The 144,179-nt window shown below is 39.9% G+C and overlaps 5 protein-coding genes across 5 annotated transcripts; 2 read left to right on the top strand and 3 right to left on the bottom strand.

Moving 5' to 3' along the window:
- Window positions 1–61,420: 61,420 nt before the first annotated feature.
- Window positions 61,421–78,314, bottom strand: LOC124290635 (forkhead box protein O-like). Its single transcript, XM_046727405.1, is given in 3 exon segments — window positions 61,421–69,068; window positions 69,070–69,812; window positions 77,717–78,314. Coding segments are annotated over 3 exon segments (1,923 nt in total). The 5' UTR covers window positions 78,065–78,314; the 3' UTR covers window positions 61,421–68,236.
- Window positions 78,315–82,287: 3,973 nt separating this feature from the next.
- Window positions 82,288–83,910, bottom strand: LOC124290569. Its single transcript, XM_046727316.1, has 4 exons — window positions 83,631–83,910; window positions 83,050–83,180; window positions 82,701–82,734; window positions 82,288–82,331 (listed from the first exon to the last, which is right to left on the bottom strand). The coding sequence occupies exons 1-4, from the start codon at window positions 83,860–83,862 to the stop codon at window positions 82,288–82,290; spliced, it is 441 nt and encodes a 146-aa protein (XP_046583272.1). The 5' UTR covers window positions 83,863–83,910.
- Window positions 83,911–87,551: 3,641 nt separating this feature from the next.
- LOC124290664 (testis-expressed protein 11-like) lies at window positions 87,552–113,233 on the top strand. Its single transcript, XM_046727456.1, has 30 exons — window positions 87,552–87,607; window positions 88,187–88,223; window positions 88,523–88,659; window positions 89,121–89,205; window positions 89,682–89,761; window positions 90,395–90,425; window positions 90,985–91,034; window positions 91,826–91,957; window positions 92,657–92,737; window positions 93,649–93,786; window positions 94,576–94,671; window positions 95,449–95,530; window positions 96,812–96,893; window positions 97,231–97,382; window positions 98,644–98,729; window positions 99,785–99,925; window positions 101,338–101,440; window positions 103,323–103,429; window positions 103,647–103,783; window positions 104,335–104,372; window positions 105,399–105,479; window positions 105,710–105,780; window positions 106,559–106,675; window positions 108,469–108,556; window positions 109,109–109,261; window positions 109,688–109,796; window positions 110,194–110,308; window positions 111,745–111,815; window positions 112,295–112,388; window positions 112,901–113,233. The coding sequence occupies exons 2-30, from the start codon at window positions 88,190–88,192 to the stop codon at window positions 112,970–112,972; spliced, it is 2,763 nt and encodes a 920-aa protein (XP_046583412.1). The 5' UTR covers window positions 87,552–87,607; window positions 88,187–88,189; the 3' UTR covers window positions 112,973–113,233.
- Window positions 113,234–115,673: 2,440 nt separating this feature from the next.
- LOC124290638 lies at window positions 115,674–133,174 on the bottom strand. The gene is made up of 14 exons (XM_046727409.1): window positions 133,043–133,174; window positions 131,329–131,472; window positions 130,676–130,777; window positions 129,386–129,544; window positions 128,468–128,566; window positions 127,715–127,829; window positions 127,108–127,280; window positions 125,608–125,676; window positions 125,111–125,176; window positions 124,454–124,563; window positions 121,145–121,205; window positions 117,245–117,429; window positions 116,421–116,514; window positions 115,674–116,106 (listed from the first exon to the last, which is right to left on the bottom strand). Exons 1-14 carry the CDS (start codon window positions 133,154–133,156, stop codon window positions 116,029–116,031), a joined length of 1,569 nt encoding a protein of 522 aa, XP_046583365.1. The 5' UTR covers window positions 133,157–133,174; the 3' UTR covers window positions 115,674–116,028.
- Window positions 133,175–135,174: 2,000 nt separating this feature from the next.
- LOC124290626 (frizzled-4-like) lies at window positions 135,175–138,482 on the top strand. Its single transcript, XM_046727396.1, has one exon. The coding sequence runs from the start codon at window positions 136,097–136,099 to the stop codon at window positions 137,813–137,815; it is 1,719 nt and encodes a 572-aa protein (XP_046583352.1). The 5' UTR covers window positions 135,175–136,096; the 3' UTR covers window positions 137,816–138,482.
- Window positions 138,483–144,179: the final 5,697 nt, after the last annotated feature.

The raw sequence follows: 144,179 nt of genomic DNA on the forward strand, positions 1-144,179 counted from the left end.
TGAGGTCTTATAAACACTGTGTAAATCTTTAGAAGTGTATTTCTATCAAGAAGATAATATTTATTTGTTCTCATTGAGTAAATCATTTTCGAGGTTTTGGAAACAATATTAGATACATGTGAGGACCATTTGGCGTTCGATGAGAATATTATTCCCAAATGTTTATGATCTTCTGCCGTTTTAACAATCTTATCGTCAAATAATAAGTACAATCGAGCAAATATCATGTTTAAGTGAGAAAAGTACTGATTCTGTCTTATCTGGGTTGTATATATGATATCAACCACTTGTTTCCCCAATCGTCTAAGATTTACGTTTAGTGAGGTTTCTATTCTGTTAAGATTTCTAGAAGCCTTGCCTAATGATGTGTCATCTGCAAATAATCGCGTTGAGCAATCTAAACCATCAGCAATATCATTTACATAAACAACGAATAAAAAAGGACCCAACACTGATCCCTGTGGGACGCCAGCTTGGAGTAACCTTGGTTTAGACAGGGCTCCATAACAAAAACTTTTTGATAGCGATTACATATGAAATTACATAACCACTCTAACAATGCTCCTTTATAGATTGTACTGCCTGTGGAATTCTTTTGAATTAATTTGTGTAGATTTGTTAACTTAATTTGCGAGTACAAATGCTTGTGGTATAATACACTTCTTTGTTGTTTGTGGGTTTGGTATTAAATTCATTTTATGTACAGATTTCTAGATTAAGTTATCTTTTCAATTTGGAGATCAAACTCATAAATCCCTTCTGATATGTGATATCATAATTCAGGGTATGCTCATATGCTCAAATGAACCATGACATAGTGCGTTTGCGAGTGTATGAAAGATTTCTGTGACGGCGTCGGAGACCGCGTTGTTGACGTGGTCGTGCACTACCCGACCCATACATAAACGATCCTAATTGGATAGAAAATGATGCGCTGTTGTGTTAGTGAGTATCGATTTGATAGGTCGGTCTGTTGTGTTCTATTGTAGCGGAGTCGCATGGGCCACTGAACCTCATATACATGTGCATGTCTTCCATGAGATGAGCAGTGAAGTGGACAGACATCTACCGAACGTATTCATAAAGAATTTATTGACCTGTAAAGGCGATCAATGGCCGTTTTATGTCCTTTTGGCTGTTACTGGTGACCGGTTTTATAAAGGTGTAAGTGTGATATACTTTCATTGGGAGATCTGATACAGAAAACGGGTTTGAGCATGTTAAAGGGAGACTTTACTTTACTGTGTCATGTTCTCTTCAAGCCCGAGGTGCCGTTGTTGAACAAAAGCTTAGCGCTAAGACTGTTGTAAGTCTATGTTAAGATATGGGAGTTCTGATCACCTTAGCGCTAAGATCACCTTGTACAACGACACCCAGAGGCCCTGTTGTACGCTGTGTATCCCTACAAGCTACAGATCTCAGCGTCAAGCACCCTATCAGTGCTTCGGACACGTAAACCTACAAGCTACAGATCTCAGCGTCAAACACCCTATCAGTGCTTCTGACACGTAAACCTACAGGCTACAAATCTCAGCGTCAAGCCCCTATCAGTGCTTCCGACACGTAAACCTACAGGCTACAGATCTCAGCGTCAAACACCCTATCAGTGCTTCTGACACGTAAACCTACAGGCTACAGATCTCAGCGTCAAGCACCCTATCAGTGCTTCTGACACGTAAACCTACAGGCTACAGATCTCAGCGTCAAACACCCTATCAGTGCTTCTGACACGTAAACCTACAGGCTACAGATCTCAGCGTCAAGCACCCTATCAGTGCTTCTGACACGTAAACCTACAGGCTACAGATCTCAGCGTCAAGCACCCTATCAGTGCTTCGGACACGTAAACCTACAAGCTACAGATCTCAGCGTCAAGCACCCTATCAGTGCTTCGGACACGTAAACCTACAAGCTACAAATCTCAGAGTCAAGCCCCATATCAGTGCTTCGGACACGTAAACCTACAAGCTACAGATCTCAGCGTCAAGCCCCCTATCAGTGCTTCGGACACGTAAACCTACAAGCTACAGATCTCAGCGTCAAGCCCCCTATCAGTGCTTCTGACACGTAAACCTACAAGCTACAGATCTCAGCGTCAAGCCCCCTATCAGTGCTTCTGACACGTAAACCTACAGGCTACAGATCTCAGCGTCAAGCACCCTATCAGTGCTTCTGACACGTAAACCTACAGGCTACAGATCTCAGCGTCAAGCACCCTATCAGTGCTTCTGACACGTAAACCTACAGGCTACAGATCTCAGCGTCAAGCCCCCTATCAGTGCTTCTGACACGTAAACCTACAGGCTACAGATCTCAGCGTCAAGCCCCCTATCAGTGCTTCCGACAAACCGTGTATCCCTACGACAAGCTACATATCTGAACGCCAAGCCCCATATCAGTGCTTCTGACAACCCATGTATCCCTACGACAAGCTACATATCTGAACGCCAAGCCCCTATACAGTGCTTCTGACAAGTCTCAACGTCAAACTCGCTATATCAGTGCTTCTGACAAGCCATGTATCCCTATGACAGGCTACAGATCTGAACGTCAAGCCCCATATCAGTGCTTCTGACAAGCCATGTATCCCTACGACAGGATACAGATCTGAACGTCAAGCCCCTGTATCCGTGCTTCTGACAAGCGATGTATCCCTACGACAGGCTACAGATCTTAACGTCAAGCCACATATCCGTGCTTCTGACAAGCCATGTATCCCTACGACAGGCTACAGATCTTAACGTCAAGCCCCTATATCAGTGCTTCTGACAGGCCATGTATCCCTACGACTAGACTAAGGCTTAGTCTCTGAATATATATAATTTGGATAGTAACAAACAAGCCCATTTATATTGAAAAGGAGCCCTAGGGAGACCAGAGATTCAGAACCTGAGGAAATCTAGACTTGCTTTATTTAGGGCTTTAGCACTGCAGAGAGGGCTAGGCAGTAGGGAAAATAATGTTGTTCAGGGACTGTGAGACAGACTACCCTACGACAGGCTACAGATCTTAACGTCAAGTCCCTATATCACACAGTGCTTCTGACAAGCCATGTATCCCTACGACAGACTACAGATCTTAACGTCAAGTCCCTTCAAGGCTCCTGGCGTCTATACCTAGATGATATAGAACTGTCAAGCCACTTGTCAATACTTACAGCAAGCCCTACGACAAATTACAGATCTCTATACCGATCCGTGCGATAAAATAACTATCTCCATGATATGCTACTTATCTTGACTACAAGCTACATATCTAGGCGACAATTTAACTATCTGTCCCACAGATATCCAGTGTTTGCCATAAATTACCTAACTGCATGTGCAACAAGCTACCGATGTATGCCACAAGCTACCGATGTATGCCACAAGCTACCGATCTATGCGACAAGCTACCGATGTATGCCACAAGCTACCAATCTATGCCACAAGCTACCGATCTATGCGACAAGCTACCGATCTGTGCCACAAGCTACCGATCAATGCGACAAGCTACCGCTCTGTACCACAAGCTACCAATCTATGCGACAAGCTACCGATCTGTGCCACAAGCTACCGATCTATGCGACAAGCTACCGATCTATGCGACAAGCTACCGATCTATGCGACAAGCTACCGATCTGTGCCACAAGCTACCGATCTATGCGACAAGCTACCGATCTATGCGACAAGCTACTGATCTATGCGACAAGCTACTGATCTATGCGACAAGCTACCGATCTGTGCCACAAGCTACCGATCTGTGCGACAAGCTACCGATCAAAATGTAAGAAGAAGTTACCTCCCAGTGCAAAAAGCTATTGATCTATGCGACAATTTGTGTATGCTACCTATCTGCATACGACGATATGCGGCTTCCCACCTAGTGTAGATTTAGTCAAAACCAAAAGCGCCATGGTGACGACGGTACACGTGACAAACTAACCCAGGTTGAAGAGTATATTTTCTGTAACCTCATCTTCCTCTCCAACAGGCGCAGATGTGGACAACTGACGACCTCCAACAGACATAACTCCCTTAATTTGCAACGCCATCGTATTTTAAATTCGGACAGGAAATATACAGCACTCTCCTCAACCTCAATGACAAACGCAAGCACTTGTTACAAATCACCGCCATTGCGATGTCCTCCTAGACTAAATTCGGGTCATAATTTCATATCTGTGCCTGTCAGAATCTCCGGAAATCGGAACACGTGGAGGTATGATACACTTGTTGCGCGAAAAATTGGCGTGAAGTGCTGATCCGTTCTGCCATCGATTTCCTGTCTGCTTTCTTCCGAGTCTGATCCGATACTCCGCCAAATCTCCGCTATACCAGAAGCCAATCTAGCGTCGGCAACTGCGGCACATCGCCTGTATGCGCCAACACGTGTCCTTGATTGCCACTCCACATCGTTACCAAGTGTCTTCGTAACGTCATTTACCCCGAGGAAACATCAGCCCGATGTGGCGAGGGTGGGGGTGGAGTGTCATATTTAATAAGATCAACAAATTATCAGCGACACATACAGACTGTGTAGTTTATAATACAGCTGAATCTGTCACGGCAAAGAATACGTTTGTTAATCGTTACAGCGCTTAGCTTGATTTCTCGAAATACTTTGCCCATTCTGGACATTTCTATAAAGTGGCCCTGCGGTGACTGTATATACATGAAATACTTAAGTTATTACTGTCTCTACTTACAGCCTTCATGACGCACCTGTCTATTCTGAAGTCAGTATAGAAGATATAAGTATAGGAGATAATGCACACTGATTTAATCATACGCAATGTATGATATATATATATATAAGGTCATGTGACGCTTGTGGTTTTGAAGTCTCTATTGAAACTATTTTAAGGAGTCTGACGACATGTGGAATTCAAGGAACCGCCCAAACAGGGCATTACGCAAGTACCAGTTCACGACTTGCGCAATCCACGGAGAGGACACACTTCATTGTGTAATCCCACAGAATACGTTACGGGCACCGCTGATGAATACACATCTTATATTGTAAAGTTCAAGGCATTTGTGTACTGTAATGCAAGACGATAACTTCTGAAATTCAATTGCTAAAATGACTCAGGAGATGATAATATATAGTATAAAAAGTCTCGATTTTCCGCTGAAAGAATTCCATTGGGTGTGTGTGACAAAACAACAGGATTTCAAGTGAGGGACTGGGCAATATGGGAAAATGGTGGAGGGGGCGCCTGTTGTATTGGTCTTTGGACCATAAAAGTAACACACACACACACACACACACACACACGCACGCACGCGCGCATATTTTATCTAACATGTATTATATCTTCCTCTCCTCCTGACACATGTAATATTTATAAATCGCCCATTAAAATTACCAGTATTGAATAAAAACAAAATGGGTATAATTTGAGATGTTACACTTTTTGAGTGTAAGTTAATACTACCCATAGGATAGTTAATGTTGGTTTGAAATGGATAACATATTCGTTATACCCTTACCCATACGTAGGGTTATCCTATAGAGTCTTTTCTCCAACCGGTAGCGCCTGGTCCGACACTAAACATCACGTGGCTTTAACTAACAAATGAATTACTTTCATTCCAGATATATTTCAACAATTATTAGACAAATGTCATCCACAGGGCCCAAGGGAAAACACATTTCTGATTTCAACTCTTGAAACAACCGAGGCATGTTTTGACTGGGAAGGGTTACGTCACATACTGGAAGGTGCTTACACCCAACTTTAGGGCGGACATCTGCGTTATTAGCTGAAGTTAAATTAAAGAAATTGTACTTATTGTTACTGCTTCAGAAGCAAAATTGAAATTAGACTCTTGACGACTTATTTGTTTCTAGATCACCCAAAGAAAGAATTATTTGTTTTCTCGCATGTACAACACAGACATAGCTCCACCATATATCTTTTATCTAGAATGCCACGAATGAAATTTGCGAGATCAATTTGTGAGAGGCTGTGCAACCAGGCCGTGGCGGCAAGGAAAGCCAGGCTGTGCAACCAGACCCTGCCGGCAAGGAAAGCCAACAACTCACAGCTTGGCCTTGTCCACAACTTCAGATCACGTGACAAGAAGTTACACCGTGTCGTGGGCAGCAGCCTTGTAATTCCAATTTCTTTTTAAAAAGTCAAAATAAAGGATTTTGCAAGGAATGGGTTTAGATTTTGAAGACTCCGGATTATATTCATGGATTGGGTGCGACTTAAAAATTAGACAAATCCACACGTTTAAGAAACGACTTGACGACAAAACTATGCTGGAAGGTTCAAGACCATTGTTGGCCCCAACTGTAGCCCCGAACGACTTTTGATCCTTCAGTACATCACAGCCAGGAGTTGGCTGAACTAATCCTAGATGCCAGAAGAGAAGGTATCACAGTTTAAGGAGTCCCGGCTCATCGGTGTCACTGGCTGCAGCTATCTGACGATGCTTGGTTCCCCTTACTAGTGAGTGAGTATAGTTTTACGCCACTTTTAGCAATATTCCAGGAATATCACGACGGGGGACACCAGAAATGGGCTTCACACATTGTACCCATGTGGGGAATCGAAAGGGGGTCTCCTGCGTGACGAGCGGACGCTTTAACCTCCCGGCTACCCCACTGCCCCGTTCCCCTTACTTAGAGGTACTACACCGTTTGCTCTGAGTTAAGAGGTACTATACCGTTTGCTCTGAGTTAAGAGGTACTATACCGTTTGCTCTGAGTTAAGAGGTACTACACCGTTTGCTCCGAGTTAAGAGGTACTATACCGTTTGCTCTGAGTTAAGAGGTACTATACTGTTTGCTCTGAGTTAAGAGGTACTACACCGTTTGCTCTGAGTTAAGAGGTACTATACCGTTTGCTCTGAGTTAAGAGGTACTACACCGTTTGCTCTGAGTTAAGAGGTACTACACCGTTTGCTCTGAGTTAAGAGGTACTATACCGTTTGCTCTGAGTTAAGAGGTACTACACCGTTTGCTCTGAGTTAAGAGGTACTATACCGTTTGCTCTGAGTTAAGAGGTACTATACCGTTTGCTCTGAGTTTATAAGTAGTAGTAGCTTTGACCAACACAAACATATAGCTGCAGAACCAACCTCCAGCCTCTGCAGCAGGAATCAAGGGGAACTGCGGTACCTGCCTGCACGGTACCCCAGCAGGTTTTACAGCACCCCGCCTGCTTCTGGCGATTGTTGGCAAGCTAAGTAGACAGTGAAATGAACAAAACAGTATGGTTATTCTCAAATCTAACTATGCAACTGACATCCACATTTGTCAGAAATATAAAATTGTGTGATGAATTACACAGATTTGTAAAATTATACAAAAGTTACTAACGCACGAAACGCACTGGCGATAGCAAGCATCCGGTCAGGATCTTTATATACATGTCTATAAATGACAGAACGTTGTCCATGAGTATTGGAGCTGAGTGTTGGTGCGTGATTGGGAGTGTTTGTATGGGTGGGAGCTGATTGTTGAGTGTGTGTGTGAGAGCAAGTGTGAATGTTTTCATGATAATTGGTGTGTAAGTGAGTTGGGATATGAATATGAGTAATAAATGTGAGTGAGTTTAGTTTTACGCCGCACCCAGCGATATCCCAGCTATATGGCGGCGGTCTGTAAATAATCGGGTCTGGACCACACAATCCAGTGATCAACAGTATGAGCATCGATCTACACAATACAACTGGGAACCGATGACATGTGTCAACCAAGTCAGCGAGCCTGATCACTCGATCCCGTTAGTCGCCTCTTACGACAAGCAGGAGTTGCTGAAGATCAAATCTAACCTGGATCTTCGAGTGATAGGTGTAGTGAAGGTGTGAGTTTACTGATTCAGTGGTTGTTAAAGGATATGTATTGACTATAAACTTCTTAACGCACGTGAAATGGTCAAACAAAGTATATCTATCCACACAAAAGATTTCATAAGTGATTTCATTGTTATCTAAAAAGCAGCAAACAGCTGATCTAACCCCACTTGCCTGGATGCATATCATCATCCCCGGGGCTGTGGGGTAGCCCAGTGGTTAAATCGTTCGTTCGTCCTGCCGAAGGTTCGATTCCCCATATGGATACAATGTGTGAAGCCTGTTTCTAGTGTCCCAGCCTCGGCAGAGCTCGGACTCATCACAGTTGAGAGACGTCTGTCATTCCGTTCATGTACAAGACGATGATGTGATTCCCACGTTATCCTCGGTGTGTGATTCACGCGAGATCGGATAGTCTGTTCCGTGGAGGTGTCCCAGTACGTCATAAAAAGGTACCAAATGTAATTTCTTCAGACTTCCAGGCGTGAGGACAGGTTTAGCGGGAAGGAAACTTTGGACACAGCAATGTTTTGTGTTCCTTGCATTTTGAGAGAGACAAACTTGGTTCCCAAAATGCAAGAGCAAAACTGAAATAAGATACCGTGCTAAGTGTGAAAAGAAAACAAATTGAGGAAGACGATTTGTCGACGATAAAACGTCTGTGATTATGTTCAGGGTGAATTTATATGTTTATAATCTATCAGTAATGGTCAGTCGAAGGCGTATAGGTGTTTCAAATGGATTATTATGAAGGTATTATGGGACAGAATTCGAACAATACCACTTGGTGGTATTGCATAATAATATTATGTTTCCCTGGCTGGGAACCCGAACTTACCTCGTACCGCCTCGACGATACGCGGTTACAATTTATCTTTCCTTGTTATACGCGACCAACGGGACCAGGTGAACTGAGTTGTCATCGTATCCAAATTGTGGAGATCGATGTTTATGTCATCAGTCACTGGATTGTTAAGTCAAGTCTCAAGATTATTAACAAACGGCCTTCATATAGCCTGCAGGCGTGGTTAAACAACAAACAACCCATTTTATGAAATCAACAAACTGACTTTTACCCTTAAACACTCTTCAACTCCTTTGAATTAACGCATCTGAAGTTCTACAGTTTTATTAAGGGAGAAGACTTATGACAAGTGTGTCATCGCAGGCTGTTTACGAGACCACTTCTGTGACACAGGAATAAAACGAGTGATTGGTTCTCTCTTTAGGCGCTCTCGGCCCGCGTCATTCCCATTGAAAATGCCATGTCCATTTTAGAGCGTTATCGCTAAATATACACCGTGTTGACGATGCGCGGTACAAGGAGTGACGTCATGAAGCGCTACGAGACTCGAAATGGTAAATTTCATCCTCTATAAATCTTACATGCGTCCACATATTTGTTTCAAGAAGACTTAAAACTTGAGAAAGATAGATTGGTAGTAATCCTTGATTGGACATCACACGATAATGAGATCGTAGCAGTATGGTATCTACTCGGGGGTGAATCGGTAAACTCCGGAAAAGATCGCGTAATGACATCCATTCGTGACCAACTCGTGGTATTTCGGGAGTAGCAGTTTAGGGAAATGGTCAAGTGATGACGAATGAGGTAACTCGTAACACGATGCAGCGGCTTGAAGGACAATGCGGCTGTAGTGTACCTCGATTATCTCGATAACCTAGAAACATATACAATGTAGATGCAATGGAAAGGTTTTACCGCAGTTACCTCCCTTCTCAGGAATGTAGTCCACCAACATTTCCTCAGAACCGGCAAATGTTTGCCGATAAAGGGTATCAAAACGGCAAACGCTAAATTACTGAAATCTATCTGTACCGTGATATACTAGGTTACCAGGACAAAGAGCACGTAATGGCTCCGCTCATATACACTAGCCAGGGCAGAATGGTACTGCTAGAGAAATCGGTGTGGCCTAATTCCTGCTTGAGGTTACCCCTGACAGGCGTGATCGCAGGTGGAATGCTAGACTAACAACTACTCTCTGAAATCAACATATTTTACATAAAATAAATAATAAAATAAAAAAATACCATGTGAAGAAGCCCTGAGGCTTTCTTTATTTCCTGAAACTGTGGAAATCTATACTTGCCACATATTCTAGACTTGCATGGGCTTTCTTGGATATGTTTGTTTCAAGATCTGTAGGACAGACTAATGGAAAACGACAAAGTCCAAATGGCGCGTTGAAGCCCGGTTGCCTTTTGGTTAATTTTCGACACATTTTTCTGTTTATTGTATGGGCGATATCCTAGGATTCCACACGATCTGCTCGAAGGGCTGTAGGATTCCGTGTTAGACTAACGTGCAGGCAGAATCGGAGTGTAGACACTTATAGGATACAGAGTCCGATGCGGGCACACAGGTCGGGGGGTCGACCAGTGATACCAGGAGATATCGAACTATGGTATTTGTTATTACCCTGACTTGAGGTAGGCAGTAAGGGGATTAAACCAAGACTGGCCTGCTCTGAGTCAGTTGACCGGTCTGAGTACGGTGTGACAGATGACTATTGGCAAACGGATACATATATCTACCGCATACAGATGGCTATTGGCTAACGGAGGCATTTGTCTGCTGGCTGACAGGTGACTTTTATCTAACGGATACATATATATATCTACTGGCTAACAGATGGCCATTAACAAACTAACAGATGGCCATTGTCTTTGGGTAACTAACAGATGACCATTGTCTATGGGTAAACTAACAGATGACCATTGTCTATGGGTAAACTAACAGATGACCATTGTCTATGGGTAAACTAACAGATGACCATTGTCTATGGGTAAACTAACAGATGACCATTGTCTTTGGGTAACTAACAGATGGCCATTGTCTATGGGTAAACTAACAGATGACCATTGTCTTTGGGTAACTAACAGATGGCCATTGTCTATGGGTAAACTAACAGATGACCATTGTCTTTGGGTAACTAACAGATGACCATTGTCTATGGGTAAACTAACAGATGACCATTGTCTTTGGGTAACTAACAGATGACCATTGTCTATGGGTAAACTAACAGATGACCATTGTCTATGGGTAAACTAACAGATGACCATTGTCTTTGGGTAACTAACAGATGGCCATTGTCTATGGGTAAACTAACAGATGACTATTGACTATGGGTAAACTAACAGATGACCATTGTCTATGGGTAAACTAACAGATGACTATTGACTATGGGTAAACTAACAGATGACCATTGTCTATGGGTAAACAAACAGATGGCCATTGACTATGGGTAAACTAATAGATGACCATTGTCTATAGGTAAACTAACAAATGACCATTGTCTATGGGTAAACTAACAGATGACCATTGACTATGGGTAAACTAACAGATGACCATTGTCTATGGGTAAACTAACAGATGACTATCGGCTATCGGTAAACTAACAGATGACTATTGGCTATGGGTAAACTAACAGATGACCATTGCCTATGGGTAAACTAACAGATGACCATTGTCTATAGGTAAACTAACAGATGACTATTGTCTTTGAGTAAACTAACAGATGGCCATTGACTATGGGTAAACAAACAGATGACCATTGTCTATGGGTAAACTAACAGATGACCATTGTCTATGGGTAAACTAACAGATGGCCATTGTCTATGGGTAAACTAACAGATGACCATTGTCTATGGGTAAACTAACAGATGACCATTGTCTATGGGTAAACTAACAGATGACTATTGGCTATGGGTAAACTAACAGATGACTATTGGCTATGGGTAAACTAACAGATGACCATTGTCTATGGGTAAACTAACAGATGACCATTGTCTATGGGTAAACTAACAGATGACCATTGTCTATGGGTACACAAGACTGTTGGCTTAAGAGAGCAGATGGCGATGGGTGGGAGGCTCTACCCCACTACTGGCTAACCGATGTAAGAGGCTGACGAGTAGCCCGTCGCATTTTGATTCTCAGATGTCTTTAAATATAGATATAGCGATGGTAATGATATCGACAACGCACGCACAGAGCTCCAAGCTGCAAATGAACTGGGCAGGTCTTTGTTCGGGCAATGCAGTCTTACAGAGTCTGAAACGAAGGTCGCACTGTTCCATATCAACCCGCTCACAACCAATACAGTGTTGCTGCTGACCTCCTAGAATACACACTTATACAGGAAGCCATTAAAGCTTCACCAAAATACTTTGTTTAAACCACCGTGTTTACTGTGGGGTCTAACTACTGGAGTGTCAGAAGACGTAATGTATCCAAATGTGCTCGGGCAACACGTGGGATAAAGACTGTACATAGCTATGTCGCATGTCAATATGATCTGTGGAGTCAAATCTAATTTTCTGCAGTGACTTTATAGATCAAAACAAATGCGAATGACTGACCCTCCTGACACCCTGTGGGTATCGAGTTTACCTGAGACTCCCGACACCCTGTGGGTATCGAGTTTAGTGGAGACTCCCGACACCCTGTGGGTATCGAGTTTTGTGGAGACTCTCGACACGTTGTGGGTATCGAGTTTACCTGAGACTCCCAACACCTTATGGGTATCGAGTTTACCTGAGACTCCCGACACCCTGTAAGTATCAAGGTTTACCTGAGACTCCCTACACCCTGTGAGTATCGATTTTACCTGAGACTCTCGACACCTTGTGGGTATCGATTTTACCTGAGACTCCCAACACCCTGTGGGTATCGGGTTTACCTGAGACACCCGACACCCTGTGATATTCTAGCCACCACCAATATAACCATTTTGGGGGTGTTTCGTTTTAGACACGTTGTCTTGGTCAGCATTGTGCTTCAACGTTGCATTGAAGCTCTTCAATTTTACATTCACATGCAGGCAAAATCAATTGCAAACATGAAATCATTTCACTCTTGGCGTCCTACTATGATCAAATATATTGAAACTCTTACATGTAGTGTTGCTCCTTAAGGGACCATGTAACGTAAACAAATTGAAGTTAACAAATCGTTTGAAATGTTTGAAAATGCGTTCGTTTTCGTCTATTCCCCCACTGTTTCCAAAAACGGATATCTAGTGTATCATAACCAGATTGATCACCGCCAATGTCAAGTTCCCACAAAACCCATTAAACCCCAATGTTTGTTCCATTATGTGATCACAGTGAATATTTTCATCTCATTATTCTCTTGTTTTATTTAGAATTAGTGTTCATAGAGAAGCGAATCACAAAACAGCTTTTATTATACTACATAACGACGTGGGCACTACAGGGGCTTTGAGAGCAATAACGCTCGCCCTACAGGGAGGCATATATAACTATGGAGGACTTGGTTGCGCAATTGCGGCTCCCTGGAGGGTTTCAGGCAATACTGTGCTCCGTATACTAAAGAATCTGACGTGATTAATGTAATGTTTCAATCTCCAGAGCTCATTGCCAGTTACGCGATCACACAGCAGATCTAACATTTAGCAGCAGATGAAACGACCACAGTCGGCCATTACGTTGGTCTAAATGTCACTTTCTCGTGACAGGGAAAACGGAGATCCCAATCCATTGCCCAACACGATGGGAACCCAGTTGGATGAATGAATAATGCCCGAGATATAGATCTTGATGAAAGAACTCAAAGTATGTTAGATTCCTACTCATCTTTGGGAAAATATGCTTGTACATATGTCACTGTATTTGCATTACAAAAGGTGAGATTCTTGGAAGCTCTCCAAAGCAGCGTTTCCAGACCTCATGTGACGCTGTTACACAAACAGGAGACGTCATTTGTTTCAGGTTTACGTTTCTTGGTTCAGCAAAGAAAAGAAACGGTAATTAGCGACATGGTGGAAGTAAACTTTTGGGTATACTTTATAAGCATATGCTGACGTCAGAAAAGCTGAAAGGACTCCAAACTCGTCGCACGTCGACCTCAACCCTCGCGTTTTACCCACCAAGATAACTTGTTTTAGGAACATTTAAAGGAAACCTACGAGGGTATCGAGCAAATGACCATCTCTGGTTGTGAGAGTCATGGATTGCTCAGCGTTCTAAAACGCCACAATTCGCTGACAGTTACTTCCCTTAGTCGTGCAAAGATCGAGTCCTAATTTCACCTTTTGTACGTCATCACAGTACTCGATATCGAAATGCTAACTGTCCTTGACCTTTGAGTACGTGGGTCCTTTGGGTATGAGGCCAGCTTGTTCCCGAGATCCCTTGAGTGACAGTATTGAATTCAAAACCTCACCCTGTCTATCTATAATACCTCGAGGAAACCGAGCAACTATTGGGAACGTTACTCTCTTAGTAGACTAACAACTAGTCTCTGTAATGAACATATTTTACAGAAGAAAAATGAGAAAAAGATAAAATATAATGAAAAGGAGCCCTGAGAATTTCTTCATTTTCCTGAAACTGTGGAAATCTAGTCTTACCACATAATATAGATTTGCATGGGCTTTCTTGGATATATTTGTTTCAGGGTCTTTATAACAGACTATCTCTCCAGTAACCCAAGCACTTCCGTTCTGGAGACCTCGGGGAAAAGTAACATCTCCAGTCTCAACTTGTCTCTCTTTTGCAAACAGATCCATGAAATTGAATCCATAACACATGACACTTCTATCAGTCAAACACATTTTTTCTATTTATGTTCTAGCAGTACATACATCACCATTCGACTACATCAATACTTGTAGAACACCCCGGGTATGACATCCCCTACAGAGGACTCCATAGTGTGACTGCTTCTTGTCCAGGAGGGCCAAGAAGCCCTCTACGACCATGACACGGGGAGGCAGCGGACCAGCTAGTGTTCCAGCCGAAGGATGTGTCAAACTCGACACGCCCTAATGTTCAACTCTTATTAAAATCATTAAATGTCGACCGGCTTTCCTTACATATATGGTACATCTATGAGAGACAGGAATGTAGCTAATGTCCCCCACAGCCCCTGACGTTGAAATACAATGCCCCATTATTCTCGACACGTTCGCGTTAATGGCACTGGGATAGAAGCTATATCAACTGATTAAACTCATCAATACATTCCCTCGGAGATGTATAGAGCCGCTACGGCAGTCACAGTCGACTGCTGACGATGCTTTCCAATACCACTGGTGATGTTGGTGATGCAGATGCAGCCTTTCTATGTGAATAATGGTTGACGCTTGTCCTAATGTCATGGTGTGCAGGGATAACAACGCTTCATTGCCTGCATGAGAATTCGTGAGATGGAGGGAAGATCAAACTATCCCTGGCTAGGAGTGAGTGAGAGTGTGAAAAAGCGGATGAGTGAGTGAGTGAATGTGTGGAGGAGTGAGTGAATGACGGAGTGAGTGAGTGAGTTGTGGTTGGGTAGCTGAGTGGGTGGGTGCGTGAGTTAATGAGTGATGTTACAATTATTCAAGCACAATTGAGATGGTGAACGAAGAAATGAGCCCAAGGATTGTATCTACCAGATACCTAACCACAATGCTATCGCGCACGAGTAACTGCCAAGACATATTACATAACGAAAACTATTTGCCCCAGATTATGTCGTAACGACCATCTGCTCTGAGTTGGAGGTGAGGTGAGGTGAAATTGGGTTTAACGTCGTGCTTGAGAATATTTCGCTCATATGACGGACGTGCATGCGAGTGTATGTATGTGTAAGTTCGGCTGCTTGTACTAGCCCAGACTGAAGCTGGTTTTATAGTGCTAGCCCACTGAGATACCATGCCGCAGTGAAGCATGAATACCCCACTCAGACACATTATACTGACTCCGAGCCGACCAGTCCTTGTTGTACCCATTAATGCCGAGCGCCAGGCAGGGACCAACAAGTACCATATTTTAACGTCTTTTGGTATGACGCGGTCGGGGATCGAACCCGCGACCTTCCGCTCTCCGGGCGGACGCTCTAACCACTACACCAGGGAGGCGGTCGGCTCTGACTTGGAAGGCAATAGCGGTAGTGTGTTGGAGGTCGATTTAAGTAAATATTTCAAACCTTCCTTCACTTAACGCGGCTTTTCGGCGAACTCTTTGAAACGAATTATTGGAATTTGTTTGGAATTGAATTATTGAAACGCACATTCAGCCGTCGGTGTTCCTTCAAATGTACCTGGTTTATGTACAACCTTTTAGCTGCACATGATTGACGTGGACAACAGCAGTGTCGTTACGTGATGTGTAGTAGCCGCGCCATTCCTAAACATCGAGACTCAGTTCCACAAATGGCAGCATATCCCTCAGTGGTCATGTTACGTATAACAGTCCACTAATCCTACCTCACTCACTATGGTTAAGTCGAAGCGGTTAGAGTCGAAGCGTCCAAGATGCAGCTCTATGACCTATGGGCCAATCAGGTACAAGCGAACAACGTACAACTATTGCATGTCTGTTGTACATGTTCTGTGAATTAGTCGATCACTGAATGTTGATTGGTTAAAGTGGATCCTGTTTGCGGTGGCTCGTGTATATGGCTCTGAATTGTATATGCATTAATATATACACCTTGTGTAAATATACATCCGTACTATTTGTATAATTACCCTATATATGCCCTATTATGGCTATTATAATGGACGGGGAAATCGTTTTGAAGGTTAATATATTTTCCCGATAACTACGACGGAGAGATGACTCGCCCCCGGGAGACGGATAAACAGACTGAACAACAGTGCTTTAGAGAGTGGGTGAGTTTAGTTTTACACCGCTTTTAGCAGTATTTCAGCAATATCACTGCGGGGGACACAAGAAATGGGCTTTACACATGCGGGGAATCGAACCCGGGTCTTCGGCGTGACGAGTGAACGCTTTAATCACTAGGCTATCCCACCGCCCAGAGTTTTAGAGAGCATAATCACGTTTGTCAGGCTAAATCGAAACAAACAAGATAATGTCATTCAGTGCTGATGTATGATGGTATGATAGTTGCATGTTGGACATAACGTTTGCGGTGTTAGTAATAGTAACGTTCTGATAACGATTGTACTTTGTATTGTTTGGTGAAACACAAACTTCACGTGCACACGTGCACACGCGCGTACCTGTTGTTTACGTCACAGTGAAAGGCACGCAGGGAACATGCAGATCACTACATACATGAATATAATCACGACGGCATGAACGTCATTCGTTTACATTAAACTTGTACACAGAAGGACATGTTGGATTAATACAACACACCTCCCGGAATCATTCAAATATGCAAATTTTAATATACAAACATTAAGCCGTTTAAATGTCCATGTGGACGTATTAGATGTGTGTATCGACATGCTGAAGAGACATCAAGCTTCTGGCGGTTGGTCACATTAGGAAGTAGGTAGGCCCATCTCAAACGTTTGGCATTGTATTTGAGTTCACATTTGAAATATGAACGATAGCCATCCCCTGTGGTTCTAGCACGCCCCCGGTGTGTTAAATTACAATACCGAACCACATGCATACAGTTAAAATAACATTAATATATGCTACATATATATACGTTCGGCTTCAGTGATCAATAACTCCTCTACTGTGTTGTAAATGTGGACACTGTGAGGAGAAGTTGGTTGCGATGTCATGAGCTGGCGAGAACGGACAGTGCGTCTACGGCGTTGTGGGTTTCTCAGTCCTGATTTCGGAAGGTGGCGTCACAGCTTTAGTTCTAGCCTGTCTCCCTGTCCCAGAACTCAGATACCACATCGGTATATGGTCTCTCCTCAACCATGTCACTTCCTCTTCCAACCAAGCCTTTCTGTAAAGGACACGCCCTAAATGAAGCAAGTGTATATTTTCCTCAGGTTCTCCATCTTCTTTTGGGCTCCTTTGTTCTTTGTTTGTATAAGGGTATGTATTTTCAAAGACTAAGTGAGTGAGTGAGTGAGTGAGTGAGTATGGTTTTACGCCGCTTTTAGCAATATTCCAGCAATATCACAGCGGGGGACACAACAAATGGGCTTCACACAATGTGCCCATGTGGGGATTCGAACACGGGTTCTCGGCGTGACGAGCCAACGCTTTAACCACTAGGCTACCCCACCGCCCCTCAAAGACTAAGCGTCAGTATACTTTAGTTCGTGCCTGATTCAGTTCTCGCGCAGAATCAATAGAGCTTCACACAGCGATCCACACAAGGTAAGCGCTGCATTGAGTAAAGTGGCTGGAACAGTCGCGTGTTGGACTGAGTGAGTGAGTGAATTCAGTTTTACGCCGCTTTTAGCAATATCACTGCGGGGAACACCAGAAATGGGCTTCACACATTGTATCCATGTGTTGAATCGAACCCGGGTCTTCAGCGTTACGAGGCAACGCTTTAACCACTAGGCTATCCCACCCCTCGCGTGTTGGACTGTCTCACACTCCACATCCATCGACATGCACGTCTTAAAGTCAGTAATTATTACTTTAATTCATATCTGCTAGATTATATAAATAACATAACGATAAAGAACAATTTGTCTCTTTAAAAGACTGGCGTTCTGTACTTATCTAGACTTGTCTCTTCGAAGGATACACATCCATATATGATCACCGTTCAGTCCAGCCTTGTAGCAAGGCTACATCTTCCTAAAGGGATAAGAGCATGGGTGTTTTATGCCGCAGTCAAACATGGCTCGGGCTAGACCATAACATCCCGTTCGTTGTCAAGTTCAGACCAGGAGAGCGAGTTGCTGAAACCATGAACCACACAATCCACGTACATTGACCCGCAATATGTCACGTGACAGGCTAAGCCTGACAATCACGAAGTACCTCCAGAATAACCAACGAGTAATAATGAATTATGGATGATCTTTCCAGAGTCAGTCATTTGTGTAAACCAGAGTCAATGGTGAGTGTCTTCACAGCACTCATTAACAAGCAGCAGCTGTGTCCTTAATTTCGAGTCGGTTATTCAGTCTTACTCAGTATCTTTCACTGCAAGAAAACGAAGGAAAACCTGTGACAATTGGCATGTCATGATCAATAGAACATAAAGAAATTATCATGATATGCTCACGAGCATATATCAATCTTTGAACACATGTCGGCAATATGTATACGTGTATGTGTAAGTGAAAGTCTGCGATACTTTATTCATTGTTTCATGTTGGTTATATTTCAGATCTCGCTGCTCATCAAGGAAGGAGATCTCTGTTTCAGACTTGGCCTTCCTTCTCTGTAATATGAACTGATCGACTGATCGGAAAGATGAAGATTTTAGTGAGAGATGGCGTCCCGTGACGACCCGTTACGACAGCTGCTCGCAACTACATCTCGTGCTGTATTGTATAGCTTTCTTCTACATCCCTCCTACTTCATCGACCAGTTCCCCCTCTCCAACAGGAAGATGTAGATTTGATACTGACGCTGACTTAGCGAGGACTGAGAGGGTACATCTGTTGCCATTGCGATGGTCGAATTGCTGCAGTGTTGCAATACTTTTGGAATAACAAACTAATTTCACAGGTATGGAACACTGTATGGGACATGAGCAATCTCGCATTCTCGACCTTTTGAAACGAGCTGATTACATGCATGCCAAAGTGCGAGTATGCGAGGAGCTGATTACATGTTTTTGTAGCCTGATTTCACAAATCGAGGATGCGAGATCTTACTACATGCCCAAATTAATGTCGTATTCGCGCCTTACCGACTTTGACAAAAGTGCAATGAAAATAAACAACGAGAATACCTCACTTTGGCCAAATCCACCATTCTCACAATTTTGGCATATTTTGTTTCCATAGGTTGAACTCGCGAGAATGCTGCATTGTACATGAACGTGCGAAAACTCCCGAGAACGCGAGCATGTCCTTGACAGAGTTTAATCAAGTAGATATCACTGATGCATTCACATTTGTTTGTATACATGTTGTTTAACGCCGAATTTGACAATATTCCACGTATGTGCCACCTGTCTGTAAACAACCGTTCCTAGATCAGATTATCATGATTTACACCATGAGCATCGATCTAGCAATGGGATTAGTTGAACCGCTACGCCGGTTCCCGGCTTCCTTTGCGATATATGCCCATATTTGCCAACTTGCGATATGCGAGACGGGACCCAGCTTACTTCCGGTATCCGATTTCCGGTGAAACCAGACTCCGGCACAGCGATGACTTAACATAACTTACTATGCCGCATGGAACTCTGGGTAGGAGAGTGCGGTGAAACGCGTATATTCAAGAACCAGTTCTGGTTCCTAATTGCGCGACCGCCAAAACTGACTTTATACTGGACCGGACTAAGTGTACGTTGTTCGTCACCGGGAGTGCCATGACCTACTTACGGGCCCTATACATGTTTTTGAAAACAAATGCTAATCCGGATCTCCTAAATGGGACAGAGAGAGTGAGTGAACTGGGATATATGCCTCATTATTTACTCCAGCAGTGGGATTCACACACTGTACCCATGTGAGGAATCGAACCAAGTCTTTGGCGTGACGAGCAAATGCTGTAACCACTAGGCTACCCTACCGCCTCAACTTCATAGATATCATGGATGTGTGGTTAGATACACCTGGTTAAATACTGAATTCTGCGTATACAAGGCAAACAATTTTGTACTATGATATCACTTCGACTTCGTTAGTAAAATCAGGTGAACTAGTCCGAGCAAATGCTACCCCCAAGTTTGACATGGATACCCTATTCCAACACGGCATATATCCTGGTTTCGACACAACCAGTCCTTGACTTATCTCCTTAGTGTCCAGACTGACTGACTGAGTTTAGTTTTACGCCGCTTTTAGCAATATTCCAGCAACATGGCGGAGGACACCAGAAATGGGCTTCACACATTGTACCCATGTGGGGAATCGAACCCGGGTCTTCGGCTGACCAGCCAACGCTTTAACCATTAGACTACCACGCCACCCCCTAAGTGTCCAGAGTAAGGCCGAGTTACAACAACTACCATCCAATAATGGTGTGTAGTGGCCAGGGATTGAACCACCAGATAGACGTTCTACCCACTAGGCCACACCAGAAAAACACATTTAACGTATATGTTGGCATATGTTGGCATTCTCACAACAGAACATAAATCTGAATATATGAATATCATCAAATGTTTGAAATGTCATTGTTCAGTTTGAGAATTGCTTTAAATACGATCTTTCTCCACCAGTGACGATCCTCTTCTCCCGCGTACAGCTGTATCGCGACAATTTTTCGCAATGAAGCTCATCACAATCCGTTGTACTTCCGCCATGGCGGTGTTTTCGGCACGCTCACGGCACGTGTTTCTTCTTGTCGACGTTGTGTGTGAGGAAATGTCACCGATCTAATGGTGTGGCGTATTCACTCCCGCCGGCAGGTGGCGCGCCAGGGCGGGTATATTTCTGGACACGAGCCGGAACTACAAGACTAAATACCCCTGAGAATGGGGAGCTGGAACAACGTAGATCAGGTTGGACTAGTCTGTCTCACAGTCCCTAAACCACATTATGTTCCCCACTGCCTAGCCCTCCCTACAATGCTAAAGCCCTAAATGAAGCAAGTCTAGATTTCCCTGGTTCAGGCTCCCTCAATCTCCCATCTCACTGGGGCTCCTTTTCAATTTAAATGGGTTTATTTGCTACTATCAAAATTTTATATAATAATAATAATAATAGTCCACTTATATAGCGCCATTCCAGGATGAATATCTTGCTCAAAGCGCTGAGAAGGAAAAGGAGTTTTCAGGCAAATGCTTGACGGAACAAGTGATTTTTTTCAGGGACTAGGCGTTAGTCTAAGGTTGGAGACCCTGAATTACCGTTTCACCGACAGCGTAACGGTAGACAAGGTGCTGTACTTTCCAAACAAAGTTTGTAACTTTAATCCGATATGCCCTAACACTACATGTATGTTTTAAGGTGGCCGCTACACAGCAGATTAAATTGCTTTGGAAAAAACGTTTGATGGTGGCATCTTGACACAGAATTGTATTGTTATAGAGGAGCCGATATTGTTGGTATCTCGACACGGTATCTCGACACGGTATCTCGACACGGTATCTCGACACGGTATCTCGACACGTGACTGTTTACTTATACAGCTGCATGGTATACTGTATGCAAATACTTGATTCATGATTCAGTTTAGATTCTTAATGAATGTGTAGCTTTCCACCAGTTACAAACATGTCCCGGGTGTGCCCGTCTGCCTGTATAGACCCAGTCGTTTATTATTTCTTAATTCGTCATGGAGAGTTGCATCCCTTGAGCGTGTCAGGAGCCACGAATTGCCTTAAATAGTCTGTCAGCGCTACCCCGAGCTCATGCCTTTCATGAAACTGGTAATCACCTCCACCCTCCGTAACTTCCTCCAAGCCAAACTGGCACATCCTCATATAACTCAGTACTCGTCACTCACCTACGCACTCACTCTCTCTGCGACATTCTGGTACAGTCGATGTGATTCCTCACTCGCTCGCTTGCTCACTCACTCACTCACTAGGGACATTCTGGTAGTCCATGGAATTCATCACTCGCTGGCTTGCTCACTCACTCACTCACCTACGCACTCACTCTCTCTGCGACATTCTGGTACAGCCCATGGGATTCCTCACTCACTCGCTCGCTTGCTCACTCACTCACTCACTCTGCGACATTCTAGATCTGGTACAGTCCATGGGATTCCTCACATTAAAGTGGAGTTTTCACGTGATACAGGGTTGTGACCCTGGTATAATCTGTTGGATTCCTCACAATACAGCACATTATTCTCCATTCCCCCAATATTTGTCGTACTCTTTTACCATTGATCATTTTCTCCCTGACCCGAATTCCAAACAGTAGTCGATCGATCACTCGCAGTATGCGCTCAACGTCTAACAGTGTTGAGAGGAGGCCATGCAAGGCGACTGGGGTCACAATACAGAAAGGCTATGTTCACAAACGTAAAATGAATTTCTTCCTTCATCGTGTTTCATCATTCTTGCCAGTTAATATGGGGAATCAGTGTTTTTTACTATAAAATATATTTTGGAAACTATAAAATAGATATTTAATGAAAATTGCCAGGCAAAAAAAAATTATTTGCCATGTTTGATGGTGTCTAGAAATTAAACAAAAACGTTATCGGGATGTATTTGATGCAGCTGTCATTGTTATCTTTTGGACCTTAGGTTCCAAAATTTCGGCGACTGTTTTCAGTGTAGTAGCTTTTGTAGTGTTTGTAATATATTTTGGTAAAATGCAATTTCAAGCGTAAACTTTCTTTTGCTCGTCAGTGTAACTTAATTGTCGTGGAAGTTGGATGCAGAGTTAACATACGAAATGAATCGTTCTTGGTCAGCAAGCTGTTTCCTTGGCAGGATGCTTTGAGGCCAGATGGATCAAACAATGACGTTTTCCCATTTTGTATTGTTTGATACTGTAAAGAAACCAACAGTAAAAAATCATATCGTAAGGGCAGCACAGTGGAAGAAAGAACATCGTACGTTTTGGTGTGGGATCACCTCAGCGCTAAGATCACTTCGTACGTGGGCACTCAGGGTGTTCATGTGCTACGTACTTTGGTCAAAGCTTCAGTCATTGAGTAATGGTTTTTTGTAGTTTTGCAGATATTCATGAAATACATATTCTCTGTGATGCTGTAGGTCGCTTGTTCCGCCATCTGGGGCGGTGGGGGTAGCCTAGTCTGTCTCACAGTCCCTGAACCACATTATTTCCCCCACTGCCAAGCTCTCTCTGCAGTGCTAAAGCCCTAAATAAAGCAAGTCTAGATTTTTCTCAGGTTCAGGGTCTGTTAACATCTGCAAGAAAACTAACTCAATTTAGGGGTCGGGTTACAAAGTAAACATATCTAACTACCATGACTGGCTGGACCAACATCCTCACCAGTGGTCTGGAATCTTGCCTCACATTTTCATCTGTCAACTCTTAATCAACAAGCACATTGGGTGACATGAAGCTATAGTGGAGGCCCTAAACGAAACAAGTCTAGATTTCCCCAGGTTCGAGTTCTGAATCTCTGGTCTCCCTGGGGCTCCTTTTCAATTTAAATGGGCTTGTTTGTTACTATCAAAATTATATATATTCAGAGACTAAGCATTAGTCTAGGGGTAGCCTAGTGGTTAAGTTTCGCTTGTCATGACGAAGACCCGCTTCCCGACATGGTTACAGTGAGTGGGTGAAGCCCATTTTTGGTCACCCCGCTGTGATATTGCTGGAATATTGCTAGAAGAGGCGTAAAACTATGCTCACTCACTTACTTGATCCACCATCTTAATTGTATCTGGTTTCCCTGTCGAACACTGCTCATCTACTGTGTAATAGGACGCCATATATATGGCGACAGCGCGAGGGCACTCACGAAGGATAATATTTCTAAAACACGTCAAGCGTGTGAAAAAACAAGCTGATACCTGACGACAGTACCTAGGGAGGAGTTGTTAATGAGCGAAAAGGAAATACATTTGTGTAAAACTATATCTTAAGAACGCCAAATTAAACAGCTTCTTCAACATGTACATCAAACACTGAAATATGAATATGCCAAGGAATGGTTTTTATAATGATACATTGAAGGCTTTCTCAAAGGACAGTAGATCAGAACGGCGACATGATGTAAACGTGATAGCTACACTAGAAACATGAATTTGTAATTAGATACGATATGAGATCATTTTATAAAATGAAAATACACTGAAATAAACTTTGAGAGCCCTTTGAGACGCCACAATCACACATTGAAACTGTATGATAGCCACACCGTCAGCAGCCACATGACCGCGATGTTATGCCAGAGAATTAGGTCTGATATATTGACTAAGGGGCGGTTGGGTAGCTTGGTGGTTAAAGCGCTCGCTCGTCACGTCAAATGTCTGGGTTCGGATCCCCACATGGGTTTACCGTGATATTGCTAGAATAGTGTTAGTGGCGTAAAGGATTACTCACTCGCCAATTTCTAAAAAGGTATGGTAATGTTTTGACAAATCTGAATTTAAAAGCATTAAAATTTGAATATGTTTACAAATCTGAATTTAAAAGCATTAAAATTTGAATATGGGGCATGGTGTTGCGAAAGGATTTATCCTGTTTTGAGGATCTTTATTGTTAGAAATGTCTTCCGGATTACTAGCGAGTAAGTAATTCAGCCATTAACCAGTTACCTAAATGTTTTGTGTGAAAACCAGGCATGTTTTAATAGTGGCCAGGTTGTACAGTCAGATTTCATATTATTTATACATGAGCTGGACCAACCGCTGAGGGTTAGCGCTACCAGTGAACAGAATTGTTACAGTCTTTTGTCAAAATATGTCACATGGCAGCAAGGCAACCGTAAAGTCGACGGATGGAGAGGAACACATGTCGGTATGTCAATTCAGATAAAACTAGAGTTATATATATCTATGTTAAGCTATCAAAATAGTCGCCATTAAGTCTGGAGCCGTGACTCATGTTGTATTCATTGCAAGTATTTTCCACTTTTTATGTTTGAAAACAATTATATAGAATTTGACTAAGAAATGTTATTGGCATAACGTATGTTGGATAGAATTGATCGTATCATAATATGTGTCCAAGCGACTAGCAACGAAATCCTTTCCATCAGTAACAAGAACTCCGTGATAACATGAGTCAATTGAATGATAACCGACTTCTTCAGAGGCATGTTAGACTAACGCTTAGTCTCTGAATATATATAACAAGCCCATTTAAATTGAAAAGGAGCCCCAGGGAGACCAGAGATTCGGATTCTGAACCTGAGGGAATCTAGACTTGCTTTATTTAGGGCTTTAGCACTGCAGATAGGGCTTGGCAGTAAGGAAAATAATGTGGTTCGGGGACTGTGGGACAGACGAGAGGCATGTGATCATGAATCACTGTCAGATACCAGGTGTCCGGGAGGGGTGAGCGTAACCCTCCCCAACTGTGCCAACCCTCACAAACACATACAAAGCATGTCAGTTGTTTACTTGTGACAAAACTGATGTCCGATGCAATTCCCTATATTTCAGGTGAACAGTTGACTAGACTTTGTACATGTTTATGACGGATGCCCCCCATGGGGCAGGATACACTCACCTATTCGCGAACACCTGGTATCATCACTATTTCATAGTGATTCATAAACACATGCTCTGTCATCGTATCGCATGGTGACAATCACTGGATTGTCTGGTCCAGACGCGATTTGTTTTCAAATGACAGCATACAGCTGTAATGCTGCTGAAACAAATATATGCTCATGATAAAGTCACAATTGTACAATTGACTCTGCTGTTAACAGAGATTTCTTATGAATGTGGAAAGGGTTTTGTCGCTTCTATTGTACAGCCGGGCGAACATATGGAACAACCGTCAGAGTGGGGAATTACATCAGACATTATTTTCAGTACCAGTGCTTCAAATTTGGGATGACCTTAGACGTCCACCATAAAACCTTTAAAGGGGTTTACATTAGGTGGGAGTAATGTAACCCAGATCAAATAACTTTTGTCGCTCTTTGAACCTTCGTTGACTGTACCTGAAAATATGGGCTACCCGCCTTATCATACAGTCAGGTGGATGTGTTTTAGACATTCAGATATCTACACAAGAAACAGATGTGGCGCCATCATTTGTCTCTGTTGTTTCTAGCTCTGGTAGGAAAACTAGCGGAAAGTATCTGGGTCCCCATCCAAAAAGTCGTAACGCTATAGTTTATCATGACCTAATGCTACGAACACTTTGTGGATGATGTCCCAGGATATTTGACTTTTATTGAACGATATCATTTCATAGATATATCTTATCCTTAACGTGTAGTTCTTGGCTAAATTCTTGTGTGTCGATTTCCAATCCAAGCAGAAATTCTGAACCATTTGCATAAGGAAACAGTTCAACCAGAAGGTGAGCACAATTGATGCTCAGGGGGGAATGATTAGCCGGCATGTCCATCCCTAAATAAATGTCATCTGTGAAGGACTCCAGCATTGCACAAATAGTCTTTGTTCAGTAAATTTGAAATTTATGACATACTTTCGTGCATGGTAAATGCGTAAATGGATGGAAAGGAATGGGGAAATTGAAGCCCCCCTTCCTGTCACACAGGCTTGTAGAGGGGGATGTGTTACTCGTAGTCTTTGTGAATCGATCTAAATATGAAACGCATGAGACGGTCTCACTGGCCTCCTTTATTTCAAGTCCAAGTGGGAAAATCGGTCAAAGGGAATTGTATATTTGATGGCTATTGAACGATATCAGTTCATCGATATACTTGGAGCTCATTAAAAAGAAGCGACAAAACCCTTGTCACATCTGTATGAAATCACTGTTGAAAGCAGAGTCGATTGTATAATCACCATAAGTAAGTGTTTGTTTGTTTGCTCGTATCCTTGAAGATCCGGGTAAGAATTGATCTTCAGCAACCCATGCTTGTCGTAAAAGGCGACTAACGGGATCGGTCGGTCAGGCTCACTGACTTGGTTGGAACATGTCATCGTATCATAATTGCGTAGATAGGTGCTCATGTTGTTGATCACTGGGTTGTCTGGTCCAGAAGCGATTATTTACAGACCGCCGCCATATACACGATGCCGGTACCCACGGAACCCTGTGTAGGTGGGATATTGGTGAGTGCGGCGTTAAATAACAAACAAATCAGTTGTTTGTTCGTATGTCAGACCTTTGGCCGAATTCCTTCCTTTCGACTTTGCCATTTCAAGAAGAAATTCCATCATTTGCATAAAAGACGGATCCGCAAGACTGAGAGCACAACTGGTGTCGATAGATACGCATACTTTCAGTCCAAGTGTCTTACTTCCGCAATTCTTCACAGACGCCATAAAGGAAGAAGTCCATCGTTTCACAAATTATTTTCGGAATTTTCAGACGACGTATGCTTTAATTTTTTTACCAATGGTCCTGAACCACAAGCCCTCGTGTCTTTGCGAGGATTAAAGATTTTATATAATATATACAAAAATTTGAGATAACCCCTGACTCGAAATGCTTCACAGCATAATACCATATGATGTATTGTACTATGAAGCATGTCGAGTCGGGGGTCATCTCAAAAACAATATTGTTTTAATCATTAATCCTCGCAAAGACACGAGGGCCTGTGTCCTGAACCTGTGAAGATGGATATGTGTTTATGGTCACCATGTTTGGTTGTAAAAATAAGAAGAAATATGGTAAAGAGAACATATCATAAGAAAATATTTTATAAGGAAACCATGTTGTAGATATTATTGTAAGGAAAGCATATCGTTAGGAAAATATTTTGTGAGGAAAATATATTGTAACCATTATTGTAATTTATGGACACCATATCGTAAGGAAAACGTTTCGTTAGGAAAATATTTTGTAAGGAAAACATATTGTATCATTATTGCAAGGAAAACATATCGTAAGGAAAGCATATCGCTAGGACAGCATATCGTAAGGAAAGCATATCACTAGGAACATGGTTTGTGTGAAAAACGTATTGTAATCGTTATTGTAAGGAAACCATATCGTAAGGAAAGCATGTCGACAGGAGCATATTTTGTAAGGAAACAAATCTTAAAGAAACCATATCGTAAGGAAAACATATTGAAAGGAAACCCTATCGTTGGGGAAACCATATGATAAGAAAATCATACCGTGAGGAAACCATACTGTTAGGAAAGCAAAATGACGGTCCACGTGGGACAAACTGTGAGGCACGTGGGAAGCGCGTGCATGTCGGTCGAGGGAAACATACCGACCTTGGGAGCAAAGAGTTTATATAATACACCATTTCAACTGAAATCTGAGAAGCTTTAAAACATTTTCCAAGACTTTTGACTTTTTTCGGAAATAATACATTTTCATGTCAATTTTGACGCCAAGACAGATTTTAAATGTAACGTAATAGATCACGGCAAACAGTGAGCTGTGTATAATGACTCAGAGGCTAAGCCGCCATCCACTCAATTACCAGCTCTGATATTCAGCTCTCATTTGATATTCCGCTGCCATCGGGAAAGTGAAAGTGCATACATAAGTACATCACATGTGTCACCAGTAGAGGCCTTGTTTGATAGACTCATTGTCACCAGATGTGACAATGTCCTCAGCGACGGACACAAGTCATATGGGCTCATTCCCTATGCATACCCTGTTTCCCAAGCCATTGCACTAGTCATATTACCATCTCACCATTACACGAATATGTTCAATTAAGTCGACCGTGTCACACCCAATTGAAGGGCTACAATCAGAAGGCAGTCAAATCTCGAAACCTGCATCACAGGAAGGACCTTAATCACCCACAATACGACAAGCGTTCCAGCACGGTCCAGCCTATGGTAGCCCCTCACTATAATTGCGCTCAGCCGTCAGATCGATAGTCTATTCCGACAGACCCCATTATAACGGCTGACCCATATAAAGGAAGGAGATTAGCTTTACATAGTGCTGTGAGGAGCACAGAGGACCGAACCCTCCTGAACCAGATAGCATCTCCAGGAGCTGCTGAAGAGCTATCGTGTGTGCCGTGAGCCGCCTTTTAACAAGGATCAGGGGTCACAATGGGAATCAGACATGCATGTCCCGGACTCCGACTGCGTTTCCATATATTACAATACTCTGGGCACATACGACAGAGCTTTGATGAAATTTGGCCGTCAGAGAGCGTTATTTCTTCGTGATTCTTATTCAGACCGGGAACGAAAGCCACTGCATACGAGGTTCTGAATCACATTGCTTGCTGGTGTATGAGTAATAGAAGACCAATATGGGTGTATCAATAGATCGACAGACATAGCATAGACAGACCCATGTTGTTTAACGCCGTACTCATCTATATACCAGATATACTATTCCAAAAAAGAAACGCATAACCTGGAAATCTGTTGCAAAAATTGTGTATTTTCAAACATGCAAACTCGTCCACAAATAGACTTTAAGAAATGAATTTTTACATCAGTTTAGAAGAAGGTAATGTCTATACAACCAAGTGGATAATTTTCGATAACGGAGACGTTGAGCGCGATGGTGACCACGTAGCCGACGTCGAGTCTCTTGGCTCTCAGTCCAATGTCTCTCAACCTGTTCCGTGCAGTTTGACCGGATATCCTCCAAAGTCCAGGCACCTTGGCTGCTGTGCTCTCACCCGCGGCAGTACGATCCCGCAAATGTAGTACCCGGATGTACCGATCTTGGGCTGCAGTGGTGACTCGAGGTCTGCCTGTACGGGGACGGTCATTTGATATACCTGTTCTGTTGTAACGAGCTGCAAGCAGTGATATCGTGCTCAGACTAACATTCAGACGCCTGGCAACAGAAAATTGGTAATCTCCAGCGTGCATGCTTTCAATGGCGATGTTCCGTGTCGCAGCGTCAAGACTTGACGTAGTGATTTGACCTTGAAACTCCTTCAAAACGGATGCCGATTTCCGAAAGTAATCTGGATTTTTGTAGCCAGACAGTGCATGCTCTTTGCTGCACAATTACAACTGGAAGGTGATTTCTGTTGCGTTGTGGCGATGCCATTTTAATTATTGTAAGAAATCGCATCAAAATCAACATTTTCAGGTAAAGTCGACTTTTCACTCGTGCAATTGTGTAAAATCTTGTTATCAACACTTTTGCTACATATTTTGACGATGGTTTGAACACAATAGGTAATTAATAGATTTCTAAAAATACAAAACACCTATGCGTTTCTTTTTGTGTGTGGATAGTATATATGATGGCGGTCTACATAACCGGGTCTGAACCAGACAATCCAGTGATTGACATCATGAGCAACAACTTACGCAATCGGGATACGTGCATCACACAAGTTAAGGCGTCTGACCATCCAATCAGGTAGTCGCCTTTTTCGACAAGTACAGGGGCCCGTTTCACAAAGCGATCGTAGCGCTACGACTGTCGTAAGGAGTTACGATCACCTTAACACTACGATCGCTTTGTGAAACGGGCCCCAGGACCAATTGTAACCCGGATCTTCACGGCGTACAGTGCCACGTAAACGTGTGACGTTAAATAAGGTGAAGGTCATCAAACTTCATTAGACACTAAGTTGAGACAAGGATGATGTATTGCAATTGGTCCACAATCGTCAAATAAGTAATTCCTTTCCAGTGATTTACCCACCTGAACGAGAAAGATCAGGGACCAGTGAAACAACAGAACACAGCCAACCTTTATACTTTTGACCGCCATATAGCTGGAATATTGCTGCGTGCAGCGTTAAACAACAGAACCATCATACTTTGACTGACTGAGTTTGTTTTTACGCCGCTTTTAGCAATATTCCAGCAAAATCACGGCGGGGGCCACCAGAAATGGGCTTCACACATTGTACCCATGTGGGGATTCGAACCCGGGTTTTCGGCGTGACGAGCCAATTCTTTAACCACTAGGCTACCCCACCGCCCCATCATACTTTGATGCAGATGGATATTCAGAGTAGCATGAAACTTACCAAAAGCATGACTAACTTTTCAAGAGTCGACTTTATGTTAAGGAATATTCCAACAGCTCCAGTTTTCAGTGTCAACCTTCAACTACCTGTGAGGTTCTATAAGCATACTCTTTCAACGATGATATCAAAGAGGGTCATAAGAATCTTGCTCAAAAGATGTTAGAACAGGTTCAAACATGCAAGGTCGTAGAGTTGCTTTCAAATATTCTGTTAAACATGTAGAGAAACTTTTCAAATTTGACGACCAGTGACAAAAGTAATATTTTATTCCCTATTTTGACTATTTTTCTGTTGGGTTGCTGACTTTCTTTTGCGTGGACCTCCAATGTGGCAGGACATATTCACATTATACTCGCCTTCACTCCATAATACTGATTCATAAACACATGCTATTCATATTGTCCGAATCGTAAAAAAAGGACTCAGATATTAGCAGAGACTATTTATGCTTAAGTGAATTATCTGTGCCTTTGTCTACCTATTAATCAGCTGTGCCCGACTGACCTGTACTAACACCAGAATCGGCCGTTCTCCAAACTATGATGGCCCCATAATCCTTAGACGTCAACTCCACTCTGCTGAACCAAAACATACTGACCTCAAAAACAAAAACCGTTCTTATAATCATAAACATGCTTGGTCAGTCATCGAATTCCCCCTGTTAACCAAACCATGTTGATGTCAAACCCTTCCTGTTATCCTAAACATGGTTGTCCCGACTTTAAAGACATCGCCCTTGTTATCCAAAACATTCTAGTCCAGACGTTAAATCGCTCCTGTTAAACTAAGAACAACCCCACTCTAATATCTACTTTATATCAATATGATATCTACAACAGGCAGAGAGAAGAGTGCTTAAACACCCTCCCAATTACCATAACAGAAGGGTTTGGTCAGTTGATAAATAACTCAGTATGCTGTCAGATGCTTAAAGCCCCCTGGAAATGACAATGATAATTTGAAGTATATCACCTGTTTAAACACCCGTTAAAGAAACTGATTGAATTGTTACAAAAGGCGTCGTCTGCCGGGTACAACGGTAAATCACGCCGTCTGCTAAACGAAGAGGTTGTTTGACTTCATGAAGACACCAGACACCAAACCAGATACCCTCACGTCTACCGTCGCATCACATGAATACCGTCATACCGGCCACCTCATCCGTCCTCAAGCACAATACATCCCCTCCACCAACACGTTCTGGAAGCTGGTCTCGAGAGGTCCTTAGCAGCATGACGTCTTATACCCCGAAACCCACACCGAGCCCTGTTCAGTGGAGCAGATGCAGCGTATACTGAGATCTGACGACAGCGGATGGGCAAGCCTTCGAGGGGGATGATCTTGATGGAGCTAAATGAGCTCATCATATTGTCGCTTCCAGTCACAGGCGCGCGGAAATAGACGAGTGTGAAATGACGGACCGCAGCCTTGTAATCATCGCACAGAAGACGATACAGCTTCTGGGGTAATCTCACCGGCCGTTGTGTTTCAAAAGAGGTGGGTCGCGGCGAGCAGAATTGGTTAACTGACCACACTAAAGGGTCAAGTGGTCGCCCATTGAGTCCATTCAGAGTAACCATTCTGTAAGTGGGTGACGAGGATTTTTGTAAAACGAATTAAATGGTGATTATCTCTGGCGCGTACATGGCAAGACAGGTCCACATTGTTAGTTGCACAGGGGCCTGTAAGGCTAAAAACTGCCATCAAGGTATATGCTGTCACCAACGGGGTATTAGCACTATATACAGTCCAACAAGAAATTATTGAGAATTTAAGATTGTAATTATTTTTGTTTTTTTCACTCATTACTCACGTATTAAATGTGAATATTAGCAGAACATAACTCCAGATTCAAAGACAGGTGAACAGTTAGTATTTTGTCAAAGTCACCATGGGCAGCAATGCAGGCTTCAATGCGGCGGGGTATCAAAGAAGTTAGAAAGTCGTGGTCCATGCTGTCCCAATATCGGACCACCTCTTCTTTCATTTCAGCAATATTTGTCAGATTTTTCTTATTGGCACTTTCCTTCATAAGTCCCCAAACATTTTCTATTGGATTTAGGTCAGGGCTATAGCTTGGCCAATCTAATAATGTCATATTTTGGGTCCGAAACCAGGCCTGTGAATGCTTTGAACGATGTTTTGGGTCCAAAAATTCCACAGAACATGTGAGCAGATGGAAGTAAATGTCCCTCGAGAATATCTGTGTAACGCTCACTGTTCATATTCCCTTCAAATACACAGAGGGTCGTTGCCCCTAACACAGATATGCCACCCCACACGTTAAAATTCGGACTGTACTTTGGGCGCTGATACAAAGGTTTTTCAGTTTGTTTGGTCCAGAATTTCAGTGCTTTAGGAAACAGCCACCCAGAACATTTATCTGAGAAAATCACATAGTCCCAGTTACAATTTCTATGCTGTAAGCACCAGTTCAATCTTCGCTCCTTTTGTTCAGGTTTCATGATCGGTGAATTCCTCGACTTTTCTGCCAACCCATTGCATGCAGCTCAGTTCTAATTGTCTCCTTACAGAGAGCCACAGTTCCTCTATCAATCATATCCAGCCTTAAGTTTTCTAAACTCCTTCGTTTGTTTTTAGAAACAAGAATACCAAGCCACCTCCTGTCACCGACAGTCAATTTTCTGGGCCTACCTGCGCCTCCCCGGTGCTCAATGCCATATCCATTTGCAATATCTTTCAAAACACGATAAACAGTGGACAAAGGGATGCCTGTTCTACTTGAAATCACTTTAGCTGATCTGATGTCCTTGTTATAATACTCTAAGATCAACTTCCTCTTCTCTAAATCATCCATACTGAAGATCACTGAAAATGTCGTCTGCTAGCAAGTAAACAAAGGGGGATAACTCTTCACAAACTAATGAAAAAGGATTAACGGAGTTGTCTCTCTTGAATGAAATCAAGCACTTGATAGCTGGTCAAGGTTGTTTATACTAGAAATCCAATAAAACATATTCCTAAAATTCTCAATAATTTCTGGTCATACTATATAAGTGGATATACCTTGATGGTAGGTTTTAGCATTACAAGCCCCTGTGGTTAGTTCCTGGAATGGGCACAATGTGTTAAGCCCATTTCTGGTGTCCCCCGCCGTGATATTGCTGGAATATTGCTAAAAGTGGCGTAAAACTAAACTGAGTCAGACAGTCAGTTGCTGGAACCTTTGCGTAGTTGCATGTTAGCAATTTTGTCATCAGTCGGAATCATGCTGTTCTGGCTCTTTGTGGGCTAGCTCAGTGGATAAAGCGTTAAAAGCTTACACACCAAACGTCCTATTTCTATTCCAGGTATGTGTACATGTGATTAAACTGGCAAAGAGGGGTTAGGATTTTCCTTATCCTTTCATCGTTAATTTCGTGCTACAACTAGGGGTAAAGGATCTTCCCGTTAGACACATACAGCGTTTCTCTGCATCTCCGCTTGGATAAACATCATAGATATTCTAACATATACATCTCCAAATATGTCAACCTTATTTCCTCGAAACTGAATTTTGATTAAATATTCTAGATTCAAAACTATACACTGTATACTGAAATAAACTCGCCAGGTTATGGGCGAGTGATCCATTAGTAAATATCGAACTTGGGAGAAGAATTATGTTCCAGACATCAATATCAGAAGAACAATCAGTCTCGAATCACCTGCTGGCTTCTATAGCCTCCCCCATCATTGTCGTCGTATGAATTATTTTGGGAAACACCTTTACAGAAAGATTTCTCATCTTTCAGTGAGCCAATCGAAATATCATCGATATGTTACCACGTTTATATATTTTATACAACTGACATATCATTTATCTGATCCGGTTAGAATTGGTCTTCAGCAACCCATGCTTGTCATTAAACGCGACTAACAGGATCGGGTGGTCAGACTCGCTGACTTGGTTGACACATGTCTTCGGTTCCCAATTGCGCAGATCGATGCTCATGCTGTTGATCACTGGATTGTCTGGTCCAGACTCAATTATTTACAGGCCGCCGCCATATAGCTGGGATATTGCTGAATATGGCGTAAAACTAAACACACTCACTATCATTTATCTCCTTGTGTGGAATGTACAATTATGATGTATACAGTGGAAGCTGTCAAAACCAGCAGTTGTCCAATCCGGCATAAAATGTCAGTCCCGTCCGTGGCTCGTGCAATTATCATCATTTAAAAGCTCTGCAATCCGGCAGCTGTCAATTCTGGATCTCGGCATGAAATGAGCCGCCCGAATATGGGTTTATACTGTAATCAGCGGTGTCTAATCCGGCGCGTGGCGAGGATTCGGACTGATGTGTATTGTCACCAATTAAACTTGTGTTGAAACTACATGGTTGCCGACAAAGACATTTTAATCTTAGTTCAGCATTGGTATACTTGTACATGTAACTGGTGAGTTGACATGTTTTATTGTGATAGAACAATGTATATGAGAGTGACAAAACTTGTTTACTTCTAGTCGGAGGTAACCGTGTCATCCGTACAATCCGGCACGCTGTCTAAACCGGATTATTTCTTTAGTCCCGCCGAGTGCCGGTTTAGACAGCTTCCACTGTATTGCCAAAAAGAATTCAAAGACCCCTCGATTCTTTCACACTGCCACAGTCTTGTCGAGGAGTTGAATGTTAAATTTGCTGAAGTACTATACTGTGGTGTGTATGTATCTGAAGTAGTCTGTGCAACAAAATGGCACCAAACAACACGATTATATCTTTAGCACAAGTATATCTTTGAATGACGAACCGGCCAAGTAATTTATCTTGTTGGTGATTCGGTTTTGACAAACCCTCAGGACCGCGTTCGACCGATACTGTTCAGGAACACACATGTGTTCCTTGTCTTAATGTCCAGGAAGACATATTTTCCATCAAAAAGATAATTATTAAACGCATTCAGGACACGCTCGTTTGGGCCTCTATTTGAAATAAGGACAATGGAGCATCGATTGATTGGTAGTGATTTCAGGGCCAGGAACGGAAGAAATTGCAAGTCTGGTTGGAGGTGGAGAAGGTCCCATTAACGCGACAAAACAATACCGTGATTCTAACGGAAGAAACCAAACCAAACGTAAATGTTCGCTGATGATAATTTCACGACAATGACTCCGACGTATTCAGATCAGTAATTCAAGTGATAACACAAGAGGTTTCTTATTTCCTATGCAACCATTGCAGAATAATTGTCACGTAAAAATGTTTATCGTCATTTACCGGATTACAAAAACATATCCAGTGGCTGCGGGCAAGATATGGATGTCTTAGTGTCTCGCATGCCGACACATACACACAGCCATCCCAGGAATTCTCGCTGCAGGCATTTCTGGAATACAATACATATTATCTATGAGAATTGAACATACAGGTGAGAATAAGATGGTGATACTGAAATACAGGTGACAATATCATGTGAATATTGAACGTACGGGTGACAATATCATGGGTATATTAATCGTACTGGTGACAATATAATGGGTATATTGAACATACGGGTGACAATATCAAGGGGATATTGAAGGTACGGGTGACAAGATAATGCTTATATTGACCACACGGGTGACAATATTGGGTATATTGACCATATGGGTGACACTATAATGGGTATATTGATGTGAGGTGAGGTGAAATTGGGTTTAACGTCGTGCTTGAGAATATTTCGCTCATATGACGACATGCATGCGTGTGTATGTGTATGTGCTGATGCTTGTACTAGCCCAGACTTTAGCTGGTTTTATAGTGCTGGCTCACTGAAATACCATGCCGCAGTGAAGCATGAATACCCCACTCAGACACATTATACTAACTCCGAGCCGACCAGTCCTTGTTGTACCCATTAATGCCGAGCGCCAGGCAGGGACCAACAACTACCAGATTATAACGTCTTTTGGTATGACGTGGTCGGGGATCGAACCCGCGACCTTCAGCTCTCCGGGGGTATATTGAACATGGCAATATAATGGGAATATTGAACATACGGGTGACAATATAATGGGTATATTGAACATACGGGTGACAATATCAAAGGAATATTGAACATACGGGTGACAATATCAAGGGATATTTAACACACGGGATATTGAACATACGGGTGACAATATCAAGGGAATATTGAACATACGGGTGGCAATATCATGGGAATATTGAACATACGGGTGACAATATCAAGGGTATATTGAACATACGGGTGACAATATCAAGGGAATATTGAACATACGGGTGGCAATATCATGGGTATATTGAATATTGAACATACGGGTGACAATATCATGGGAATATTGAACATACGGGTGACAATATCATGGGAATATTGAACATACGGGTGACAATATCATGGGTATATTGAACATACGGGTGACAATATAATGGGAATATTGAACATACAGGTGACAATATCATGGGAATATTGAACATACAGGTGACAATATCATGGGAATATTGAACATACGGGTGACAATATCATGGGAATATTGAACATACGGGTGACAATATCATGGGAATATTGAACATACGACGGTGACAATATCATGGGAATATTGAACATACGGGTGACAATATCATGGGAATATTGAACATACGGGTGGCAATATCATGGAATATTGAAATACAGGGGACAATATCATGGGAATATTGAACATACGGGTGACAATATCATGGGAATATTGAACATACGGGTGACAATATCATGGGAATATTGAACATACGGGTGACAATATCATGGGAATATTGAACATACAGGTGACAATATCATGGGAATATTGAAATACAGAATATTGGGACAATATCATGGGAATATTGAACATACGGGTGACAATATCATGGGTAATATTGAACATACAGGTGACAATATCATGGGAATATTGAATATACGGGTGACAATATCATGGGAATATTGAAATACAGGGGACAATATCATGGGAATATTGAACATACAGGGGACAATATCATGGGAATATTGAACATACAGGGGACAATATCATGGGAATATTGAACATACGGGTGACAATATCATGGGAATATTGAACATACAGGGGACAATATCATGGGAATATTGAACATACAGGTGACAATATCAAACGGGGAATATTGAACATACAGGGGCAATATCATGGGAACATGAACATACAGGGCAATATCATACAGGGAATATCATGGAATATTGAACATACGGGTGACAATATCATGGGAAATATTGAACATACGGATGGCAATATCATGGGAATATTGAACATACAGGTGACAATATCATGGGAATATTGAACATACAGGGGACAATATCATGGAAATATTGAACATACGGGGGACAATATCAAGCATGGAATATTGAACATACAGGGTGACAATATCATGGGAATGAATTGAAATACATGGGAATATTGATACAATATCAAGGGAATATTGAAATACAGGGGACAATATCATGGGAATATTGAACATACGGGTGACGATAAGAAGAGTATTGAACATACAGGTAACAAATACGACTGAAATACATCTTAGTTTCAATTATCCAGATTTATGCCGATTTTAGCATCGTTGCAGTTAAAATTTAATTGCAGGAATTTCATTTAAGATCAAATATAAACAACCGCAATATTCTGAAAATCTTATTACAAGAAAAGATACAGAAGGAACACGAGAAGTAATTCTTGACACAAGAAAGGAGACAAGAAGAAAATCTTGTCTTCAGGACAGAAAGAAGACAAAACTTCTTCACGCAGGAAAAGGTACAGCGACAGAGGAACTTGACATAGGAAAGAGGACAAGAGAAGAATACTTGACACAGGAAAGAGGACAAGAGAAGAATTCTTGACACAAGAAAGGGGACAAGAGAAGAATTCTTGACAAAAGAACGAGGACGAGAGAAGAATTCTAGACACAAGAAAGAGGACAAGAGAAGAATTCTTGACACAAGAAAGGGGACAAGAGAAGAATTCTTGACACAAGAAAGAGGACAAGAGAAGAATTCTTGACACAAGAAAGAGGACAAGAGAAGAATTCTTGACACAAGAAAGAGGACAAGAAAAGAATTACAAAAGAACACAAGAGAAAGGGGACACAAAGACAAGAGAAGAATTCTTGACACAAGAAAGAGGACAAGAGAAGAATTCTTGACACAAGAAAGGGACAAGAGAAGAATTCTTGACACAAGAAAGGGGACAAGAGAAGAATTCTTGACACAAGAAAGAGGACAAGAGAAGAATTCTTGACACAAGAAAGAGGACAAGAGAAGAATTCTTGACACAAGAACGAGGACAAGAGAAGAATTCTAGACACAAGAAAGGGGACAAGAGAATTCTTGACACAAGAAAGAGGACAAGAGAAGAATTCTTGACACAAGAAAGAGGGACAAGAGAAGAATTCTTGACACAAGAAAGGGGACAAGAGAAGAATTCTTGACACAAGAAAGAGGACAAGAGAAGAATTCTAGACACAAAGAGGCGAGGAGAAAGAAGATTCTTGACACAAAAACGGGGACAAGAGAAGAATTCTTGACACAAAGAGGACAAGAGAAGAATTCTTGACACAAGAAAGGGGACAAGAGAAGAATTCTTGACACAAGAAAGGGAACAAGAGAAGAATTATTGACACAAGAAAGAGGACATGAGAAGAATTCTTGACACAAAACAGTAACAATGACACGACAGGCTTTTTCAACACAGTATTAGCACCAAGAGGAGTCTCAATACAAGTACAGGAACAAAGACAGACATATTTCAATGAGTGTTACCATCGTTGTCCCCGTGTTATCACTCAGAAACCATGCCCTTGACTGGCATTGTGGTATTTCTTGTTGAGCAAAGCACTATATAGAAGAATCTAGTCGTTGGAATTAAAACACGCTTACTCTGATTTCACCTGATTAAGCAGCCCTGAAATGGCTTTAGAAACATTGCTGTCATTGATAAGCGTCTCACGTGTCCAATAGCATTACAGTGACCTATGTCATTCAGAAGGGTGGAAAAAGTACCCGTGAAGATCTGGGTTAGAATTGGTATTCAGTAACCAATGCTTGTCGTAAGAGGCGACTTATGGGATCGGGTTGTCAGGCTCGCTGATTTGGTTGACACATGTCATCGTATCCCAATTGCATAGCTCGGTGCTTATGCTGTTGATCACTGAATTGTCTAGTCCAGACTCGATTATTACAGACCGCCGCCATATAGATGGAATAATGTTGAGTGCGGCAAACAAACAAACGAGAAGGGAAAACGAGTGATGGAGACAGTTGTATCAAGGGCTGATGTGGACACACTGTTGGAGCCTTACTGGAGGAGGAAGCAAGTGGGTTACTCCTCCTCCATCACATCTCACACTGAATATATTGAATCATCAGTGTATTAATAGAGAACCTATTTGGGTTAATTAGTCTGTGGAGCGAGAGAGACATTTGAAGCAACGTAATCTCATCTGCAGCACGCCCACTGTATGCTCGCCAGGATTCAGGAATCTGTGGATTTCACATATAAAACTAGGCATTGACAGAGGTTCTGTTAAATTCACTTTAAAATCACTTCCTAGGAGCTTGTAGTTAGTAGAGTGGGTAAAGTGTTTGCTCGTCTCGCTCATGAATTGGCCTCGAATCCAGAAGGAGACAACGTGGTTAATTTTAAATGTGTGCTAGCTGCCTTCATGTTGCAGCCCTACGTCACGTCACCAACTTGAACAATTAACATGCCTTTGCGTGCATTTCTGACAGGATACTCTCACCTCCTCGCGTTATCATCACCATTCGATTTAACACATGCTCATGACCCGTGAAAATCCGGGGTTAGAATTGTTTATCTTCAGTAACCCATGCTCGTTGTAAGAGGCGACTAACGGGATCGGGTTGTCAGACTCGCTGACTTGGTTGACACATGTTATTATATCCCAATTGCGCAGATCGATTATTTACAGACCGCCGCCATATGGCTGGAATATTGCTGAGTGCGGCGTACAATTAAACTCACTCACTCACATGCTCATGATACATACGTTTCTCTTCGCTGTAGAATAAGATGTTGACCTCTCTCAAATAAAAAATCTAACCTAAATGCAACCCAGAACAATGTTTAACTTCAGAACAGAGGCAAAGCCAGACTTTGCAAATTAATCTAGATTTGAGTTGGATCCACATTTCAATGTCTAGACTAGACTAGACGTTGGTATGATGTGACTACTGAATTGTAGATGGGGATGAAAAATAAACATTGTCGCGTAAAAACGTATCCGCTCACACTCATTTCCAGTCGAAACTTCAAATGTAAGGTTTGAATGAACCATGTCAAGGCTCAGCTCGCCGCCCCAGACCAGTGTATTGGATGCAGGTGCCGGTCGGTACGTGACCTGTGATATTTGCAAGACAAAAGATATGTTCAGGTGTGTGGCACGGCGCCAACAACTGGCCTGGCACAGACACAATGTGTGAAACTTCTCACTCTCTCTCACACGCGCACGCACACACGCGCATGCACGCACGCACGCGCACGCACGCATACACATAGATCGGACATTAACTTCAGTGAATGAGTGAGGGTTTGTTTGCTTGCTTGTTGTTTGACGCCACAGTCAACAATACTCCAGCTGTATGACGGCGGTATGTATATACTCGAGTGTGGGCCATACAACCCAGTCACTGACACTATGGGCATCCATCTGAACAACAGGATGCAATGTCATGCACAACGAGGCCATTGAGAGTGACCACCAGATTCAGTTAGTTGCTTGTTTGTACCAGTAGGCTGTCGCGAATAGCTGCAAACTTGCTGATGCGGCGTTAACCAATCTTCTCTCACTCACTCACTCACTCACTCACTGTCAGTGGGCGAGCCAACCGCCCTGTTAATGAATGAAGCCCTAAGCTGACAATGATATCAAATTTGAAGTCTCATGATTCTCAAGCACAGGCAGTCCACGAAGATACACGTATTGTGCACATGAAATGATGATGATGATGATGATGATGATGATGACGATGATGATGAAAGCTGCTGACATCAACTGGAAGTTCATTCCATACACAGAGCAGCTTCAGTGAAACCAGCGTTGTTGTCTGGACTGATGGCACCGTTATGTGTTGTTGGTATACATATCGTAATGTCCGTTCAGGTTGGTAAACCATGTTGTTGGTAGCCAGACGATGATTTGTAGACACATTCCAGCAGCTCGAGCAGGATTCTCTGTCTCCCAGGTAGGAAGCGCAGTTCCTTGAGGGCCGGTCTCACATTCGATGTCGTGGCATCATCCTGGCAGTTGTGTTTTGCACACCCCGTGTCTCGTCTAGTGAATTTGTTGACTGTCTAGTCTAACCCCGAAGTGACGAATACATTGACTTAGCATCTGACACAGTTCATTCACATATCACACTGATTTGTCCGTTATTCAGATGAACCTTGCCGAAGTTATTCACGGTTTATCAAACAGGAGTCTAGCCAATGGTCACACCTAGATTTCTTGCATGACTGCTTAGTTCAGCAATACTGTCCCGACAAGTATATTGAGAGTTACGTCCCTTATGCATACCAAGATCCGATAATAGTGGAATCTCACCACCTCATTTAAAGAGATTATGATCTGCCAACATCATGCACGTGATCACTAGTAAACGTTAACGACATGCATCACGCGACAACCCTCCTCCCCATCAAGCAGACCCACCGTGATACAACAGAAGTACTGGTCAAACTCACTCCAGCTGACTGTAGAATATATGAGGAGGTATATGGGCGCTAATCCGCCTTAAATGTTAAATGCATATGTTAAATATATGCAACTGTCTCATCAAATACGTTCTCAACAAATCACACCTCTCTGCTCGTGAATAGGGACACGCGGTGATCCATGCGTTTTATGACCATTCAGGAATATAAAACCCCAGATTCAGTGAAGCATGAGAAACGAGCCTCGTCGGGCAGCTATCAGCTGCACAGTGCATGTCAACGAAACTTCAAGGCATTGGTCACAACTTTGTGAAGCTACTTTTCTCATCATGTAAACAGTCTCATAGCCAGTATACGCCATACATGCCGGAGTGCAACTGTGTCAACTCTCGCTCCACCACCGAGGCAAGCAGGAGGTATTAACCGCGTGTAGAGTGGAACGATGCAACCTCGCGTCTGTTATAGCGTTCTATATATAGCACAGCGCTGCCGTGTAAGGGTTACAGGGAAGTGGGCCGTTTAGGGGTGAGGCAACGGCAACCTCCTTTAACTAAGCATTTACTCGCACCAAGGCCGCTAGCTTCTGTGTTACCTGTTACCAATCTGTTTACATTTGGGCCAGCTCAGGACGTGATTCGCGTCCATGTGTCCTCGACAGGTCGTGACCTGATCAGTTGTTTCATAAGCTATCCGTTATCGGTTGTCTTGGGAATGTAACAGTGGTACACGACCCATGTGTGTGTGAGTTGAATGATTTTACCAGGTGGTACACGACCCATATGTGAGCCAGTTGAACGTTTTTCCCTGGTGATACGCGCCCCTTGTGTGTGTGTGAGTTGAACGTTTATACCTGGTGATACGCGCCCCATGTGTGAGCCAGTTGAACGTTTTTACCTACTGATACGCGCCCCATGTGTGTGTGAGTTAAACGTTTTTACCAGGTGATACGCGCCCCATGTGTGTGTGAGTTGAACGTTTTTACCAGGTGATACGCGCCCCATGTGTGAGCCAGTTGAACGTTTTTACCAGGTGATACGCGCCCCATGTGTGTGAGTTGAACGTTTTTACCTGGTGATACGCGCCCCATGTGGGAGTGAGTTGAACGTTTTACCTGGTGATACGCGCCCCATGTGTATGTGAGTGAGTTGAACGTTTTACCAGGTGATACGCGCCCCATGTGGGAGTGAGTTGAACGTTTTACCAGGTGATACGCGCCCCATGTGGGAGGGAGTTGAACGTTTTACCAGGTGATACGCGCCCATGTGTGTGTGTGAGTTGAACGTTTTACCAGGTGATACGCGCCCCATGTGGGAGTGAGTTGAACGTTTTTACCAGGTGATACGCGCCCCATGTGTGTGTGAGTTGAACGTTTTTACCAGGTGATACGCGCCCCATGTGGGAGGGAGTTGAACGTTTTTACCAGGTGATACGCGCCCCATGTGTGAGTGAGTTGAACGTTTTTACCAGGTGATACGCGCCCCATGTGGGAGTGAGTTGAACGTTTTTACCAGGTGATACGCGCCCCATGTGGCAGAGTTGAACGTTTTTACCAGGTGATACGCGCCCCATGTGTGTAGAGTTGAACGTTTTACCAGGTGATACGCGCCCCATGTGTGAGTGAGTTGAACGTTTTTACCAGGTGATACGCGCCCCATGTGTGTGTGAGTTGAACGTTTTTACCAGGTGATACGCGCCCCATGTGTGTGTGAGTTGAACGTTTTTACCAGGTGATACGCGCCCCTTGTGGGAGGGAGTTGAACGTTTTTACCAGGTGATACGCGCCCCATGTGGTGAGTGAGTTGAACGTTTTTACCAGGTGATACGCGCCCCATGTGGAGTGTGAGTTGAACGTTTTACCAGGTGATACGCGCCCCATGTGGGAGTGAGTTGAACGTTTTACCAGGTGATACACGCCCCATGTGTGTGTGAGTTGAACGTTTTACCAGGTGATACACGCCCCATGTGTGAGTTGAACGAGGTGATACGCGCCCCTTGTGGGAGGGAGTTGAACGTTTTACCAGGTGATACGCGCCCCATGTGTGGAGTGGAGTTGAACGTTTTACCAGGTGATACGCGCCCCATGTGTGAGTGAGTTGAACGTTTTACCAGGTGATACACGCCCCATGTGTGGAGGGAGTTGAACGTTTTACCAGGTGATACGCGCCCCATGTGGTGTGTGGAGTTGAACGTTTTACCAGGTGATACGCCCCATGTGTGAGTTGAGTTGAACGTTTTTACCCACGCGCCCCATGTGATACCAGGTGATACGCCCCATGTGTGTGTGAGTTGAACGTTTTTACCAGGTGATACACGCCCCATGTGTGTGTGAGTTGAACGTTTTTACCAGGTGATACACGCCCCATGTGTGTGTGAGTTGAACGTTTTTACCAGGTGATACACGCCCCATGTGTGAGTGAGTTGAAATTTGTTACTGGATGGTTCTGTGAAATGGGGTGTAACGTCGCGTTGAAGATTATTGCATATATATGTCGACGTGCACGACGTGCTGCTTGTGAGTGAGTGAATGAGTGAGTGAGTGAGTCGAATTTTGCGCCGCTTTTTAGCAAGATTCCAGCATATCACGTCTGGGGACAAAAGAAATGGGCTTCACACATTGTACCCAACGTGGCTGATTGTACTGATGCGGGCTGACGCAGGTAATACAGTACCAGCCCACAGGTTATACCATGCAGTAGTTTAACATAGATACCCCACTCAGTCATAGTGCACTGTCTCCAAGCCGACCAGTCATTGCTGTATCCCTTTAATGCTGATATTCAGGCACGGAAACAACAAGTACCCTCGCCATACGTGACACTACTGGGGATCGTACGACTGACTTCATGGGAATAAAGACTGAACCAGACTGGTAGTAACTGAATCTAGAAACGATGGATAAGTGTCAGTATAACACAAAATTATAATTACTAACATCAGAAATTATTTTGTGTTCATGTTTCTGTATTAAGAGTGATTGATTGATTGTGTTCTGTAAGGTGTGTCAATACACGTGTACAAACATCAGTATTTAACAATGAACACTTACACCGTGGGCGGGGTTACAACCTGTTCTGACATACCTGGATGATGGGATGTAGTGTACTGTACGTCTGATGGTAGCGACCCGTGAAGATCCGGGTCAGAATTGGTCTTCAGTAAGTCAGTCTTCAGGCAAGTAACGGGATCGGGTGGTGATCCCGAGTGTAGTGACTCGCTGAATTGGTTGACACATGTCATCGTATCCTCATAGATCGATGCTCATGCTGTTGATCACTGGATTGTCTGGTCCAGATTGGATTATTTATGGAAGGCAGTCCGTTAATACCCCAGTCTGGGTATGTCCATCTGCACAACGTGAAACGATGACATGCATTAACCAAGCCAGCGAATCTGACCACCCGATCCCGATAGACGCCGCTTACGGGCATGGGTCGCTGAAGACTATTTTATACATAAAACAAGAAAGCCTTTGCAGTTTTGATTGTCTCTGTGAAGTATACATATACTAAAAACAAAATTCGGAGAACAAACAACCTTCAGCAGTGTATATGAGTATGATTATTAAAATCACCTTTCGCTATATGGGTGTCCCCAGATATTCACCAAGAGACATCGTAATGCAATAAAAGGTATCTTCACACATTGTACCCATGTGGGAATCGGTTTTCGGCGTGACGAGCGAACGCTTTAACCACTAAGCTACCCCACTGCCCCTTTTTCTATGAACTAGGGACCGACTGTTGATACTGAGGATGGCCACTAGTAGTATACAGAGCGGAGTATGTGGGGATATTCTGTCCAGGTCCGGAGGGTCTGCAGATATATTCTGGAGGGTATTTTTTAGATATCCTGGAGGGAGTCTGTTAATTTTCGTTTTCATTTTCATTCAACTCTTCAACGAAAGCCAAGGGGTTCTCTGAAACATGAACATTATTTTTCAGAAATACAGCAAATATTATCGGGGACAAGGAACAGACTATGTGCCATAAAACTGTTTGTATATGCATCACACGGATTCGCGAGACTGTTGTCATACACGCATGGCATACACGTCCATGCCATAATCTCTATATGCACCTCGTGTACTTGCAAGTATGCACAACATGTTTCTTCCCCGTTGATTTAACAATGAGCTTCCTCGTCATAACATGTAACGTCACAATGCATGCTTTGATTTAATATTATTAAAAGTGCAATAACAACTATAACTTCACAAAGTGAGTCGATCGTCCCTCTACGAAATAACATGACACCACAGATTCGGTACGGATCTCCTCCAGTGTAAATCAATATTGTATGAACGGAATGAGAAGATGACAGTTGAAAGGCTACGTCAACTTGACAAACTTCTTCTCGAGAATATTAACATACTCCTGGTGTGGGTAGCAGTCAAGGGATGACGTCCCCCTCAGTTTAACCAGGGGAAAGGTCATCTGTGAGTGGTTCAGTTGTAAAAATACGGAAAATCTAGATTGGGGACCCGGATTAGAATCTGACTTGGTCGAAGACCTGCTGATTGCGGGCAGCGAGCGCTATTTGTTTCAGGCGATAGATTCGGTGGAAAAGTCTTAGTCAGAAAATCACTATCAAACACAATTACAAAGTCACTAACCCACGTTAATCGTAGTACTGGCAGAGATCATTTGCCAATCGTGTCACAGCCACATATAGCTGCATATATCCGCCAGATTCTAAATAATCCATTCAACAGTGCGTGTGTACCATGGCCTCTTATACACACGCGATACAACACAAGCGCTCAGTGTGGCTGTGGTAGCTGGAGTGTCGAGGGAAAGGGAGCTGTTAAAGTGCTAACATTGGTCAATGCTGTACTGGGAATAATCGTGCTTATCAAATCTCTTCTCAATAATAACAGTTAATAGGGCCTTTCCGGTATATATCTTCTCCTCCAAAGGTACAGACAGATGAAGACTGTACACTCTTAGAGTAAAACAGTACATGTACATTCTCACAGAGTAAGGAATATAACTAGGAAATATTTCCAAAATTGTAAGAGGAATTAATTTCCAGTAATAATTTCAAAATAATGAACGAAATGGAAACACATTTCAACCGATATCAAAGTATGACAGTAGACACTGTGACGGCCAGCGGGCTTGAAACAAAACAGGGGTAAGACAGCTGAAAATGTTAACGTTTTTCATTTTCAGTAGTGCATAACGCGATCAGACTTTTTTCAAATATTTATTAACTTAACGACGCATACTGCGCATGTCTCCCAGTATGTCTCTGTTCAACTCCTCATGCAGCGCCTGGCCAAGTTCAGCCCACGTGATTGGCGGCCTATGGCGCTGACGGACACATCTTCATATCATGTTCAATGGGGAAAGGTCTCGAGTCATTGATGGCTATGGCTTTCTATTGCTGATGTGCTGCTTGAGGTGAGCATTGGCGACTCGTACAAAGTTACTGTCGTCCTCAAAGATATATCGTTGATCCACACGTCTTGGCAACGTGATAAATAAGGGTGTCAGTATGTTACCCCCATAGTACTGTCCAGTGACCCGTCGTTGCACAACATGGAGTGGTGTCATCTCAGTTAAAGAAAAGCCCAATCTGTCATAAGACATTGAATTGACGTTCATTTGACGGCGCAAACAAGACAAGTGAATCGCCACTCATCTAAAAACACGACGTGTCCAGCGACAATTACCCCATCTTCCATGCTGTCTACATCATTGACGTCTGTTGGCAACCTGGCAATTTGTCAGGGGCGGTAGGTGCTTGGAGATGAGCTGTATGTAGATAAATATAGGTAATTACATCCTTTGACTCGCGACTCGTAGACCGCCTCCGGGGTGTAGTGGTTAGAGCGTCCGCCTGGAGAGCGGAAGGTCGCGGGTTCGATCCCCGATCGCGTCATACCAAAAGACGTTAAAATATGGTACTTGTTGGTCCCTGCCTGGTGCTCGGCATTAATGGGTACATCAAGGACTGGTCGGCTCGGAGTTAGTATAATGTGTCTGAGTGGGGGTATTCATGCTTCACTGCGGCATGGTATCTCAGTGGGCTAGCACTATAAAACCAGCTAAGTCTGGGCTAGTACAAGCAGCCGCACATACACATACACACGCATGCACGTCGTCATATGAGCGAAATATTCTCAAGCACGACGTAAAACCCAATTTCACCTCACCTCACCGTAACTCGTATTGTAGTGGCCTCATGAAAGTTTGCAGTAATTTGATCAGTATTTTGAGGTCGGTTTCGATGAGCCTTGTATCAGATCCATCAAACCCTTGACTTTGATTCTTGTTGATCGGGGTTAATTTGGGATTTGTTGGTACCTGTTGCTCATCACAGACATTGACCGTATTGACCATTGCACGCTGTCTGCCAAGTTTTCTGCATGCCAATAGCCCGTAGAATCCCCGCCCGCCGCAGACACCGTGTCGCTAGTTCGTACACTGATACTATATGAAATAATGCCAATCGTATTTTATGATAAGCAGAATCAATAATAATAACGTAAGTAATGGTCAACAGAGTTTTATCGACCTTCCTGGAAAGTTTCAGTCATGACTGACAGCCTACCTCCTGTGTGTGTTTTGCAGTCAAGCTTTACATGCATACCTTGTAAAAGAAGTTTTGTCGTCAACACTTATCTTTGCTTACCCATGAAGGTCCGGGTTAGAATATTAATCTTCAGTAACACATGCTTGTCGTAAGAGGCGACTACCGGGATCGGGTGGTCCGGCTCGCTGACTTGGTTGACACATGTCATCGGTTCCCAATTGCGCACATCGATGCTCATGTTGTTGATCACTGGATTGTCTGGTCCAGACTCGATTATTTACAGACCGCCGCCATATAACTGGAATATTGCTGAGTGCAGCGTAAAACTAAACTCACTCACTCACACTTATCATTGCTCCAATACTTGATATTAATATCTATATCCTGTACATTTTAAGAATACATGTATCGTCACGTCACCTCTTTAGTCACCGATTCCTGTGGCCTGTTCACTATCTCTCCTCCTTTGTTGCATACACATCTCCATAATAAAGAGCTCTTGTGGGCTGTCTAGCATATATGTTTTCACTGTAGTTGAGTATATCCCTTCCCTTCTATGGTTACAGGCATGTATAGAAGCTGTCTTATCATCTGTAGCCAGAGACACCCCTAAAGATACGTGAATTGGTCTCAAGCAGCCCATGTTTGACAGAACAGGCAACTAACGGGTCAGACTCGCTGACTAGGTAGATGCATGTATAGAAGCTGTCTTATCATCTGTAGCCAGAGACACCCCTAAACATACGTGAATTGGTCTCAAGCAACCCATGTTTGACAGAACAGGCAACTAACGGGTCAGGCTCGCTGACTAGGTAGATGCATGTATAGAAACTGTCTTATCATCTGTAGCCAGAGACACCCCTAAACATACGTGAATTGGTCTCAAGCAACCCATGTTTGACAGAACAGGCAACTAACGGGTCAGGCTCGCTGACTAGGTAGATGCATGTATAGAAACTGTCTTATCATCTGTAGCCAGAGACACCCCTAAACATACGTGAATTGGTCTCAAGCAACCCATGTTTGACAGAACAGGCAACTAACGGGTCAGGCTCGCTGACTACGCCGTGAAGGTAGATGCATGTATAGAAACTGTCTTATCATCTGTAGCCAGAGACACACCCCTAAACATACGTGAATTGGTCTCAAGCAGACGCGCCCATGTTTGACAGAACAGGCAACTAACGGGTCAGGACTCGCTGACTAGGTAGATGCATGTATAGAAACTGTCTTATCATCTGTAGCCAGAGACACCCCTAAACATACGTGAATTGGTCTCAAGCAGCCCATGTTTGACAGAACAGGCAACTAACGGGTCAGACTCGCTGACTAGGTAGATGCATGTATAGAAACTGTCTTATGTATAGAAACTGTCTTATCATCTGTAGCCAGAGACACCCCTAAACATACGTGAATTGGTCTCAAGCAGCCCATGTTTGACAGAACAGGCAACTAACGGGTCAGACTCGCTGACTAGGTAGATGCATGTATAGAAGCTGTCTTATCATCTGTAGCCACAGAAACCCCTAAAGATACGTGAATTGGTCTCAAGCAGCCCATGTTTGACAGAACAGGCAACTAACGGGTCAGACTCGCTGACTAGGTAGATGCATGTCATCGTACCCAAGATATGTAGATCGATCATCGCAGTGTCAATCACGTGATTGTTTGATCCAAACCGGATTATTTTCAGACCGCTGTTATACAAAATATATATTTCTGGAATATTTTATTTAAAAATCCAAACAACACGTGTACGGGTAACATCTCTGGCACACTTCGAACAACACGACGTACGAGGTGGTCAGTTATGTACGGACATCTATGATGTTCCTTGATATAGACTCTCAGTTCATTTGTACTTTGGACAAGTTCTTGTGAACTAAGTGTTTATCGCGTTGCGTTGAGGTGTCATGACGGGGGACACCAGATATGGGCTTTACACAATGTGCCCATGTGGGGAATCGAACCCGGATCTTCAGCGTGATGAGCGATGGCTTTAACCACTAGGCTACCCCACCGCCCCTTCCTTTTCTGAGCGTCCCTAATTAAATATTCTTTGCTGGAATGTTTAACCACTTAACAGGTATTTTCCGAGAGCCAGTCACACGTCTGTGGCGTTTTGTGATCGTGCGCACACTGGCTGCATGCAGTCTGACTGTGTGTACAGCACGAAACACCCTAGATACTGTTGCCATTGAAATTAACAGTGTGTCTGATGTTGTCACACCTACTGAACGGTGCACGTTATAAATATAGATTTCTCAACTGATGATTATTACACCTTTGAAGAAACAGAAGTCTGTATCTCGAACTTGTCCAAATATCTACATTAAATAAATCTCAATATCATAAATGACCAAGATACACCACTTCTATTGGAAGGGGCAATGGTGTACAAAGTGTTCGCTAGTCACGCCGATTCTCCACAGTGGTACCGGTTCAATGTGTAAAGTCCGTTTCTCATATTCCAGAAGTCCAGGCATTGAGTAGACTAAAGTTAGCTGCACTTTTGAGTCAATTACTGAGTAAAATTATGGCAGCGAGACGCGGGAACCCGGAAAAGGTTTGTTCTTTATCAAGGCAGTGCGTCTGTGTGGAAATCGGGTATTGGTATGGCCTCAATCCACGATTGTGGTGTTGACGTCCTTCAGGATCCATCTTATTCGCCTGATCTAGCTGTGTCTGTCAGACATCAGTCGGATAAGAAACGAAGAAATGTGACAATATGTCGGAAATATCCAACGTGACAATATGTCGGAAATATCCGACGTGACAAAATGTAGAAAATATCCGACGTGACAAAATATCGTAAATATCCAACGTGACAAATGTAAGAAATATCCGATGTGACAAATGTGAGAAATATGTCGAAATATCCGACGTGACAAAATGTAGAAAATATCCGACGTGACGATATATCGTAAATATCCAACGTGACAAAATATCGGATATATCCAACGTGACAAATGTAAGAAATATCCGATGTGACAATATGTCGGAATATCCGACGTCACAATATGTAAGAAATATCCGATGTGACAATATGTAAGAAATATCCGACGTCACAATATGTAAGAAATATCCGATGTGACAATATGTCGAAATATCCGACGTCACAATATGTAAGAAATATCCAACGTGACAATATGTCGGAAATATCCGACGTGACAAAATGTAGAAAATATCCGACGTGACAAAATATCGTAAATATCCAACGTGACAAAATATCGGATATATCCAACGTGACAAATGTAAGAAATATCCGATGTGACAATATGTAGGATATATCTGACGTGACAATATATGGGAGGAAAACGTAAAGTGTCGCAGGTCGAAGATATTTACTTCGATGAAACCGTACGGTCTTGTACCAAAATACCAAAGATCATAATCGGCGAGGGAAAATATGGGCTTCGAACCAACCCCAAAATGAATAACATAACGAGCATGACACAAACTACCAACGCATGTTTGTTCCAGTGACACATCAACAGTGGTGACTCAGACTGTAGATATACAGGACTACAAGCTAGAACGTCCTTGCTGTATATTTAGAACAATTTACTAGTGATAAAGTCACAAAATATAGATGGTGTCTGGAGGTTTTAAGTTTCCAGACAGCTATATTGCCAGGATATAATTGCCGTGACATATCCCCTCGTTGTTATATGACATTCTCGCTCACGCTGCATCGTGAAGCACTCCAGGATGTATTGAAACACGTTATTGACAAATACATCCTCGTGTGGCCAGGGTATAATACCTCCATTTTGTGGTATACATGTATATACCCTGGGCCTATTCATCATCAGTGCTCCGTACCGGAAGTGACGTTAGTTTTTCCATCGCCCCTATCAATATCAATATTGAAGGCTTCTCGCCTCGTTCAGAGAGTCCTTTGAGAGTTCAGCGTCGTGCTGTTGGAATTCGGTTCAAAACGAACGAATAGTAGTGAAGGACTTCAGGGTATTTACCACAATTGAATTGTGATGTAATACAATGAATAATCGTGCATCTGACAATGAAGACGTTAATGAGGCGACAGAGATGTTTGTTTTCAGTTGCTTATTTGGAACAAAGCTACAAGCAAGGATGCATTTCGAGTATACATTAATAGGAACATAGAAAACAGTACATATAGACACATTTATACCACATACAATCCGGCGTTACAATATGTCCCTTGCAACCTTCGCTAGCTGCTCGGGGCAACCACACGGCCCGAGTGGACAGACTCAGTGGGTCGTTGCTCGCAATATAAGCCACTCGTTTGTCTCGTCCTGACTCAAGTAATCACTGGTCGTCGTCAAATAACTGGACTTCTCCTGAACTCTTATGTCCCTGGGGCGTTGGGGTAGTCTAGTGGTTAAAGCGTTCGTTCGTCACGCCGAAGACCCGGGTTCGATTCCCCACATGGGTACAATATGTGAAGCCCATTTCTGGTGTCCCCCGCCGTGATATAGCTGGAATATTGCTAAAAGCGGCGTAAAACTAAACTCACTCACTCACTCTTATGTCCCTGTGACTCGGCACGCCATCCATGAAGTACCCCAAACGAATCACGGATCAAGAGACTCGTATGACAAGCTTATATGGATTACCAAGGATCTTTCTTACCCAGAACGCCAACGGGAATATGTCCACGGTCGGTCAGGACTATGATGTGTCTATAAACATGGGATATCCTATCTGTATTCTTACACCCTGGAATAATGTCTCGCTCGCCACGCCGAAGACCCGGGTTCGATTCCCCACATGGGTACAATATGTGAAGCCCATTTTTGGTGTCCCCCGCCGTGATATAGCTGGAATATTGCTAAAAGCGGCGTAAAAATAAACTCACTCACTCAAATGTTTAATACTTCTTACATATGAGTGAGTGAATAAGTGGGATGAGTATAACGCCGCTTTGATCACTGTTCCAATTAAATCAAGGCATGTCGATTCTTTTGTGGGAAGAAAGCCCGATCAAGGCTAGCCTTAGGTATTTACTACTTTGGTTAAATCCACGAGCAGGGGCATGGTGCTGGCGAACTTTGACACAAATAGAGGCCATTCGGGATTCGAACCGGTGTGCCCAAAGGAAGCAACCCTGGCCACCCAACTACAGACACATACATATGAGTAAACAGTGAGTTTGGCGCCGTTTTCAACTGTATTACGGTTATATCATATCCCCGTCTTTATTCTATACCTTCATTCTATCCTCCTTCATCACCTCCATAACCACATTAGTGCAACACCCATGAACACCACATGGTGTTGATGTATAAAGGATCGTCGCTGTTACGAATCTGGTAATCGACTACAGTCCGTTTGAGACAAAATGATACCGATGAATTGCAATCTAACACAAACACAAATAGACATAAAAGAATCAAACCAACGCGGAGTGCAATAAAAACAACAGACCAACTCAAATTGCATATTTTTTGTCACAAAAATAAAAAAGTTGAAACTGTCATCATTTACTTGTACGTTTTCCCAGTTTGTTACAGGGGCGCAGTGGCAACTAAAGGAACAGCGCGAAAAGCGAGATGCACGTGCTGTAACGCAACAGTGGATGAGGGGTTGTGTCAATATCTTGGTGGTGAAATAAATAGAGACTGGAACAACTACAATGTGGTTTTGAATTTATGAATATGCGCTTTTGATACAATCTTTGTTTTCGTTAAAATTAAACTGGACAGACGGCATTCTCTCAGTGATGATTTTTATTGAATAAAGCCGGGCCCAAGACGTATTTAGAAGACAGAGGAAAAGACTAGAATGGCGACACGATTTCGGATCAAATCCCATCAGAGTGGGAATCTGAATCCAAATCTGACTCAGTACCATTGCTGTTAGTCTGTCTCACAGTCCCTGAACCACATAATTTTCCCTACTGCCAAGCTCTCTCTGCAGTGCTAAAGCCCTAAATAAAGCAAGTCTACATTTCTTCAGGTTCTGAATCTCTGGTCTCCATAGGGCTCCTTTTCAATTTAAATGGGCTTGTTTGTTACTATCAAGATTATATATATTCAGAGACTAAGCATTAGTCTACACAGCTGTCTGAGTCCACTCTAGCTATAACTGGCTTTATGGAAGGTAGCATGGTCTAGACCACTTTGTGTCCAGTACTGGTTCTCTACCTCACTCTCCACTTTCTGTATTCACTCTTGCCAAGTCTCTTGTGAAATATTTTGCATGGACTGAATCACTAGGTTTTGGACGTCACTTAGTTTGAAGGTTGTGTTTTGCCTACCAACATCTGACTTCAAAATACCCCAGATCAGCTCAATGGGATTCAAATTACAGTGGTATGGCGGCAACCGCAAAACTTCATGACCTTCGGCTGTAAGAAACTCGTCAACTTTATATACAGGAGCAGTTTTATTAGATTTGATGATCTTGTATATAATAGGTTTCGTCGATTTGTCAGGAAATGGTATGCTGGTTTTTTATCCAGCCATGATATCATGTCCCCCTTCCTGGTGTTCGATGTAGGAGCTTTAGTGTCCGGTTCCTGAACACTGTGATAGGGAGAGTTGTCCATTACCACTAAGCTCTGTGTAGGCAGGGCTGGAACCAATGGGGTTTGTACCCATTCTAAGAATACCTCACCATTCATTTCCGGATGGTGGTCTCTACTGTCCTTGGATTTTGCTTTGAAAACTAGAGAACAACCAGGTAAGAACCCGACACTTTTGCACCCTGAGTGTAGTATAATGAGTCTCTCCCCCTTACCTAATGGCAGTTTTCTAGCATATGTGTCAGTGTTTTCTTATTGTTCGCAATTAGGTGTTCCTCATTCGGACAATGTCAGATCGTTCGCAAGTACCCTCCTGTTTTCACCTTGTACCTTTTGTAACTGAATCCAAATTAATGTAGTAACTTCCAAAGCTGATACTTGGATATATGGAATTCATGTTCTGAAACAATGTGTTTCTGCAAAATACGCAAAGAAAGAAATTCATTTTTGGCATAAAATCCTCTGATAACGTTCTTAACAATTTGTCTCTGAAATGAATCAAGTTTCTCAACTTTCAAAGTAATTGCATACTTGGGACTCCCCTGTCATTTTCATCCTTGAAGAAATCATAGACTTTGTAAATAATAGACTATACGTCGGCAGCAAATTTCATTTCCTCTCACATTGTCAATCAGCAGTAATCACATGTCTCTGATGTCACTAATGCACGTGCATCTCGCTTTTCGCGCTGTTCCTTTAGTTGCCACTGCGCCCTTGTAACAAACTGGGAAAACGCACAAGTAAATGATGACAGTTTCTTAAACAACTTTTTTATTTTTGTGACAAAAATTATGCAATTTTTTTCTAGAGTTGGTCGGTTGTTTTTATTGCAGTCCGCGTTTGTTTGATTCATTTATGTCAATTTGTTTTGTGTTAGATTGCAATTCATCGGTATCATTTTGTCTCAAACGGACTGTAGGGGTTCCTGACATGCGTAAGGGAGGAAACTACATTAGTCAACTTGGCCACACTTACCTTCTTGCACGTACCTGCAACTGGCGGGAGCATAATCGCACATACTGATCACAGAATTTATACATTTATACTCACTTCAGGACACTATAGCTCTTTCGTGTGAAATTGTCACATGGTGCATGACAACCTACAACTGCCATCTAGGAATGAGGCACAAATGGTCAGGTCCTTTAAGATGTTGTTTGCCACTGTGCAGAGTTGTGTCTCTTCGTTATGCAAGGGTCGTACCCGAATCCATAGGTGTTGATTGTGTTCTTCGGTCTGTAAGCATTGCACCAGACAGACAGACAGACAGACAGATTTTATTGACGCAAGCCACATGGGCCTCTGGCCATACATACAATACAATATAGATAATATTTATGTTGGATGGTGAGGATGACATTATTAATAAGTTAAAAGTTGTTTCTTAAACGGAATGCTTCATACACATATCTGCCTAGAGAGCGTTGAGTATTAATATTTTCTGATGATAATAACTGTATACATTTGTAAACTGAATAATTTTTACAATAATATTTCTTTAAATGAATAGATCTTAGGTGAGTGTACGATGGACACTTGAGTGAAATTCGTCTTCTATGTCATTAAGATTACAATTAGTACAAATTCTTTCATTCTGTGGGATTTTATTACTACCATGTCTACCAGTTTCAATTAATAATGTATGAGATGACAAACTTAATTTACATAATACAGACCTGTGGTTACAATTTAAAACATTAACTAAATACATTTCAAAGCCAAAGTTTACCTTAAATTGTTTGAATAACATATAAGTAGTAGATTTCCTCATCTCCTGGTACCAATACGTAATGAATTTATCTTGTAGTCGTTGTTTTAAAAAAGACATGAAAACTGGAACATTTACCTCAAAGGGAGACAACCATGCATAATAAAAACCGTCTTTTACTTTAGAATACCAGCCAGATCTTTCATCTAAAATAGAATACACTTCCCTCATAATGCAATTCTCTCATTGAACAACCTTAAACCAAAACTTAACCATCTGTAATTAACGCTGTATGCCAAGAGGAATCTTCCGAGTTCACCGTACACTAATAAATTACTTGTACTACTTTTAACGCCGAGAATAATTTTACAAAATCTACGATGAACTCTTTCAATACATTCTGCCTGTTTCCATCCCCAAATCTCACAACCATAATGCAAAACAGGTACAACACACTCATCAAATAATTCTAACGCAACTTTCACATTTATCTTATTGGTCCTAACTTCTCTGAGTAAAGCATTACACGCCTTCAGGCCCCTATCTGGTAATATTTTAATAGCTGGCGACAAGTTTCCATTAGATTTAAATAATAAACCTAAATAATTAAATTCAGCAATGGGTACATTACCATAATAAAAAACCTGCTTTGATAAAATATATGACTTTTGGAAAGTAACTACTTTAGTCTTATCGATATTTACAGATAGGCCCCAAATATTGCAATAGTCTAATAAACTATTAAGTTGAGACTGTAAACCAGTTGCAGATTTACTCATGAGAACTATACCATCTGCGAAGAGAAGTAAAAACAGCATTATATCGTGTATATCGATACCAGAAGTAACATTTTCCTGTAACTTTAATTCAAGATCTTCTATGAATAAGGAAAACAATAATGGAGAGAAAATTTCGCCCTGACGTACACCAGTATCATATGTTGAAACATCGCTAAGCTCATTATTATATCTAACACACGACTTAACATCCTTATACATGGCCCTGCATATGTTGAGAAACTCCCCCCCTATACATAACTTGATTAATTTAAGCCACAGTCCGTTACGATAAACACTATCAAACGCCTTCTGGTAATCAATCAAAGCACAAAATAGTTTCTCCTTTCCCTTAAACACATGATCTATCAATCTATCTAAAATAAATATAGCATCTATCGTACTACAACCTGCTTTGAATCCGAACTGAGCGTCAGAAATCATATTAAACATATATGTAACCCTACTTAATCTTGCATTAAGAACTTTAGTAAATAATTTACCAAAACTGCTGAAAAGAGTAATGCCTCTATAATTATTGGCGTCATCAACAGAGTGTTTCTTGTGAACTGGTACTATAAGTCCAACTGACCACATGGTCGGGAAACATCCTGAATCTAATATTTTGTTGAAGTCTTATTATATCATTGTCCATTATCTCTAGCAAATGGTCTACATATTCCAGTAAGAATTTATCTTTTCCCGGTGATTTGTTTTTCTTTATATTGTTTATAGCTGCCTTTACTTCGTCGAGTGTTATTGGTGTATTTAGGGTTTCGTAACAGTCACTGGGTAAATGTTCACTTAATTCTTCTTCCACTGTTGGATTGCTAACGTTATGGTCTGAATGGATAAGTTTGAAGTGTTGGTAGAAGTCTTCGAGTGTTAAGTCAGACTCCACAGAAGACTTTTTATTCCTGTTGATGAATTTCCAGAATTCCCTAGGGCGTTTCTTTTTAAGAGCACAGAGTTCAGCTGCTATTCTGGATTTGTAATGTCTTTTTTTCCTTCTTACACAATTTTTATACTGTCTCTTACAGTATAATACATGTATTCTTTGATGAGTGGTCGGTGATTTTTGGGGGCATTTCCTTTGTAATTTGAATTCCTTCCTTAGTGAATAACATTCTTAGTCAAACCACGCTGCTTTATCCTTATCGTCAAATGTGCCACTTTTACGTTGTACAGTTTTCTCAAAGAATGTTTTTGCAATTTCGACGATTTTATCAGTAAAAGAACTTAAAGTTTTATCTACAGTTTCTTGATTCCAGATCTCATCATCATGGTTCAACAGAGTTTTTAGTAGGCTTAGTTCTTCCACTAGATCGTCTTTAAATGACACTTTGTGGTCCGCGTTCCATTCTGAATATGTAAACTGTTCATCTTCCATGTCGTTGTCCATAGATTTACTTTCGGCAAAGTTCAGAAATATAGCACTATGGTCTGAAAACTCATTTATATCCCCAACTTTAAAGAATGATATAAGTTTAAAATCCTCCAGGTTCATCAAACAAAAGTCAACAACACTTGATCCTAGTGCTTGATGACACGTATATTGGCCTACCCCAGCGTCCTCTGAGCATCTGCCGTTAACAATACGGAGACCTGTTGCTTTGCACAGACGCAGCACACCCGTTGTCAAGGGTTTCTCAAGTTATTAAAAACCCACCACACTGGGCAACATTGAGCTGACACCTCGTGGACGTAAATACGGTTCAGAGTAGCTTTAACACAACTCACTCACCAACACGGGACCTGGCTGATTCAGTGTGTCCCAATTCATACAATGTCGCCAAATGATATCACACAATAAACAGGTGATTTATCTGTTCCGAGCGCTGTTTAATACAACTGGTCGACATGATTCAGCTATATTTAGAAGTCGCGTGTGATTCTACAAGTGCTCTTATACATACACACCTTTCAGTACTGCAATGCCCACACTCTCGCTTTGCTGCAATTTGGGATCAGTGACATGAAGGTAAATGATTCCAGCCCACGTGATTCTTTTCATTTTTATAAAACAAAAAAAAAACAAAAGGATGAAGGTAAGAATTATCGCACTGGCATAATGGAGTGTTCATGACAGAACCGGCCAAATCTTGTATCATGAAAAAGAAGCACGTGCAGCCTACTCGCTTACTAAGTCAAGAATAATTTCACTCCCGACAGAGTTCCGCCAGTTTCCTCGAGCCTCGTAGCGCTGCCTGCCCTGATCGCTGGTGCAATAAAGGAAGTGATTGATTTGTTCACAGCAATAGCATCGATCTGGTTGGAGCCGGTTCCAGTACAGTCTGCAGAAAATACGAGGGCGCTGCTTGCCTCAATAACCCCCGAGTCTTTTGTACTCGTAAAAAGTAATTTACCAACATGAAAAAACAATAAATAGATAGAGCTAGGTAAAGATCGCCATATCGACTGTTCAGTTGACTCCCAAGGAGCTCAACACGAAGACTCACTGATGGGCAAAACTAAACTTGGGGGTTGAGGGAACTTAACTTTTTAATTTACGTTTTGTTGTACAAGCTACAGGTTCTTTGAACGCAGACAAATTCAGTGAAGTTCATTATTTCGTTTAGCTAGCCAGATTATGTGGTGGTATCGTTCGTTCTCATAATCACCGACTGTACTGGATACTCTACTGTTAAAATTTAGAATCCCAATGCGTGTTGCACCACTTTGCCGATTGGGTTCATTCGTACCTCCGATCCTTGTAATTACAGTGTTCATTATAGCAGGGTGTGTCCAATACTTCTGTCTGATTATATCAAAATCAATTAGATATGGTCACATTTCTGACAGAGGCAGGCTCCTCAATTTTCTCAAAGGTCTTTGTGCTTCCTGCTCATACTGAAGCCTGACGCCATCACTCCCAACAGCACCATGACAAGCGTGAAACGGTTTATCATTTGGCAGCGGTTTTGAGAAGTCCATACCATGGACACAACGGACACAGAAATACGAGGGTCCAACATACCCAGGCATAAGCTCACTTGAGTTCATTCAGATGAGCTTATACACATTTTCTTCAGCAGACTTAAGAGGTACCAACTAATATCGAAACTAACATCCAAAGGCCACCTCACATGTGATTAACACACAAATAAAACTTCTGCAACAGCCATACATGAGTAGTAACAAAAATACGGCTTATTCCTTTTATGAGTTTATTGAGCATGTGACAATAAAACAACAAGCGAGCACAATGTTGATATGTTTCCTTTCTGCGAATACACTTGGACTGACTCTAGGACAATGGGAGTAAGCCGGACTGGACCTAATTAACCTGTTCTCAGTACACTACACTAGCACTGGGGATTCAATATCAAATAAAACACATGTCAGAATTACATGTTACATTAATAACATTTCAACTAAAAAGGTTATGATAGAATAATAAAACTGAACATAATGAATGCAATAAGATCCCTGTTCTAACAATGCTGGCATTGTCAAGAAAACAGAGCTCTGAATGTGACACTACTGCGGTAAGCATGATCATAAACTCACTTTGTACAATATAATCTTGAGTCTTTTAGACCAACACATATTACACATCCTGCTGGTGCCTCACAGGAGTGTAGCGAGTCAAATCTCAACATGCCTATGATTTAGTTACATGAGGAATATCTATAGCTGTTCTATAACGTACTTAATCACATGAACATCCCACAGAACAACATTCCTCAAACTCTGCAAACTGAACAAATTATCATGTACATCGTACGCAAAAATATATTTATATATATTCATATGATATACTGTATGTTAGGACATGGGAAGGGCATCATCTTTCAAAAGACTTCAGCAAATGCCCAATATATAAAGAAAATAAAAACAATCTCTCTATGATTTCAACAGAACACTTAAAATCTGAACTTGATTCTAAAATATCACCAAGATAAAACACATGCTACCATTTTGATAGCAATGAAAATATTATTTTTAGTTCTGATACAATCAATTCGAAAACTGACTGCAACCCAAACAATGCAAAAGGACAGCTCCAGCATGAATCAGTTTACCCTAAACCAACAAAGGTCGACGGATATCACTGGTAAATTAGGTAAATTTATTCTTCAACAAATATTCTACTGATCAGAAATTTGGTAACTTCCTTTCAATTAAACAAAGATAATTTGGTTTAGGGAAACATGCATGTAGAGCAGACCTGTAGCATGTACACCATCAAACAATTGCTAAAGGTATCACTGCCTTGAAAGTTTCTAATTCAACGTGACACCATATGTGATAAATCAAGAACAAGGCACTAGGTATTGATTACCTATCACATTAATGGATTAAAAACAGAATAAGTTGTCTATTACTCAAATGACCGATAATATAACGATCAAATGCTTTATGTTAAAGGCAGTCATCATGTCCTGAGATAGTGACCAAACAGATGAAATCTAACAGCAATATGAAACAACAGAATTTCAATTCATTTTCTATAGAAAGTAACCTTTTACAAGGGCATATGGTAATGCCTGTTACTGTTTTATAAGTGTCAATCCTGTCCCCCAACAAAGAACTTTTTTTCAATACCTAAGGTTTGACATCACAGAGGAAAATATTTTCACAAAATGTCAAATGGCCAACAGGAAATGATTTAAATCACTTGCCATTATTGTGTATGGCACTACCAGAATTCTTTACTTATCTGCAGTTTGTGGACAATATGGTTAAGTCGTAAGTTTGAAACGGATAGTACAGTAAGATAGGATTATGCTATTTTACTTGTGTGCAGTTGTATAGACAAGGCACAATCTTAATAATTTTACTTCAAGATCACAGGTACTGTAACAGATGGAGGGGGAATCTCCCACACAAATGCCAAATAAACATTTACTAGGTCTAGCAATGCTGATCAGTCATGGACACACAGTGACATCTACAGTAGTAATAGGACCAAGACATTACAAATGAGTTAGAAAAATAACTAAAAAATGTAATTGCAGTGTTAGATATTTTTGGCATCCTTGGGACCTTGAGTTTTTGGTTATTATTTGTATGTGAATCCCTACAATGTTATTATTTACACTGGGATCATCAAAAAATGGACATCTGTGATGTTGAGAACTAATTTCAAATAAATAAATAGCAACTGATCAGGTGGCACTTGATTGACTGAACAAACAGTATGTTTTTCATTTACGCTTCCATGTGCTGAACAAATATTAGGTCATGACCACTGACTGACTACTGTTACTTGATTGGCTGAAAATAAATTGGTCAGGGTTTGCAATACATTATTGAGCTGAACAATGTTGCTGATATTGTGTTGTCTACTTTTCTGTGCATTTATGATTAAATATGCACTCTGTGATGTATTTATTGTCGACACATCTATTTAAAAAGAACTGGCTTCTATACTGCTATGCAGTGTGCACACCAAACTGAAGTTACACCTTTCTTGCGACTACATGTTAATGAGAAGGCAACCCAAAGACTACATAGCTCAACTGGCTCATCGGAAGTATTGCTGACCCAATTCGGAAGTATGCAAATGGTAAAGTGTATGCATAGACATTGATATTTTAGGAAAATTTTGTGTTTAGTCTTTATCAGGGTGACTGACTGTTACGGACAAATGGTGAACTATTTGATGTCTAGCTTCCTGGTAAGGATGACCTCAGCAGAATATTTTCATAACCAAAATGGCTATCATTACAAATAGACATCAGCTCTTAAGCAGTAAAATAGATTTTACCAATTTGGTTAATATTTTAAAGATTTACAGCCATTTGAAATTCAGCCTATCAACTGACAGCAGGATTGAATTGTCAATTCATACTGAAATGGATATGTAAAAATCACAATGACAGTATGCACAAGTCTGGAAAGCTATGCCTGTTTCATATTATGATACCCTGAATGAAAAAGACATCCCCCACTAATCCCCTGTGGCCAGGAATACAAACACCAAGATTTATCTTGATGTGTCAAGCAGTATGGAGAAGAAAGAAGTACAAGAGAAGAAGGTGAAAATGCAAGTTTATGGCTTCCAAAGTTTGGCTCAGATGAGCCAAATTTCTGGAGTATCCAAATTTCTTTCCATAGTTTCAGTGTAAAAGCTGTAATAAATTTGTGAAGCCAGAAAATGTATTAAGATCCACTGCAATAGATATGGAATACAACTACAGTAAAACTAGTGATATTTGAGAAGCACTATATTGAAAGTAGACACTACTGGGCAACATATTGATAAGTTGATGAAATAAAGTCTTCAACAATAATGAAATGCATTTATTTCATTGCAGTCCTAATGTAACAAGTAATCATGTTCTTAACTAATGTTTCAGAATGTGAGCATTCAGAACTTGCAAGTCCCAGTGTCTGTGTTTGTCATGATATTAAACAAAATCTGGTATAAAGAGGAAAATGTGGAAACCATGTTGCTTCATTAATGGAGGGGATAGTGCTTCCATCTATCACAATATAATTTCATGACTACAATTAGATTTGGTGAATTCTGTTTAACCAATGGATAGTGGTATGCTAAGTATACAGCTCATGTACATTAATTCTCAACTGTCCTGAATTCTGGATCATGCACAAGTCCAGTATAGAAATGATACATCAAAAACATTTTTGCAAATAACCCTACTATTTATGCAATTATTTATAAACATGTTTATTTTAAATGTTTTTATCAATTTAACCTTAAACAAGAAGCTGTCTTTCTTTGACCGTCAGGTGGTAGAGAGGATACTAGTGAGTCAACTGCGCAGACACTGATGGCGTGATTGGGGTGGGACAATCGGAAACTTGCTGTGGAATATCACCAAATACTGACCATCTTGGTATAATATCGTAACAATATAAGGCTTTAAGAAGTCTCGTACCATTCATTCCATTGATAGACACAAAGACAAAAGACACTTTCCATATTATGTTCATTTACCTTACTCATTTTGAATGGCAAAATGACCTAGCACTGCATTTTCTACATCAAAACAAAAACGACAAATCATTAACAACTAATAATAAATTTAACTAGTGAATGTGTGATAAGGGTAGAAAAGCCTGGCTATTCCTCTCAGGTTAAATAACAAAACTATATAAATATATACTCACACCTCATTCAAACACTCAAACATCACAGGTTGGGATACTCAGTCATGGAGCTGATCCACCATTTAAACAATTATAGCTATGAGTTAAGAACAAGAAGTCAGAAAATCAACTCACTTTAAAAATGTACACCTTATATACACTGATATACAACAGACAAATCAACAAACAACGTTTTCTTGTATTCATTAATGAGAGAGAAAGGAGAAGAGTCAATAATTTTCCTGAGAAATATCTGAACCTATCTGCATTTAACTTAACACTGGCTTGGACATACATATCAAAGAAAGAATGTCCTTACAAACCTAGTAGACTCATCATCTATACTTATCAGATGTGTCCACTCATCAGAAATCTTTCCCCTTCCCCTACTTGATTAACTGTTAATTCACTACTGGAAGAGCACCAGACCTAGACAATATATCAGTGTCATGAGAGAGTGACAGACTGACACTGCAGGTGACCCCTTTGTCCTACAGCTACATTATCTTTGGAGACACCAAGTACCAGCTGTAACTTTGCTGTCTTCAAGATGATAAAGAAAGCTCATTTTGTGGTAAAAATAAGAATGGCCCTAAAGCCACCGAACATGTCTAACAGAACTTGAAATACTAACTTCAGAGCACCTATGCAGTTAGATATCCAGTGTTAAGTCAATTGCTTCAGGTACAGCTGACCTCAGTTGCAACAGGTAATCGTGGAAGCAGGTAAAAACTCTGCACACTAAATCAATTGAGCATCAAAATGTCATAATGTTGAATTCAGCAAAAGCAACTTCCAATTTGATCCTTCCAAATGTCAAAAATATATTATAATGCGGATAATTTCATTTTCCCTCTGATCCAACAAAACTGGCAAATAATGCTCAACTATTTGAAATGTCACCTGTTATACTAGTTGACTTCATTATGCGCAATGAGTAAAAGGTACACTGATTTCCAAGGGCGCACCTTTGTTGATGTCACATTTGAGTGACAACAATGAGGTATTATGGTTAAAATCCTTAATTCTAAGGAATTAACCTTCTTTCAAAATTACATCTGATTAAATGTTTGGCAACTATTACAACAATCATATATGAGTGAATATTTGTAATTATGATCGCTTTTGAACGACACAAAATCCTCCAGGTCATATTATTTCTCTTGGCACAAGTCTCTTGTATTGCTAAATGCTATAAACTTAGTAACATTAGAGAAACATTCCTTCATGCACATGTTGACATGGCCCTATTTTCTGAGCCTGGCTTGTCACCTTCATAAATGGTTTTGAGATAACAGAACTGATGCTCAGTCAAAACATTCAATGAAAAATGAAAAAAACTTTGAAAACACTGATAATGGAAACCAATTTTTTAACGTTCTGGGAAAGAAATTATAACAAGAATCTCAGTCAAAGTTTACCCCATCCACTAAATATTTAGAAATAATCCCCTGCTTTCAAAACATAACAACTTTCAAAAGCTTAGACTCTTCTGTGATTCACAATAATATTAGTAAAAATCCATTGACACTTTAAACAATAAAAGTCTGTATAGGCAGGAATGTTCCTCCATAAGAGACAGGTTTACTATCACATCCAATTTTTCCATCCAGCAAGTGGCATCCCTGTTATAATTCAGGACATCGACAGACAGCACTATATAAGACACCAATGCAACAAACACTTGGTTGCTTAAAATTTGTACATGTAACAAAGTATGTATACACTGAATGCAGACTTTCATAAATTATCAACAAGCATCAACCATATCACAAACTGTTTCAATACTACTTCAAATTGTGATTCTTTAACATGCCTAATTTCAACAGAAATGTATTTTTACTACCTTTGGCAGTTTCATGCCATTGAGTTATCTCATACTGGCTTGATTGGCAGCCTTGTACAACAAACCAATTTGTTTAAAAGATGTATTACAAAAACTGACTTCCTATCTTAATAATTAAGTATCGAATCTTTGCAATACATGCAAAATGTCTTTTACTCTTGGTTACAAATGAACACATACTTCAACTGACTGTGTACAGACAGGTTCTTGTTTCAACACAGTGAACATTCACATATATTTCAAATGAAAGTGGGAATCTACATGATGCTATGAACATTCTCATTTCTGAATAGGGAAGTTGGCTGGAGCAATGATGAACAAGATCCACTAAATGTCTCATCTCTAAGACAAACTACTGGCAAATGAAACAAGAAATTCATCAAATATATAAATTAGATGTCAACCACAATATTATGAAGGTGATCAGTTCATTATGAAAAATGTGTGAATCGTCTGGATGCCACATCCCAATTCTGTTGACACATGAATGAAGGTGTTCTTAGTCACTGGCAGAAGTATGTACATTGTCTAGTTTATAGGGAAATAGTATATCCTGTAAAATAGCCACCTTCAGCTATTACACGAGGTAAACACTGCATTAGGCCTGGCTCTTGACAACACTTGATACAGAAGTCATGGCCTGTATTTCTCAACATTACTGTATCTTGACACCCAAAGGGAACAGTCCTTGTGTACTTGTTTCATATGTAATCCAAACATGCACTAAATATACATGTCATACAACCGTAAGTGCATTCATAGTGCATGTAATCTATGAATGTATGTTGATTTGACATTTGTAGCAGTAGAAGTTGGTTTCTTGTATGTATCCACCTGTAATATCAGTCTCATGACCGACAACCTCCCTGATCTCCAAATGTCTCTGCTTGCCTGCTAGCAAACAGGCATGCTGCCCTATATAGCTACCATTGCCTCACCATCCTTGTGCCACAGAATCCATACTGGTTTCACATTAGCCATGGTTCCTCATACATTGTCACATCACAATACATCACATCACATAAGTACAGCACTAAGATGTTATAACGCCACCATGAGTATCATCAAACAGTATTCTTATTTGTGGCTGGAGGAACATTGGCACTCCCATCAAAGTTAAAGTCTAATTTGCCTTCTAGAGACAACTCTTGTTTAATGATCTGATCAAGATCACAGTCCAATCCAAATATCAAGTTTTCTATATCTATATCAATAGGTACATCTCCTTCCACAGGTCCAGTGTTCATGTTGCCAGAGCCTGTGTTTGGAAAGCTTCCCGACTGTAAATTTGTTTGGCTTCTCTGGTTGTTAATCTGCTGGCCAAGCTGAGTAGCGAGGACCTCATCCATGTTGGAGTCTTGACTCTCCATATTGTTACATGTGGTTGAAACTGGGCCATTCAATTGGGCACGGGAGTAAGGCATGTTCATCTGTGAGAACTGTGAGTGACTGGCAGTCGTGGTGGGCAGGGTGTAACTCATGGCTGCCCCTCCCTGTGTGAGGGCTGCTCGCAGGATGGAGTCATTGGAAGTTTGGAGCTGCTGTTGCAGCACCGTCCGGGGCTGGGCAGTTGCTGAGCCAGATGCTGGGGATCCTGGAGCCTGCTGAGGAGACATCTGCTGCGGCTGTGGGGAGAGCTGGCGCGGTTGACCTGGGTGGGGCTGAGGGGAAACACTTGGACTGAACCCATTCCCATATCCAATTGGGCTGGCCTGTTGTGGAGATCGAGAAGGTGATGTCATCTGAGGCTGTGTGTTGATGGTCAGCTGATTGGTTGTGTTTAGTTGGGCTGCCAAGTCCTGGCTCATGCCAGAATCCTGCTGGTACAAATCTTGCTGCCTGAACAGATTCTGTCGTAAACCCAAGTTGTTGAAACGACTGTTAGAGATGGCTACACTCCAGGTTGCTCATCACTGTTTGAGGCACAGGCTGCTGGGCAGGGGATTGAGTGTTGCGTTGCAATGACTCAGGGTAAGGTGGTGGGGCTGGGAGGTTACCAAACTGACCACTGAAACTTCCATTTTGACTATAATTTGAATTTTGATTGAAATCAGACATAGTCAAATCATTGTTAGAACCATTCTGCATGAATTGTTCTTGCAACCCATTCCCTACCAAATCTAAACTTTCAGAACCTGTCAAACCTATGTTATTTGGTTCTGCTAGTTTCATACTGTCCACTAGAGTGTCCACTAACTGATCTGTAAATCCATCAGAACTATAACAGAAATTCCCTGAATCCACTTCAGGTCCCCATGGTATAGGAGACATTGGGGGTACCTGGTTATCATGTAAATCTGGTTCTACAGCAGCCTGAATGGGAGAGAGCCGGCCACAGCTACTAGCATTAGAACTAGCTCGTGGTCGAAAGTCAAAGCCAAAGGTTGTATCTAAAAAGTCCTCTGAAGCTGATGATGGACTGCCACCAGCTTCTAAAGCAGCTCTTAGAGCTTCCACTTTCTTCTTAACACGACCACGCTTCTTTTCATAGTTTTTGGTTTCCATGCTACCTGCCCTCCGTCTGGGAGTCTTCCCTGGCTTGGCATCTGGGTTGATAACCCACCAAGAACTCTTGCCTGTTCCTTCATTCTGAATACGCATGAAGCGACTGTGCAAGGACAAGTTATGCCGAATCGAATTCTGGAAAACAAAGCATACAAAATGTAAGTTAAATTACAAATGCAAGTAACAATGAAAACATTGAATGGATGCAACGATATCTAAATGTTATTTTTACTTTTGAAGTCTTGCACATCTTGCAGTCTGCAACAGAAACAGTTGGTCAATAAATATAACCATGATTTATCTAGGACTCAAAACATGTTAACCACATGGCCTTTGACAGGCAAATTTGGGAAAACACAGGACACTGGTCAAAATTTGATTTGTAATAATGTTCTTGCTTTCATAACTCCTGTGAAAATTAACAAAATTCATATTTGAAATGATAATTTTTATTACTCTTTGAGGCAGTCTTGGGGTTGAATATCGGTCTCGGACCAGGCCTACATAAATCCCACTGTATACAATAATTATATGTCTTATCATTATACAGTTTCTACTTTTTCATGATAATAGATCTTTACACCTTTGCAACATTAATTCCTTCAAAAGAATCAAACACCTCCTTATTTCATTTGAACAAATACCCATTAATCATAAATCCAAGGACGTCCTCTGTCATACTGATCTTTATGCATCATTGATATTAAATTATTCTTTTTATGTTATTTACATAAAGAATATCCTGATCTCATATCCTGTTAATGAAAATTAGTTACATAACCATGAAATGTATACTTAGTGTAACTACTGAGTTGTCATGCAGATAATAGGAGATAAAAAGTTATAAAAAGTTGTCAAAATACTCATGACCAACTGTTGTCTGTCATACAGATCCTGAAACAAATATATCCATGCAAGTCAATATGTGGCAAGTCTACATTACCACACTTTCAGGAAGAAAGTCTCTGGACTCCTTTTCATTATATTTTATGATTATTTGTTATGAACAGTTTTTTTCTGTAAAATATGACCAACTGATGCTTGTTGGCGTACGTTCATGTTTGACACCTCACACACCTAGGCAACCCTTCAGTTTGTTTGTTGTTTAATGCCTCACTCAGCAGTTTTCCAGCTATATGACAACAGTCTGTAAATAATCAAGTCTGGACCAAACAATCCAGTGCTTGATGTCATGAGCATCGTTTTATTTAGCTGGCATACCATGGCATACATAAACCAAGTCACTGAGCCTGACCAACCGATCCCAGTAGTTGGCTCTTATGACAAGCATGGGTTGCTGAAGACCACTTTTAACCTCCGTTGACCCTCCAGTACGCTGAGTATATATCTCAGAGTACTTAGTTTGTTGAAAAAGACAACTGCTACTAACTGTCAAAATACAAAAATTTATAAAAGTAGAAAATTATTGCTACTTTTCACTCAAGATAGGAAAATGAAAATATTGAATAAAAAAAACCTTAAACACATTTTTAATTATGGTCAAGGCAGGAAAGTAGATGTTCAGAAACATGAATGATAACGTAACAAAACATGTCATACTTCCTCTTCAGCTTTGAGTGAACGCTGTAAAAGTACACAGCTATTTCATGAGACTCTGTTTCCCTTTATTGGCCCAGTGCCAGCTCACAGCATGAATATTCAACTTTATTCTCTTCCTCCTCCCTTGCCCAGCAATACTATAAGCCTTCAACGGCCGCTCGGACAACAGTGGCCAAAGCGAGCATTCTATGGTCAATGAACATTTGCATTTCTCACACATCTATATACTGGAATAACAATATGCATCAGTAATGTCAATACCAAATGTTCATTCCTAGAAAGTGGGTTAATAACGCTGACCCAAGCCTGCTACAATGTCAGCCTATATATAGCAGCCTGACTGGGAGTGCTCTCAAACCAGTATATGTGTGCTAACACTCAGCTCCACACAGGGAGCAGTACAGCAGGGTCATTCACAATGTACAAGAGGTACTGAATCTCTTGTGCAATTATATAATACAACCATAAAAGACATGTGTGAAAATCAATGCCAGTCTGTCCTTACAGATTTCTCTTTACATTTCTTTCATAACAATTTCTATCAGCTGTCATTTGTGGTTTAACACAGACTACTGACACCAAAAACATTGTACATGAGCAACCACAACAGGTTGTTGGTGATCAACAGGTGTAGGATCTCTTCAAGATGCATCATTCATATCCAAAAACCTCTCGGGTTTCTAAACAATATCAAATACCATGGAAATGTGATTGGATATGTAACAACAATACATGCATTTAACTTCTCTAAAACAGAACCTTTGTGAGTTGTGGATATATATTTCTCAAAAATGTGTGATTCCTTTGAAGGATTTTATAGCATGATGTATGTCCTTCAGAATAACCTTAGAAGTAGATGCATTAATGTTGACTGGCTTATGTCCCAGCAAGATTGATTGATGTCGCTAACCCAGACAATGGCACCTACAGCTGTTACTGAAGACTTGTTTCTTTTTCCTCAGCAGTGTGTACGTGTCCGGTACTGGAAGCTACTTCGCTACTTGTCATGAAACAACCCCTTTGGTGCATGTTATAAGTTGTTCATCAACATTAAAGTATTGGGGAGCTGAGAGGTATTTAGCCATGATAAAGAAACTGATCAAAGTCGCGATATTGAAACTATGAAAAGACCTACTCCATGGCCTTCCCAGCATGCCTTTCACATAGGTAAACTGCCTTCAGCAAAAATGCTTGAGTTCACATAAATCTAGTATCTCTCAATTCACACTTCAGAAAATGCTAAGAATTTGTCACAAGAGCTAAAAGATAAAAATGAGGGATTATAGCATTTCTATCAAGTCAATAAAAGAAATGTCCACATGGCGTAAACTGACATGTAGGATAGATGTGTCTAAATCTTATATTGCATAATGCACCTAAAGAAAATATGTCCTTTTTCATTCAATGTTCATAGGAAATAGTAAAACTTTGGGACAACTACTTGCGGTTTGAGTATAAGATTTTGGTGATACATGTATCAACTTCTTTATTTGTTAACTACAATGTTTCAGTGTTAAATATAACTCCTTCTTCAGGATAACTTCATGTCTTAACAAATAATGAAGTTGATATCCAAAACATCTTTTGTTAATGTTCATCACTTCTAATTGTCCTTCAAAGAACATGTGGTTTATTGCATTAGCGATGTTTTGGTGTAGCTTCTTATACTGTTCTCATGCTTGAATGATACTGACAAGTAGACATCTTATTATTTGTTTGAATGGCATTCCAGAAGGTGGTGTGTAACTGAGAAAATATATTTTATCGATAACATTTTCAGGTTATTTAAACCGGAAGTTCCTCCACAATGACATACATTTTGTTATTTACTCAACTTCTAGAAATGCCAATCAAAGCATTTCACTGTGTTGAATATATACACTGTGTCAGCAGTCAAATGTGGATGTTTAGAGGCCACTCACATACACAATTGTTCTACTTTATATGAGTTTTTTTGTAATGAGATTACTCACTTCTGAAGAAAATAATGTAAACTTGTCGAAATTAGTACTTGCATTGGATATGAAGAATTATCTGTTTAATTGGCATTATAGAAGCTGATGAGTAATAAAGTATCCCACCTTTTTGATATTTTGTACATTGTAATTCTTACACTTTTGCAGGTTTGATAAATTTCCTTCAGTAGCTACACCATGTAAAACAGTACTGATGTTGTGAATTGTCTCACAGAATGTTTTTAGAAGAAAAATCAATTTATTATTTTTTGTGTAATTTATGAACAAAGTTTGGACAAACTGAGCTGGATATGACAAGTGGAGTATCTTTAGAGCCAAAGTAACTGTAATTTAAACTACAGTGTGTTTAATAAAAATGAAGAAAAAAGTATTCTTACAAAACCATACACTTACATTAAAATATATATAAACGTGCTTGTAAGTACCAAATTTTTAACAACTGAGGGCAATCCAAGAATCACTCATGAGCGCACATATCATGATGAATACTCAAACAGTGTTTGGAATACAGCAGAGTAGAGGGGTCACTGAGGTTTATGGTCATACAGCATATTATTACCACTGACAAGATCAAATTACTGCCCTTTTAAATAATCATTTGGTGAATTTAAATGCAAGATTAACTGTAGTCAAGAACAACTTCATTTTGATACTTAGTAAATAAGACAGCTATCAGTAATATTTGCAGACAGATTAGGGTAAGTGTTTTGCTGGAGTGGAGTGAACTGTACTCTGTGACTTCTGTGGGAGTGTCTCCTATTCCTGCCTAGTAGCACTTCTCACCTTGCCTGTCCCTAACGCTGGAATGAGGACAAAAACATAACAAATATGCCAAATATCCACATGCATCTGGCAAAATTGGTTTTTCTCTTTCACCATTGTTTTTGCAAAATGACAAAGGATTTAACTTCAGTTTTACATAAAACTTGTATGCTTTCCAAAACATTCAGTTACTTATTTCAGCATGTTTAAAAAAACAATGAGACTTCTTTGACTTTGTGAAAATAATCAAGTCCTTTTGTCATAATATTGTTTTCATGTATACAAATAGAATGACAAATGAAGCCAACACAATGAAAGCATTATTCACATTCCGCACCATACTCTCATTCTTAAAAAGGAAAAGAAATTCGGTGAAATTGATTAGCACATGTCCTAACTAGTATAATATAGTTGCTAACTTTCACTGAGAAATATGGAAGGGTTTGACACCAGTATAAAACATTACCCTAATATGAACTAACTGCTTTGGACAGAAAACAATGCAACAAAATACATCAGAGGTGCTGCTTCTGAGAATACTGGTTTCCAGTTGGGTATAGTGCAGGTACTTAGCCACTAGTCACGGGAAATAACACATTAATATATAAATAACCACTGCCGGATTTTGATCCCTATCAACATCATTCTCTTAACACTATCTTTATATTCTTTACAGATAAATAAAAACACATTAACACGCCACTAGTAACATCTGAATAAGCCTAAATCTACTTCTTACATTGCACTTTGTGGAAGTGGATGATAACTATTCTTTTTGGTGACATAAATTCCTTTGAACTACATACACTCTGATGAAAGTCGTACTACTTTTGAGTGACTCTTGTGGGGAAGTAATTGTTGAAGCATTACAGGAAACTCTTTCACTCCAATAGAAATTCATTAGTCTTATAGCTACACACTTTAAACAGGAACAGCTACAAACATTACAAACAAGACACAATCCCAGTAACATCTGCATCACAACCATACAATCCTCCACATTCTTAAAGGAACCAAACACAGTAAATCAAACGTGTGTATGCTTTCAGTTTATCCCGGTCTCCACTGACAATAATGGCAGGTATTAATCATGATGCAATGTGTACTGCAACAGTCAGTAATTTGTGGGATCATATTCCATAGTTTGGTTGTTCTCTACTGGTTTTCTTCAACAGGCCTGTAGAGGATGTTTTTCTGATCTGTCAACTTTACATTTTTTTTAATAAAGATTCAGTCAGGTTAACATCTCTGATTCCAAAATTTCAGAGATGGCATCCTAAAGTTTAGAGTTGACTAAGTTCTGTAAATGGAATTGATGATGGTCCCAGGCTACGATCTCACCCATGCCTTGGTGAACAGTGATGGGAAACATTAATTCCAATGATAATAATTCTTTTAATGTAGTTCAATATGCTACAAGGGGAGACCCAGAAAAACAACCAAAGATATATATACTTAATTAAGTGAGTCAATTAACTTGAAAATATATGTACATACATGTAATTAAAGACAAATGAGACTTCATACAATTAATTATTATACTACAGTTGCCACCGACACATGCATAGCCAACTGATACAATATATATATATAAATATGCATGTACAAAGGCACAGTACTATGGAGCACTCAGATGTACTCACTGTTCTACCTACAGAGTGTGTACACACCTCTGAAGTAGCCATGACCTCAGGGGAAACAAGCTACTTTCCAACATCTATTATAAATTATTATTATTCTCGAAGTAAAAGGAAAAGAGGTCAGGTGTTAGATCAAAGTTGAGTCAAAGGGAATGCTGTGAATTATGTATGATATTAAATCACTGGAGTGCAACGAAAGTATATCGGGCATGCTTGAGTGATTCAACATGTTCATGACCTGGCAAAATACCCTGCCAGCGCCATATTCTATACATTAAAATAAGTAATCAATTTCATTCAATTCCTGAAGGAAAAGAAACTTTCATTACTGTTTGGATGATCAAGAAACAGTTTTGATATTTAATATCTAATACAAACTTAAAACATATGCTGGAAACTACTGTTAACAAACTCAAAGATACAACTAAATTTAGTCAGTTATAACCATAGTTTGTATTTCACATTTCAACTAAATTATACAAGAGGCAATGACCAAAAAAGAAGTTTGTTATATCTTTCAGTTCATTATAAGTATGCTTGTTAAGAACATAGTTTATAGTATTTTAGAGAATCACAAATCGAAGGCTCTTTCATCATACAAACTGTAAAAAAATAAATAAATTGTACCATATAACACGTAATATTTGGGGTTACACTTTCTCAGTAAAGTACAGATTCTAGTAATCTTGGGAGTCCCAGTGAGGATTTGAACCCACTCTCTGAGTGAGTCACCTAATCGCCAGCACTAAAAGCACCGCCTAGTGTCCTTGTCATAATATTATCATAGCTCCATAAACAAAGTTTTCAAGTATCTTTGAAAAAAATGGAACAGATACCCTTGTCAAACATCCAATACCTGAATTACAGTTTCTCAGCAAAAGACATTTAACAGTACCATCAAGTGTTTGTAACAAGAACAGTCCTCAACAGGTTCTGTATCATGTCCCACACATGAAAACAATTAAAATTAGGTGGTCACCTCAATTCATATACGGTAACAGCAACCTTCAATTAACTCACATTTCAATTACTACACTGCCATCCATATGAATAAAAATATATAAAAATATATTTTAAAAACATATAAGGTTTCATCCAGTTATTGAATATGAATCTAATTTGAACTACTAAATGAAGAAATAATTTTACAGGAATCTGTTACCATAACATTGGAATTCACAGCTGTGGTACAAATGGAATGACTCATTCGAACAAGTTTGCGTTCCGAAAAACTATCATATTACATATTGTATAAATGTAGGTTAAACCTGCCAGTAGTTGAGTGAAAGGTGGGAAAAAATGGATGTCAACAACCCTTATATTTCAGTTCATAATTCTGACACATGTTCATCAAGCTATCATGCTTTCACATGTTATATCTTCGACAAACAACAAAGTGTTGGACAACTTGACACAATAAGTGTTTCTAACTGTTAGCCTATGTAATGTTTGCTTACAATTACTACATTGTATACATTGGGCACCCACGTGACTTATTCACGCTAATGTTTGTAAACAAAGAGATGGGAATTTCCATGTTAGCTTCACAAGCGGAGAGATCCCGTTAGCCCGTGTTGTTCATGTAACGAATTGTTAACGCAACTGAAATCACACATTAATTACAATCTGTCACGGCTAATTAACGGGCAGTGTTGCAGGTGACGATCATGACAGTCTGAACGCATTATCTCCAACGACTTGATCAGAGTAACCGATGTGATATAATCGGTTGATTAATGAGTGTGACAAACGATCAATTATAAACTCAAGAGGTGTCTTTACAAAGGGAAGAGTTAATTTTAGCGTTTGAGGAGACCTACAGCGAGCGAGGGGCGTTCTCTCCAAACATTCTACTCACGTAAACTCGTGTCCTGCAAGACGTGACCTTTAACATAATACGGAACCTGAAAAGTGACGCACATCCCCCAAATCGGAAGTAGTGGTGACAGAATGCACGCTACTGTTGTTTTAGTATATACGACTATAACTGTCAACCCGACATTTTCATAATATACAGATATATAAGTCACTGGCCTCTATGCAAACCTTCACAACCGTACGTTAGCTAATTAGGTCGGATAATATTGCACATAAAACTAACCTTCCAGCCAGCTGAGCTCGTACTGTCGCCTTTATCTTTGAAATAAGGAACATTTTGTACCATCCAGTCGTATATTTGAGATAGAGTCAAACGCTTTTCAGGTGAACTTTGGATAGCTTTCGTTATCAAATCCGCATATGATAAGTTTCCCCACGCATTTCGTCTTGACCCACTCTTTTTAGTGTTTAATCCGAGTGGATCTTTCTCCTTGTGATTTTCAGTGGAAGAATCCTCTGACACGGGGCTATTCTGGGCATCAAGAATCTCCCGATTCGGTCGCAGAGGCCAGGTGTTAGATCTTGCCCTAGTTTGAGGCTCAAAATTAGGATCTATGTCTGCAGCGTCCATCTTGCGTTTTGCAAATGAACGTAACACTTAATATCTAGAACACACCGTGGTATTCGTCCTCAGCCCACATATTCCACACTTCAGACAAAGTTAAACATCCATAGGCTCACGTAATGGAGCTGCCAACAGTCACTGACACTCCAATCTGCGATGTAATATGGTATCCTAATGCTGGCTAGTGAGCTATCATCCAACATACCATACGGCCATTACTTTACTCTACTACCTCGCTCCAGATCTTGGGGAGACCTGATGACGTATTTGTTGTCACGGGTGATTTGCATACATGTGGTGGTGATATCATGCGCATGTGCGCAGTCGGTATCTGCGCAGACGGGAAACTTCCTCGCTCCGAGCTCGTCCTAGTTTCTCTCGCAGCTAACGTGACATTGGCAAATCATAACAGTAAGTTGGCGCGTGTTGCACGCACAGATTTATGCCGCCAAAAATGTGTAAACGTTATTGGCCGTGTGCTGCTAGGGGAAAGGATTTCTTATATTCACTCGTGATAGTCCTTGAGGCTTTCACAATAAGAAAAAAAAAAAAAACTTGTTGCACCCAGACTTAGTACCTTTTGCAGTAAATATTATGTTAATGAAGAAGCATCTACCAAACTGCGGAAGAACAGATATTTTTTTAACAAAGATACGGTAAATGCACAATAAATTATAAGATTAAGTTCAAAGATTAATCAAGGTTCATATTTGTACCAACAGCATACACAAGTGAGTGAGTTATATTATCTTAAGCGGTGTCAGCAATATTTCAGACATAATGCGACTTGAACAATTTAAACGTAAATATTACTTTAAAAAACGTCCAACAAAGGACAGAAAAACAACCAGTAGTTTATCACAGAATTTAAAACTAGTTTAAATACTCGTAACAAGTTAACGACATATATGTATCGATCTACAACCCTACGGAACCGTAGACTATAAATCACCAGGAAACTACATAAATAATGTCATTAAAATAACCAGCATATGTGTAAATTCTTTAAAAAGTGCGTTCTTGGGTTATTTCAGGGGTTGTTAATTAAAACTACAAATGCACTGCGATTTAAATAACACATATATGACGAAACTGATTTAAAAGACGTACATATGAATATGGTCAAAGATATTGAATTAGGGCAGCCTATCAGACACATTCAAGTGTTACAAAAACAATAAATTACATGAGTAAATAAGAATAATTATAACGTAGCGCATGCACATTGTGTCCTCTGAATTGTCATATTTGGGATGACAATGATTTCTTTTCCTGCAGTTAAACTTCGTTCCGCCGGGGAAAAAAACAACAACTAAAAAAAGAAAAAGAAAAGAAAAAAAAAACACTACCAGGCTACAAAAAAGGTCTTGCAACGGTCACATGCACCTACAGCCCATGTATATTCAACCAAAATGCCCTTGTTGTCGGACCTTTGACAATGTGACCTTGTACAAGCACATTATTAGTGATATAAATACAACATAGTTGTGAACATGTATTGCTGTCAATATCACCTTTCAATGATGAATACGGCATTGGTCCTGGATCCAGGATTGGACAGTTCGTGAAATGAATATATTTTGTTGTCTTCTGTTATCTCAGTCATGATATTTACTTATTTTTAGAACTGAAGAAAGCAAATCTATTTTAGATATTTCAAAAGGTAGGAATCACTAACGGCAAATTGCGTACTACCAAAAACCACCAAACAAGTCATATCAAAATGTATCCAACATTCCGGCCGTAATTACATGTAATAAATTACATTTCATTCCTCTTTTGTTTTGTTGCTGTTTGTCATGATGAAAACATATTTAATAAATAATTATACATAAAGGTTAACTGCCAGGCAAATGAAAGTATACAGTTATGTAGCTAAACATGAATCAAACACGGAATGGTTATTCGATGGTGATGTATTTAGTTAAGTTTTGGACCTTACGTTTGCAGTTTTAGGGGACTGTTTTGAGAAAGTTAACATCTTGATAAGGTTTTTATATTTGGGTACATCGCATTTTCAAGTGAATACTATTTAGGACGCAGTTAATATACTCATGCCAATAATGGGTGTCACCCCCTCCCACCCCAACCCCCTCCAATTAAAATTGAAGGGGGTGACAACCATTATTGGCACGAGTATAGAAACGCGATCCCCAGTTTCAGAAGGGCATACGGGTGATAGCGTCTGCCTACATAAGTGCCCGTACGTCTTAGATCTATTTTACACAATAACAATAATGTTCAAGATGTACATAGCAAGGTAAGCTGATTTGATGCTCATCTGATACAGTTTTGCTTCCTTCTGTTACAAGATCGTCTTGTTGAAACACACGTACAGACAGGCAGTACTGGATGGGTGATGTCTCTGACAGAAATGAACTGAAGATTATACGTTTGCTTCATATAATACAAACACACACACACACACCACGCTTTACAAATTTATTGACCAGTAAACCTTCGACGTTAACACTGCACGCAACAATATATCAGCTACATGATGGAGGTATGCAAATATTAAAATCTGGACCAGACAATATAGTCATCAACATCATGAGCATTGAACATAATTAGGATGCCAGCCTGAAAGTATCATCATAGTGAAGAGCATTTTCTACAAATGTTTCTATAGTTATTAGATCTACTTAAAACAACACTGAAAAAAGTCTATTGTGTAAACAATGATAATGAGGACTTACATACTCTCTCAGACAGTAGTAAGAGCTGGTATATTTCTTAAAATGTAAGATACAGCACTTCTATCTTCAAAGTCATCTCAATTACACATTGCATAATCAAATTTTGAAATTGCATTTGTTTACAGTTATTGTTTGTTTATTCAATCTGTATATTAATGACACATTGCCAGATCCTCAAATATACCATATAGATCATAGAGATTGATAACGTTAAATACATATCAATCAATTATTGATAAATATTGCAAGAGTAACTCTGTGGAAAATGAAAAAAACCCTGAAAAACATAATTCATACATCACTAGTGAGTGAGTGAAGTTTTACACTGCTTTTAGCAATATTCCAATAATATCATGGCAGGGACACCAGAAATGGGCTTCACACATTGTACCCATGTCGTGAATTGAACCCAAGTCTTCCGTGTGACAAGAAAACTCTTTAACCACTGGGCTACCCCACTGCCCCATATATCACTAGTGAGTGGCGACACATTATTGCATGGATTACTAATAAAAACAGGGATCCAATCAAAATTGAGAAGCAGCCAATGAAGAAAGACATAATTGGAAATTCAAAACTTTAGTTCATCACAATAGTTTTTGTGACATAATTAGAATATTGATAATAGTTAATGATATTTGCCAATTCACAATATTTCTGTTATCAATATTTCTAGCAGACCCTATATGAACCAATACTCACCGATATGTTTGATCTACCTGTGGAATTAAGTGCTGAACTTGTCTTGATGTAGTAGTGATGACAAATCACAAGACAGTGAAAGGAGTTCAATCAGGAGCTGAGTTCTAACATCATTGTTGAATTGGAACTCCCTACCCTCATTACTGTAAGACAAGTGAACAACTGATGCCTTTAATTCCTACTTTTATTTATAAGTTATGATGTCAATAGTTCTCCAAAATGTTATGTTTTTAAGACATGAAAGTAAGGGGCCGTTCATAATTTATGGCCGGGGAGGAAGAGATGAATGGAGAAGCATGTACAAATGAATTAAACCCCCAATTTATGTACAAAGTAAGTGACACCCCCTGCATGTCACAAAATCAATGACCCCCTCCAATATTTTTAAGCATAATTTTAAATATTATTATGAACAAATTTGCTGACCCCCTAGAAACGAGTACAAAATTGATGACCCCTACCCCAGAACCTCCCCAGAACACACATGGGTGACACCACCCCCACACACATCATCACCCCCATATAAATTATGAACGGTCCCTAATAACAGCCAAGACTGTGAACATCTTAGCACAAGGAATAGAAAACAATAACTGAAAGTTGGGGATAACACAACCACATATCTTTTCCAGGATATGTCTATGAAATGATGAAGTTCAACAAAAGCTACATGCTCTCTTTGACATTCTCAAATTGTCTCTTTGGTTTGAAGCTATGTAATGTGATATTTAAGTATGAAATGCCTAGTGGATTTGATTATCACCCCTAAAAGAGTAAATTCAGTTGTAACTTGAATCCTAGGTGTAGGAACACCCTGCCCTGTCAAACTTACTGCACATCCAATACATCTGTGGTCGATTTCAAGGTCACATCTGCAGCATAGTAAAAGTGGGAGAAGATTTATAGGAAGTAAAACTACAGCTGTGTATGTTTCCAAAACAAAATGGCATAATTTCTCAAAGAGAAGGTTGTACACAACTAAGACTTAGGACATAACATAACAATACAGAATTGAAACTTTGCGAAAAGTTCAGGTCTTCTGATTCTAGTTTTCAGTAGATCAGTGTTGAACTTGTTTCTACAGGAGGCTTGTTTTTGATAAAGTATGTGTCAATGGCCATACAAAATCCAAGAAAGCAAAGGCATAATTAGGGAATTTTTCGAACTGGTTTGCAATAAGGGATCATTAACAGTGCTTATCTGTTTACACAACATAATTTACACTGAATGTACTGACTAACCTTGCTCCTCCAATTCTGTCAGTAAATCTCCATCCTATAGAAGAAATACACATGTGTAAGGCCACAAGTCCTTTCAGATTCTTCAGTTTCTCTTTAGATAAAGATATCATAAATCATCAATATTTTTCAAATTTGTAAATGAAAATGAAGAGTTTCTGATATTTTTAACTGAAACATCAACCAGAATGGAAGCTATCTATCCCAAACTCTACTTTCTTAAATGAATGTCTAGGTTTGACAATTTGCCCTTCCCAGAGATAAATCAGTATTCACGCTTGCATACATTTCGTTATCATTAAAAATAACAATATCTAATAAACATTAATAATGAATATGTGAAAGAATGTACCTGGTACCCATGACCATGAAATGTTGAATTAACAATTTGTCGTACATGGATCTGTTGCTCAGAAAACATAATTTGCATAGATGTTGTAAAGTCCTTGACATGATGCTCCAGCTTTTCTCTGAAAAACTTTTCTGAAAACATAAAGACACACTATCAGATTCATCAAATGGAAAACTCCTACAATGATATTGTCGGTTTTCTATGAGAGAAAGTTAAGACAAATGACATATTTGCACACTTCTTCAAACACATCTATCCTTGATATTCCAGTGTTAAAAATATACAAGGGCATCCTTGAGTCCTCAAGGTTTGCTTCAATACTATATTAATTTCGACGCCCAGAAAAACTAGGACTTTTCATGTTATGCTGAGTAAGGACGCCTGACTTTCTTGAGTAATTTCTAAAGAAATTAATATCATAAAATAATGAAAACAATTTTATTATTATGAGAACCTGTGTGACATTAAGCAATTAGAAGGTGTCAGTTCCTCTGGGAGAGAATGAATATCTTCCCATGGGGAGCCCTAGAAGAAAAAAACACAAAACAATTGTAGAGCACTGAATTTGTCAAATGTCATACCAAAGTGATAGAGAAGGTCCTCCACTTCATCCAATCCTTGCATGCTGTCATCTTCATTGTAGCTCCAATCTATGATAGGCTCAGATGGAGAGTCCTCACAGCTCACATCCTTTGAGACACCTTGAGGATTCTGTCTCCAGGATTTGTCAGAACCATCCTCTTGAAGACAACTACTGTCATGGCTAGAGTAGCCTGTATCATTGTCAAGCTCAGCATCACAGGAGGAATTCATAACCTCACTGATTTCTGGAACTTCATGAAGATCAGCTAAAAGAGATGACTGTTTCTGAAAATGACATTATTTAAAGCACATTAGACTGAGGGCAAGAATGTATGGATGTCAACTATTTGAGGAACAACATTTCGGAAAATACTCTTATTCCTTTATCAAGTGAATATTTGGTGATTAAAACAATGTTTTTATTTTCACAAATTATCAAAAAATATCTGCCGTTGAGTGGTCTCAAAAGACATGGTAAAAGTGGTAGTCCATAAGGAAAATTCACACTAACCTTTCCTGACTAACAGACTATTTACGACATGATGACTATGTGTATTTTAGGTGTGAAACTTAACATGTCATTATCAGAACTTTAATATATATAAAAGGAATACTTACAATAATCACACAAAATTGTCTGGTCATTAAACACAAGATGACACAAGGAAACCGCAAAGTCTAAATATGTTCTCTATTTCAAGACACTGATAAACACCTGACAATATCATTATCAGGGTCATTTTCAAAATTGGTAGGATTTTCAATTCTTTATTACAGTAAAATCAAACTCCTCAAAATTGATTTAATTTTTATTTAAATAAAACCTCAAACACTTAATTATTCAAAAATACCAACATGCAGACTGAAATGTACTAATTGACCATTTAATTGATACATAAGTAATTACAAGGGTGGGGGACTGTCCTGACCGTTACCACTTCTTAGTCAGAATATGGATTTTGAAATATAATTCATAAAAATCTTTTAAAGATGGCAGACACAGCTTTTACACAGACTTAATCAAACTTGAAGATAAAAACTATCATCATGAATCTTGAAAGTGTTATTTTGTATCTTTCATTTATTTACTACAAAATGATAGCATTTTTCTAAAACATTATTATGTATATAGCTTTCAACAGGTAAAATTGTCTAAAATAAACATCAGCTACTAAGCCCAGAACATCTTTTAATGACACCAGCATAAAGAGGAGTGTTTCATGTATTATCATGAATTAATTAGAGCAGTCAATTAACACAGTAACGGTTAGGACAATAGTGGTAATGGTTTGGACAGGAATGGTAACGGGCTGGACATAAGCCTTAAACAGTTTAATTCCACATAGAAACAGTTAACATGAAAGGAAAAATATGACATCATTTACTTGAACTGCTAACCCTATTTTGGACAGACAGTGAAATGTGTAATAGAAATTGTAACTCGTAACTAATATGACATGTTTTCTTCCATGCTGTGGTAACGGTTTGGACATTTGTTATATCAATATAAAACTTGTCAATGAATTTAGGCTTTTGAATAAAAACAAACTGTAGCTTCTAAAGAATAGAAAAACATACCTGTCTAGACTGAAAATCACTTATAATCTAAAGAAGAGTGCAATTGGGGAACGAAAATTGAATGAATAGTAACGGTTGTGACATTATTGGTAACGGTCAGGACATCAGTGTAACAAACAAATGTTATCCCTCTAAAATGTTGCAAAAGATTAAATTCTGAAAGGTACTGCAACAACTATGATACTGTACACATGGTCATGCTACACAGGCCACTGCATAGCTATCATTTTGCTGTTGATATTATGGTGCAATATTAGTCTCCACGAAATATACTTCTTTCATTCACTTGGATACCTTTAGTTTTTGTTGATAGTGAGATGGTAACACATATTTATCAAATACAAAGGCCAACATATTAGCACTTATCAATATTCTAAGTAAATGGTAGTCTTACATATCTCACAAAGTCAAAACAGACTACACCAAAATAATCTTTAAAGGTTGAAATACAATTGAGTTGTTTACCGTTACTACATTTTGTCCTAACCGTTACCTTTAATTCATAAAGACTATACATCTTATAGAAAATAGAAATTAACGTGATAAATTCGTTTTGGTTTTTATTATCAAAAGCAGATAGACAAGTAAATAGAAATTTATTATCACACCATAGAACATATGCTTCAAAATTGAAATTTATTAAAGAACTGTCCCGACCGTTACTATTATTTGTCCAAACCGTTACTAGAGACTGTGTTTTTTATGCTACTACATCAAAACTCCTTTGAATAGTACAAGTCCATGCTTAAACTATCTTAACTCTTAAAGAAATTATAAATTTGTTATACTTCAAATATTAATGAATAACTTTTTGAAATGCAAATCATTTTGTCCTGACCGTTACAAGGACTGTCCAAACCGTTACTTTGCAGAATGGTAACGGTTTGGACAGTAATGGTCAAGACAATTTGTAAGTAAATCTTAAATAAAAAAATGAATGATCCCTAAAAGATTTCAGAGGACATGCCTTCCACCTCTTCCATTTCTGGGCACCATATCCATTGAAATTTAAAAAAAAAAGAGATACATATTCGTAACATTTATACTTATTTGACGGTGTCAGTTTTCTTCAAAATGTATTGAATCTCTTTATTTCATCTGCTGTCACATCCACAGGGGCTAGCTCAAACAGACACAGGAAGTAGTATTACAATCCAGCTCCAGGGAGATATTATTGCAGGAATTTCATACACTGGTAACAGTCAGGACACAGAATCACAGGACAAGCATGTGACAATTTGTAGAAAAAAACTTTTTTAAGTTAAAAAAAAATTAAGTGCAGTGTGAGTATGCTTGATCAATCCTTATTGGCATAATATGAATTAATTTGTCTATTTGCATTTATATTTACATTATTTGTGAACATTGATATTAGGACTGTCACCTCCAGACGGAGCAAATCTGTCAATTTTGACTCCAAAATGTGGTTAAGTGTAAATTTCAAAATGACAAGACTAATGATATACCACATTTACTGACTAGTAAACATCTAAATATGTTTTTTTGAACAAAAAAATCCTTTTAAACTCACAGATTTTTTTTATATTCGGAACGGACAGAAAATCCTACCAATTTTGAAAATGACCCATCAATACGTTAAGTGAATGGAAAGATATGTTTTAGGTGAATAATAAATATGTACCAAATGTACCAAAATGTATCATAATGTGTGTTCAGTTGTTGTCAGTACTATGTACACAGAAGTTGTCAGTACACTCAAAATTAAAATCTACCAATACAAGCTATTTGGAGGCTGTGCTGAAACGTATGTTTGGATTTTCCCAAGTCTCTTTACTAATAATAATATCCCCGGATTGTTAAATAGAAAAGTAGTTAAAACGGTTTTGCGTCTATTTCTGTAAAATGATAATACCTGATAAATCGGATTCTGTCGGCTAATATCCAGACTGTAACTTTCTTGTGTCATTTTCCTTCAGGTTGAAACTTTGCGAACATCTGTGAAAAATTCAGTGCAGTATATTGATAGTGCTAATATCATTAACATGTAATGTAAAACAGTTATTCATGGAAAACATGATGAAATCTAAAAACATTAATGGAACAATTAGGTAATACCATATATGATCATCCGAGCAGCAGCCGTCAAAATAATTTTCGTCTGCTATCCGTGACCTTGACTAAGTTCATTGGTCAAGTTCAAGGACCTTTATACTTACAGTAATAACGAAATACAATCTGTACATACCTAATGCCGAAGTTTAAAAAACGCGAAGAGAGCTAATGTGAGTAATTTAAAAAATAAATGTTAACGCGTAAATTTGTGACATACTGAACCGGAAGTGCAGTCACGCACCTGTTGTACATGCGCAGTAGCACAAGTTACAGTGGCGCTAAATACGATCGTCTGTTGCTGAATGAAAATCATTGGATTGTAAAGGTAATTTATTACATGACGATGCCAAATAACGATACAGATTGGGTTGCGTTTTCTCTGACGAATACACAATTACGCCAGAGCTATAAAATGTCCTTGACACATTTGCGTTCAAACGAACAGGGAAAAACTTGCATCTAATTTGACTGGGATTTCATTGTCAATGTCGCCTAATATTCGAAATTCAGTGTGTACCACAGATAAATTACACTCATAATGTGGTAGTTAGAAAACTTTTCATTTTGTTACATACATATATATGTTATGAATTTTGAAGCACACATTGTGTATATTTGTAACTGGTTATTAAAACAGCCTATGATTCTGGTAGTTGCCACCACCTCCATAGAACTGCAATGCTTGCTGGGGATGTGCATACACTGTATAGTGCTGGTGAGAACGAGAACGTGGCCTTGCTAGCATTCGTATATCTGTATGTATATCAATATCCAATCCTGAAAGAAGAGTTTCAATCTAGTTTCTTTTGTAAATCTGTCACTGTTCAGCAAGTCTTAATTATTTATGCTTCAGTCTCTTAAGAAAACGTCTAATATCATATGTTTTATCAGATTTATTTTTCAGTTAATGGACATGTCAAACACTGCTGAAGAAATCATTCGTGAGTAACAATATATATAAAACAGCTCTTAGAATCATTTCCAATGAATTATGGGGCAGTGGGGTAGTCTAATGGTTAAAGCATCCGCTCCTCAGCAGAAGACACAGGTTCATTTCCCAACATGGGTACAATGTGTGAAGCCCATTTCTGGCTCCTGCCATGATGTTGCTGGAATGTTGCATAATGGGGTGTAAAACTAAACTCACTACAATGGATCATAATGTTATGATGTGGATTATTATTGGTTGAGCTTACCAGACTAAATATAAACTATGATCAAATGTCATCTAATTTTACAGAGATAGTTGACAGCATACTCAAAAAAGAGAATACAGATGATGGGGTGTGGCTACAGTGGCTGGATGAGGCATTGAGACTGATTAGTAATCTCCACTCAGATTACCTTGGAGGAATTGAAAAAACAAAATGCATAACTGTAGGTACTCATCTTGTTTCTTCTTGTAAAGCTTTTCACATTTATTGTATCTTGAGAGCTTATCATTTGATGTTCTGTGAAATTTAGAAGATATTTTGATTTTACTGAAAAGAATTAATTGTTAACGAGAGATACTGGAAGTTTTGAAATAAATGTGTTGTGAAAAAAAATTAAACATTTGGGGGTCCTTTCAAGGAAACAAATTTGGTGTTTCTAAGGAGGGACAAAAACAAGATACTATCTCTAAAAAAAAATCTCAGGCTCTCATAAGATATCAGTATTGTACACACAGTGTTTCAAAATTAAGCATTAAAGTCATGGGCACCCTCTCATATGCCTAAGGTTTAATGTTTAAGGTTTGAACTATCCCAGACTGCCCAAATGTGCAAGTATTATTTTTTATTTTGAAGAGCATTTATGTATAATACAAGTAATGATATAGTCATTATGCTATATTTCAGCTGGAAACTAATGGAGTGTCTTTGTGGAATCATGCAGTTGGGCTGAAGACAAAAGGTTGTTTGTCCACTGTTACCAATGCCAAATGTAAGTTCTTTCTACCATTATTAAATTATTAAATTGTTGTAGTGCCAAATGGCAAATTTTCAAAAAACATTTTGGGAAAAGAACATAAGGATACAATATAAAACAGTAACCTTGTAGATGTATTTATGTCACAGATGGGATGGCAATTTAGCCCAGTGAAAGGCTCATCAGGCTGATTTTTATTGTTTGAGTCAGTGTATGTACAACATGTGCAGGCCAGTCTGTGATAAAAATGGAATTTTGTTGAAAGCTGTCAGTGTAAAACTCAAATGGTTCACTGACAGACAGATGTTTAATTTTGTTTGAAAATTTGTATCCCCAAATTTATCTCTTCTTGCATGCAGTAATATTAATAAGTACAGTTTTATGAAATTAACTGTACAGTACTAATACCTGATTTCATTTAGGTAAATGCTGAAATATTGCTGAATGTTGATATACTAACAATATGCACTTCTTGACTCCATTCATTTCAGTGAGGCACTTGTCCTTCATGATAGTGGCATTTGCCAACCAAGGAGTTAAGGATGAAGAAACCCTGAAAAAGCAAATTGTGGTAAGTACTAAAGTCTCAGTCTTCTAGTTTTATTAATATTATAACTATATTAGACACCAGTTTCCTCAATAGGCATTAAATATTGTGCAAGCATGGTTTAGTTTTTAACCATCAGGAGGTACATGCATATTTTATGAGTGCTTGCCACAATTATGCTATATATCTGGTCTCACACTTTTAGTAAGACACACCTCTTCAGGCAAGCCTTTGACTAGCTATTCTTATCTCACTGAATGACTTTTCTTATATCTCCTGTAAACAGCGCCACTGAGCAACCTGTATGGATGGAAGTTAGGCACTATAGAAATATAGTAGTAGTAGTAGTAGTAGTAGTAGTAGTAGTTGTTATTGTAGTAGTAGTAGTATAATATCATTTTGTTTCTATGATCTCTAAATATACCCAAATATTGTGCCCTATGAACTACAAATAGTTTCTTGCTCCAGATTTCTTTGGCTTTCCTCACTAGCCAAAGTAGGTTATCCTCAGCTTGCATTAAAAGCCCAGCAAATAATGCATGTAATGTAGTAGATGAACCTAAATGCATCCAGAAAGTCAGTGAAGCATTATGCCTCTGTTACAAAAGTGTATGGTTTTCAAAATTGAATTCATGACAAGTTATTTCTCTTTCACAGATGGGGATGAAAACAGGAAGAGCATGGATAGGTAGTAACGTGGAAACATTGCATGTGTAGTATTGAAATAATAAATTCACCTAAACATTTCTCTCTGTTTCAAACCCTGAAAGGGCGAAACAAGACAATTCAGCATAACATGTAAACAATATATACCAGATGGTAGGCAGAATATGTTTGAATTAGTGTACTTTTTTATAGATAAAACCTTTGTAGCATTTAGCATAAATCCTCAGCCATAATTTAGATCATTTCACTGTATTTCTTCAAAGGAAATGAGGGGTGATGGGGTAGCCTAGTGGTTAAAGCTTTGGCTCGTCACGCTGAAGATACAGGTTCGAATCCCCACATGAGTACAATGTGTGAAGCCCATTTCTGGTGTCCCCCGCCGAGATGTTGCTGGAATATTGCTAAAAGCGGCGTAAAACCAAACTCAGTCAGTCAGTCAAAGGAAATGAGAGTTTTCAGTCAAGACTTGAATGTATTGAAGAAATATGTATGTATAAATAATTATTTAAGTGTGTGTCTCATGTTTTGGTATTATACACTTTAATGTTAGTTTTCTTTACATCAGCAATGCTTCATTACAGATGCACATCAACCTGAACAAGCTGAAATTGTTTTGAATATTTCAAATCAGGTACTGTAGGTGTTGTGCATGGCAAAACTGTTTGAAATAGGATTGTAAATCACACAGAACATTACAAAGACAAATGATATCCATCATATTTCAAAATATTGATTTGTTTAACTTTTTAGAGCACATAAATAAGTTTATAGAGACATATTTGGTTCCAGGTTCCCAGCCGATATTAATTTCCCTATTTATGTTTATATGGTAATAGTGCTTTTACTTTTATTTTGACTGATAACAAGACCAATAAAGAGAAAAAAGCCTCTCTCTCTTTTTTTGTATAATTTTTACATCATTGTAGCAGTGCAGTGCTTAAATACAATGTGAAAATTTCTCGGAAACTCCGAAAATAAGAGGTTAAACATAACTGCCATTTCTTAATATATCCCCTACATACTCTTAGGAAAAGGGTGTAAAATATCTCTTGCTGGCATGAGGCTACTTGGAAAAACAAGATTCTGAATTGGATTTTTATTATCAATGACTCTGTAGCCAAGAGATTCACACACTGGACTACAGATTCAAAGGTCTCATATATTCATTTCCAGAAATATAAAAAAACATGTGTCAGGTGATTTTACTTCATTCCAGACATTTAATTATGTGCATTGTGTTCACAGGCACAACAAATATCTGGCAAGAGACATGTACATGTTGCAGTATCAATGGAACGTGTGTAAAAGAGATCAACATGAGAGTTAACCCAATTTGAGAACATCACTTTTTAAAGATTTAATATCACTGGATGAAATTCAAGTGTTGATCACCATGTGAAAACTTTCTTCTGTTGATAAAAGTGTGCCCAGAAGCTGCATTCCACTGTAATAGAAAGAAAGAATGAAACTGGTGGGGGAAATGAGGTGATGGAGAGACAGAGGATGGAAATAGAAAAGGACATGTTTAAACTGCTGTGCTACAAGGCAGAAGTGGTGAGTGATATAGACTTCAGCGACTGCTACAAGGCAGAAGTGGTGAGTGATATAGACTTCAGCGACTGCTACAAGGCAGAAGTGGTGAGTGATATAGAAGTCAGCAACTGCTGTAAGGCAGAAGTGGTGAGTGATATAGACTTCAGCGACTGCTACAAGGCAGAAGTGGTGAGTGATATAGACTTCAGCGACTGCTACAAGGCAGAAGTGGTGAGTGATATAGACTTCAGCGACTGCTATAAGGCAGAAGTGGTGAGTGATATAGACTTCAGCAACTGCTGTAAGGCAGAAGTGGTGAGTGATATAGACTTCAGCGACTGCTATAAGGCAGAAGTGGTGAGTGATATAGACTTCAGCGACTGCTGTAAGGCAGAAGTGAGTGATATAGTGATTAAGGCAGAAGTAGTGAGTGATATAGACTTCAGCGACTGCTGTAAGGCAGAAGTGGTGAGTGATTAAGATTTCGGCAATTTCTGTAAGGCAGAAGTGGTGAGTGATATAGACTTCAGTGACTTTTCACTGTCATCTTTTTCAGTTTATGTAATATTAATAAATAGACAAGTATCAATGTGTATAGGAATAGTTTATTATGAAGAAGGATTTATCATTGTGAGGCTTTTATGTATTATGTCAGTGTATAGAAATGAAAGCTGTTGGTTCTGGAATGGAATGGACGTCTACAAAGTATTTCTATTTTAGGAAATGTTGCAGTGTAGAAATGAAGCAACTGTAAACTTGGTACAGATGGCCAAACAGATGCTCACAAGATTCCCACGAGAGGTATGTGTGAACAAACATCATGAGCTAATCATTGGGACAGCACAAGCATAAGTTTGGCAGCCTAATTGGGCCTGCTGTCATTTAACTCAGTTCAATTCACTGTGAAGGTTGGTATCTCTTGACACTGTGATTACAGGCTCAGATCCCAGATTTGTCCTGGCTATGTCTCCAGTCGGTCAGGATTATACACATGCTAAAATGGTAACCGTATGCATTGCAAATTTGCATTACTCTGAGTCTCCCTCCAGCATGATATCCCCTGTAGTATAACTGGAATATACTCATCTCCCCTCCAGACTGACTGACAGACATGCATGTGCACACGCAGATACACATGCAGATGCACACATAATTATGCACACACTTGTATGTGCTTATGTGGATCTTTAAAAATTCAATTATATTTGGATGACGACTGGTTAATATCATGTGTTTTGGTCAAAATTTGGTAACACACCACTATGTTGTCTCACTAAGTTATGGTACTCTCTACTGCCTAATAACAATATAGTCAGTATACATGTACTATAGGCCTGTGGCCTCTTAAGTGCAAATAAAGACTTAAAACTATTTACCCGTGAAGATCCAGATAAGAACTGGTCTTCAGTAACCCATGCTGGTCGTAAGAGGCGACTAACAGGATCTGATAGGCGACTATCAGACTCAATGACTTGGTTGACTCATGTCATTGTATCCCAAATGTGTAGATAGATACTCATGCTGTTGATCTCTGGATTGTCTGGTCCAGACTTGATTATTTACAGACCGCCGCTATATACAGCTGGAATATTGCTGAGTGCAGCATTAAACAACCAGCCAACCAACCGATCTTAAACCTATTTTTTGCATTGTAATGTTTTTATATAAATTAAGTCAATAAAGTTATGTGTGTCCTGTTGTTGCTAACACAGAGTGGGTTCCTTAGCATGCTGTGTTACAACTTTGGAGTAGACCTGTATCAGAAGAAGAGGCACAATGAAGCCATCCACTGGCTCCGAGAAAGTTTTGATCTCAGCAAAGAAAGGAAAGGAGTTATGCCTAGAAACCAGGTACTTTTTGTGCTACAGGCCTACCTTTGCCTATGAATGCTTTATTCGGTTAAGGGACCACCAGCACATTATGCAAATTGCAGCATTGCATAATAACATACAAGACAGTGTCACAAATATTGGGCATTGCTTTATTCAAGGGAAGATAGTTTGGTTTTGGGGTGTGTTTTTCATTCACTCAGTACCATACTAATCTTCACTAATGTTAGGAATTTGGTGCACTTTTTAGTGGTAAGGAAACTAGACTTACCTAAACATTTTGTGTTGTGAACATATGCTGAAGTTAACAGTTTCATTTTTAATAAATTTTGCTTCCTGCAGGTTTTTCCCAAAACAATTGGTAGAATATGTTCTGAGATATTTTGATAAAAAGGACAGATTAGACAGGAGTTACATTTGTACAAGTCTTCTTAGCATTTGCCTGAATAATTATTTCATATAGACAAATTATTAAAATGTGAAATGTTCTCACCAAAAGGATATTTTGTGTTGATTGTTTTGCTTGAGGTGAGTGCCTAATTCACAAAACTCTTTCCACAAATTAATAGAATGCTAACAATGCTAGTAACCCCTGATTTCCAGCTTTGTTCAAACAAAATCATCACATGAACAGATTGCACATGGACCTAACATTACAAAGCCCCAAATATTGTCTTGAAGACTATCTGATTTTAAGATGCTGGAAACAGAGTGATGGATATCATTTATATTAACTTTTTTTCTATATATAAGTGAAAAAACATCAATGCAAACCCAACAAGATATTTATTTTGATTAATTCCATTCCAGGCAAGAACTCTAAGACTCTTGGCAAATGCCTACATTGAGAGTAACCCCTCAGAACACTTTGAGAAGGCCTTGAATGCAGTGTCCCTGGCAAACACAGTCAGTATTTCTTCATTTTGTGTATACCTTTCGAATATGTTGTGATAAAAGGTAATCAGATTATCCTGTTACCTGATCCTAGTTTTACCAATTACATAATCGTCAGTTACATGTTTTGTTTATACATTTTGTTGGGCAAAAGACAGAATACACCCATGTTTGGTCATGGTTACAGTTATACAAATAGTAGTTGTTTGATTGTGATGTATGGGATATAGGTGTCATAGCTGTGCTTTTGACCTTACATTTGCAGTGCTTCAGTAACTGGAGTGTTTGTAATTATTTGGTCAAATCCAATTTTCAGTGTATTCTTTTTTCGCCAAACCATTCTGTTATTTTATCAGCTTGCTGAAAAACATATTGTCACATAGTAAAATAATAGGGATGTCATGATACATAAGTTTCATGAATCGATACGTATCACGATACCCATGTCACCATTCGATACGTATCACGATACCTATTTTTGTGGCATTATTGCGTAAATTTTGTTACATTTTGAACATTGACATTTCATATTTTATAATTGTCCATGAAGAGATCAACATTTTTGATTCTCAGAGATTAAAAAGTTTTAATTTCTCATCTTTGTGCACCTCACATGGGTACAATGTGTGAAGCTCATTTCTGGTGTCCCCTGATGTTGCTGGAATATTGCTAAAAGCGGCGTAAAACCAAACTCAGTCAGTCATCTTTGTGCAAAAAATATACAGTTTGCACGTGTTATCTGGCTGATGTTGTTTTCTAATGTTGAATACATATATGTGAGGCTTACAGGAGCACTGCCACCCTGCCGGTCTCTACCTGAAGCTCAGAGTACTGCTGATAGGAGGAGAGAAGGGGGCACCTGTCTCTGCAGGTGAGGCACAAACATTCACTTGTGTATTGTTCTTAGGTTCTTAGTGTTACTGGCTTCCCTGTTTATCCAGTGAATCATAGTTCCATTCACCTTTTCCCCAATACCTTTGTTTTGAAGCTTGAGGTACATATTCTGTATCACTGGCTTCAATTGCTTGTTGGCTTGAAATCAACAACCTATCAAAATGTGATCTTCTAATGCCAGCCAAAGTCAACATATGAAAATTCAATTCAGCCCCATGAGAGCTCAACATTTAAACCACAACATGTTTATCTCTTTGCTTAGTTTGGTGAACGTATTAAGGCTCTCAGGCTTGTAATAATTTCTATCTCTCCTTGTTGAGTGTAGAACAAATTTAGACTCCGGCTGTAGTCTGTTTATCTGCAGATGGTATGTTTATCTAACAATGATCTTTGAGTGGTATTTAGAAGTTTGATATGTGATTCATGACAATGTAGAATGATGATCAACTTCATATAACAATTGTAGTCAGACTTCCTTGTCAGACCTGACACCGGACATTGTAGTAACAATGTGTATCATACATACAATCTTGCACTAGCTAATTGCCCACTTTCTGTTTATCTCCATATTGTGGTATCAGTTATGACTAACAAGGAGAAAGTGAAATCTGAGATTAAAAATGCAGATTGTATTGGAAAAGATATATGTAATCAAATCATACAGAAATTCCAATCACAGAGATTTCCTAAATTCATAGAAATTCATATGAAGCTAGGGCAGCATGCAGGATGAGTTAGTGAGCATGCATACATACATACTTGGTCATTTCATTATGTGGGTTTCTTGAGCAACCAGCAATATTCCAGCAACATGAGGGCAACCTGGAAATAATTGGGTGAGGACCAGACAATCTGGTGATTGAAGCTGTGATTAACAATCCATGCTGTCAAGATATAAAGATACCTCATTTAGCAAGCCAACAAGTCGGACCAGTCTGTGAAGTTGCCTGTTACAAGTGGCATAGGTTCTGAGGGACCTAACCTAAATTGGAACCCTTACTGGTTCCCAGAATAGTCGTCTCTTACCACAAGACAGGTCCCTTAGAGTTACTCACAGAGGTACTCGGAATATCATAATGTCATTAGGTTCATCACCAAAACTGCATTATCAAACACATCAAACTTCTACAAATGTAACAATTACACACAAAGGTTTCAAAATTGTGAATGAGTGGTTTTGAAATTATACATTTTCAGGTACATGTTCTATCCCAATGAACAAAGTAAATACTTGTACAATCTGCAAACTCTTTTTCAGTTTTGGATGACATCATTAAGCACTCAGATTGCACCCTAGAGCTAGGACTGAGCGTATTACAGCTGTTAAAGCAGTACAAATGGTAACAATTATTGTTTGTCCAAATTTTCCATTTCAACGATGTTTGATTTAAGTCAATAAATTGTACTGTTATCACACTCCTCTCCTAGACCAGACAAAAGCAGTGTTTGATGGTATGAGCAACCATCCATATTTTGAAGGCATAGAGAGCACAATCAGACTTGTCACAATTTGTAAACCCAGACCAATCCCTCTTTGTTTGGTCAGGGTCAGTGAACACATCTCACAATTTTAGAGCAATCAGTGTTTGAATCCCATAAAACACATCCACACATGTTTCTGAATATCATGACCTGAGACATCTCACCTGAAATGCTTTATATCAATGTTTATTACAGTTTTGATAACTGTATGGACTTTCCATCCAAGTTGAGGAAAAGGTTTGAGCAGTGTCCCGATGTTGGTCGGCTCTTCATAACCCAGCTCCAGGCCTTGCTGGAGAGTGACCAGTCCCAGCAGGCAAAGCTTTTCTCTGAAGAATGCATCACAGGTACCTGTTTGTGTATGTATGTTGTATAACACTGTATTTAGCAATATTCCAGCTGTAAAGGTGGCTGTATTTAAATGGGTTAGGACCAGATAATCCCATGATTGATATGAGCAATGATTTTGATATGGTGACTACTGTTACCGGTAATATAGTGACTGAGTCTTCTAACCATCATAGGGGGCGGTGAGGTAGTCTAGTGGTTAAAGCGTTGGCTCATCCGCCGAAGACCCGGGTTTGAATCCCCACATGGGTACAAATAGTGAAGCCCATTTCTGGTGTCCCCTGCCGTGATATTGCTGGAATATTGCTAAAAGTGGTGTAAAACCAAACTCAGTCAGTCAGTCTAACCATCGTAGGACATAGTACTCCTACTGTAGTGTGTCTACCAGCATGGACAGTTATACTTGTTTAATATAGTATTTTGCTACTGAGGTATGAACATGAAAATCTGATATCCATAGCAAAAGGCATTAATCTTGACTATTTAGGCGATTTCACTGGAGCAATAACTGCCAGGATTATATAGTTTCACTAGTGCTGGTTATCACTCACAATATGTAGATCGATGATACAAGCTCGCTAATAGATCAATAATCGATTGTAAATAGTAAACCCCACCCCAAACTCATGTGGGCAATAACAGGACACAATCATAACATTTTGCATTAGTTGTTCATGTCTTGATTTAACAAACATAACAATAAGAAACATGCTTTCTAAAGTTTAATTTCATGTTTCATGAGTAATATTCATTAAATACATATTGTCACGTGAATTCTTACTCCACTTTCTAATAGCATATTACCTTTGCTATTATTAAGAGAATGAAGATTCTATTCTTAAAGTCAATATTTGATGTCCAAAAAATGGTACCATCGGCAGCAGAAAGACATCAAAATAATTTATCACTGAAAATTAAAAGTCTCTTTTATGCTGCTTGCTTCCCTGTCACACCAGAAATAACATCATGGATGCGGATATTAATTTTAATTACATTTTTGACAGTCAGACTGACATACATAATTAACAATGTATTTTTCTCACATATTTTAATGGCTATAATGTACAACTGGAATTCATTAAACATACAATTTAAAGTTACCCACATTTTAATTATGCCTTCAATCTTATTCTAATGCAGGTTTTAAAAATGCTCCAACCTACTGTGCTCTGCTGTGTTTTTGCAGAGGTGTTTCAGTGTGTGCCCACGTCTTGTTACTTAGGAATATGTAGTACTTCTCTTCCCTGTTTCTGTGTCTAGCTCACAACACAGGAAGGCCACTGGACATAAACACAAGGAAGCAGTTCCACTTGGTGTTTTGGGAGAAGGCTGGAGCTGCTTTTGAGGTAAAGATTGTATATTTGAGCTCTAGAACAAATCACATCTGATTGTATAACTAGTGTTATGTTGTATTTCAACATAGATATTTGTGCATACACATCGCCTCCTTAATAGTCTTCAAAACCTACCTTTGATGATTAATAATGAAGAAAAACAGACCACAAGAACTGACTTCATTCAGCTCAATAGTATATTCTGTCTGAACTTCACTTCACTGAGACCATCAGCATGTTCTGTCAAAACAAGACTTCACGGAAACCGACAGTATATTCTGTCTAACAAGACAGCTGAAATTTGTCTAACTCAGACATACATTGTACTAATGTGTCTAAACTATACATCTTTGGGACCTACAGTATATTCTGTCTAAAACAGCATTTTTTGAAACCAACATTGAGTTCTGTTTAAACAAGAAATGTTTAAGACCAATTTCTTATGCAGAGGTCCGGATTAGAGCAATTCTGACAGGAGACAAAAATATGGGAAGTAATGATGAATTTGAAAGAAATGTTATTATTTATCAGAATATCCTGCACCACAAATATGGTCTGTTTTTCTAGATTCAATTGTGCTTACATTCATCACAAAACACTATTCATTTGGCTAATTGTCAATATCCATCTGTTTGTATAATTGTCGCACACTGTATGCATACAGGGACTACACAGATAATTAATCATATTAATTGGACTGGCACTCATCTTTAGGAAGGAGATCACAATGTCACAATAGATGGGCTAAATATCAATGAGCCTAAATTAAAGTTTAAGGTTATGGTTATTCTAATATAGCTGATAATAGGTTTACTTATATGAAATAGTTAAAGACAGTCTGTTAAACTGTTAAACTTTCCTCTGGACTTATTGAATAGTATGTCTGGGAGATGAGTTCTTGTTATTATGTTAGGCTAACTAATATTATGCATCTCTATTTTAACTGAATCATTTATGTTACTTGCTGTGGATCTATGATTAATAGAAACATTTGTATAAATGTCACTCCATGATAGTTACTTCATTATAAGCTGACTTCATCAAACCAGTGTGTTCTGTGTTCCCAGAGTAAAGAGTATGGCGAGGCCCTGACATGGTACAACTACTCCCTCAGTTTGTTCTCTCCCAGCGAGATGACCAGCATCAACATGGCCAAACTCCAGAGGAACAGGGCTTCCTGCTTTGTAAACCAAGGACACCTACCACAGGTAGATATCCGTTGGACGACTGAAATCTAGCAGTTGCTTTACACACATTTCCTACCATAGGTGGATCCAGAGGGGGTGCGCACAGTTTATTATATGACCTGTGAAACACAGGTGAAAATGAAGTGTGCATTCCCCTTTCTAAAAAAGCTGTATCCGCCCCTGCCTACCATTCTATCAGATTCAGTTTCAGTTATTTCCAACTGCATAATGCTAACTATATTACATATATGTAATTTTCTGGCATTTTCAGTTATCACATCCGAGCAGACAACTATATTACCACAATCTACTGACACAGTGACATATATTTTCAGGACAGTGATTGTTAAATTGCATTGTAAATGGAACATATGTTATATTTGGGATTACACTTTCTTTGGTAAAGTATAGATTCTCACATTTTGGGAGATTCTAAACTACAACCTCTGAGGCACCAAATCGCCAGATCTGGATCACATACGTTTTGCATCCCTCTGATAAGTGTAAATTGGTATGCCTCCCATGGCTGAAAGCTATGAAAGTGGTCAAATGTAGCAAACTTTATATATGGGATTACACTTACTTAGTAAACTACAGATTCTAGTAGTTGTTTAGGGTTGAGTCTCATCCAGGAGTCAAACCAACACTCTAAGAGTAAGATTACCAGTTGTCAGACTTCCATCTTTGTGCCGCCATATAGCTGGCATACGGCATTAAACAACAACAACCAGTCAGTCCAACTTTGTGGAAGCCTAGGTGGCTGAGTGGATTAAATCATGGACTTTGTGTACTGGTGATTTAGTTCCTCAGTCTGAGAGTGTGTGTTTGAATCCCAGATGGAACGCCACCCAAAGAGTTCTAGAATCTGTACTTTACTGAGAAGTGTAATCCCAAAAATGTGTTACATTTGACCACTATTAAATAACATTGTGTATTCATGCATTGTAAATGTATTCTACGTGGAAAAACAGAGATAAAACACCAATGGTTTGGGTGGCCTTAGAATTGATAAGATTACAAGCTGGTACAGTAATTATAGTGAGTGAGTGAGTTTAGTTTTACGCCGCACTCAGCAATATTCCAGCTATATGGCGGCGGTCTGTAAATAATCGAGTCTTGACCAGACAATCCAGTGATCAACAACATGAGCATCGATGTGCGTAATTGGGAACCGATGACATGTGTCAACCAAGTCAGCGAGCCGGACCACCCGATCCCGTTAGTTGCCTCTTACGACAAGCATGGGTTACTGAAGGCCAATATTCTAACCCAGATACAGTAATTATACATACTGGACATTGCTGTAAATTAAAGTGTCCCCGTTATTGGTAATTCACAATTTTATTCCCTTTTTCTTTTCATATGTAAAACATCATTCTGTTAGAATACAAAAGACCCATTTAAAGGCAAAAGAAATGTGTTTCCTCTCGCAGGCAAAGGAAGCAATCCAGCAGGCTGAGAAATGCAGCCCAGATGAGGCTCACACCCAGTTTATCATCTACAAGATAGCACTGGCAGAAGATGATCATGATACAGGTGAGCCACACTTATTGGTTTGCTTTTTCTGAATCAGTATATATGCCTACATTTGATTTTGATTTACAGAATAAATTCAAACATACTGATTCATTACTATCAGTTAACTTGTAGCATTAAATACAATTATTTAATTTTTTCAATTTAAATTTTATTTCTGAATCCCTGTTACAGTCAAAACTAAGCAGCCAGGGGACAGCTCAGTCTGAAGATGTACAGTAATTTAATGGGATACAGGTGGAAATTTTTACGAAACAAGACAATCCATTCACTCACCATTCACACAAGTACAAGATTATTTTTAATTATCAAACAGTAATAATATAATTAATTCAGTCGTCTTTGAATAAGCCATGATATAAGAGCCATTTCGAATAAAATTCGGCATTACAGTTTTTGTTAAAGAAAATACATTTTTCAATACTATATCTCAATCTCAACTCACTTCTGAACTGAGCAATATTTGGTAAAACAGAATTGAGCTTGCATTTGTACAAATAATATTTTCCCAATAATATGAACAAGTCAAAAACAGAGTTAGTAAAAACATTTTTCTTACAGCCAAAAATTATCAGTTCCATAGTGAGATTGAGATCATGGATGTGGTCACAACCTTCTGTTAACCATGATAAAAAATTTGACCAAAAGGTTTGCACAAATTCTCAATAGATTCCGTTTCTTCATTACAGAATGAACATAAGTCAGAATCTTTTATTTTAACTTTTTAAGAAATGTATTGGTAGTTAAAATTCTATGGAATATCCTGTACTGGAACCATCTCAATTTGGTGTCTTGTGTTGATTTAAACGATTTTAGGAAGATACAGTTCCAGTCAAGACCACACTGAAAATCCTCTTGCCACTTTAACTGTGCTCTTGATGTCCTGTTTGAAGAACAAAGGATATAGTAATAGGCTTTGGAACCTTTATTAATTGAAAGTAACAATCGAATAAATGGTGTATTTCCTGCACATTGTCCAGTGTTTTCTCTCACAATTGACAATCCAGCAAAATATTTTCTTATAGAGCTAATGACACCATAGTATTCTAAAAAAGATACATTCAATTGATACCTTTCATTAAAATCAACCAGAGACAGATAACTGCCATTTTCATCAACAAAATCACAAATTTGAGAGATACCCCTTTGAAACCACCCTTCATAAAAATGGTTTTCTTATCAATAACAATATTGCCATTATAAAATATATGATCAGAAAAGAAATCTTCAAAATTATCAAGTTTAATTGAAACAATCAATCCAGAAGGGATTTTTCAGATTTCTGACAATTTTTTTCAAATATTCTTTGCCATGCTTAATATCAAATTCACTACATTTACAATAACTAGCATTTAAAATATATTTCAACTTGGGATCTTTAGTAACTAGTTTTCTCATCCAAGTGACCTTCAAAGCTTTGACATATTCAAATATATTAATCATACCCAATCCACCAATTAAATCCAATTTGTATGTCACTGATAAGAGGAATAATAGAGAGAAAAATGTCTGAAATAATAGTTTTATATTGTTGCATTGAATGCAGATGTATCATACCACTGAATGGCATACAGATCAAAATCCTCGATAGATCTCTGTCAGAAAGTTTGTTATATCTGATGTCTTGTCCAACCCATGGTTGCTCTGATGATACTTAATGTACAGCTACAGGTAAAGTGAGTGAGTGAGTGAGTGAGTTTTATGTTGCTTTGAGCAATATTCCAGCAATAACACGACAGGGGACACCAGAAATGGACTTCACACATTCTACCCATATGGGGAATCAAACCTGGTTATTTGACGTGATGAGCGAATGCTTTAACCACTAAGCTAGGCCACGATGGGCTGCAACTCCATGGCTTATCTGTTGATTATGTTTCAGCCAGCTCCAGTCTACAGAAGATGGTGACAGGGGGTAAGGATGGGCCAAATGTCAGCCAGTCTCAGACCTTCGGTCTCATCTGTCTAGCTGCTCAAATGGCTTTAGAGGTAATGCTTAAATGTAAATAGCTCACCATATCTGTTTACTTGTACCATGTTTACAGTAGTAAAGTTTCTTTGTTCAAACATGTACCCAATAAAACACCTTTATTCATTCATACCGGGAGGTCATTTAATTATTTTATCTAATCTCATTAATAATCTTTTGTGGACTGTATGCTAGTCCACTGGGTAGTAATATCTCCATCTGACTGTCTGACTGCAGCACAACCACTGTGACACGGCCTGTGTGGCCCTGGACTTCCTCATCACACACAGTGCTGACCATCAGCAAACCCTCATAGCTCTTCGCTGTCTGGTCAGACTCAGGCTGGGACAGGCCGATAAGAAGAACTACTGCAGGTATTCTCGGAGACTAACTTTTAGTCCCGGAAATAAAGTGTTATCCATATGTTGAATCTACAAAACAAATCCAAATGGAGCTGAGAACAATCCTCAATTTCACAAGAACAATCTTAACATGCCAAATCATCCTAGACTTGAGTACGACTCCTATCTAAATTATTTTCCAGGATCTGGGAGACTGACCAGTATTCCTGCAGAAATGATATCATTATTTATGTATTTTTCCATGATTAATATAACTGGCTTGTCTCAACTGTAATCAACAAAAACTGTGAAGGCAAAGTAATACCTTACTGGCAGAGATGTAGCTGTCTTTGTGTGCAAGTAAATCCTTATGTTACTTCACACTTTGAAAATCTGCTATCAGTCTTGCCAGTAATAACCACCAGATTTATTCCTATTACTGTAATTAATCTATCATTGCAAGAATTTGGTATCCTTAATCTCTTTTGAGTAGTATATATTGTGTGCTAGAAACAATAACAAGGAAATTTGGCAGTGTAGTGTACAAAACGTTCAGTGTGTAATAACATTCTTTTCTGTTTCAGTGAATCCCTTCAACCTATCATACCACTGATCAGAACAGGTAAAGTTTCAGGCATCTACAGTAGTTTGTATAATTTGAAACATCTTTAATGGGAAATTGGATGAATAATCTTACTCAGATGTATATCTTTTTGAAAATATTGTGATATGAGTTTCACACAAAAGCACTACATAAGCAAATGAGCATTACTACAGATATAGATTTTTTTTACGTGGTGATTGCCAAACTCAGGCGAAACACAGAGGTTAACTAATAAATTGCTTTGCACAAAACTAAATTGTCAAATGTGAAATCATTTAATGACCACAAAAGATCAATGAATGCTCAGTGGATTATATTTAAACACACAGTTTTATGTTTACAATAAAAAGGCGATACAGTGAGTGAAAGAAGTAGCAGCAGCAGCAGCAGCAAGATAGAGGCTCTAGAATTAATGTTTAGAATATTGTTCCTGTTAAATGTCTTGAAGGAGGCATGATTCTGTTCTTGAATCCAGAATGGTGTTGACAGCTGGCAGGAACTAGGTTTTTCTTAATAGGTATCCAAACTAATTGGCAAAAGGATAAAGAATATTTAGGCAGGTTGATAAAGATCTCTAATTGCTCATATAGGTACTTTCATATCCAGGCACTTCTAGAATGATCAATACTGTTCATGGACACCACAAGGGGAAACAACTCTAGTTCTAGGACATAATAAGTCTTGAAAGCTCTACTTTCAGCTGTGGACTGCTGTTCAAATCTTGCCATGACAGCACTTAGTATGTGTTTCAGTTGTAGTTCATTGAATTCTTGCCATTAACAGTTTATACAAAAAGTTTCTTCTGCCTCTAATATAACTCACACACACAACACCTTGCAGTGTAATTGGGGAGGTTGGGTTGCCTAGTGATTAATGTGTTTGCTTGTTATGCCATTGGCCTGGGTTTGATTCCCCACATGGATCCCTTGTGTAAACCCCATTTCTTGTGTTCCCCCAAACCCCTTCATGGAATATTTCTAGGTTTGGCATTAACAACAAACAAACAACATAAGACAGGTTTACAGAGGTGTTCCTATGTTATAGCATACAACAAACTGCTGATTCTTGGGAAACAGCCATCAGGGGAGGGAACTCTGGAGGAGGCCATGTGGTTCATGAAAATAGGTAACAAGATGACATTTCGGTCAATGTACTACACCTGCTGTTCTTACGTAATCAAATGAAATAATAAGGAATAATGTGTCTATCAATACTCAAAGATGTTTATCAATTTTTAGCTTCCATTTAAAAGTAGGCAATTTATTGAAATAGAGGGTTCAGCTTTTCCTGAATTCAACATTAATGAGGACTGTCATGAGTTCATATGATAAACAAGCATTTTGTGTGTTTGTTAGCATGGAACCTAGCCTTAAAGTGCGAGGATGACCCATTCAGCTTAAAGGACCTCTTCAGTCTCTGTTTAAAGGTACCGTACATAGCTCCAGATATATTTATGTTTTTGAATAACTAGTGAGTGAATATTGCTTTATGCATGTAAGCAATCACTCAACTATGCACTGCAAGTAGTTGTTTAAAAACATCAATAACTGCAATTAACTATAAATTTGTAAAAATAAGTAAATGGAAAATAGTGTTTTTATTAGAATATTACATCCCCTTATTTCAAAATAAAGTATTTATGAAATCTATGAAATGTATATATTGGTCTTACTTGGTGTGCAAATTTGTGAAAAGTTTTCTTTTTTCTTATCTCTGAGTCAACAAGTTTCAATTTTTTTTAAAAACTTCAATTATCATTGGTAACTGTAATTAAATGTAAATTTGTAAAGCAAGAATAAAAAATATAGCCCATAATGTCAAAGTAAAGAAGCTATAGAATATATAGAGAGACCTTGGTATTATTACTTGGTTTACAAAATGTGAGAAGAGTCTCTTTTTCTTACCTCTGAGACAAGTTTCATATAAATAAAACACCTTCAGTTAGGCTAATAAAGGAAGGGCAGTGTAATCCCAAATCATTTTTACATTAATTTTCTCAGACCATCAACATTTCTAGGGGATCATTTTGTTTTAAATTTTAAAACTCTAGGAAACAACTGGAGAATGTTGACTGTGTTTTGAGTGTACGATTGTATATATTTGTAAATGCTAAAACTTAAATAGTGTTAAATCTGGCACAATACAGAAGAATAGATTAAAATGAAAAGAAGAGCCTGTATTTCTGTATGAGTTTCTCCTCCCAGCTGTTGTCCCTGCTGCCATCAGACAAAGCACTTACATGTCGCCAGAAGACATGCACACTGATGGCTGTTGCTGGTTGTCTGCAGATGGCTAGAGCTCACCCAGATGATGATAATATGGTAAGATGGAAATTCATTCTGTCGGTATTTGTTCATCTGCTAATTCTTAAATGTTATGTGGAAAATATATGAAGATATGCTTGGAATAATCAGTTTACATAACTGTTAATGGTTTTATGACATACACAGGACTCTTGGTCAGTTTTTAAACCATGGAGTACATGCTCAGATTTATCACTGGGTAATTCATCATTTTCTTCGGATATTCAGTGTGTAGAGCTTAACCTTTTTTTATCCAGCCTAGTCTGTATCTTTGAACCAATGCTTAGATTTTTGTTTTGAAAAATTCTGCTTAAAATATGCTGTTAATTTTATATATGCTCAAGTAACGTTTAATTTGTTCTTTTGATGTTCTGCCCAATGTTGCATTAATTTACAATACCATTGCATGTCTCCATTGCAGTAAGCTATATGAAGCACTTCAGACATAGCTGTTACGAATCATTTGCATATTCCATGAATCAAACTGCATCCCTTCATGAATTTAAATCTTTATTTGCAGACACTGGAATCTAATATTCATACATGTTTTCGAAAGGAGTGAATTTACCTGAATTTGGGTGTTATTTATCAAAATATCAAATATTCAACACTCTTATATATTAAACTGGACAGTAATGTGGTAATTACCATGATGAATCAACTCTGTCAACATGGTTAAAACATGTCAAAGAATTTATTTGTTGTTCCAGTGAATATAATGAATAATGCACCAACTGCTTGACTTGTAGTTGTTACCCAATATTCCAGTATGTATTGTATTCACGTCATAGTGGATCCATTCCAGCCCTGTTGTTGGTTATTATTCACGACATGTATGTCGTACCTACATTCAATAGTACTTATAAATGTATAGAGATGTTTTTTCAGTTATGTAAGATGAAATTTATGCACAGTCTTCTTATCCTGTTGTTTTTTGTAAATTTCGTATTTCAGGGTGTTACTGGCATACCGCAATATGCTTTTTAAATGATACATGTTGCAGTATTTTTTTGTGAGAAATAGTATATTGGGTAAAAAATATGACAAAGTTTTGTGAGTTCTGTTTAGAAAAGAAACTAGATTCCCGAACTATGCAACCTAATTTTGAGATTGCTTTTATCAGAACCATAGCATTTGTTTTTATGGCCTTAGTACGTAGAAAATATGATCTACATGTACAATCAGTGTAGCTCCCAATATATTGCAATACAGGTACCTGAACCGCTATATATTGCAATAGAATCTATTTACCAATACACAGCTGTACAAATATGCATCATACATTAACCTTTGCATTTGGTATGAGGAACTAAACCTATTGAAATATGTTTAAAACAATATTTCTACATAACAGTTTTTTGCAAATTGTATGTATATACCTATTTACCTTGTACCTGCTGTAGGTCTAAGAGCCAATACTTCACAGATGTGGTTCGTTATGAACATGTCATGTCAATAGTCATTTTGCATAATAGTTATCACATACAATGTAAGGTATTCATTGTATTCAAACTCTTGTGAAGTTATATGTACAACATGTTTAATTAACTTCTATTGACAAACATAACACTTGTTTATCATTGTTTATGATAACAACTGTTCACATTTCCTTTACAGTAGGGCAGTGGGATAGCCTAGTGGTTAAAGCATTCACTTGTCATGTTAAGGTCATGGGTTCGATTCCTTTCAGGAGTATGCATGTATCCAATTTCTGGTGTCCCCACACTGTGATATTGCTGGAATATTGCTAAAAGTAACCTAAAACCATAAACTCATCTACTTATCTTTTATAATGATTGTTTATTGATCAGAGAGATGCACTGGAGGAAGCCCTGTGCTACATTGAAGAATTCCAGTTGCTCCAGAGGGATCAGAAGAGTGTTACATGGACACAGATAGGTATCATTCACCCACACTTCAAGCACAGTAGTTTAGGGGTGTATTACACTACACAGACTGACACCTATACTAGGTAGGAGTAATTAATTACCATCAACAATGGGAATTATGCCTAAACCAAAACGATGCAATATTAATGGGTCTAATCCACAGGGGTGGTAGGGGAGTCTACTAGCTTAAGTGCATGCCTTACAACCTTGGTTCAATTTCCCACATGGATGCAATGTGTGAAGCCCGTTTTCACTCCCATTTTAGTGATATTACAGGTATATTGCTAAAAGCTGCATGAAACTTCACTCAAGGAGATACACTTTTTAAAACAATCTAAAATTTGCAATTCATAAACAGAAAGCTAACTAAATTATTTTGTGATATGTTTTAGAAAACTAACTTTTTACCCAATCGAAATTGTTTTGTATGTGACACTGTATATAGGGATGGCTGAAAGAGGCCCATATAAAGGACACTATACATTATAAAGTAACAAAACTTGTATGCCTCTCAGAATGCTTGTGATGACCAAGTATCATACTATGTAATTTATTTTGACAGAAGACACAAAAGGTCCTGATACCACCGACATGCTGCTATTGCTGTATGAGTTTGAAGCCCGTGTTAAGTTACAAGACAATGGGGCTGAAGCATTGCTGGAGAAAGCTCTTACCTTACCTCAACCGGAACCAAAGACTTTTGAGGCTTTTGCAGGTTTTAGTTTTAATAAATCTACGTTCATTTCAAAAACAGAAAGGTCAGGAATCTGCATCAGTTGTTTATGTGGTGATGTAACAAACATAACAATAAGAAACACATGTTCTAAAATTGAATTTGATATTTATATTTTCGATTATTCTCCTGAACCCATTGATGCTGACACAAGCGAAATCCAGTGTCCAGTTGTCTTCAACAATAGCTGTTGTCTGTTCCAGGGGTGGTGGGGTAGTCAGCTTAAGTGTTCAATTGCCTTCTATGACCAACAGTCAAATTCCTACATGGATGTGTGAAGCCCATTTTCACTCCCATTTTAGTGATATTACAGGAATATTGCTAAAAGCTGCACAAAACTTTGCTCTTACTTACTCATTCATTCACTCACCAACCTACACACTCACTCACTTGCTCTCTACGTTCCAGCCCTCGCTGTGGAGCCACCTGCCTGTGACAGAGGTTTGAGTATCCGGGCACTCAAGGTGGCGATCAGAACACACCTGCAGGTGGACCAACCTGACTTCCACAGATGCAGGTGGGCAACGCTACTAGATTCTGTAATCATTGAACTGCATGGGTGAATAATCTGAAATACAACATGTGTATGTCTGTGGACTGCAAGTCATTTTATGATTGAAAGACTCAGAAAGAGATGTTAACAGTTGACACAGCCATGATATATGACAGCTGTTGATTTCGTTGTCAGAAGTACTAAGGTTGTAGTTTAAGTGTAAGGTGGGGTATGAGGTCCATAACATGTGTTACTGGGATGTGGTTTAGAAAAACAAATGTGACAGTTGAGTGTTGGTCAGGGTACTATTTAAATAACTGCATACATAGGGAACCGTGTACAGATGATCTGTATCATGACTATTCGAATAAAATTTGTGTTTGTTTCATAAACCCTTTTCACGTTGTGTATGTTTCTTCAGCAAGGCCATACACAGCCTGATCCAGCTGTCGCTGAGCACAGGCCAGTCCAGCAGTAAACAGGAGACGTACAACTACTTCAAGGAGACAATAGATGTCATTGATAAAAAGGCAAAGGTACATATATTCCTCATTGGGCTGCCCAAACTGAACACAGTTGCTGCTCCATCCTCATTTATCCTGAGTATTATTATTCAACCAATGAAGATCCTGGTTAGAAAAGGTCTTCAGACACCCATGCTTGTCGTAAGAGGCGACTAATGGGATTGGGTGGTCAAGCTTGCTGACTTGGTTCATTGTATCCCCCTTGCAAAAAGTGATGCTCATGATGTCGATCACTGGATTGTCTGATCCAGACTTGATTATTTACAGCCATCATATAGCTGAAAGATTGCTGAGTGTTGCATGAAACAAAAAACTAAAAACATCAATACCTATATATACTGAGTCAAAATAAAAACTTAGACAGTTTTTGGATATCATAATATTAATCCCCTAGTATCGACTCATCACAGCACATTGAAGTCAAACCAAACATCGTGCACCCCACAATAGTGCTAAAACGTGTTTTTCACGCGCTACTGGTCACGTGATCTTATCATTGCACGTGCATTCGATCACACATGTTCCCCATCAACTGCACAAAGTGCAAAAAACACTTTAAAGCACTAACAAGAACAGCCAATTCTTATGCCGCGCCTCTCAAATGTGCAGCAGTAAATGGGGTGCAGCCGTCAGACTGTGATTTACAGACACAACTGCAACAAACTGGCACCACTGCTGATTGCCCTAGGCCAGGTCAACCACGTGCGACGTCACTCGCGGAGGACCGTCAAATTGCGTTACGTCACCTCCACAATTGTTTTTGACGGCTACAGAAACTAGAAATGAGCTGTTTAGGGGTCGATTGTCTGCACAAACCATCCAAAACTGGCTGCGAGCTGCTCTCCCTTCGTGTTCGACGACCGTAAAGCGGAACCATTTTGACGTCAGCGTTTGCTCAGGGCCCGACAACACCTCCGATGGACTCAGAGAGACTAGAATGGAGTTGTCTTCAGTGATGAATGAAGATTTACCCTCAAATTCACTGATGTTAGGATGAGAGTGTGGAACAATCTCACTGACTCACTAATAATGTGTTTACACGTATCAGATAGTCCATGAGGTGGTGTTGCTTGGCAGTTGTAAAAGCACGGCGAGGCCATACATGCTACTGAACATTTGAAACATTAGATTTAGTTTCTTGTGACTTGTTTACGCTTTTATTGATAAATTCTGTAAGCATATGGAACCGATTTTTGGCATTGTTATTATTCTCAGTTCATCCTATCAACCTTAACAAATAAATGATAACCTCTATACCACATTCTTGTGTCCTTTCTTTTATATATTATTTATATATGATTGTGAAGTTTCTAGTTTGACTCCGTCATGTGTTCCTGGCATGCCCAGCCATGCATTTGTTTGGAGATTTCTGGTGCCTATAACAACCGAGTCCCCCATGCCCCCAATGCCTCAATACCTGTAATGATATAACATTTCTGTAAATTCAGGGACATTATCCTGAACTGGAGATTGTTTGGTTGATGACAAGGGCATGGAACTGTGGCATCCAATTCTACAGGTAATAGTTGGACATGTGTACATAGACAAGACGTAAAGGCATGGTACTAACACAGGATACAGCGTTGATATGTTGTATTTCAAAACTTCCCTGAATTAACAAATTGGTTTATGCTATTAAACCCAATCATCTTGCAAGAGGCACAAGTCAAAATATAATATTTATAAATAACATTTCTTATGTTGTTTGGGTAAAGGAATACTTCCTAAAAACAAGCTGTGAAATGTATCTTTACGTAATTATTTTGTAAAATATGTTATATTTTCAATCAGTCAGCATGTACATTTTGCATAATTTTTAAAAAAATTACTCTGCAAATATATGGATATGCTCATTTTTAAAAAAGAACAAAAATTGTTTGGTTTCGAAGTGAAAGAAAATAAGTACTCTTTCTTTGTTTCGTAATTATCTCCACACTGATCAATGTCCAAATATCAAGTGTGTTGTGTTAAGCATCACATTTTACATTTTACCCCAAGTTCCACAGAGTACGATGAGGCAGAGAGATGGTGCAGTATGAGTATGGGACTCCTCAAGTACTTGACAACCATGAGGCCCAACTACGAGGATCAGGTAATCAATAAACACTAGCATTCACTGCGGGAAGATCCATGTGGACAGTGTGTCATCTTACAGTGATCATGTGAAGTGTTTCACAAAGTCAACTAGATTTAATTTTTTTATCATGCCACAAAGATATTGATCTGTTATAAGAAATGAAGGATACTTTATGAATGACAACGTCTTTATTATATTATGATATGACGTTTTGTTGTAGATTCTCATACCATTGTCACACTCTTGTTTGACAAGAGTTACTTTACTGTTTGTCTGAAACTGTCCCTGCATATTCCTTATTCAGTCATCATTTTGAGGTTAAGTAAAAAATTTGATAACTCAAAATTATTTACATTTGTCCTTTCAACTTCGACACACCTGTGATTGACTGTAGATATAGGTATCATAATTGTTTGCTGTGTTTCAGTGAAGTCATGTTTCGATAATATCGGTAATTTGAGGGTCACATCCAGTTCCCACTGTATACTTCTTTCCCTCGGCAGTGGATATCAATAACGCTGTTGTAGATGAACTCAGTGTATGGCGAGATACTGGACAGGATAGAACAAGCCCGAGGTCAGCCATCAATGGAGGAGTAGAACACTGACTACAATCGGTCACTGGACAAGCTGATCTCTACAACAGTTGGTGCTAAGCAGACCAGCTTGATAAATGACTGGCTGATATATTCCTTTTTGTCTTCCTTGACAGTATTCAGTGTTTGTGTTGAGATAAAACATATCATTGACTAAAGCTTGTTTTCTATTTTAGAACCATTTCGATGAATGCACTGGACTGGGTCTGGTGATATTTGTATTCAGTTAAATTAGATTGAACAATAAACAGCAGCATTCATATCATTTTTCAGCAGAATGATTGTGTATGAGATTACTCTATTCATGGTATAAAATGGTGGAGTAAATATCTCTTTCAAATGTACCTGAGCAACCCTATGGTTTTTAGGCTGTCAGGTTTTCATTGAAACATGTTTGGCAAGATGAAAAAGTAAGGTAATGACTGGCCTGAGAACTATTGTGGTGAGGTGAAAAACAATCCATATTCATTCACCTTTTCCCTTAATTGTTAAGTCCATTATCATCTGACACGTGGAAAAATACATTATAAAGAAGGTCATCTGGGATGGGAGAATGTGTTGATGGGTCCATGGAGAGTATCTATTATACTGAGTGTCGTGGCTGTCAGAAGAAAAGAGTTGGGTTGTATGCTGCTTTGACCAGTATTCCAGTGTGTCAAGCAGGTCTTGGATGTTTACCACACAGGCTTGGAACGCTAAAAACTGCCATCAAGGTATATACTGTCACTGACAGGGTCTTAGTACCACAGGGGCTTGTAACGCTAAAAACTGCCATCAAGGTATATACTGTCACTGACAGGATCTTAGTACTATATAGTACTTCCTATTTTATATAGTACTAAGACCCCATCAGTGACAGTACCATATAGTACTTCCTTCTATATAGTACTAAGACCCCATCAGTGACAGTATATACCTTGATGGCAGTTTTTAGCGTTACAAGCCCCTGTGGTTTACCACTTCCATGAAACAAACAAGCACAGGTATGGTACTGACAAACCCAGAAACATAAACAGGGGAAACTCAGATCAAACCCATTGTCACATGTTCCTGGCGTGCCAAGGGATGCAACTCTGTTCGTTGATTTGCAGTACCGAAAACGACTGAGCCTCCTAAACTAGTTCATGTCAGTGAGTGAGTTCAGTTTTATGCCTTTTTTAGCAATATGACGGCAGGAGACACCAGAAATAGGCTTCACACGCTGTGCCCATGTGGGGAATTGAACCCAGGTCTTCGGTGTGACGAGCAAATGCCTTTACCACTAGGCTACCCCCCATGTCAGAGATGATACATGTTGAACTACGCATCAAAACTGATGCTGTTAATTGTTGTGTTTGCTCCATATCTGTTGCTGTATTCCTTATAGAGCCAATTGTCAGTGTAGTGTAGGGGTGTCATGATTAATCAAATTATCAATGCATTTGTCCCCAGCTTGGTGTCTAATCATCCAAGAATGTCTACATTGTACTCATCTTGCTACTGCAATACTGGTTCAACCATCAAAATATTATCTGTAGTGTTCTGAACCATTGCAATACTAATGAAAATATTTATCATGCACCTTTTTCTAGACATAAAGATCACAATATGATCATATTACCCCAGATAACCCAAGCTGCCCCTTAGGCGCTATAAGGTTAATAGTCTCATGACTTATTTCACCGGGTACCCATTTTCTGATGGGTGAACTGGGGCAATTTTGAACAAACTCACTTGCCTAAGGTGAGACCACAGGTATCACATGTGCCTCTTTATGTAAAAGAGTGAAATATCAACACAGAAATCTCTAAACTAAACAAAAGTATCTATCACAGATCAACAAATTGGCAAATGCCTCTAAAGTGGCTTCATATAACAACGCACCATTCACAACCGGTGCATACAAATACTACCCAAAACTGAAGTCCTAGAAACTTTCAGTAGTCAAGCTGCCAAACACGGTCATCCATCCAAGGACTCTTTGCGCCCAACGCTGCTTAACTTCATCTGATTTGTGACCTGAGTGCTATGCACAGGACCACCACAATAGTATTTAATATATAATACTATTGTTGTAATACACCTGAGCCTATAGTATTTACTATATAATACTATTGTTGTAATACACCTGAGCCTATAGTATTTACTATATAATACTATTGTTGTAATACACCTGGGCCTATAGTATTTACTATATAAAACTATTGTTGTAACACACCTGAGCCTATAGTATCCATAATACAATGGACAACAAGCAATAACAAGACATGAAATGGGAGGTGGTGATGTTTCATGATATGATGGAATGAAAAGGAACCACAAAGACAAAAATATAAGAGATAACTACTTACGGTTGAACACATTTATACACATTCATAGGCATATAACAATTATGTAAAAAAGTGAAATATCAACACAAAAACTCTAAACTAAACAAAAAATATCATGTATCACAGATCAACAAATTGGCAAATGCCTCTAAAGTGGCTTCATATAACACCATTCACAACCGGTGCATTCAAATACTACCAAAACTTGCTATTGGTGGTACTTTCATGTTAGTATTCCAATAATGTTCAGAAGTATCACAGAAATTCAGTACTCCATTTCGTTCCATGACGCATACTGGACGGACTTCGTTACATTGACAAGTCACATCCAGATATCTAGAGTGTATAGAAATCATAAATAAATACTATAAACAGATGTAATTTGCCCATGTCATAACTTACACAAAATCCCTGAAATCATCAAACAGACATGTTTAAAAAAAAAAATGCTGACAGGACTAGCTATCCTTTGATTAGACAAGTCATCCTGCAAACACAAAATGACTTGAGAGACAGATTGTTCCAACAGTGTTGATTCAACAAAACTGATTGTTCCAGCGGTGTGAATCCAACAATACTCATTGTTCCAACTGTGTCAGTCCAACAATACTGATTGTTTAAACGGTGTTGATGCAACATTACTGATTGTTCCAACTGTGTCAATCCAACACTACAAATGCCTTCAAATATATCATGGTAGAGACTCCATGAATTGTTTGACACAAATTTCCTCCCTTAATAAGTCCCTGACTCATGAGGATGATGTGAGGAAGACATTTCTGCCAGCATGCATATAGTTTGGCCAGAGTGAACTGAGAGCCTTCGCCTCCTGCAAGAAAACAGTTAAGGATGACAGTGGAACTCTTGATCAGACTTTGCGTTAATTGGGTATTTATTAACATAAATAATAATATCTAGATTTATCAAGAGCTGCCCAGAGTCTGATAAATGACAGTTAAGATTACCAGTTCAAATGAAAAAATATTCCCATGTAAAAACAAAATTCAAAGAAAATAGAAAAGAAAAATTCCAAATTTTCCTGACATTTTCCCAGTTTACCTTCTAAGGGTATTTAGTTTCGAATCCTAAATCAATCCCTGATAGTATTGGGATGTAAATTAGCTGGCATGCTTGTATACTCACAACAATCCTGCTTTTATCACGGACTTCTTCCATAGTAAGTGGGAGAGGTTTTGGTGGTTCATACACAACAAGCTGATGCTCCGCTTTCTTCTCTCTGTAAAGATTTTTATTTTCATTGAAGAAATGGTGTTCCTTCCTTTCTAGATGGTGAATAAAACTCCACAAGGTCATTACACAGTTACTCTTCACATGCTACACACAGCTCATTCAGTTGTTACACATTCAATAAAAAAAGAGTCGCATCACAGTCAACAATATTTCAGCAATAATGTGATGGCCTGAATCTGAGCCAGGCAGAACTATACACTGAATGCATAAGCAATGATCTATGTAGTCTGGGTAGCATGACATGCATTCAGCCAGGCGCCTGATTCCCATGTAATCAGCTCGTGACAAGCAAGAGGTACAGCAAATTCTCATCATGTATGAAAATGGGAGCAGAGTTGTGTCCGTTGGGCATGACAGAAATCTATTATAGGTTTGAATCCTGGTTTGCCTCTATTATATTTCTAGGTTTGTCTGTACCAACTCATGCTTGTGGGTTTCAGCAAAACATGGTATGACTAGAATGCTGCATTAACCAAACTGCACTCACTCATAATATGGGACACAAGATTTAAGTAGGTTTAAACACAAATATAACACTGTAAAACGATACTATTTGTAACAATACAACTTTCACTTTCTGGATTTTGTTCCACACTGACATATTCCCACACAACAGTCATCGTAGCTGCCCAATAACCATTTCAGTCTGGCGATCAATATACGGTTAACATATCTGTCTTGGAGAAATCGTGGAGGTTCAACAATCTGGTACTCACTGTCTGGGTGTTGTTGAAACAGAACTCCCTCTGCTATGTGTGCTGTGCTCGGCCATCATGGCCACCTTGGTCATTGTCGGCACACCCTCCCTCTCTGATTCACGACCAGAGATAGGTGGGAGGCGCTGGCTGGCAGGGGGTAGGGACGGGGCAGCTTCATGAGTCTCCCAGTAATAATCTGATATCTGAGCAAATAAAGCATATCATAGCATGACATGACGGACACAGATGGAGTAACATGTATAAGTATAACATCCACACATCCTTATCATCTTTGAATACATTGGTTGTGAAATATTTTGAAAAATGAGCATGAAATGGGAAGGAGTCAATGCCACATTCAAGAATATTTCACTTCCATAGCGATGTGCATGTGTAAGTCTGGCAGCTTGTACTATTCAGGACTATTCCCCTTTATCCTTTGGTATGATGTGACCAGGGGATCACGCCACCAATCTTCTTCAGACAGGTGCTCTATGCACTACACTGAAGGCAGGTGTTCTGTGCACTACACTGAAGGCAGGTGCTCTATGCACTACACTGAAGGCAGGTGTTCTGTGCACTACACTGAAGGCAGGTGCTCTATGCACTACACTGAAGGCAGGTGTTCTATGCACTACACTGAAGGCAGGTGTTCTATGCACTACACTGAAGGCAGGTGTTCTATGCACTACACTGAAGGCAGGTACTCTATGCACTACACTGAAGGCAGGTGTTCTGTGCACTACACTGAAGACAGGTGCTCTATGCACTACACTGAAGACAGGTGTTCTGTGCACTACACTGAAGGCAGGTGTTCTGTGCACTACACTGAAGGCAGGTGTTCTATGCACTACACTGAAGGCAGGTGTTCTATACACTACACTGAAGGCAGGTGTTCTGTGCACTACACTGAAGGCAGGTACTCTATGCACTACACTGAAGGCAGGTGTTCTGTGCACTACACTGAAAGCAGGTGTTCTATGCACTACACTGAAGGCAGGTGTTCTGTGCACTACACTGAAGGCAGGTGTTCTGTGCACTACACTGAAGGCAGGTGTTCTATGCACTACACTGAAGGCAGGTACTCTATGCACTACACTGAAGGCAGGTGTTCTGTGCACTACACTGAAGGCAGGTGTTCTATGCACTACACTGAAGGCAGGTGTTCTATGCACTACACTGAAGGCAGGTGTTCTGTGCACTACACTGAAGGCAGGTGTTCTATGCACTACACTGAAGGCAGGTGTTCTATGCACTACACTGAAGGCAGGTGTTCTGTGCACTACACTGAAGGCAGGTACTCTATGCACTACACTGAAGGCAGGTGTTCTGTGCACTACACTGAAGGCAGGTGCTCTATGCACTACACTGAAGGCAGGTGCTCTATGCACTACACTGAAGACAGGTGCTCTGTGCACTACACTGAAGACAGGTGTTCTGTGCACTACACTGAAGGCAGGTGTTCTGTGCACCACACTGAAGGCAGGTGTTCTATGCACTACACTGAAGGCAGGTGTTCTATGCACTACACTGAAGGCAGGTGTTCTATGCACTACACTGAAGGCAGGTACTCTATGCACTACACTGAAGGCAGGTGTTCTGTGCACTACACTGAAGACAGATGCTCTATGCACTACACTGAAGACAGGTGTTCTGTGCACTACACTGAAGGCAGGTGTTCTGTGCACTACACTGAAGGCAGGTGTTCTATGCACTACACTGAAGGCAGGTGTTCTATGCACTACACTGAAGGCAGGTACTCTATGCACTACACTGAAGGCAGGTGTTCTGTGCACTACACTGAAGGCAGGTACTCTATGCACTACACTGAAGGCAGGTGTTCTGTGCACTACACTGAAGACAGGTGCTCTATGCACTACACTGAAGACAGGTGTTCTGTGCACTACACTGAAGGCAGGTGTTCTGTGCACTACACTGAAGGCAGGTGTTCTATGCACTACACTGAAGGCAGGTGTTCTATACACTACACTGAAGGCAGGTGTTCTGTGCACCACACTGAAGGCAGGTACTCTATGCACTACACTGAAGGCAGGTGTTCTGTGCACTACACTGAAGGCAGGTGTTCTATGCACTACACTGAAGGCAGGTGTTCTGTGCACTACACTGAAGGCAGGTGTTCTATGCACTACACTGAAGGCAGGTGTTCTATGCACTACACTGAAGGCAGGTACTCTATGCACTACACTGAAGGCAGGTGTTCTGTGCACTACACTGAAGGCAGGGTGTTCTATGCACTACACTGAAGGCAGGTGTTCTATGCACTACACTGAAGGCAGGTGTTCTGTGCACTACACTGAAGGCAGGTGTTCTATGCACTACACACTGAAGGCAGGTGTTCTATGCACTACACTGAAGGCAGGTGTTCTGTGCACTACACTGAAGGCAGGTACTCTATGCACTACACTGAAGGCAGGTGTTCTGTGCACTACACTGAAGGCAGGTGCTCTATGCACTACACACTGAAGGCAGGTGCTCTATGCACTACACTGAAGACAGGTGCTCTGTGCACTACACTGAAGACAGGTGTTCTGTGCACTACACACTGAAGGCAGGTGTTCTGTGCACTACACTGAAGGCAGGTGTTCTATGCACCACACTGAAGGCAGGTGTTCTATGCACTACACACTGAAGGCAGGTGCTCTATGCACTACACTGAAGGCAGGTGCTCTATGCACTACACTGAAGGCAGGTGCTCTATGCACTACACTGAAGGCAGGTGTTCTATGCGCACTACACTGAAGGCAGGTACTCTATGCACTACACTGAAGGCAGGTGTTCTGTGCACTACACTGAAGGCAGGTGTTCTATGCACTACACTGAAGGCAGGTGTTCTATGCACTACACTGAAGGCAGGTGCTCTATGCACTACACTGAAGGCAGGTGTTCTATGCACTACACTGAAGGCAGGTGTTCTATGCACTACACTGAAGGCAGGTACTCTATGCACTACACTGAAGGCAGGTGTTCTGTGCACTACACTGAAGGCAGGTGTTCTATGCACTACACTGAAGGCAGGTGTTCTATGCACTACACTGAAGGCAGGTACTCTATGCACTACACTGAAGGCAGGTGTTCTGTGCACTACACTGAAGGCAGGTGTTCTATGCACTACACTGAAGGCAGGTGTTCTATGCACTACACTGAAGGCAGGTGTTCTGTGCACTACACTGAAGGCAGGTGTTCTATGCACTACACTGAAGGCAGGTGTTCTATGCACTACACTGAAGGCAGGTGTTCTGTGCACTACACTGAAGGCAGGTACTCTATGCACTACACTGAAGGCAGGTGTTCTGTGCACTACACTGAAGGCAGGTGCTCTATGCACTACACTGAAGGCAGGTGCTCTATGCACTACACTGAAGACAGGTGCTCTGTGCACTACACTGAAGACAGGTGTTCTGTGCACTACACTGAAGGCAGGTGTTCTGTGCACTACACTGAAGGCAGGTGTTCTATGCACTACACTGAAGGCAGGTGTTCTATGCACTACACTGAAGGCAGGTGCTCTATGCACTACACTGAAGGCAGGTGCTCTATGCACTACACTGAAGGCAGGTGCTCTATGCACTACACTGAAGGCAGGTGCTCTATGCACTACACTGGGAAGGCAGGTGCTCTATGCACTACACTGAAGGCAGGTGCTCTATGCACTACACTGAAGGCAGGTGCTCTATGCACTACACTGAAGGCAGGTGCTCTATGCACTACACTGAAGGCAGGTGCTCTATGCACAACACTGAAGGCAGGTGCTCTATGCACTACACTGATAATCTCAGTGAAACATTGTATGCTAGGTTTCAGTTGATGACAACCATTAAGTTTGCCTGACCGTGAAATTCAGCTAAACCTGAATCGGTTTAAATGTTAATATCCAAATACAAATAACTTCTAACTCACAAGATCTGTTAAATCAGGTCCATCCAACAAGAAAGCAAGGTCTGAGTGCTTGTCTAAGATTCTGAAAAAACAAACAATAATCAGTATAAATAACTTCAGATACATGTTACACATATCATAAGGTCTACAAGGAAGGAAGCAGAAAGATTGTTTTATATCTGACTTCTTTATATCACTTTAATCATATGTATCTTATCAAATATAGGAAGGGAGAACAACAAAAAGTTTCAATGATAATTAAAATAATGTTATGGTAATACTGCTTTTGGATACATTTCTCCATTTTTAAGGAAGTTCTTTGAACATAACTGAAAATATAATATACATATGAGTACATATTAGTTCTGACAAATTGAAAATATAGTTAAGCTCACATGTAGACTAGGCTCTATAGAGCTACTATACCCATATATTAACCATATTATGCAATACCCAGCACTATGTTAAAGTAAAATGCCTCTATCTGACAGTGTTAGTAGTCTACAATGTTCTGTTACCTGTACCCTGCATACCCTCTTGCATTACTGCACACTAATACCGGTTTTCTCAGTTTAGAAGACAAGAAATGTCTACAAGTCACTAATGGAAGCAATCTGATGGCACATGTAGTAGGAATTTCTTGTGTATTAACCAATCTGCTACTAAACAATATTCAGTGGATGAAGGTCAGCTCAGAAAAATCATACATGTCATGTGTTCTACGAGAAAGCTGTTTATATTTGTAAAATAATAAATTTCGCCCCTTCACCGTCATTGCTTTCAAGAATTACAGTAATTATTTCTTGAATTCTTACCAATATATCACATACCATTTCTTAAGATCACTATCTAGATGTGTCCTTTGTTAGAGAACTAGCTTCTTAGACTAAACACAATGCAGTAACCAAACTATTACCTGACAATTCCACAGTTTGAACCTTACAATTCTAGCTAAACATGGATAAACATGATCTACATCTATTTAGAATTGAAGCACATCTGACCTCACTAAGACTTCTGAATACTCATAAACCACCGGCGGAACCAGCTTGTGGTGTGTCAACACACACACACACACACACACGCACACGCACACGCTGCACTTGCCTACACGCACTGCACACCACACACACACACACACACACACACACACCCACACACACACACACACACACACACACACACACACACCCCTTTCTTTCCCGACTCCTCAAATGTTCCCAGCATCCTTGGCCAGGTCACATCATGACTTGGGTATTATGTGCACCCACCCTTTCTCAATATCCTGGATCCGCCTGTACGAGTTATTACAAAACTAAGGACAAGTTATCAACTAAGCAGATTTAAACTTCACCATATGGTACCAGATACCTCAGATTCTTTAATGAACTGAAACATGGAATACACTTTGTTAATTTCTTACATTCTGAGTATTTTCAGGTATACTCTGTCAGCTTGAGATTTTAAATTACAAAAAAGGTTACATGCCAAGAGGAATGACAGATTGTTTTAATTTTAAGAAGGAAAGTGATTTGGTAAAGAACTGACAGTTGCTGTCAGCATTCATATTCAAATAAGTTCTACATAAATACTGAGGACTAACATGAACGAGTATGGTTTTATGCCACTTTTAGCAACATTCCAGCAATATCAAGGTGAGTGACACCAGAAATGGGCTCCATACATCGTACCCCTGGAGGGACTTGGACCTGAGTCTTCGATGTGACAAACAAACGCTTTAACCACAAGACTATCCCAACATCCCACTGAGTACTAAATAACAACACTAATTCTTTAACAAAATATAATTTCATCTTAAGGAGACACATGCATGAGGGCTTCCCATGCTACATCATGGTGACAGTCAGTCATTAGTGAGTGTTGTTATAACACCAGCAGCAGTCATTCTGCTGTATAACAGCAGTTCTGTTTGGTGTTTAATGCTGCACTCAGCAATAATTCAGCATATAATAGAGGTCTGTAAACAACTGAGTCCAGACCACATAATACTGACTGACTGAGTTTGGTTTTACGCCGCTTTTAGCAATATTCCAGCAATATCATGGCGGGGGACACCAGAAATGGGCTTCACTCATTGTACCCATGTGGGGATTCGAACCCGGGTCTTCGGCGTGACGAACCAACGCTTTAACCACTAGACTACCCCACCGCCCCAGACCACACAATAAGTTATTTATGGGTAAACTGACTGCATCAACCAAGTCTGTGTGCATGAAATCACATGTGACAAATGACCCATTTAGGAGTTGCTTGGTGATGATGCTTTCAGAAATTACACTGCTGTGTTCCACCTGTGTGTACCTGTACAACAGTACAGGTAAATATAAAGCCCATAATCTCATCCAAAAATATATTTTAAATGAGTGAGTTTAGTTTTACACCACACTCAGCAATATTCCAGCTACAGTCAACTCTCGTTAATCCGACACTCATTAATCCGACAATCACGTTAATCCGAAAAAAAATTAGGGAACCATTTATGCTGATATGCGGTAAAAACAAACGTGAGTTTTGTGCCAATGTGGTCATGAAATAGATATGAAACTGTTCGCTTACGTGATTATATATGTATGTTATGCCATCTATGAATGTTAATAAATGATAACAAGTATGTATTGTAAGTATTTTTTATTTCTGTGAATATTTTTACGTACGATGAAGATAACTAGATCTGCCATTTCTGATATGCATGCAACAGTAGGACGATCATGACATTTAGTAAACATTGATATTTTCACACAAATACATTAATCCGACATTTTCATTAATCCGACATTTCCGTTAATCCGACATATTTCTCTGCAACCACAAGTGTCGGATTAACGAGAGTTGACTGTATATGGTGGCGATCTGTAAATAATCGAGGCTGGACCAGACAATCCAGTGATCAACAGCATGAGCATCAATCTACGCAACTCGGATACGATGATGGGTCAACCAAGTCAGCGATCCTGACCACCCGATCCCGTTAGTCGCCTCTTAGGACAAGCATGGGTTGGTGGAGATCAATTCTAACCCGGGTACATTTTATATGACAGTTGCAGAACCTGTTTTGGCAAAAACTCAGCATCTCATCTCATGAATAACTGCATACCGTACATGACTACAGATAAACTGAGGCATTAACTTGACTCTTAAAACCTCAATCCAAACATTATGTCCCTAATATAAGCCAAACTGAGTAGAAGTGCAAACTCGGACCGCAAGACGACTGACAGTTATTCACGAGTATATCATGTAAAACAAAAGCTTCTTCAAAAAGTGATAACATTCGTAGAGGACAGAGGTTGCAATGCCACCTGTGTTTACCTGGTTGCTGCAGCACTGTTGGCCATGGCAAGCTGGTGCATCTTGTGTAACTTCTTCAAGAACTTGCGTCTCTGTTTTTCCTTTGCCTTCAAGTCTATCTTCAGTTGTATCTGTCATGATGACATGGAGAGTTGTGTGAATACACGACATATATGTATATTGACAAATTATGTGCTCAGGATTCCATCTATCGTGAGATATTCATGAGAACTGAGTATGTACTGATTGGCCAAAGGAACGTTTGTATAATTTCCTGTTTGTTTGGGGGTCAATATGAGCTGGGCAAGTGACATTTTCATGTGGACTATCACTTTCACCTTTATTTAGATGGCAACACTGTTGTAAATATTTTCAAACCCTGATGTGGCAGACAAAAACAGTCATCACTACATTCCATCAAATAGTCAGCTGCCACTAGTCTAATGCTGGTGTAGACTAATGCTTTTCTCTGAATATATATAATTTTGACAGAAACAAATAATTCCTTTTAAATTTAAAAGAAGCCCTAATCGGATGGGAAGTTTAGGAACCTGGGAAATCTGGATTTGTTTCATTTAGGGCTTTAGCACTCCAGAAAGGTCTAGGAGTAAGGAAAATAACATGTTATGGTTCAGGGACTGTGAGACCAGTTAACGCTGCTGCAGCAGCCAGGCGTACCTCTTCGGGGTCTGGTGGCTTCTTTCCCAGGTCCATGGTGAAGCAGTGGAGGGGCGGCATCTCCAGCTGTGGGACAGAAGGAAGCAGACGTCACAACAGTCATCATTGGGGTACAAACCGTTCATGTATAGACATGTCACTGACTAATGGCAATTCTTTTTGATCATAGGGATTTTGAGTAAAATCTAGCAATTATTAAAAAAGCACCATGCATTAACAAACATGGAAACTATATGGTCTGGATGTCCCATATCAAGCTGACATGCAGTGACATAAATGTTATACTGTTCAATGTGGAAATAAACTCAACTCACTCCCATGTTAAAACATCCCTTGTCAGACAACTTTCTCTTATATTTGATTTTTTGGGCCTCTTTTAGCATAACTCCAGAAATGTGGCAAAGACACTAAGAATGACCTTGTACCGTAAGGGACCAAAATATGTCTTCAAGAGACACAGAATGCTTTGGCCACTACACGTCTGAATTATGTCCTACCTTGGGAAACCTCTTCTCCAGGTCGATGGCTGCTTGTCTGGAAGGGCTGAGTGATGGAGACTCAATAGCCTGGCCAGGGAGAAACACAATGTCACATCCTTGCTCATTAAACAATATAGCCATATGATTGGCCAATCTAGCCATATGGTTGACCAATCACTGTCTTATACCGATATCCTGACATCACTATGTTTGATATGACATCACTTGTTTACCATCACTATGTTTGATATGACATCACTTGTTTACCATCACTATGTTTGATATGACATCACTTGTCTACCATCACTGTTTAATATGACATCGTTTGTCTACCATCACTGTTTGATATGACATCACTTGTTTACCATCACTATGTTTGATATGACATCACTTGTTTACCATCACTATGTTTGATTTGACATCACTTGTTTACTATCACTATGTTTGATATGACATCACTATGTTTGATATGACATCACTTGTTTACTATCACTATGTTTGATATGACATCACTATGTTTGATATGACATCACTTGTTTACCATCACTGTTTGATATGACATCACTTGTTTACCATCACTGTTTGATATGACATCACTTGTTTACCATCACTATGTTTGATATGACATCACTTGTTTACTATCACTATGTTTGATGACATCACTTGTTTACTATCACTATGTTTGATATGACATCACTTGTTTACCATCACTATGTTTGATATGACATCACTTGTTTACCATCACTGTTTGATATGACATCACTTGTTTACCATCACTGTTTGATATGACATCACTTGTTTACCATCACTATGTTTGATATGACATCACTTGTTTACCATCACTATGTTTGATATGACATCACTTGTTTACCATCACTATGTTTGATATGACATCACTTGTTTACTTTCACTATGTTTGACATGACATCACTTGTTTACCATCACTATGTTTGATACGACATCACTTGTTTACCATCACTATGTTTGATATGACATCACTTGTTTATCATTTCTCCATTTGGACATTGACTTGTTACTACACTTTGTAGCTACAAGTTAGTATCAAAAACTTTCCTATCAAGCATCACAGAGATAGTGTCATTAGAGCTATGAAAGACCCTGTCTGAACTTTGAGCTTCTACACTAAAAGTCTAATTACAGTCACACAATGGATCTAACTGTCACACAAAAGAATTCCACCAAAACGATTCCTTGTAACTTCTGAGTGATAACTTTTGTTATGTGTCAAAAGCAAGTTATACACTGTTTTAGGGGCTGAAAGTTCTTGTACATGTGTCAACTTTTAGTCTTGTGGTGTTAGGCCTATTCAGCTGGTAAAATCCTGTACATCTCAGAACACTATCCCGACACATAATGTTAATCTCATGACCTTCTATGAAGGAACTGGCAGGTCCTGAGAGAGGAAAATATAGAATAAGAGTAAGAGATATTTTTGGAAAAAGCACTATACACCAGAAAATAAGGAAGTATACGATCGTCCCAAACTGTTCTGCTGACCTGGTGTATGTGGCTATATCTCTGTGTGACGGCCCAGGTGTCGTGAGTGGTGGGTCGCGACGATTCCTTCGACTCCGCAATCTGACTGAGAGAGCGAGTGTGTTCCCTCGCTGGGGACTGCGTGGCAGACGTCACAATGTTCTGGTGGAAGCTGGAGGTGGCAGCAAGACCGTCTACATTCAAAAACAGAAACACTCACTTACAGGAGAACTAGCTTCGGGCAAATGGCAGGACCTATGATGTTTCAATCAAGGCATACAAATAGTACCATGTGTGATAACTCAAATAGTGTTTGTGTATCAACGCACCAGCTGCAAATTATCGAGGCACAATGTGTCACCTCACACAAAGCATTAGCTTCAATATCTAGACACCAAATATGGTCAAATGATCATAAAGAAATTGTTTCTAACCATAACTGACCCAGGAATGAAACCGGTCTTTGACATGTCAAGGAAACTGAAACCACCAGACTCCTCACCATCCACCGCCATTAGTCTAAAACCTGAGTTGGTAAAAGTATGTTTGGGCTACTAAGCTCAACTAATACTATTCCATACATTAAAAAGGAAATTCTAGATATGAAGGCTCAGACGCTTGCCCAGACCTGGGAAGTGAGAGAAGAAGACTTGTGGTTTCCTCATCTCCAGCCAGAACCTGTCCAGGTCGTCCTGACCTCGTAGCTTCCCCTCCTTCAGCATCTTCTCCTGCAGGCCGAGGATCTGGAGGAGAGGACATGGGATACAGTAGGGGGACACTGACTGGTAATGAAGAGGAACACTAGAGGAGAAGACATGGGATACAGTAGGGGGACACTGACTGGTAATGAAGAGGAGGTGGGGTGGGGGTGGGGCAGGGGACACTTTTAAAGGTAACTGGTTTTGAGGGAAAGAGGGAATGTTGCAGTATCAGCAATCCTGGTCCTGCTCTCAGTGATTAACCTAACTTGGATAATTATGTCGGCTTAGTTGTGAGATCAGTTAAACTGGTCAACCCAAAGTGATGCAGGCCACATCTGAAGGATACCTATATATTCAATGGTCGGAAGTATTGACAGTCCAAGGATCAAAATCGGGTCAATCAAGGATTCAAACATTTGTAGTCTAGCATGATGAAGGTAAGCCAGTCTGTATGACAAATTGTTTCACATAGGCTACATTTGACCACTTTGTGTGTTCAGATTGCTTTAGCTCAGACACAAGAACCATCCACCAATTTCCATTCTCCGTGGACTATTCCATGTTGCTAGTGGTGTGGAGCCCTCTTGTAAGACATTGATAGTCATATGATTCACTCATGGCCTACTGTTTGGAAAAAAGACAAGCAGCAAATAGTTATCTCAACTCAAGTTTAAACTTTCAAGATAGACATCTGACTTGGGAATATTCTTCATGTAACTGTCATCATGCTGCAGTTTGTGATGCTCGTGACGTTTTTTCACATGATGATTTGCTTCTCGCTGCAATAACAAAACAATCTCTTCATATATAACCTTTTCCTATCACATGAAGGGAGTAATCCTTAAAGGATTCTGACCTGTCAGACGTTGCAATCCAAGGAAAATACCTCAATGATACAGCCCTGTCTCCCTTACTAAAGGAACATCTTCCCCAAGGGTCTCCCCTACATGTCAGTCATGCATGCCATGCTACACTATGTCATGGGTACAGACAGATACTACAGAATTTGGTCCGCCATGTCACAGCTATGCCTACTTCCTCTAACCACCCACCATCATGGCTACAGTTGCTACAGACTTCAGTCAACTTGGTAGGACAATGCCTCCCCCACCCACCCATGGCTACCTACAGACTTCACCCCAGGGCCTCCCACCCACCCACCATCATGGCTACAGTTGCTACAGACTTCAGTCAACTTGGCAGGGCTATGTCCTACACCCACTGTCATGGCTACAGTTGCTATAGGCTTCAGTCAACTTGGTAGGGCAATGCCCCCTTCCACCCACCCACCATCATGGCTACAGTTGCTACAGACTTCAGTCAACTTGGTAAGGCAATGGCCCCCACCCACCATCATGGCTACAGTTGCTACAGACTTCAGTCAACTTGGTAGGACAATGCCCCCCTCTCCTCCCACCCACCCACCATCATGGCTACAGTTGATACAGACTTCAGTCAACTTGGCAGGGCAATGCCCCCACGCACCATCATGGCTACAGACTTCAGTCAACTTGGCAGGACAATGCCCCCACCCACCATCATGGCTACAGTTGCTACAGACTTTCATCAACTTGGCACAGCAATGCGCTCCCACCCACCTCCTTGTCCTCCTTTAACTGCTGTTTCTTCAGCTGAGCCTCGTTCTTCAGACGGATGTCTTTCCGTTGCTGTGTGACCTTGGTGTCCAGCTTGTCCCTGTACTCCTGGTAGTAGTAGTTCCTCAGCTTCTTCAAGTCCTCCAGCACCTGCATGTGCTTCTGCAACACACACATCCCTAACATTACACCCGTAGCCTGTCAGGATCATTGAGCTCACACACTTCCCTAACATTACACCCAGAGCCTGTCAGGATCATTGAGCTCACACACGTCCCTAACATTACACCCAGAGCCTGTCAGGATCATTGAGCTCACACACTTCCCTAACATTACACCCGTAGCCTGTCAGGATCATTGAGCTTCCACACGTCCCTAACATTACACCCAGAGCCTGTCAGGATCATTGAGCTCACACACGTCCCTAACATTACACTCGTAGCCATTTCAGGATCATTGAGCTTCCACACGTCCCTAACATTACACCAGTAGCCTGTCAGGATCATTGAGCTCACACACGTCCCTAACATTACACCCGTAGCCTGTCAGGATCATTGAGCTCACACACGTCCCTAACATTACACCAGTAGCCTGTCAGGATCATTGAGCTTTCAGGGGCGGATACAGCTTTTTGAGAAAGGGCCGAGGGAGTGCAGGATCTTGAGACAGCGGAGGGGTGCACACTTCATTTTCACAAGAGTTTCAGAGATGCACACCCTACATCCCCATTCTGAATCCGCCTATGGCTCCCACACGTCACTCTCATTTCCATTTTAGAACCTATACAACACAAACAGTCTAGAAGACCATCACATGTTCATGAGTTCTCATTTAATCAGGACAAACATATTTCAAGAATGTATACAATGAAATAGCATAAAAGAAAACAGTAAAAAAAAACTTTTCTTTATTTGTCCTAGTATGAGTGAAATACATGGTACTTCTACAAAGCCATAAACTTTGTTATTACTTGTATTGGGTAATGTATTTTTCCAATGTGGCAATATTAACATTTGCTGCAGACTTGGGGCCAAACATCATCCCCTGAGCAGTCTGGATAAATCACTGCAGAAACTACCACTGGTAGTCACTGCCTGAGAGCTGACCATATTATTTTCCACTCTTATTTTCATTATTAAAAGGACAACTGATAACGGTGTGAAAAAATGTAAAATCTTTACTATTTTGGTTTAATGCACACACTAAACATGCTAAAGATCACAAAAACTGGCTGTGGTGCACCGATAGACGGATATACTTCAACCCATCAAAGACGGAACTTTGTAAGCATACCTCCTCCTTCAGTTTTTCCTTCTCTCTATCCTTCTCATCATCACTGTAAAATGTGGTTGATCTCTTCCTCTTCTTTTCCTTTTGTTCCCTTGCAGCTCGCGCCTACAAATAACATAGTGAATCTGGATCAGGTACAGTCTTTTTGGTGTAGATGACAGGGTGTATGAAATATTCATGACAATATATCCATGCAGCTATATTTGTTTGCATTCGGAGGTCCCTGGTTCTATCTATACAGCTCTGATATTGTAGAAGCCTCCTCACTGACAATGTGACACAACTTCAGGCAGAGGCATCCTCAGGTCTTTATGCAGAGGTGTGTCACATCACAAGCCAAAATGTGGCATTAACGAAACTGTATATTTAACAAATAAACAAGCAAAAGGTTGATGGATGAGACCATGAAGTGCAATACGATTAAATGGGGTTTAACATATCAGTCAGTATTATTACACTGCTACAAATATGTGCATCCACAGATGTGTATGTGGCTGCTTGTACTGGCCAGGCTAATGTCAGGTGTAGTTTTAACTCATGCTGCAGGTAAACATGGATACCCAACTCAGACACATTATAGTGACCCTGAGCTAACCAATTCCCTTGTGTCCCCACATGGAGACAAGCATGGATGTAGCCTGTCATGAGGTTATTACCTTAGCTCGTGCCTGTTTTCTTTCATCCAACCCGTATTCTGTGAGGGGCGTGGGGAGACTTGGCTTGTGGGGCGATGGCCTTCTTTTCACTTTAGACAAATCTACCTGAACTGCTGGTCTGTTTGACTTCCCTCTAGAATGTGCCTTGAAGCAAAGGAAATACATATTGTAGAAAACAACTTCTAAATACTACTACTTTGCAGGAAATTACATGTCATTGAGAATTAATTAAATAAGTCCTTACCAATAGAGAAAAACTTTCCACATTTTCTACTTCTAAAAGAAAATTCAAATTTTTTTTGAGGATATTCCATATTTGAAAAAATGTTTTAAGAAAATAGATATTGCCTAACATACTGTTTATAAGAAGTTATTATGACAAGGATTTAAATGATACCACATGGACAAAGTCCACAGACGAGATTTCCCAAATCCTGTTAACAAAGTTATAATCAATGTTGTGGCTTTGTGGAGGTGGTAAGTATTTTACGCACAAAAGGATCTAAAAAGTGGATAAAGTGTTATTGTATAGTTTTGTATACAAATGTATTATTGCATGATATCCAATGTAAAAACAGATTCAAAACAATCCAATAAATTAGCATCCACACCGAAACATCACATCTATTGCAATAAAGTAGTTGTCTAACCACAAAAATTGTTCCTCCTCATTTTTAAAGAAGTATAGAGTACAGAGTTTAAGAGTTGTTGTTTTAAGTGAAACCAATGTTGATATAAACATGTGTATCATGTGTATACTCAAAGCCTACAGTACAACATCTTTACATGAACAAGATGAATTATGGGACATTGTAGGTTTTACTATTTCTTCCTGCAGAAGAATACATCATCATCAGTAACCATCAGATATAGTAACATATCAAATTCTTTGAAGTTCAAACATTCCATAAATATAATTATGTTTATGAACTGATATACTAAGATTACAACACTTTTCTATTAACCTCTTTTTGACAGAAACCTATTCTGAGACAGACAATATTTACATTCTTAACATTTTGATGAATTCTTACTTTTGATGAATAATTAATTTGTATTGTTCAATTTGTCGACTCATCCAATTTTCAGAGAAATTATCAGCCAAAATGTTTGTCAATTGATTGATGTCCTTTAGGCAGATGAGCATAGTAGAATTCAGTCATCCTTTGGAATTAAGAGGGGAAAAAAAATCTTCCTAATCATGCTAATGGTGCTCGCAATAATCATGGCAAAAATATTCAACGATTATTGATATGACCAGAGTGTCACCAATAATATCTAACATAAACTATTGTGATGTCTGAAGTTTAAATTTACTCACACAAAACACTCTCCATCTGTATTCAGATTATTTAAATTATGTTCTGATTGTTGTCATTTTAGTAATGCATAAAAATGTGTCACCACTCACCAGTGACCTGAAATCCGAAAAATGTTGATTTCTTCGTCCTTCTTTTGCATTCTAGCACCAAAATATTTTCCCGATATTTATTTAAAATCAATGAATACTTAGTTATCGATACGTTATTTAGTTTACCTATCTGTGTAATCTGTGATGTATGGTCTGTATCAATAGCCAGCTAATGTAGACGTTTCTTGCATATGTGTTTGTTTACGTTATCAGGCTAGGTTTGGCGAGTCAAAGAATCAGTTCGTTCTATGTGTTCGTCTTGTGTACTCCAGAATATCCATCACAAACGAAGCTTCGGGTTACCTTCTTTGGCAATTGTGGTTTCTGTCCTGGGCTCTCTGCATTCTTGTTATTTTCTGCATCTGGTGATAGATTTTCATCGTCTGTTTTGGCTAACTCGTCCTCTGAGTCCGCCATTTTAGTTGATACAGTTTCCCGGACTACAGCCTCGCTTTGAAAACAAGGGCCATAACTACTATGCAACTGAAATTTTGACGACTTGAAATTACAAGCATCATTATTAACAGTTCGAGCCATCGTATCCGATGTCTCGGTAAGAAAATGTTTGGTTTGTATATATTTGAAAATATATGGGAACGCGTCATCAAATAGTTCAGTATATATACAGTGACTATCTTATTTGGCATGGCCAAGCGGGAGTAATTATGTTTATCGTTTCAGATTAATGAACTGCTGTCTCTACAGTTGTTATCACCCACTTGAAATATAATCGAATGATCGTATAAACAATACCAGTGATGTGCAGTGATTATTAACACTGAAAACTCTGTCTGGACCTGACTAGCAATCGAAATTAGAACCGTTTACGTTCCTTCTCCTATTTGAAGCGCTCGTAAAATACCCATTTCGACCCATCTTTTTAACCAAGTATAACCAAACATATTCAATGAAACAAACATAATAGCTTTTTTAAATGTACATCTATACACATTAACTCACAGAAATGAAAATGTTACCATGAATATTTCTTTTGAATTTTTCTCCTCGCCGACACCATGATATATGCTGTTCTTCCTTCAGATTGCATTTTTCCCAGCTTGATAAGAGAGCGTTTCTTAGAAAGTGTTTCACGGCCTGAATTCCATCAAACATGATTATAACACCCACACTCTCACTGACGTTATATTGGGAATATTGTTCAGATATGACGTTCTCAAGTAAAGGCTCTTGTCCACCGTTCATCCATGCTTTCTTCCATAGCGACAGCTAACAGCCAGCGACAATGAAGTGACCATCGACATTGCATGTTTTATTGCTGTAACTAATTTATAAATTACCTTGACGCTGTATATATAAATAAAAAGAAAAACATTTACATTTTAAAAATATATGCGCCAATTACTTCTTCATATTTTGAATCGATCAACTTACTTTTGCAACATCGTAAAAGCACATCCTTACAAAATCATACCTTTATGATAATCTTAGCTTTCAGACTGACTGGATGAACAAAGATCTAAGTGCTGTGTTTAGTTATGCCCATAAATTTCTCCCCAAAATTTCAGTAGCTTTTAACTCAGTAAGACACAACGTCTTTACCTGTGTTCCTTCAAGCGTGACCACGAGGCTGCGCCGTATCACTGTGTATACGCGAGATCTGAAGAAAAGAGACGCACTGACACCTCCGGCGCTTACTTTATGAGTGTTTAATATCTCACATAATATATTCGATCAGCTTGACAAATTTCACCCAAGAAGCATGACAACTGCATCTACCCAACGTTGTCATTTATCAAGCGTTTTGCTTGTCACGTTCTTCAACGTTTTTTACGTCACACGATTGGGACGCTTTAAAAGAGCCACGCGCCGTTGAATTGCTATCTGTCAGGACGATAATGACTCTCGCCCATCCGAATGGTTTTATGCGCGAGAAATGCCTTTTGGAATGCTTGGCTATCATCACTGTTGTTGTCAGTGTTCGACTTAGCGAGAGCATACGGCACATCTGGGTCAGCGAACAGCGGTTCCCGGACACAATATTATTACTTAGATTCAAAAGAATCTCTCATGCATATATATTGAGATTTTCATCTTTCGTACGGTGAGAAACATAATCCGTAAGAGTTATCTTTCTTTGGCTTATTTGTGTACAAACCGCCAGAGGGCATTACATGATTGCGTCGTCTGCTCTTTCCCGCGCGTGGATCTTGTAGCCCAAGGCATCCTGAGTTATTAACACGATTTATGGCAATACTTAAATCAAGTTTTAGTTTAAAAGTTATTTTTTAAATATACCCCTTCATATCTCAATGCTGCTGTTACATGATTTTGAACAGAGTTGGGTGAAGCACTTCTCCCGATGAAGCCGTCTAGCAGCACGTGACTGACAATCCAGTTATTGATTTTGAAACAGAGGAATAACGACAGTAGGCTTGTTGGGAAACAAATCATTACGAACGATACATCTCAATTACATTTGTATCCCAAACAAACACGTGCTCCTGTTTGCATCATATATCAAATCAACGAGTAGGCAGTGTTTGCTAAGAAGTTAGAAGTTTCAAAAGTTTTGGTGAGTCGAGCTGTTGGGTGGATTATATAGTTGTGGTTGAGAGTATGGCTGTAATTTGTCGTTTAGCATGTAGAGCGTGGAAGATTGCAGTTGTCGTCTTGTGAACTGTTTGTGCTCATCTGATGCCGGTATAGAAGTTTGCGCCTCCTCTAGAATAGAAGCTGTGGACACTTGTTTGTCGTTCTTTGACTCCAGGTTCCCCTTTCATACCAATCGCCCGCCGTAGGACGAGCAAATAGGTTGCAAAGAAAGAACCGGAATGGTCCGCCTAAATGTGAACAAGTTTGAATGAATACGGCCATTATTACGATGGAAGAATGAGTCCCCGGTTGATCAACGATTGAAAGGCGGTAGTCGAGAAAAGTGGACAGAGGCAGTGATTGACACATAACAAGGTGAGTGATGGGCCTGGCTGTGTACGCTGAGAGGGAAGGGGGCGGAGCTACCAAGAATAACACTAACGCTTATTGGCTCACAGCCGTGTGAAACCGAGCACTGATGAATCCGACAGTGTAGCCTGTTTTCAATGCATCCACGAATGATTCTCTCACAGATTTCATGTAGCCTCGGTCGATGCGGTGCGTGTTTTGTGTCCCGTCTTCATTGAGAGGGAGTCCTAAGTTAAGGACCCGATGCATGGATGTACCCTAAACGCCGTGAGTACCCAGAGACCATCATGGAACTCGCCATGACAGCGTTAGAAGAAGAGGTCGGGAGCCCCGCGGTCTGTTAGAGAGAGAGAGACAGTGAACGAGGCCCCCTCTCTTTACAACCGCTTGACTAGCAGTTTATTATTGCGTTTACGGAGTACACTATCAGCAGAAATGGGCACTTACTTGGCAGTCTACGTGTTGTTAGTGGTCTTCCTGGGCCCGGTACTACTGACCAAAGTGCCCGGAGTTGCTACCTCGGAAGCTGTGAGAACGTGTGAGCCCATCAAGTTTGACATGTGCAAGGGCCAGGGGTACAACGTGACTGGCATGCCCAACTTGGTCGACCACAAGGACCAGAAAGACGCCAGCCTTCAGTTACAAACATTCACCCCACTCATACAATACGGGTGCTCGAAGAAACTCAAGTTCTTCCTGTGTTCAGTGTACTTGCCCATGTGTACAGAGAAAGTTCTAACTCCGATCGGTCCTTGTCGACCTCTGTGTGAGAGTGTTCGGAAACGCTGCCAGCCTGTTTTGAATGAGTTCGGCTATCCCTGGCCCTCGGCTCTCAACTGTTCCAAGTTTCCAGTTCGTAATGACCAGAACCACATGTGCATGGACGGTCCAGCAGGGGAAGAAGATGACTACCCAGGTGAACCCACGAGAATGAGACCCGAGACAAGTTCAAATTACCCCCCTCAACATACACTAACACATGGGTCAAGGAACTGCCAACACTACAGACACCCCAAAAAGTATATATATATAAACAGGACAGAACGATGTGCTTTAAAGTGTTCGGAGCATGATGCCTTCACAACTGAGGATAAGTTTTTTGCTGACGTTTGGATGGCCATATGGGCCGGGCTATGCTTTGTCGCCACTCTGTTTACAGTGCTTACCTTTCTTATAGACTCTCAGAGATTCCGGTACCCTGAGAGACCCATCATCTTCCTATCTATGTGTTACAATATCTACAGTATTGCCTACATTGTAAGACTTATTGCAGGACGTCAGTCTATATCGTGTGATAGTACGGACACGGAAAGTCAGAGTGATCAGGGAATTCTCATTCAAGAAGGACTGGAGAATACTGATTGTGCTATAGTGTTTTTGTTGTTATATTTCTTTGGCACAGCCAGCTCGTTGTGGTGGGTTGTGTTGACGTTTACATGGTTCCTGTCGGCGGGGTTGAAGTGGGGACACGAGGCAATCCAGCTCCACTCTAGTTACTTCCATCTGGCAGCGTGGGCCATCCCTGCCATCAAAACTATCGTCATCCTCGTCATGAGAGACGTGGACGCCGACGAGATCACAGGGATCTGTTACGTAGGGAACCAGAACACTAACACCCTGATGGGGTTCGCCATTGCACCCCTGATCGTCTACCTCTTAGTAGGAACGTCCTTCCTAGTGGCTGGGTTTGTGGCATTATTCAATATCCGGAAACAGGTGCGTGGGGATGGGGTGAAGACTGACAAGCTGGAGGTCCTAATGGTCAGAATTGGCATTTTTTCAGTACTGTACACTGCCCCGGCCACGTGTGTGATCGGGTGTCTGCTGTACGAGTACACCAATAGGACATCATGGTATTTTGCTGACAGTACCAATACCCCCAATATTGAGGTGTTCATGTTGAAACTATTCATGTCCCTTGTTGTTGGGATTACAAGTGGCATGTGGATGTGGTCAGCCAAAACAGTCAGTTCTTGGAGAAATTTCGGCAAAAAATTGTTTTCAAGGAGAAAGGACCGCAAAAACTGGGAATACGCAGTCCCTGTTCACCACTATCACCAAATTCCTCTGAAACCCTCGAATAACAGGACAATACGAATGCAAGAAAAAGCCAAGAGAAATATGAATAAGTCTGACAATGAAACTGTGGTGTAGTTGGAACTAGCCGCGTCACCATCGTCCTCGTCGTCGTCATCGTCGCTGCTGTTGTTGTTATTGTTGTCACAGTCGTGCACGTCATGACGGTGACGGACCAAGCTCCCTGCGCCGATAGTCCCATGTGCGTGTGGTGTATGTGCTTTTCATAGTTGGCGAATACTCGGCGTTAGAGAAACCTTCTACAGCAGGCCAAAAGGACCAACTTACATTTGTATAGCTCTGTGAAGGAAGTGGATTACGGGTAATTCTTTATTATTGTTGTTGCTGTTGTCCCAAAGAGGGATGTGTATGACAGGGAAAGGCGTGCAAGGTTCAAGATATCTAAGTCCTTACTAGCAAGTATTTTGTAGTGATTGTTATGTGTGGGGTCGGGAGTTGCTGAGGGGCACCGCCCTGACCCCCAGCTGAATGTTGTACCTGTACACGAGAAACTGAAATCCTAAGTACATATGCCCGAAGGTTCACTGTTGTTGATGCTGAAGCGATACCAAAAAGAATCCTATACGTTCGTTGTTTTCCGTCATGAAAATAGATTTGACTGTTTTAAGACTATGAAATTATATGTACTTTTGTTGTGTACCAACTACGGAGAGTCCCATATTAAATGGCCTACATCTGCAAAAATGTGTACATAATTTTAAACTGAATGAAAAATTGAAAACTATGTCAGATATTTGTCTTTTGTCACCACGTACTGCGTACATCCTAAGGAATCTGGTTTATTGTGGTAGGAGCTAGGTGAGATTGACATGGTGGAATTAGGGATAGAAAGTGCTTCCAATCGGCGAAGTGAGCAATTTCAGTGGAATTCTCTTTCCTCGAATTTCAAGTAAGCGTTTTCGGGTTAGGGACTTGAGCTTTCAGAGGACGCTATTAGCCAGCCTAAAGTTAGCAAAACACATGGACATTTGTGTTGAATTACATGCATTGGCCTCGGCGTTGAGCGTTAAGCCTGGTCTCACAGGGCCACGCCTGCGCTGAAGTAGAGGGCCCAGGCGCAGATGTGGTCCACCCGACACCTGATATCATTACAAGCCAGTCCACCTGAAATTCTACAAGGGTTCCCTTTCCCGAGGCGAGCATACTCCAGAGGGGTAGACAAATACCCGGTTATTCACTGATGCAAACACTTAGCGTATTTCCCGTAGTTCCTCTGTCCTATAGCTTCTGTCAATTACATTATGGCTGTGGAGAGGGGTCTGGACATTCCGTCCGGCCCAGCTAAACAATTTAGCTATCTGTCTGCCACTCACATGTGTGATAAAAGATTAATTTCCAGATGAGGTTGTACAAACATTTGATTTGGCGCGTGTATGTGTGGAACAGCAGCCCGATCTGTGAATGCCGGACCTCCATTTACACGGATAATGGAGCCAAAGGGAGATGTTGATAAAGGTTTGGGACTGGTTTACGCTGCAGTAGCCCGCGCATGTTGGAAAGAGAGAGGGAGGGAACGAGCGCAATCACTTGTACTCACGACGCTAAGAGTAGTCAGAGATAAATCTTCCCCGGAAAGGTTAAAGGGGGAGATTTATCAGCCATGCTTGACAGCAAGGCGAGCAGCTAGCCCGATTTTCTTATGGCGGGAGCTTCGACCAAAATATCGTCTGCTCTTGAAAGGCTATCGTTTTTCAATCCCCTTCTTTAGGTCCTGGGTCGCTTTGTGGGTTTCCACACCAGGGCAGGCAAGAGAGTATGCTTGATTGCTACTGGGAACAAACCGGTAGTTATTCCGCGTGGTACTGTTACAATAAGGTTGGGGGGAACGTGAGGATTCGGGACCTACTCGACCATGGCATCGATTCATATCTCTAAATATTGACAAATTACTTCAGCATAAAGAGCAGATCTAACGGCTTCTGAGTGTGAGTCTCCACTTGGCGTGTGTGATAATGAGCGATATCATAACCCGACAAATCTGAGTGGTGTAATTAACTCTACTTCTATACAGTTAGTCGGACGATGAAACCACACCATCGTACACAATTCCCTCCAACATGCTTGTCGTCTGCTGTGGCGGCTACGGTTCAGAACTGTGCTTAAAGGGAGACTGGACTAAATATAAGCAGTACGCTAGCAGGCGGGCCAGTCGGGGTCGCCATAAACATTTATTACCCTTTATTTCTTTTCTTCCCCTCATACTCCGTGGCTACATGAACTGTATTAATGATCCGCATGCGACACCTTTTAAACCATCAAACATTCGCCAGGATGGTCTGTTGATTTGGGCTGAAATTTACATACTGTGTTGGCGTTGTCTAAAACAACGTGTTGTAACCTTGGAAGACAACTTGCTTGCAAACGTGTAGAATGGAGTGGATTTATTTATCACTGCATTATTGATTTTTTTATGGAAGCAAGGCGCCTAAGTGGATAAACCGCGCCAAAACTGACTGGTAAAGAGGACCGGATACAGGTATGTCTGTATGCCAGATATACACGGCCTTATCACGTTAGGAGCAGCGACACTGTCCGTGACTCTCGTAAAATGCACGTGCATTCTGACTCTTGTTTAGGTTGAGCTCCACGCGGTCTCAATGTCCCAGAAGGTCGTGCATACACAGCACAGCTAGCGGCCTTGAACGCATACCGGACATTGCTTCCAAAATACCTCTGTACAGTCAGTTATGTGGACGAAGGAGAGAGCACAACCACATTTCAAATTGTTCTAATCGAACGGCGTGGGTCATGCTTTTTTCCAGCTTGTTAAAACCTCGTCATCTACGAAAGTAGTTTATGGCTGCAAAGCATATGGTAGACATTTTTATTTTAAAAAAATACCAGTCTGGCAAACTCTTCTGTTCAAATGGCATTTGCCCTACATAGTGGAAGCGCTGTTCCTCTGAGACAAAAAACTCTGAACCTTCCCGAGGAAGTTCTAAATACATAGCTGGTTGTAGGCGAGTCTCCTCCTGCTCCGCCTGGGCGGTGCGGGGATTAGTCGAGTGGGATGAGCAGAGTAGGGTAGTGTACTCAACGGCAGGCCCGGGGGTGCCGGGGGACGAATCGGGGGACCCATCTGCCGATGAAGGCTGAGTCCATCTGCACCGTTATCTACACGTGACGGCGACAGGCACGTCAGTAATCCCCCTGTAGAATCCCCGAGTTTTAATCATCTGTCCCTATTCATCACCAGACCGATCTGAACCCACAACACTGGTGAAAAATATCGACACCAGGGACAAAGTATCATCCTGTCCGTCGATTTAATTTCAATCTTGTTTCAACAAGGGATATTGTAATCACATTTCACCTTGTCTAGTAGTTCACTCATGGACACATGGACACTAAAGTTGAAAATCGCCATACAAACAAATTCATTTGCATTGTTACAAATGACGAACGCCAGTATGCGTGCGTTATGCCCTACTTGTTGCAATATAAGTCGACATGCATTGACCAGATTCGTGTGTCCACCTCAATCGAGAGGTACCAAGAACACGTGTTGTATTGTAACCATATGTATACCTAAGTAATATATTTTATGTATAATCTATTGTACACTGTTGAGAAAGTATTTTGATTTTTAGAATTGAAAAGAATTCCCCCTGCATTATTTTACCTTTTTAAGTACCCAGTAATACAATACGTTAATTCCGACCCGCTGCTGAGTAAACCCATGGTTTCAGAATATCGCAAGATCAAATACACTTGACAGTTGTTGCCTGAGCGTATTCCACGGAGCTGTAACCTGTTCAATGTCACATAAATCACGGACTGTGCACATGTCACGCGGGTTGTATTTGTGTAACTGTTTAATACTACAATGTGCATATTGGTGCATGATAACGCATTACCGGCGTTGAAATATCTGTGGTGCATACGCTGTACAGTAGACATTCACGAATTGCATACCGGTGTATACTTGTAAGTCGTAATACAGTACAGACTGTACACAGATGTACAGTTGTAAGTTATAACGGTATATAGATTGAAGTTTTTGAAAGTATTCACCTGATGAAGGAGCAAGAATTAGCTCAGAAACGTCGTGTAAAGAATAAGAAGAAGTTGTCCATAAACGTGTCATGTATTCAGGTATATAGATTGTACATCGGAGTGTAATTGTAAGTCTTCTTTTTATTCGTGAGTGCGACGTTTCGATACAGATTCTTGTACCGTTGTCAAGCATAACATGAACAAGGAGGAAGTATATATATACTGGATGTAACAATGTAAACTCTGCTGTATAAACATCTCATTATTATTTGTACATCATTGGCTTCCACGCCTGTCCTTTGTCTACTCTCTGGCTTCATCAGCTTTCTGCCTAGCCACTTATGTTAATTATGTTGTTTTCTTTGTTACATTGTTACATCCAGTATATATACACTTCCCCCTTCTTCATGTTCCATTATGCTTGACAACGGTACAAGAATCTGTATCGAAACGTCGCACTCACGAATAAAAAGAAGTTGTTATCCATAAAGTTTGTTCTATATTGTACTTCCCAACTTCTAAAATGCAACTCAAAGAAGTTATTGTAAGTCATGATGCAGGAAAATATGTGCATCGTTGTGTAATAATTGTAAGTAATAATACAGTACATATTGTACATCGATGTACAGTTGTAAGTTATAATGGGCATACAAAATGTACATCGGTGTATTGTTGTAAGTCATAATACAGTACAAATTGTACACCGAGTACAGTAAAGTAGCATTTAGCACCGAATACGTTACACACCGATTGCATGTAAAAGTAAAGCATAACTACACTTCAAGATGTACATGTGTATATATTAATAAGTTATTATAGCAAGATGTAAATTTGTGTTTATTAAGACATAACAGAGTACCAGTTGTACATTGGTGTATAACAAGGCATTATTTGATATACAATGCCTTGTACGCCACTGTATAACAGTTAGTTTTCCCCCCAGAGAACAAGTTCTACGTCGGTGTTTAATAATGTTAATAATTTATCGCAAATAATACAGGTATGCAATATATAATTTAACGTCAAGTCATACCGATGAATACATATAATTCAGCTTTGATTAAAGAACAGGAGATTGAATACAAATTATTTACCAGTGTATACCAATCATTACTGTCAGCGCGGGAGAACACGTTGTACAACGGTGTTTAAAACTTGTCTTTTCTGGAGAATAAAAATCTACATAGGTTTTATATTTTGGTCTAGTCTAGAGCCCTAGTTTTTCCCCAAATGATTCCATGGTCGATACAATGTTATAATGCTATAAGGAGTGTATGGCGAGACATGTCACTTTTATAGCACAAGTTGTTAGTGTTGACATGGTATAAGCTTTATAAGTGTACATGATGATAAGATGTATATACTCTGACCATGACACATGTTGGCTGGCAACTAGTCTGTCGTACCGACCTTGAAGCAAATATATCCAAGAAAGCCCACGCAAGTCTAGAAAATGTGGCAAGTCTAGATTTCCTCAGCTTCTGAAAATGAAGAAAGTCTCAGGGCTCCTTTTCATTATATTTTTTTTTTCACTATGAACTTTTTTTCAGTAAAATATGTTCATTTCAGAGACTAGTTGTTAGTCTAGCTGGCAACCTCACTACATCGTTACACTGCTCTGTACAGGTGTCTGCAACCAAATGTAACACAGCAGGTATATTTACACACATATTATTACTGTTTGTCTTTAAAGACGGAATCGTGAACATGGCAATACTATGTCATTGTTTTAAGCGATAAACAAACAGTATTTTCATCTGGAGTATACAACACTATATGTATATGTGTTTACGTTCTCGAAACCTAGATTCCAAAGTATATATCCTACCACATAATAGCAACGTGAACTGAAATATATTCGCATAAAGTATACCTCGTAGTTTACCCTTCACTGTAAAAGTAATACGATAGATCATTTGGTAACAAAACTAATAAAGACTGTACAACTAAATAAACAAAATGTTATGATTTTACACAAATAACACATTTTGACAAGTTAAGTAATAAAATTAATGATAAATTGAATGTTATAAAAGGAAGAGTCAGAAGCTATCATATCTGTGCAGCGCCGGCGATCAATACCTGTTTTACTGAAGGTCTGAGCAACTCTGAACGTCTTAGCGATAACAGTAACAACACATTCCGCTTTCAAGAAACGGAGAGTACATTTTGTGGGGTTTCTTAATTTGTGTCTAGTAAGTGTGTTATTATGTTGGAAATATACTACCAGGTGATTTGGTCAGTGTCTTGTACTGTTAGCACCATGGGATTTGGTCAGTGTTGTACTGTTAGCACCAGGGGATTTGGTCAGTGTTATTTAGCACCAGGGGTTTGTACTGTTAGCACCAGGGGATTTGGTCAGTGTTGTACTGTTAGCACCAGGGGATTTGGTCAGTGTTGTACTGTTAGCACCAGGGGATTTGGT

Source organism: Haliotis rubra, unplaced genomic scaffold, assembly GCF_003918875.1.
Source record: "Haliotis rubra isolate DU_JTF1 unplaced genomic scaffold, ASM391887v1 Scf47, whole genome shotgun sequence".
NCBI classification, from domain to species: domain Eukaryota; kingdom Metazoa; phylum Mollusca; class Gastropoda; order Lepetellida; family Haliotidae; genus Haliotis; species Haliotis rubra.

What these genes read in the sequence shown, in the direction of transcription:
- LOC124290664 (XM_046727456.1), top strand. Translation starts at nt 88,190, where the DNA reads ATGGACATGTCAAACACTGCTGAAGAAATCATTC. An exon ending in AGAAGATGATCATGATACAG is followed by an intron (nt 101,441 to 103,322) that starts GTGAGCCACACT and finishes ATTATGTTTCAG; the next exon opens with CCAGCTCCAGTCTACAGAAG. An exon ending in TCTTCAGTCTCTGTTTAAAG is followed by an intron (nt 105,781 to 106,558) that starts GTACCGTACATA and finishes TTCTCCTCCCAG; the next exon opens with CTGTTGTCCCTGCTGCCATC.
- LOC124290626 (XM_046727396.1), top strand. Translation starts at nt 136,097, where the DNA reads ATGGGCACTTACTTGGCAGTCTACGTGTTGTTAGTGGTCTTCCTGGGC.
- LOC124290569 (XM_046727316.1), bottom strand. Translation starts at nt 83,862, where the DNA reads ATGAATTCCTCCTGTGATGCTGAGCTTGACAATGATACAGGCTACTCT. An exon ending in GGACCTTCTCTATCACTTTG is followed by an intron (nt 83,181 to 83,630) that starts GTATGACATTTG and finishes TTATGTTTTCAG; the next exon opens with AAAAGTTTTTCAGAGAAAAG. An exon ending in TTCATGGTCATGGGTACCAG is followed by an intron (nt 82,735 to 83,049) that starts GTACATTCTTTC and finishes TTTCTTCTATAG; the next exon opens with GATGGAGATTTACTGACAGA.
- LOC124290638 (XM_046727409.1), bottom strand. Translation starts at nt 133,156, where the DNA reads ATGGCGGACTCAGAGGACGAGTTAGCCAAAACAGACGATGAAAATCTA. An exon ending in AACCACAATTGCCAAAGAAG is followed by an intron (nt 131,473 to 133,042) that starts GTAACCCGAAGC and finishes CTTTGCTTCAAG; the next exon opens with GCACATTCTAGAGGGAAGTC. An exon ending in GTTTCAACAACACCCAGACA is followed by an intron (nt 116,515 to 117,244) that starts GTGAGTACCAGA and finishes AAATCTTTACAG; the next exon opens with AGAGAAGAAAGCGGAGCATC.